Genomic DNA, 144179 nt, shown 5'->3' with positions numbered 1-144179 from the left:
GTGCTTTCCCTTTATATCTATGCATGAAATACGGTCAAAAAAAGTGACAGAGAGAAACGCACGTCGGGAATGCAGTTGTCTTTTTCTAGAATTTTGATTGGTCCACACTCACCTCTATGTGAACAAAAAAGAGACAGGTAAATTCCCGACGATCATTTCTCTCTTTCTATAAAAATGCCAATTTCAATAATTTCATGCTGACTTTGCTCAGTCCATGTCTCTATGTCTATGCATATTCTGAAAAAGCAGCTCTTCTAGCGATAAATTTAAGAATTTCATCCATTTCGGCACAACCGTTCGGTCTTGAGGACGTTTTAACTGACCCCAACTTTTAGGGAATTTTTCGAAGGTCAACTTTCGCTGTGTGCATACATGAATTCTTTGAAATTCTATTAGTCTAACCTAAAAACTCTAAATTAAGGTATTTCCAAAGGAAATTGAGGTTTTCTAAGAAGAACACGATTAACTTCAATATTCTTAACTTTTGAAGAGCAGTCGATTTTGAATACAAATTAATCTCAATCGTATAGAAATGTATCAGAAAGGAGAACTTGTACTTACATTAAAAGTTAGCTATAACGAATTTCACAGTGGCTGTGAATGATCAAACATCTTCATTTCATCCGTCTAAATTCGTACGAATGAATTCTACATGCTGCTAGCCAGGGATAAAACAGAAATTTCACTATTACTGAAATAAAACGAATATTCGAAATACTTCCATCAACATAGACCTTAAAAACTATCTATGGTCCGAATTGATTGATTGTCATAAAAATTCATGCAAATCTTTGAAATATCATTTTCCATTTTCGTATTCTGAATAGTTATTTAACGTTGAATCGAAAACTATTGATCAAATAACCAGATCAGGAATTTCAAAATACCCAATTTGAAATTACACAATATACCCATAAAATAACCCAGCATCAAACTCATCGATGATCAAACTTCAGGTATCAAAGTATAGATACGTCAACTTCTATGTTTATTCTATCAATTGACACAGAAGACTAATTCCTTCTCGTTTTTCTGTCATATTTTCGTGACTTAATGAAATGAAACTCCTCCGACTCAGTGCGTATGTAACTGTGATCAAACTGTAACATAACATAATCTCTCAATGTCGAAAGTACACACATGCCGGTCAAATAAAAAGCATATATTTGTTCAGTTGTTGTTCCATCAAAACTTCGACTTTGTCTTGTTGATTTTCCGAAACCCCATCCCGTCACGTGATGCACAACCGATATGACATGCTCGAAAATTCGATTAGGCGGTCAGAAACGTTTAGTTTGTAGACTGAATCATCAATCGAATGGTGGCCAGAAAATAAATATGGTCAAGAGCTCCCATCTCTCCCTAAGGCTCATCTGAAGCGAAGAAAAGAGGAAATAAATTAGTTGTTGGAGATGTTCCCACCTCTGTTTGCTCTTCAGGGCCAATCTGGTCGATAATGAATTTTTCCTCGATCATTTTCGGGGAAATCCTTGTGTTGAGGCGGAAACAGACTGATTTTACGTCACGTGAGCTCATGCAATCTCATGTGCGGAATCATTTTGAGTGATATCATGACTGGTATCAACAGTGTAGCTCTAGAATATGGACAGTTGATAAACCATAGAAATATAATAGACAGGGGAACTTCAAACCACAAACTACCCAAAAAATTTAAGAACGTCTCGAAAAAAATATTCTGATGAAGAGAACATTGATGACATTGTATTAATTGCTAAATTCCATAATTAAACAGCTATTGATCATTGCGCAAGGCCAAAACCGTGTGAAACAAGCGATGCAAATCAGATCGAAAGTCACAAAATTAACATGTCCAAGACCTGGCCGATGATCCGTTCACACAATCTGAATTTTCGACCCAAACTTCGTTTATTCCCGTATGAAAAAACTGGCCATCCATCAATCTACTTCAATAGATGCCGATTCATAATACTGTCAAAATAAATTTTTAAGCCAACCGTCAAGGAATTTATTCAAGGATTGCGGACCATATCGCAACAGGCGAATATTTATCTAATTGGATCCTAAATTCACTCCAGGTATGTCTAAAGTCATAAATATGTTGTTGGAAAACTTTCAACGCTGGTAGAGAACGAAAAATTTATCTTATCTAATTCGATCGTTTTGGTAACCAGGCAGGGATTTGTTGATGAACGCTTGCAGGATTTTTGTTTATGCAGCTTGAATTTGTGATCGTCTGTTGGTTGAATAATACTCTTTCGTCAATCGACACGATGATGTATATGCCTTTGACAACAGATGCGTATGAAGATGTTTTTGTTCTGTAAGTTGATTTCATCAATTTGAAAGAAGGTTTGATACTATAAAAACTTCTCAAGACGTATTACACTGAAACTTAGATCTGAATTATACACTGCCCAAAAAAAAAATTAACGCACATTAAGGAAATCTCAAATTCATTCTACAAATGAAGGTGTTCTCAATGATAATTATTTTTATCAGCATTATGCATGCATATGCTATCCACTTTCAACGGTTTTCTTCAATACAGATGTTTTTTCCCAGCAGGAATAAAAAAAGATGATATTATCAGATTTTGAATGTATTGGCTCCATTCTAAAATCAGTTGTTCTCGATCAATTCTAGTGATCAATAGTTTTTCTTTCGTTTGATTTTCTACACTCGATCGCTATGCAACGCGAAACACGCAATTTGACCCAAGGGGAATGTGCCCAAGCGGTAGTTTTGCGAGAAGAAGGGTGGACATACACGAGGATTGCAGAAAGGTTTGGAGTTTCCCATACAAGTGTGTCCAGAATGTTGCAGCGATTCAGGGAGACAGGTATGAATGTCCGAAGACCAGGACAGGGTAGACCACGGGTAACAACTGCCATTCAAGAACGTTACTTGAGAGTTTCTTCGTTGAGACAACGGTTTGCAACCGCTCGCCTCCTTCAAATTCAGCTTGAGCAAACTCATGAGGTGCAAATTAGCACTCAGACAATAAGAAATCGCCTCAGAGAATATATATATATGATTTAAAGCCTCGTGTTGCGGCAAGAGGCCCAGCTCTTACCCCAGCCCATCGAAGGGCGCGTTTGGATTTTGCGAGAGAGCATATCCATTGGGAAGAGGCCGATTGGGAAAGAGTTCTCTTCACAGATGAGTCTAGATTCTGCCTTTACCATTGTGATCGACGTTCCCTTGTATACAGACGTCCACATGAAAGATATGCTCAGTGCAATTTCCTGAATACTACTGATTTCGGGGGAGGATCGATTATGGTATGGGGTGGAATATCTTTGACTGCTCGCACAGACCTAGTGGTCGTTGATAATGGAGCTATGAATGCTGATAAGTATATAAGGAACATTCTTGAAGAGCATGTAGTGCCATTTGCCCCATACATTGGTGAAAATTTAATTTTTATGGACGATAATGCCAGACCCCATCGTGCGCGCATCGTTCAGGAGTATACCTTGAAGAGTCTCTCGAATGGAATGGCCAGCAAGAAGTCCAGATCTCAATCCGATTGAGCAGGTTTGGGACAACCTCAATAGAAGGCTGAGAAGTTCAGAAAATCATCCAGCTACTCTTAATGACTTAGGAATCCAACTCGGAGAAATCCGGGAAGGATTAGATCCGAACATTTCAAGATCACTCATTTTGAGTATGAACCGTCGTTGCCGAGCTGTAATTAACGCAAGGGGTGGAAATACCAAAGTATTAAATCACTTATCAGCATTTCAGTATTGTGAAAATTGTTCATTTCTCTTCTTTCACATAAGATTCGGTGAAATCCTGAATTTTTCTTCCATTTAATGTGTCTTGTATCGTTCAAAACCTTCCCGAGAAAACATAAAAAATAAGTTATAAAGTCAATTTAGAGTATGCGCAGTATTTAGAGTATTGCGCAGTGTATCTACTTGACTCGGACAAATATTTTAACAGTAGATTCTTGAGGTCCAAATATCCAAAGTTCGATAAAAGGATGCTGTTTTTTTGGAATAAATCATACTTCGAAAAATAGATATACTTTCCTCCCAGGTTTATTTTACTGATATTATGTGATCATAAACAATCGAATCTACTAAATTATTAGACAAAACTGCCAGCTCAAATGTTACCTTCGAATCTGTTCTGCAATGTACACCAGAATGAACTCCAAAAGTTGTCGTTGAAATTCCCCACTGTGAAAGTACTTTAGCTGAATTAATTTCTCTACATGTTTTATCATACGTATCTTCCTTTAAGAGCTACTGCCTTCATTTGTATTGGCGCTGTAGTTCCCAAATGATATAAGCCCATAATGAACCATATTTATAACGGTCAAACACCAGAAGCTACTTTTAAGACTGCCCATAAAAGATGGCCTTCCCGATGAAGTTACAGATAAAGGCGACCGTTCAAGCATGGAAGGAACAAGAATACGAATACGTCTGTTAGATCATCAACATGAATAATATATGGTTATCTTATGGGTAAATATACTGGTTTCATAGAATATCGAACGTATGCTAGTCTGAGGCCTATTCCATTGTTCGGAATTATTCAAATCAGCCCAAGTTGAAACTCCGTCGAGGAATAAACCACATTTCAAAACGCAAACCCAAGGAGCGCTGACAGACTGACAGCATAGGATTATACCCGTATTTTATACGAGAGACCTAGCGTCAGGTATCTTGCTCTTGCATTCTCCGAAAGTGTACTTTACGAGCATCGCGTAGAAAAAAGTACAATGCCTCGGAGATTAAGGATATTACTATGCAAAATCATTTTTTTCCCAATATTCGAGATACATATGAAACCGTTCATACGTGAAGGGGGTTGCGAGGTTCACAGGGTCGTAATTAAACATTACCAACGATACATTAGGCTCAAACGGGGTGGATTTTAAAAGTTCCGAGGCTATTTAGATTGGGGGATTTTTTATGCGATGCTCAATAACCAACGGTTTCAGTGGGGTAATAAATATTTCTAAATATGAATGAGCTTTTTTGCTTGATAGACCAGAGGGTTTCGGATGTAACAAAGGTGGTGGCCATCGAGAAGAGATTAGTAATTTTATCCACATGTAAATATCACTCAACTGTCAAACACCTTGAAAAATGAATACATAATATCATCAGTAATCCCAGAAGGGAGGAAAATGCGATGATGGATTTACCAACAAGAAACAGTTTTTTTTCAGGAAAAGGAGAAAGAAACACTCTTCATTCGGAATTTTAAAACTGCAGGATCCAGGAAGTTTTTGGATCTGATTAAAAATAAGTTACGCCTCCTCACTGGATTTCTTAAAGGACATTGTCGCCTCAGGAAGCATATGATGAGAATGTGTTTATCAGGAGTGTCGATTCTGTGGTAGAGAGGAGGAAACTCCTATGCATGGAGAGTAGAGAGAAGGAGAACGAGCGCTGCTTTGAGACCATAGATTATTTGTCCCCTAAAGTATGTACCAATAGGTAGTTCATGTTTTTGCCAATAGCAGCGCTGGCGATCACAGGATGGCGAAATTTTGATTTAAACTAGTTGAAGTTGGCTGAATGAACTGTCTTCTTGGTGACAGATGATTAGAATATTATTATTTTCGATTTTTGATAAGAGAACAACATATGATTATGGTGAAATGTTGTAGCGTGCCCTAGTGTAAGAGTGGTTTGGCATCGGAAAGAAAAGGAGAAGAGATAAAATTTCACAGTGCATTTTTGAGAGAAAATTGGAAAAAACTTTAACTGAAGAATCGACTCGGAATCAATTCGGGTGTCAAGAGCACTTTTGCGATGAAGATATCAAAAAAGATGATGGATTCATTATAAACGAAATCGAAATTGTCATCCCTCGTGAGAAGTGGACTCTTCTGAATGAGAATATCTAACCAATAAATCTACATGGTTCAGAAGTGGATATTCTTGAAGAATTTTGATGGCATGACATAATATATGGTTTATAACGGTTCTCAGCTGAGTATTGGAAACAGAATCTACTCTATAAGTGATAAATCTTAGATTGCTACCTTTTGTTGTCTTGATATGTTCTACTACTCACTGCGAATGTATATGATTTTGAAGATTACGTTAAACCAACTAACAATTCCTGTTCTCAATAAACAATGATAAACATCAGTGATTTCTTTCGAATTTCATTGATTTCGTCATTTATTATGAATGACTGAAGCTGATTACTTAGTCCCCTTTATAAAGTGAATTGAATAGAATTATAGAATGAGTTCCCGAAAATTAATTTTTCTATTTTTCATTTGACTTGTCCTATACATTGTAAATGTCTTAAGGTACCAATAAATACCTAATTATTATTATTATATCAATGCATTAAGATGAACAGCCACAAATACGAGCCAGTTGTCCTGCTAATTGTTTACTCATGTGAAATTTTAGTTCAAAGGTGAAGTTCATCTTGACTTGAAACTTCCTTCAATTCCTTTCACTTCCATTGATGCAAGATGATTTTTGTTGAAGAATTTAACATTTTTGTAATTATCTGTTAATTCCTTCAGGAGATACCCATTCCCAACCACTGCATCATATGCATTTCAACTTCGGGTTAATATTTTTGAAATCTACAACTGATGAAACGTATTCTACTTTAGCCAAAGAAGATAACGAACATTAACTTTCCTCAAGCTAGTGCATATTATGATATAACACTGATCTCTTGTATTTTCCATGCAAATAACTGGATTTGGTATGCCTTCAATCAGTTTGTTTAAACTTCAATTATGTTCGTCACATATTTTCCGAAGAGATTCGACATTGTGATAAAATACGTAATAACAGAAACGTAGAACGGGCAACATAGCGTTGATTCAAAACCCAAAAATGTTTTGACAAGCGTAATAACCCCACATTTTCGTACTATACAGAGTGAAATGTGTCAAATTTCCATGACCAACCGACTGCTAAAATAAAAGTGAATAGAGTATATTATTTACCTTACTCCATCAGTGGCCAATGATGGGAAAAAAATGAAGTAAAAAAACTCTGGGAATCGAACAAGATGAAACCTGATCTAACCAGACGCCCAGTCCGTCTACGTCCACCCGTACCCTCTAAAGGCCCACTGTATACGGAAAAACGTGGGCGCAAAAGCCGATATCGGTGTTTCGTATTCGGAAAACATCCTCTCAATGCGGCCGGGGCGACAGAAAACGGGGAAATCCGTCGAAATTAGTTCTAAATATCTCTTCATTCGGCCCCCGGTCCGCCAATATAAGAGCCGGGAAGAATTCCCAGAATTCCGCGTTTCCATTTCCTCCTGGTCCTAGCCCGGTTTCCCGAAACAGAGGCGGAATATCTCATTTCATGAAATCGTTATTTATCGCCTTCAATTCGCCATGAATTAATTTAAACCGAGCCAGACACAGAATAAGGGACGTCGATTTCTTTATGGGAGGTCTGGAGGGCTCGATTTAATTGGTTTCGCATCCATTCTGTCACCGTCGAACGAGGATTCAATGCTTTCCTGATAGTTTACCAGAAAGTTCCGGATTGTCTTGTCGTTTTCATTTGGAACTCCGAAAGAAGCTGCGAATTCTACGTTGTAGCCTCGCAGCTGTCAGTTTGGCGAAACCGTGACGTATGAAATTAATTATAACCTCAACTTTGGTGACGCTCTTTTCAGTGGTCCATTCATTCCTAGGAGGGATTAGATTGTCTGCTCTAAATACCGAAAGAATTCCAAGAAAACAGCTGATCCGTGGTAGTATTCACTATTCAGGTTCGTTACTAAAGATTCATTGAAGAATTATGACTTTAGCAACATTCCCTCATCCCACTGGAATATTACCTCGGATATCAAAAGGATTAAGCTCATATAGTGATCGGGTCCTGTCTCTACCTCGTCTCCTTGGTGTCCCTTGGGTTCCTGATCTCCCGTCCACTACGCAGTGGATGGTGTATTTTTCCATGTTCTTCTGCATTTCCCAGAAACTTGCACACCGTCCTCGATGTCCCTAGCAGTACCGCTTTCTGTATGATTCTGTAGTTCCTTCGGCATCAGGCCTGTAGATGAAATGACAAAAGGGATGATCTGGATATCTTTCAATTTCCATTGTCTCCTGTCTCCTGTTTGGTTCCTCGAGATCTCTGTATTTCGAAATTGTGCTCATCTAGAAGGTGGTTGTTCTTATTTGGAATTTCCACGGTCAGGACTATTGTGAGTTACGTTCCGGACTATGAGAACAAGAATATCCCAGTAGCTTTTGTGATGATCATTTTCCAATAAAAAATCTGAATGGTAATTGTAATGCGAAACCTTTTTCGACTTTAGAAGTTTTACCAACTTTCATTGCCAATTCTTGGTGTAAAATCTTGTCAACAGCATCATGTGCTGGATGGTTTCAAGTGTCGCACAGCCATAACGACAGCTATCGTCCGACACTGAGGCATCCTTGGCGATGTATTTTATAAAGCGCTGGTAAACACAAGTAAAAGACGAAATTATTCTAAATAGAAAAAAAATTATTTTTCGGACTATATAGACCGCGGTCATTCTTTTGACGAATTCGAGGTCGTGAATTATGAATATGCAATTAGTTTTGCCCTAGGATGAGTATTTTGGGAAATAAGTGGTTTTTAGTCAAAATTTCGAAAAAATTGGTCAAATTTGAGGAGCTGTAGCAGCCAGAAAAGAGGCACTGGACATAAGCTGATTTTTTAATGATAGATTGATTCTTTGCGATGTTAGAGATCCAACTTTCATGGACCTGTCGTGAATAGTTTAGATTTTATGATTTTTTCCGCCAAGGTCCAAAATTTCGAATGTTTCATCGACCATAACTTGAAAACTAATCCTTTCAGCAAAATTCTGTTTGCATATTCGTAATCTACGCCCTCGATTCTGTAAATACTTCAATTTTAGTGTAAATCGGGAAGATCGAAAAAAATTTCAAATTTTCCATGCATATGTATGGAAAAATTGCGATTTTTTAAAAAAATATTTTTGGTCTCCGATCGAAACCAAATTCATACTGTCGACTAATTCGAGGGCGTAGAACACGAATATGCGAACAGATATTTTTGAAAAAATTTATTTTACAAGTTATGGTCAATGGAAAATTCGAAATTTTGAACCTTCGCGGGAAAAAATCATAAAATCTGAACTGTTCACGGTAGATGAAAGAAAGTTGGATTGGTCGACCTCGTTCTGGTGTCTTCTGTTGCTTATCAGTTTCTTTATTTTGCTTTCTGCAAAGTTTTTGGCGATTTCTGAGCTAGAAATATCACCAACTGCTCGATGAAGTTCTGATGAATCTGCCTTGTTGAGAAATATTCTCACTCTGTATGGATAATATTCTGTGGAAGAACTCAGAAGCCTTTTTCAAAGCTTGTTCAAGTTAATTGGGACAATATCCGATAGAAAGTTACAAGTTTTTCATAACTGAAGGTATAAACCCTCCCGATTAATAAAAAATAGAGGTATATTGTATATTAATTCTTAACGTTCTCCAGGCAGCAGTATCATCACAGTCATCGATATCTACGTAAATAACGTATACTTTTCCGCCTAATAAATTCGGAGATCGACGGAAAACAACCCACACAATAGTAGAAATCCGAATAAACCGATATTTCTAGGCGTATCCGAAAAAAAATTACAGCCCTCACCAACATAATTCTGAATAATCGAAGCATGAATACCCGAACGCGTAACCGATCATTACCAGAAAAAATCCCAAAAATTGCGTGAGCTCATTTTCAATAACCCGAATTTTCCTATTCCATGCGCCTAGAAACAAAGCAGATGGCCGATAAGATATCTTTTGGGTCCGGATAGGTGTTGATTATACGAGATCGGATCTTGGGTAATTGATAAAATTCGTAGCGAAAGACCGTGACGGGGATGGCTCAGCGAAATTATGAAAAATTACCCACAGTCCTCGGGAAAACGCACCACGCGGTCTTAATGATCTAGAATGAGGCATTTAGCTTCCTGTCAATCCTTTTTCAGGTAGGTGCGCGTAAAAGATTTTATCTACACGGTTCTGTAATGAAATAGTCGTGGAGTCATGCTGAAAACTCCTACACGTACAAGGATACCGGATAAAAATAATTGGGTACCAACATCTGACCTGGGAATTTGAACGTGCACCTATTTATTACACTTATTTTTGTCGACAAGGGCTGGAGGCATGTTCGACACGATAATGAAAAAACATGGGACTGTTAGTTCGGCTTTGTACAGATAAGCATCGCGTTCAACGGAATTATTGGTTTCAACGAAAAGTTTCTTTCACTAATTTGGTGAAACGACCACATGTCCACGCCACAGAGCAAAAGGAATTGGTCATCAGTAGCGCCAGTCTGACATTAACATAGAGGAAGAGCTCCAGTTTATTGATCAATTGAGGTGCTTGTCTTGCAGTGCCATCATGAATGCCGAACAGAATCATTGGTCACTAAAGATTAATTTATATTCAAGGTACTAGTTCTTTGCACCATGCCAGTCAATCACTTCAGTGCCAAGGAGAGAGAGACAGGAAGAAATTGACCATAAATACGAGGGTGTATTGATATCTGGTTAGTCTAGACCAGTTCCATGCATAAAAAAAATATTGCGTTATCATAGCAACAAACAATAATTCATTAGAAGTGTCAGTGTGAAGTATCGAGCCTGCAAACTTCAAAACTGGTGAATTTTCCATTGAAGATGATGACCTAGGCCAGTTTCTGTGTCAGTCCCCTAAAATATCGATGCAGTTCATGACATGATTTTATCAGACCGTCGAATTGGGCTAAAACGGATATCTGAAGCACTGAATATTTCATACGAACGCGTTCATCATATAGTTCACGTCTATTTGGACATGAGAAAAATTGCTGCAAAATGGATCCCCAAATGTTTGAATGTTGACCAAGGCCGTGCAAGGGAAGAAGCATCGCGTTCGATCTGTGCTCGATTTGAAAAAGATGTAGACTTCTCGAACCGAATTGTTACTATGGATGAGACTTGGGTACATTTTTACGATGGAATGGCGACACTCTGGTTCTCCAAGACCAAAGAAGTTTCGTGTCCAAAAATCTGCTGGAAAAGTTCTTGATTCAGTATTTTGGGATTGCCATGGAGTAATCATGATTGATTTTTTGTATAATGTAGGACAATATCCGAGATTACTATTCAACATTACTGACCACTCTACGGGAAAAAATCGAAGAGAAAAGACACGGAAAGTTATCCAAAGGTGATTTGTTTTTGCAGGACAACGCCTCTGCACACAAATCTCATGTTGCCATGCAAAAAATTCGTGATTTATGGTTTGCATTACTAGAACACCCCTCTTATTCACCAGATTTGGCTTCATCCGACTATAATCTCTTTCCTCAACTGAAAAAAAGTTTAAAAGGTCTTACATTTCCTTCCAACGAGGAGGTAATGAAAGCTGTGGTGGTCGGGTTTGCAGAGCAAGAAGAAACATTTTTTTGAAAGGTCTAGAGACGTTGCAGGTTCGCTCTAATAAATGTATCCAATAAAGAGGAGAATATGTTGAGTAATAAAATATTTTGACTCTGCAATTTTGTTGCTAAGGCTAAGAATTTTTCAATATATCCTCGTACGATTCAAAAAAATCCTTTTACTGATAATAACATGCTATAAATAGAAAAATATAGATTTCTTCTGCTCCTTCAACTAATTTATAATGAAACAACAAATATTTTTCAATGCTACCCTTCTGGGTTTACTCTCAATCAGAGTTGACTTGTCTCACCTATATCAGAGACAACCCTTCCTTCCACATGTACGACAAGATCCTTCAAACATCCGAACTTGTTGAAATTTCATTTGCATAACATAGGGCACATTAGTTACACCCAATTGACGGCGAACAATGCAGTCACGTGGGGTGTTCTAATTCATGGGGTACCAAAATAGACACCATTCTTTCTTCGACGACCCCTCTACCCTCTTTCAGTTGGTAAGGCAACTCGTAATGGGTTCCCCCCCTCCCCCCTGCGAGCTACTGGTTGTGGCAAACACAAGAGACGATTGAATGGCATATTTTTATGTTTTGGTGGCAGTTTCACCGAAATGTTCAATTTGGATCAGGAGTATTAACGGTTTCGGGGACATGCAGCCATTGTTTGTTGACAAAAATAATCCCAGAATTCTCACCCTTCGAAAACCGTAGCACATAATTCTTCTGCATAATCCGCAGTCTGGATATCATGGATCTCTTGGAGACTGAGGTTGGGGTTGGTGGTATTATTCTATTCAGGGTTTTCTGATCGAAAGGATTGGTGACATTTTGGAGATGATTCGCTCGATGAGAACTTGTGTATTTTCCCTCATCATCGGCCCCTAGAAATTCAGAAACATAGGTATGTTGAACTACACTGCGCAAAAAACTTAACGCACATTCTGAGAATCTCAATTTTCATGAAAATTAACCACATTGACTTTATAACTTATTTTTTATGTATTCTCGGGAAGGTTTTGAACGAAACAAGACACATTAAATGGAAGAAAAATTCAGGATTTCGCCGAATCTTATGTGAAAGAAGAGAAATGAACAATTTTCGAAATACTGAAATGCTGATAAGTGATTTAATACTTGGTATTTCCACCCCTTGCGTTAATTACAGCTCGGCAACGACGGTTCATACTCAAAATGAGTGATCTTAAAATGTTCTGATCTAATCCTTCCCAGATTTCTTTAAGGTACTCCTGAACGATGCGCGCACGATGGGGTCTGGCATTATCGTCCATAAAAATGGAATTTTCACCAATGTATGGGGCAAATGGCACTACATGCTCTTCAAGAATGTTTCTTATATACTCATCAGCATTCATAGCTCCACTATCAACGACCACTAGGTCTGTGCAGACAATCAAAGATATTCAACCCCATACCATAATCGATCATCCCCCGAAACCAGTAGTATTCAGGAAATTGCACTGAGCATATCTTTCATGTGGACGTCTGTATACAAGGGAACGTCGATCAAAATGGTAGAATCTAGACTCATCTGTGAAGAGAACTCTTTCCTAATCGGCCTTCCCAATGGATGTGCTCTCTCGCAAAATCCAAACGCGCCCTTCGATGGGCTGGGGTAAGAGCTGAGCCTCTTGCCGCGACACGAGGCCTTATATCATATTCTCTGAGGTGATTTCGTATTGTCTGAGTGCTAATTTGCACATCATGAGTTTGCTCAAGCTGAATTGAAGGAGGCGAGCGGTTGCAAACCGTTGTCTCAACGAAAAAACTCTCAAGTAACGTTCTTGAATGGCAGTTGTTACTCGTGGTCTACCCTGTCCTGGTCTTCGCACATTCATACATGTCTCCCTGAATCGCTGGAACATTCTGGACACACTTGTATGGGAAACTCCAAACCTTTCTGCAATTCTTGTGCATGTCCACCCTTCTTCTCGCAAAACTACCACTTGGGCACATTCCTCTTGGGTCAAATTACGTGTTTCGCGTTACATAGCGATCGAGTGTAGAAAATCAAACGAAAGAAAAACTATTGATCACTAGAATTGATCGAGAACAACTGTTTTTAGAACGGAGCCAATATATTCAAAATCTGATAATATCATCTTTTTTTATTCCTGCTGGGAAAAAACATCTGAATTGAAGAAAACCGTTGAAAGTGGATAACATATGCATGCATAATTCTGATAAAAATAATTATCATTGAGAACACTTTCAGTTGTAGAATGAATTTGAGATTTCCATAATGTGCGTTAATTTTCTTGAGCAGTGTATTTGTTCGAGTCAACGACTCACCCTGTATAGAAGGTGGATATACCGCCCCTTAGACTCTTCTACAAACAGAACTTCGTCCATTTAAACCTCGGTGTTCTTAAATCGATGTAAGCAAGTGAAAATACCACGCGAGCGAAACAAGTATATTTTAATTTTCGATAACGGCCATCATGAAAACTCGTCTAAACCTATCAAACTTTATGAAAAATACACCGTGCTCTCCTTATCGCCTCGCTGGCTGGAAATCGCCACTTTTACGACACGAAAATCGTCCGAGCCTTGGGGGGAGAATTCTCAAGTGAGTCACCCTATCCATATCCTCAATTTTCCTCTCCAAGGTCGAACGTAATTAGAATATCCAGTTGACGCAGTGTCTAGCTAGAGTGTTCTGTCGCGATATGCACGGTCCATTTTTTCCGCTCTTATCGATTTATGGAATCCTATTTTGAACTTTATCATCGAGTACATACGTCTATATCAATGTTATTTTGTGAAATCATTATTTCCACATCACGTCTTATCGAAGTGTATTCACTAAATGCGCTTTCTCGTTTGGCTATCAGGGACGTACTCGATAGTTTTCGGCTGCCAGATCTCAATGGCAAATATTTCCAACAATGAAACTTCTGAAGTAACACGAGAAAAATCTCAAATGGTCGTAGAGAACTACAGTTTGTGGCAAAGCCAATTGACGAGATTCGGGGAATCATTGCAGGGGCTGTAGTGGGATCTGGTAGTTACTGAAGGGCTCTTTGTGTTCCTTAGGGTCTATAGTTTTTAGTCAGTACCATGAGTTGGACTAGAATGCATTGGGGGCTTTGTCATTCGTACACTTTTACGTTTATGCAACAACGAATTGGAAATTTTTTTAAAAGAACACAACAAACTTTGAATTTCAACAGCTGTTGGGACATATGATCCGTGGGCGACTGGTCTTCCTGAGAAGGGACCTAGAGTGATCTGACTGGAGCATCTGTGACTTTTTCCTTGCGGCTACCTTGAAGATAAGGTCCTTAAACATCGTCCACACACCCTGCACCAATTCAAGCAGCAAATAACCGAAGAAATCCGGACCATACCATGCTGAAATTCCGATTTGATCCTGATAAAAAGATATAGAGTATTTTAAGTTTTCACAATGAGCCATACAACCCCTGAAGAAACAAAACTCCCTTCAGAATAACAAGCTAAATAAATCTATGACACCACACATCTGTTTATCTTTCAAACAGAGTTGCATTCGACCAATTTTCTGAAGATCACAGATATTTTTATTTTTGAGCATCAAATTACTCAGAAACGACGCATCATACGAGAAAATATTCAAATATTCAGGCGTTTTTATGCGCCAACAATCGATGAAGTTGTCGAGGGTGACAACTTGGAGTCCCCTGATATCGTTTAACATCGGTGAAACGATAAGCTGCAGCAATTGCAAGAAGCTTAGTTTCAAGAGTTGGGTTCCTTGAATTTTTGGTATTTTTATGGTACGTAATGGTCATAATGAGAAAACTGGAAGACGTGGGTGATATCTTGTGTTCAAAAAAGATCCATCAAATAAATGAAAAACTATATTCCGAAACTCATTTAATCTCTTAAACTGAGCCGATTCGGAAAAAAATGGTTAAGGACAAAATTGTTTCTTTTGACCTCAAGAATCTACTGTTGAAATATTTGTGAGTTTGACTCACCCTGTATACCTGTTCTTTTTTCGTGCGCGATTCAACATCACCAACGATGAATTCTTGTGTTTTATATCATATTTATAAATGTGCAGGGCCCGACCCTGGCTTAATACACTCTCCCATATTGTCGAGTAGGTACATCGAAACCATATTAAGAATATTAATTCCAAAGACCGCCCGGAATCAAGGGTGAAACACCTAATCAATTTCAATATTCATCACGATTATTTCGCTTGATGACTTATGAGGAAATAATATTGTTATTGCAGATATCGGATACGTAGTAGAAAACTGAGCTTTTGTCGAGATAACCACGTTTTCGATAACAGCATTCGGACAGCAAAACAAATTAATTGCATCTAACTCACGGAATTGTTTTGTTCTTGTTTTACGATCGATTCGATACAGCCGATTAAATTCGCGTACCGTTCGAAATTCCGATAGAAGCCAAATCTTGGAAGAACCATTCATCAATTCTCATTATTACAATGTAAAGAATTCGCACTACACAGATCTCCCACACTTTATCTGATAGAGGTACAATAGCCTGAGATACTACTGATGCTCTTCAGGATTGAATTCATTTACTCCATTATACAGGCTGTCCGGATTGTGGGACATATGCAGGTTTGAAGTTTTCTTCATATTTCGACCAATTATTATGATTGTCTGGGACCCAAGCAGCTTTGAGCCAGTTCGTTGTATGTATGTTGCCCACCCTTGTTATGAATTTGAACTGTTCACTTCCCTAATTTTTCTTGAAATTTGATCAGATACTCTGTTACCGTGAAATATGTAATGACTTTCACAAATCAGTTCAATAATGTCGCTATGTATTCTACATGTATGTAATTAACCTCGCTAACGAGATAATTAGGCCGTTCTGAACATAAATATCTTGTGGATAAAAAAGAACTATTTACAACTTCTACAAATTCCAGTGAAATCGTAACTGAAATGTTACTAGAGCATTAAATATTGTTTACGTCGACGCCTAAATTATTGAGATAAGTTAATTGCCAGATATCGCATTAATTCTGTCAATATTAGATATCTGCGTCAAGTCACCCTATCTGAACCCCACCATTCTTGGAATGGAAAATCATCGGATCAATATAACCACGAATTTCAACCTTATTGTGCATCACGTACACAAGAGGAATGGCATAAACACATTTCGGTATTAGGTTCATGTCCCACTTGCCGAATTAGGAAAAGCAGTTAAAATAATATACTTCAGAACAACATAAAATGGGTTTTAAGGAAAAATTAGATCGAATTGAATATTTTTTGAGTCTTAGCAGTAGCCTTTTCTTCTTTTAAGTGAATAGTAAACTCTTGTTATTGTTTTCATTGAGCTCCTTATGTTTTTTCTCTGACAATCTGATAAATATTGTATTGCAACTTCACCATAATTTCCTCTACGCTTAGAAGCATTGATATATGGAACAATTTCACAATAAGAATATTCATTCGAAGAATTCATATCACCGGTAGCAACAATGAATGAAATCATAACCAGATCAAACAAAAAATGGTTGCTATGTAGAAATGCGATAAAATTGAATCGTTTTGAAATATTTTGAATGGTAGATTAATAATTATTCGAGTATCAGCCACGTTTCATTCAATTCACATGTATGTTCACTTCAGTGAACAATCCAACTAAATTTTACACGGCGTTTTTTTATACTGCAGAAAGGATATGTAGGTATTCTGTTTCATTCTGAAAAAATTACCTCAAGAGGCATTATTTCAATCGTGATGAAGTCGTAAAATTAGAAATAAAACACCGAGTATTAGAGAGAGACCTTAAACCATTGCTAGAAACAATTTGTAGACTCGTAGAACAACTAGATTTTAGTGATTATGGCTTTTGAATCAACCTACAATTACTCTGCTGAAGTATCCTAAGGTGTATGGAGAAATTTAATCAATTTCACAATAACTTAATCAGTCAATCTAAGCATAGGCCTGTCATAAAATAAAACACTCTTCATATTTCGGTTTAGCATACTTTGAAAGTCATGAGAATGATTTAGTACCTATATCCCAGGCTCCAAGAAAGGATCATTCGAGTAGATGACAAAATTTTTCATCATTTCAACATTTACCTAAACGTGGTTGTTCGATGAAAAACCCCAATGTTAACCTTGTTTGTATACATATAAGTTATGATTATTATCGAAGCATTTTGAAAATATGATTCAGATTCTAAGTGCATGATCAATTCTTCGCTCGAAGATTGGATTTTCCCCGAGAGAGATAGATAGTCATAGAACACGAGTGACATTCAGTCCATTCAGGGCAGATAATGACATAATTCATCAGCAGACACGTGTTGTTTTTGATATTCCCCACATGCAAGAAATTCAAATGAAGGTTCTGGTGAGTGACATTTGGAATAATAGGATTGGATCTAGCCGGCTAATGATATAACCACTCAAGAATCATATTCCTCGAACACTTTTATTAATGAGCTTCCTCCATCAAGCCAAAAACGAGGAATTCCACTAATATTTTTATAAATCGAAATGAGAATCTCTGCGGCGTGAAAAAATTTAAATTCAGGTTTTCTTCACCTATCTAGTCTGGAAGTACAAGCCATAATCGGGAAATTTGGGATACCCTGCACACTTGGTGTGCTTGCCCAAATAATTCCATCGCCAGTCCCTATCGTGGATTTTGAACTATCCATACAGGGTGGGCAAAATTCGTTGTCTACTGAGGGGATCTCGAGAACTATAAGAGCTGGAAGAAAACGGATGACACATTTCCGAGAAACAAAGAATGGTAAAAACCGTAGCCTCCTACAATTCTTAGTTTTTGAGTTATGAGCAGAAAAATGAGATTTTGACAATTTCGAAAAGTTCTCATAACTTTATTGTCTCTGTAGTTACAGATCTGAAACTTGAACCTTCTCAGACACTTCAATACGTAGAATCTACTGACGATAGATTTTTTCCAATTCACAAATAACAAATTCAATAAACGTTTGCATTTAAAATAAGGCCTAATGTTACGACATGAAAAAAAATTTTGAGCTCATCAGTGGATTCTACGTAAAAAAGTGCCTGTAGAAGATTCAAGTTTCAAATCTGTTACTTCAAAGACAAAAAAGTTATGTGAACTTTTCAAAATCGTCAAAATCTCATTTTTTGCTAATAACTTAAAAACGAAGAATCGTAGGAGTCTACGGTTTTCACCATTCTTTGTTTCTCTGTAAAAGGGCTTGGAAATGTGTCATCCGTTTTCTTCTAGCTCTTATAGTTCCCGAGATACCCTCAGTAGACAACCAATTTTGCCCACCCTGTATATCATTTATTGGTAATAACTTTGAAATTCTTCCCTTCCACATGGCATCGTGTTAAAGGCTTGGTCTTTATTGGATGTAAGTACTCATCATCGAGCAATATATTCGCAGGATATTATCCTTAAAAATTCCATATTTATCCTTCTCGATGTCAATTTTTTCTGGGACGCTCCGGTGCACAGCTCTCTGTACGTTTTACGTATGCCAAATCACCGCCTACGTCACGTCGTCGGAGAACGCGTAGCAACGACCCGCGTAAAAAATGCACCTCTACGTATTCTAATCAACCCGGTCGAATTTAAATATCTCCGGATTCAATCTGTACAGAACAACAAACGGCAGATTCGCCCGGCGTACTATCGGGTTACTTGCGGTTGAAAAGGATGAAGCCAAGCGAAAAACCCATTGTCGGTCCCCGCAGCCCATTTGAATAATGCGAAATGTAATATGACAATTAGGTTTGAGTTTTATGTGTGTGAAACGGATCGAAATAAATTAAATGTCCGACGACCAACGGACCTACCTAAGGGATCTTCCCTAAGAAAATTAATACGATGGGAAAAGGTGAGCGAGGGTTTTTCCCCGAAGTCAATGTATTCAAGCGGGGGCAAAAAATTTTCACGGACAATGGGTCGTGAGCTTGGCTCAGTCGTCCGGCGGGTTTGAGATGTTGGTTGAAAACAAATATATTCTTTTATTCGGTCATTATCGTGCTGTTGTGCGTTCTTGATTTGGGGCGATTTAATCGAATCTTCACGGTCGCTTTGTGTTTGCTCGTTCGTGTTCGAACGAGAGATGTTTCGTTGTCCAACTGTATATCTCAAAAGTTGCAAAAATCCATTAACATCTTTCCCTTTCGGAAGGAGGGGTCAGTGAAAAGTTTCAAACTTAATCCGGAGATTTTTCATTGGAAAGGGTAGGATTGATGGAAATGGTACTTCGACAACGAAATGAGGTTGTGCTCAAGATGTTTACATTGAGACAACTCCTGTTCCATTACACCCAATAAGGGTAAATGAAGAAAAATAATTTTCCAACACATCTTCCACACGTAAAATGTAAGAAGATCAAGAATGTATCGAAAGAAGCTTCAGGTAATGGAGTCTATGAATCTCCTTCTCGTGATTGTCAATTCTTCGGTCCAAAAGTACCAGAAACAGCCAAAACCGAGCAATTTGGAATACCCTGTACAAATTTCACCCCGATTGAAAATGAATCAAATTGATGAACTTTTACTAATCACCTCCAGGTGGTTTATAAGAGAGACATGTGGTTTATATAAGAGACATAGAAAACAGTGGGTGTTGAACATCTTCTACTATTAATGAATTTATTACAACAATCTTGTATACAGGGTGGGCAAAATTCTTTGCCTACTGAGGGGACCTCGAGAACTATAAGAACGGATGACACATTTCCGAGCTATTTTTTGAAGAAACAAGGAATGGTGAAAACCGTAGCCTCCTACAATTATTCGTTTTCGAGTTATTAGCAAAAAATGAAACTTGAACCTTCTACAGGCACGTTTTTACGTAGAATCCACTGACGAGCTAAAAAAATTGTTTCATCTCGTTTTTTTAAGTGCAAACTTTTATTGAATTTGTTATGTTTGAATTGGAAAAAATCTATCGTCAGTAGATTCTACGTATAAAAGTATCTAAGAAGGTTCAAGTTTCACATCTGTAACTTCAAAGACAAAAAAGTTATGAGAACTTTTCGAAATCGTCAAAATCTCATTTTTTGCTAATAACTCAAAAACGAAGAATCGTAGGGGTTACGATTTTCACCATTCTTTGATTATTTCTCTGAAAGAGAGCTCGAAAAGTCATCCGTTTTCTTCTAGCACTTATAGTTCTCGAGATCCCTTCAGTAGACAACGAATTTTGTGCCCACCCTGTACATTGATGGAAGAAAGATGGAGAAATCAGTGGCCACGCCAACAGATGATTCAGTTTTTTTCAGCATAGTCCATTTAACTGGGCATTACCTCGTTGGTAAAGTGAATAGAGCAGGAAAAACCTTTTTCTGTGTAACCTCCATAGGTTTCTGAACAAGTATCAGGGGAAAATATTTTGTATCAGATTTTGTAAGATAAGCTTGGATGAGTTTCTCACAGAAAGTTCTGAAATCCTTGATCTGTGGATCACCCAAGTGCAATAGCTGCATGAAAATTCGTCTAGTACTGCCCTGGCGCCATACTGGCTAGCACGATCTCGGAACGAATGTAATTTGATTACTGATAAGTGTATGATCGAGCTGTTTACTATTTATTATCGCACATTTTCCATGAAATCCGTACCTACTCGACTCGTATGATCCTTTACAGTTGATAAGTTTTGTTTAATCTAGGAATTTGAATGTGAAAAGGGTCAAAATACTTGGAAGGGAATGGAGGCATCGTAGTAGAGAAGCACGTATAACTGTGAATTGATGCAAAAAAACCCTTTACTTCCAAGTTACAGCCCTCTGAAAATATGGCAGAATAATCGACTTCATCTTATATCATGTAGTTTGTTTTTTATTATTTGTTACAATTATGGTTCATTTTCGTATTTTCTTAATTAGAAAATTGAAAAAATTGAAGTAAATGTCATTATGAAGTAGGCTGCTTGACTTTTCGACATATTGTACCTTGATATTAAACATTATTCAACTTTTTTGTGATCAAGGTAACTATTTTATTGAAGATATGAAAATCTTTCAGATCAAATTCCAAAGTTCTGAGGCAAAATAATATGGGGCTCGTTTATTCACTTCTCCAATGACATTTCTTGGTTAAAAAACCATGAAGTCATCCTGTTCACATTATTTATTTGTAAAACTTCATTTTTCTCAATACTCTTTTCGCGGAAAAAAATATTTTCAGATCTATCTCACAAACGGTTCTATCGAATGATACGAATTTCGGATTATAGTTTTTTATTTATTTGATTTGAAAAATTCAAAGAACCCAACTCCTGAAACTTAGTCGGATCTAATAATAATTAAACATGTTGTAGAATAAAAGTATTCTTCATATTTATAATAATTACTGATCGTTTCACCGATGTTAAACAAGATCAGGGGACTCCAAGTTGTCACCATCGACAACTCCATCGATTGTTGGCGAAACGCCTTACTTGAATATTTGAACGTTTTGTAAAATAAAAGAATTCTTCATATTTTTTCATATAATGCACCGTTTTCGAGTAATTTGTGTTCAAAAATGAAAAAATATCTGTGAAATTCGAAAAATTGGGTACTTTGGCTGAATCCAACTATGTTCGAAAGATCCACAGATCTGTAGTGTCATAGTGTTATTTTGAAGGGAATTTTGTTTCCCAGAGATGGCATAGTTCATTAAGAAAAGTTAAAATATCTTTTTATCAGGGCCGAACCGGAGAAAATGGTATAGGAAAATAGTGTTTCTTTTGACCTTAAGAATCTACTGTTAAAATATTTTTACTATTCATTCTGTATACTTATCGAGTTTTCAATTCATTTGCAATTATATTTTTTCACTATTTAGATCAAATTGAGACGCCTACAGCTCCGAAATCATCGAGCAGATTGTGGATAATTAACATAGTGGAACGTGACCTGATATAGTGTTTTTCCATGTTTGTACGTCTAGACCACGTTGAATCCAGACACCCTGTATGTTCCAAGCAATATTCCCAACGGTATTAGGCGGCAAACTACCCCCAACCGAAAATTCTATGCTCAAATTGAAACGAACTTTGGTAATCCGAGTCCCGATCCCCGTTCCACTTCAGTTCCCATCCATTTTCGCAAAATCCAAATCGTATAATCCGAAAGTCCGAACTTTTTTCGGTACCCTCAACTTATCTCATTTCGGATTTATATTTATAAGCGTGTTTTCTTCTCCACGCGCCTCTATTTCCTTAACCGTATCGCAGGAATATTTTAGGAGTTGTTGCCATCAATTTTTCATGATTCATTTGCGGAGTTCATCGCCGGGAGTCGTAGTCCGTATCAGAAACGGTTTCTCGTGTCACAAGATAAAGCACCGGGAACACAGGTTCAACAACATTGACGACTAATTAAATTTTAAATGTGTCAAGATCGTCATTTCCATTCCGAGGCCCGATGATGATTTGGGGCTTATCTCTTCCTCCAAAGTGATTTTTGAAACGTTTCTGGCGATACTGGAGCCTATTGAAAGCGAGGATGTTCTAGAGGAATTGTCGATTTTTCAGAGTGTCAGGGTGATGAATTAGATACTTTAGGATTGTTTGATTTTACGAGGGAGAGACGGCAGATGCCAGTCTGAATCTCGAAAGATGCGCGAGTACATTCCTTGAATGGGAATTGAATCACTGCATAAAGGCATTTTCGTGTCGAGCATTACTGACTGAATGTTTTTAATTCGATGTTAGTCTCATCTACGTACCTGTGGTTTGATTTATTCGATTTTTGATTAAGCGCAAGGTTTCAAATTGTGGTATTCAATCGTTCAATGCTCAATTATTGTCTATTTCCAGTTCAGAAAGTGAACTGGAAAAAACAGAAAACCAAAACTCATATAATCAGATAAGTATCCGAAGGTTTGGTATGGAAATATAGTTTCTCAGATATGCAGAATCTATTGCGAGCAATTTCGTGAACCTATCTTCCTTTGTTTAGATTTTCATCGTTGAAATGGCATTTTTCAAAAATTGCAATTTTCAATCTGTCATATCTCCTGTTATATTCATTTGATCCAATTGGGATTTTCGGTTCTATAATCAGCGTTGCCTAAGCTGTTACCCTAGGACAAAAAATCGATTTCGAAAATCTCGATTTTTTGGATCAAAAATGAGTAAGGGGTTAGACCCCCTAAAATGACCTATTTCCTACTCTGTCTGGAAATCAGGATGTTCTATTACTGTTTTTGGATATGGAGTGAATAGAATTTGTTTTGAAGATTCTAGAAAACCAAACAGATCATGCTTCAATAGAGAATTGCACTTAATTGAGTCCTTCAAAGTGAACTCGAAAATGGAAAAACAAAAAAATTATTTTCCCGTATACAGTGTTAGATATCGAAAAGTTTGGTATCAAAATATAGGTTTTCGAACACGCAGAATCTATTGCGAGCAATACCGAAAGCCTATCACCCTTTGTTTAGATTTTCATCGTTGAAATGGCATTTTTCAAAAATTGCAAATTTCAATCTGATATCTCCTGTTATATTTCTCCGATTCAATTGAGATTTCCGGTTTCATAATCAGCATTGCCAAGGCTTCCACCCTAGCACAAAAACTCGATTTCGAAAATCTCGATTTTTTGGGTCAAAAATGAGCAAGGGGTTAGACCCCCCTCAAAAGACCTATTTTCTCCTCTGTCTAAGAATCAAGGTGTCCTATTATTATCCTAGGATATGGAGTGCTTAAAAGTTGTTTTGTAGATTCGAGAAAACCATAACAGTTGATGATTCGATAGATAATTGCACTCAAGAGAGCAGTTCAAAGTGAACTCGAAAATGGAAAAACAAAAAAAGTTATTTTCCCATATACAGTGTTAGATATCGGAAAGTTTGGTATCAAAATATAGGTTTTCGAACACGCCGAATCCATTGCGAGCAATTGCGAAAGCCTATCTCCCTTCGTTTAGATTTTCATCGTACCATTTTTAATCTGCCATATCTCCTGTTGTGTTTATGCGATTCAGAATGAAAAAACTTTCGATTTGTGATCGATGTAGGTTGTGAAACTTGTGGAGACATAAAAATCAGGCCGTATCAGACGTACATCTTTCCAGGTAAAGGAAACAATCCATCCAATTTCATGGTTACAATTCGAGGGTAGCATTTTGAAGAAATGTTAATTGGAAAACCGTCGGGTGTGGAATATTGTAGCTTTAAATGCGTATTGTTCGTATTCAGCATTATTCTTTCAGTGCTGATTTCGAAGTGGAACATTTGTGTCATAAGTTCTCGTATTTCTCGACATCATAAAGATTTATGCATAGCACACCGAGCGTAAATTGTGTGTCGAAGAGTGAAATGAAACGCTGCCGGGGAATCGAATGAAGAGCAATTACTAGTTGATGCTCCAAGGTCAACATCGGGCCCAATTAGAACGCAGGATGCAAGGGAAATTGACCAATCGATACTGAAATCTCGGAAACGCTGCAATTTCCCATTAGCACCAAGCCGGCTTTCCCGGAAAATCCGTGAAATCAGCTTTTCGACAAACGAAACCGTCGGTTTCATTAATTTTCCGATATCAACTTATGCCCTTAGGTCTTTGATAGATGCTGCCCCTAACGGAGGACTCCGGCAACTGCCAGGGAATGGTGGGGGTTTGTTTTCATTGCCCCCACTCCTCCAGGCTAGCACAGCACATCTTGCATTCGCTTTTCGTTCAATAACTTGACGTGTTGTTGGAGTGAGTGGAGTGAACAAGGATAAGATCAGTGTTCACACGTTTCTGTAGGTAAACAAACATTGGACATAGACATAGATCGAAACGGAAAAATCGACGGTTTTTCCGGCTCGCGGATTTTCCTCGTGGGAAATCAGTTACCACCGACAGTCGGTCTAGGCTGGTTGTCGAGACCTGAGTAATCTCTCGTTCAGTCCTGAATCCATAATAATAAAAACGTAAACAACTGCTATCCTAGATCAGCTGAGAGATAGCTCCCGCGCAAGCCCTCCCTACACTGCTACGACGCTGGTGGGGACTGAAACAGCTGAGCTAAGGCTACATACGAACACAACACAAACACAACCAGCTCCAAGTGTCAGTTGCGTTGTTGATTCGCGAGCTATTCGTATGAATTAGTGGATTAAATATACGGTTCAATTGAATAAGACACAAAAAGTCGAGTGACTGTGTTTCAGTGGAGATTTTTCTCTAACAGTTATGGTGCCCCAACAAAATATGGATGCATCGAACTCGAACAACAGCAATAACGTCGTTTTTGGATCCCAATTAGTCGACAAAAATTCGGCCACCCCCTACTCTGATGCCACTCAGGTAGGTGTTGTGTTTTTGTCAATTTTCACTATTTTCCCATGTGTGACAGTGTTGCTCATGCGTTCTGGATTATGTGCGTTTGACTGTGCGAGATGTTGATTATTGTCGACATGCAGGGTACGTCTCTGATTGCTGATTAATTAGCTGCTTATGATATGCGGACAATTTTCATGCTCCCACTATTTCTAAACTATTCCTCATCTTTCATCCAGCGAAGGAGAATTTATGGTTGCTTAGGAGGCGAAAATTATCTGAATCATCTTTCAAAACTATTGAATTCTAACGTCATTTTCGACTACAAGAAAAGACTTGGAAGTTTATATCAGAAATAAATTCATCGCAAATTACCAATGATACAAATTTGTATAGATATAGGTAAATATCCCAAATGGCCCTCAAAAACACGTTTTATTAAAATTTTCATTCTAAAAGAACTTAGCTATTATTTTTTTTTGATAAATTCCCCAAATTCACTTAATATGAGAGTGCATATCAATAATAATCCATACAGAATACTAAAAGTATTGGATCAATATTTCTAGTGTTCGCAAAGGATTTTTAATTTAACTTAAATTTCGACCAAACTTGTTCTCTTCTACACGAAAAGAAATTTGTAATGTTCGTTTCTCTAAAAAGTGAAAAAAAAAGTATCCCTCAATGAGGTACAATTACTGAACATTTGATACTTTTGAAATTAACGCGAAAGAATTTGTGACATCTTTCACCCAGAGCTTTTTTTGAATAATCGGATGTACAATTTCGATCCTTGAAATTCCATGTTCAGTAAAAAAATCAACTTTTATGTGCTAATGAGAAACAGTAGATTTATCAAAGTACCTATTTCCGTTTTACCTTAGGCTTCACCCTTCTCTTTCTTTTCATTATTTTGAGTCCATTTCGAAAATGAAGGAAAGTGAGCGTCATGATTATAGCTTAGAATAATAAAAACTACAACTTTTTTACACGTTTCACTCGTTTTTACACCTACAAGTACAAAAACTGGTTCCCGTTATAATACCTTCCTAGAAATGATGGAAGTTCCTAGAATATTCACCTTTTTCTCTGAATTAACAATCGCCTATTCCGAGACTCCCTTTTTAAACTACGAAATAGAGGGTTTAACAATGTTCCTCTCTATTCTGTAATCAGGTGGATTTTACCTGGTATCCTTATAACCTGTCTTCGGATGGTCCTTTTCAAGGCCCTTTTTCAAGATGAAACGCAGGTGTTAGGTTCGTTCTGAAAGCTGGATGTTGTTTCTGCTCTCAAAAGATCAAGTTTGATTTCAATCAAATTCCGAAAATGATGTGTTTTCAAAATCTTTCATCTCGACATAACTGCATAAATCACAAGTCTGTGCGTCGTATACGTCAATCGAAGATTCAAAATACACAAGTTACCCTTGTGGAATGTTTGTTATTGCTGTTATTTGTTTTCGTTGCAGCTCTTGAACTCGAGAGTTCAAAAATAATGAATTTATTCAACGCTTGCATTGGCTGTCGCTTATTTTAGGTTTACCAGACGTTCAGAGCTCTTAAAACTATTCGATACGTGTTAATTTCGAAAAGACGTTTTTTATTGAATTTAATTCAACGTATAATTGAGAGTTTTCCATTGAATAGTGAACATTGAACATAATTATCTGTGCTTTCTGCGTTTTCTGATTAGGTTATTGAAGCAGCATTCGAAACGATACGCTGCTATTTTTATTGATTGCGCAAAAATTGCAACCGATTCAAGTTCAATAGTAGCTTTATCGCTATTTATAAAAGTACGATCGTACACAGTAATTCGTTGACCTATCGATTGGTGGAACTAGCCTGGCTCAGACGAAATAAGAGATAAGTTATCTGTTTTGGTGAATTTCTTATTTTCTAAAAAACAATCGTGGGATTTCGAAAGCTCGAGGTTTTTCTCAATGATGATACAACTCTAATCATTCTAATCTACTGCCAGGTTAGTCCCCTGCTCACCTATTCGATACATTTCAACATTGAGTTCTCATCAGATGAGAAATTTAGGTAGTATTTATGCCCCATGAAACTACCGCACATTCTATAAAGTTTTCAACAGAATATGCATAAATTGGAGCCCATTTTCCAATAAATAGGCTCAATATGAAACTGTAAATTTTTGTAATTTCAAAACCTGTAAAAAAGGCAATATGATAGTGTATATTCAGTTATGGAACAGGTCCGTATTTGCATTGATATTAAAAATGGAAATATCTTAATGACATCTATATGGAAGGGGAGATATTGGTGTTCATAGAATGTATACCTTTCTTGATGTACCGATAAAAAAGGGTCGACCTATGCTATCAGATATTTCAAATTATGTTGGAAGGTGGTGCATATTTCACACCAGCTTGAACGATAACGTAAACGTTTAAAATCACAGCGTTGCGTTGTACGTTACATTTTTCTTCGAAATTTCCTCATCGTCCAGAGATGAAGGATTAGATATCGTTTCGTTCGAAATGCACCAATCATCGTATGGCCTACGTAGGGTTATTATCCTCTGCTATCTCTCCACGTCTAATGATAATCACGCTATCAATGATTGACTCTGTTGTACAAGTCACGAAGGCTGGATAAATGTTATCGGGTTCTTATATTTCAAGGCCTGAGGGAGAATCTGAACGATGTACCTGTTGAGGGCAATATACGAGGGGGCAATAGGGCAATCGGACGATCGGTATGATCACCTGTTGGCTTTCTGCGGCTCCATCTTCGATTATATGGGGGCTTGTGGGAATTTTCAGGAGACGCTGGGAAATTCGTAACATAAATCGTACTGCTGCGTGAGGGGGGGAGGGGGCGGACATGACAGTTCGTTGGGCGGATGTACAGGGTGTTCATGTGGCTCTACTTGATCCAAGGGCGGAAATACGCCTGTCGAAAAATTCCGTGGAAGATGGGGTCAGTTAAACGTGCGTCAAGACCGAACGGTTGCGCCGTGATGGATGAAATTCTCAGATTTATTACTAGAAGAGTTGCCTTTTCAGAATATGTATCACATTTAGATCTACGATAATTTTCCTGGAAGATATGCGACTCGAAAGTTGACCTTCGAAAAATTCCCAAAAATATGGGGTCAGTTAAAACTTCCTCGAGACCGAACGGTTGCGCCGAGATGGATGAAATTCTCGGATTTATTACTAGAAGAGTTGCTCTTTTAGAATATGTATCACGTTTAGATCTACGGTGATTTTTCTGGAAGAAAAACTACCCGAACGTTGACCTTCGAAAAATTCCCAAAAATATGGGGTCAGTTGAAACTTCCTCAAGACCGAACGGTTGCGCGGAATGGGATGAAATTCTTAGATTTATTACTTGAAGAGTGGCTCTTTCAGAATATGTATCACGTTTAGATATACGATGATTTTCCTGGAAGATAAATCACTCTAAAGATGATCTCGAAAAATTCCCAAAAAGTTGGGTTCAGGGTTCAGTTAAAACTTTCTCAAGACCAAACGGTTGCGCCGAGATGGATGAAATTCTCAGATTTAATACTAGAAGAGTTGCTCTTTCAGAATATGTATCACATTCAAATCTGCGATGAATTTTTCGCAAGATACGCGTGTGCAAAGTTTACCTTCGAAAAATTCCTAAAAAGATGGGGGTCAGTTGAAACTTCCTCAAGATCTCTTCATTTGAAGAATCTCTTTTCGCAGCTTCTGGTCTCTAGCTTCCGAATCAGTAATAACCTCTAAGCGTTGCACCGATTTCATCATAAATCTTCGTCGATTGGACTCGGATGAATAAATTCTGAGATCAAACCAGTGTTCGACCTCGCGTACAGCTGATTGTGACATTTTCGACTATTTCCTAATGACACGAATCTATTGTGCCAGTGTACCTTTGATTATTATCTCGTTTTATGGGATTTTTAGTGTCGCTCTTCTCCGCTTTTATTATTTTCAATTTGGACGGTGTCGTTACCGAGAAATCTCGATGTAATTAACATCGATGTTGCCTGGAAAGTGGTCATGGTTAATGGACGAACAGCTTACGGTGTAAATTTCACACGATATAACGTCTATCTGTCTTACCCTTTTCCTACACCTGGTCTCGGAAAACTTATGATGATTTGGTTGTTTATCGCCAATGGTGAAAATCGCCTGTCTACCCACTGTAATCCTTCCTCGAAAACTGGATTGTTGAAGTTCTTCTGAAGCTCTTGAAGTGCCAGGAAACTACTCGAAAGAAATCTTTCACCTCGATCATAAAAACACCCCCATTGGCTTCATCGGCACTGAGCCTACATCTAGGAATGATTGCAAAACGAATTTTCAGATTTTGAATCAATGCTCATTGTGAGAACGTAAAATTTTAACTCGCCCCAACGACAAGAACTTGCCTTGTGATGGGGCCACTAAAAAATTCGTCAAGATCGAACGGTTGGACCAAGGTCGATGAAATTTCGAGATTTATTACTAGAAGAGTTGCTCTTTCAGAATATGTATCTTATTTAGATGTACGATGGTTTTTCTAGAAGATACGCGAGTCGAAAGTTGACCCTCGAAAAATTCCCAAAAAGTTGGGTTCAGTTGAAAATTTCTCAATCAAAGTTGATTCCTGAACTTTTGTGGAGCAGTATATTTCTGGAACTCTGTGAGGCTGAAGCCTCAACAGTTAGGTTCTCGAATGGGGCAACGTCCCCCTCTGATTTAATCGCCTTTTGCCTGTTCGGTCTCGCTACATCGAGCGCATGACTAACTGGCCATTCGAAAAATGGCCTTATCTCGGTCGTAATGCCTCTTTTCTTTTTCTCCTTTCGTAGTATCGGCTCTACGTCGGATTTATGGCCTTATGACTAAGTGAAACCGCGTAATGCTGAATTATTTTCAGTATTGCCAGGTGTTTGAACGTTTTTCTCGGTAAAACCGGCTACCACGGACCGCGTGTATCGACGAATGCGTCATGTGATAGCTCTCTCAAGGGCGACACGTCCAGGAACCTGCATCTCAGAAGTATCGGCGGAGTCGTTAAATATTTAGTTCAGAGAAAACGTCGATCTAGGGTCTCTTTCCGTGAGAACGAGCTCCAACGACAGACAGATTGTTGTTGGGTGGCGAATCACCGATGGTCAACTTTGCGGAGCTGAAGCAGCCAGAAAAAGAGAATTAGACATATGCTGATTTTTTTGATGGTAGATTGATCTTTCGTGAATAGAAAATTGCAATTTTCATCCATCTACCGCGAACAGTTTTGATTTTATGATTTTTTCCGCGAAGGTCCAAAATTTCCAATTTTCCATCGACCATAACTTTGAAAATAAAATTTTTAAAAAATATCTGTTTGCATATTCGTTATCTACGCCCTCGAATTAGTCGACAATATAAATTTGGTTTCGATCGGAGACCAAAAATTTTTTTTCGGAAAATCGCAATTTTTCCATACATATGTATGGAAAATTTGAAAAATTTTCAATCTTTTCAATTTCCACCAGAATTGAAGTATTTACTAAATAGAGGGCGTACATCACGAAAATGCAAACAGAATTTTTCTGAAAGGATTAGTTTTCAAATAATGGTCGAAGGAAAATTGGAAATTTTGGACCTTCGCGGAAAAAATCATAAAATCTAAACTGTTTGCGGTAGGTGAATGAAAGTTGGATTTTTCCATTAGCAAAGTATCATTATATCACTTAAAAAAATCAGCATATGTCCAATGCCTCTTTTCCGGCTGCTATAGCTCTTCAAAGTTGACCAATTTTTTCGAAATTTTTCACTAAAAGTGATTCATTTTCCAAAATACCCATTCAAGGAAAAATATAATTCCATATTCGTACTCTACGACCTCGAATTAGTAGAAAAAATGACCTGGGTCGATATAGTTCGAAAAATAAAAAAATTTCGGATTTGGAATAATTTCATCTGCTACTTGTCTTACCTCCGCGCTTCACCACCCAACAAAAAATTACTCATTTAGCTATATCGACCCGGGTCATTTAACTGACTAATTCGAGGTCGTAGATCACGAATATGCTATTAGATTTTTTGTAGGATCAGTATTTTGGGAAATAAATCGCTATGCAGTTTTTACTTTTCTGTATATTTTCTTCAATTATATGTGTAGGCATAGGGGCTGACTTCCCGAATATGATTCTTGAAGCAAATTCATATTATTTTTCTATCCTCGTTCGTCTCGAGGATTTTCCACCCTTCAAACTGGACAACCCTGTAGATAATAAAACATGCAGTAAAAAACGGCCCCTTGCAATCGTCTCAGTATCTTTCGTAGAGTTTTTCAATAGGAGATGAATTAGAAATAATGTCTGCAAACCCCGAAACACCAAATCGTAACTTGGAATTCCAATCCGGAGCTTTCCAGTGGAACGTTATGAAAGATGTCGTTTCTTGTAATCGAAATCGAGGCTTTCTAGACAGGAAGTATTCATTTTCATGGTCTGGAGACCGCAAACGTCGTCCGCTTTGACATTTGCGGAGGTCGCACCATAAAAGAATACCCCAGAAGGTAGTAACCAATAACTGTACGAGGACGTTGTAAACGGACGATTTTTCAATCTCTCCCACGTACACGCATTTTTGTTGCAACCAGTAAATTGTCCCCTTCGTGCGGCATAAAGGATGTACTCAAATGCTGATTGGATCTTTTCATTCGAAAAGGAGACGATGAAGGAATGAATCCTATTACAGGAGTTGATTTCATCGGGGACCTTGTAACGTTAGGTGGCTGTGACTGTTGGGTCTCTCCAGACATGTTCTTGCAAGTCACTGCCGGTTGCCGCTGACGTTGACGTTACCTTCGGCAACATATCGCAACAGGCTCGGTTTAATGCGTTCAGACGTCGATGGGCAGTCATCCGTCTAGACTCCGATGACAAATAATATCAAGTCGAAACTCTTCCTTCCCAAGATATCTGTACTAAATTTGTTTAATCTGATCTTTCGTTGAACTTCCTCTTTGTCGTGTTCTTCATAGAGCAATAAGAATTAATTGCATTCATTAAAAGCGATTCGTTTCAGCTTTTATGATATTATAAATGCAGCCTTGCCTGGAAACGTCATTTTTTTAACTGTCATAACTTGGGCTTGGCTTATACCTGATTTACAGAATTTTCCGGATAAGATGTCAATGATGAACTAATAGTTGAGGAGCTCACGATGCTAATTTGGGATTTACTCGAGGGTCGTACAGACCTGGTGGATTTTGAAGATTAAATGGCAGAAAGAAAAGAGTTTCTATAAACTATGCATTTTCAGCAGGTTTTCAAAGATGTAAAATAAATACTCGAGCGGGTCAGATTTTCATACAGATGGTTAATATCGGTGTTGTGGACATGTTGACCCATTAATTTGACACTAATCAGAAGGGTTTTCTTGATCTGACAATTTGAAGATGATAACAAGGCGTTTTGTTCAAATATCTCCCTTCCTGTACCTTTAATCGTTTCTGAATTCATTACGAAAGTTGTAGATAATGAAATTCTATACAATTTTTGTCTGAAGCAGTTTTACATACCCTTAACCGTTTTCGAGTTAGAAGGCGATAAGGGTGAGGAGCTTAGCCACACATGCGAAAGGCCAAGGTCATTGTAGAAACCCAGTCTGATGTACAGGCAGGGCAAAAGTCGTTGAGGGAATCTCAAGAACTATGGCAGCCAGAAGAAAACGGATGACACATTCTCGAGCTCTTTTTCAGAGAGACAAAGAATGGTGAAAACCTTTTTTGAGTTATTAGCAAAAAATGAAATTTTGTCGATTTCGAGAAGTTCTCATTACTTTTTTGTCTTTGAAGTTACAGATCTGAAACTTGAACCTTCTACAGGCCCTTTTTTACGTAGAATCCATTGAGGAGCACCAAATATTTCTTCATTTCGAAATATTAGGCGAATTTACGTTTTTTTCAGTGCAAACTTTCATCGAATTTATTATTTTTGAATTGAAAAAACAAGGTTTTGTCAGTAGAATCTACGTATGAAAGTACTAAGAAGGTTCAAGTTTCAGATCTGTAACTTATAACAGAAAAAAGTTATGAGAACTCTTCGAAATCGGCAAAATCCCAATTTTTGTTGATAATTCAAAATCTAGAAGTCATAGAACGGTTCCGTTTTCAGATTTGGATTAGTCATGAAAAAAGAGTTCGAGAATGTGCCATCCGTTTTTTTCTAGCCGCTCTAGTTCTCCAGATCCTCTCAGTAGACGTTCTCTACTGAAGGAATCTCGAGGACTATAAGAGCTAGAAGAAAACGGATGACATTTTCGATTTATTTTTCAGGGAAATAAAGAACGGTGAAAACCGTAGCCTCCTACGATTCTTCGTTTTTGAGTTTTCAGCAAAAAATGAGATTTTGAAGATTTCGAAAAGAATCAGCCAACTGACCGAATTTTTTTTTCAGTAAACACTTTAGGAAACTGGTTGAAATTTTGTTCATACCGAGAACCATCTTTCAACGGTCTTCCTTGCTGGAATATTGGAAAAATCATCATTATTAATGGCATTCAATCAAAATTCGAAAATTTTTGCAGCGTCGCCGGTAGCGCCAGCAGCGCGTCGCGTCGCAAACACAAGGCCTGTATTATGTCCGTAATAATTGCCGCATTATATGTCGAATCCAGCGTTTTATCGTTTCATTTTTCCGGTTTTCGACATAATGTTTGTTATTTTACTGCCGGCGATTAGAGAGAAAAAACAACGAATAGCAGCGACCCGGTCTGTCGTCCAGTTGGTTCATTAACCTTGATAACAGTCTCATTTCATCGGTCTTTCGATGACTGCTCGATTTCATGCAAATTTAAAGCCGCGATTGCTGCGGCGGCAATGATTTATCCTCTGTTATCGAGGGTGCACGAATGGGCTTCCGCAATGCCAGCCAGCCAGCCAGGTTCTGGTCTGGTACTGCACCGGTGGAAACAGGTTTCAACCTTCGATAAAACGTAGGTACACAACCGATCTTACACAGGATCACGTCTGCAATCGGAGAAGTTTTCAAGCATCAGGATGGAAACCCTTTACAGAATCATAAATGGCAAAGGGGGCACCTCATTTCTCATTTCATGGATAGCTCTATTTCAAATGCCATAATTTCATCAATGATTTTGCGTTGAAGCGAATCTTGAAAAAATACTTTTATTTCAATTTTCAAATATTCACGCCAGGCGTTTTTATGCGCCAACAATTGATGAAGATACCGTTATTGCCGAGGATGACAACTTGGAGTCCCCTGATATTGTTTAACATCGGTGAAACGATCAGCTGCAGGATTTTCATGCATGAAACTTAGAAATATTCATTAGATAGCTTCCAACTTAATTTCAAGAGTTGGATGCTTTGAATTTTTGGTATTTTAAAGGTACGTAATGGTCATAATGAGAAAACTGGAAGATTTGGGTGATATCTTGTGTTCGAAAAACACATGTAAAACTACACTGCGCAAAAAAATTAACGCACATTCTGAAAATCTCAATTTTACTGAAAGTTAGCTCTACATTGACTTATATTATAACTTATTTTTTATGTTCTCTCGGGAAGGTTTTGAACGAAACAAGACACATTAAATGGAAAAAAAATTCAGGATTTCACCGAATCTTATGTGAAAGAAGAGAAATGAACAATTTTCAAAATACTGAAATGCTGATAAGTGATTTAATACTTGGTATTTCCACCCCTTGCGTTAATTGCAGCTCGGCAACGACGGTTCATACTCAAAATGAGTGATCTTAAATTGTTCTGATCAATCCTTCCCAGATTTCTCCGAGTTGGATTCCTAAGTCATTAAGAGTAGCTGGATGATTTTCTGAACTCCTCAGCCTTCTATTGAGGTTGTCCCAAACCTGTTCAATCGGATTGAGATCTGGACTTCTTGCTGGCCATTCCGTTCGAGAGACTACAACCTCTTCAAGGTACTCCTGAACGATGCGCGCACGATTGGGTCTGGCATTATCGTCCACAAAATGAAATTTTCACCAATGTATGGGGCAAATGGCACTACATGCTCTTCAAGAATGTTCCTTTTATACTTATCAGCATTCATAGCTCCATTATCAACGTCTGTGCGAGCAGTCAAAGATATTCCAGCCCATACCATAATCGATCCTCCCTCGAAACCAGTAGTATTCAGGAAATTGCACTGAGCATATCTTTCATGTGGACGTCTATATACAAGGGAACGTCGATCACAATGGTAGAGGCAGAATCTAGACTCATCTGTGAAGAGAACTCTTTCTCAATCGGCTTCTTCCCAATGGATATGCTCTCTTGCAAAATCCAAACGCGCCCTTCGATGGGCTGGGGTAAGAGCTGGGTCTCTTGCCGCGACACGAGGCCTTAAATCATATTCTCTGAAGCGATTTCTTATTGTCTGAGTGCTAATTTGCACCTCATGAGTTTGCTCAAGCTGAATTTGAAAGTGGCGAGCGGTTGCAAACCGTTTTCTCAACGAAGAAACTCTCAAGTAAGGTTCTTGAATGGCAGTTGTTACCCGTGGTCTACCCTGTCCTGGTCTTCGGACATTCATGCCTGTCTCCCTGAATCGCTGCAATATTCTGGACACACTTGTATGGGAAACTCCAAACCTTTCTGCAATTCTTGTGTATGTTCACCCTTCTTCTCGCAAAACTACCGACCGCTTGGGTCAAATTGCGTGTTTCGCGTTGCATAGCCATCGAGTGTAGAAAATCAAACGAAAGAAAAACTATCGAAGAATCCAACTGTTCTAACCAAACACCTGAGCGACCTTAGCCCACAAACTTCATAGTTAAAGTGTATCCTGATGGCCCATATAAAGCTCCATTGTAGCAGGGATAACTTGTAGATATAATCCTCACAAAGGTAAGGAATTTGCGTCTACGCTCTGTCGCAGAAACTATTGCGTTTCGACAGGCCTGTGTATATTGGACAGCAGGTGGACGTTTCCGCTCGGTTGGGACACCCTGTAATTTCGATTCGGTGCGTATTACGTTCTCATTGAGAAATGGGATATTTTTAAGGCGTATTTCGTGCTTGAACGGTGTTTGGTACCTGGAAGTATTGAGATATGGAAGTAAGAGCACTGACCTTGTAGGTGAATTGCATTTCGATAGTACGGGAGGCGAACTGTCATCAATTCTGTTTGGAATGGCGAGATTCATAATTTTCCTTACGATTTTGAAACGATGAACCGTTGTGTGAAATAAGAAGCGATTGATTCCAGAGATCTGATCCTTAAACTAAAATTTTTGACTGATTTTCTAGATTTCTCTAAAGACTCTCATGAGAATATAAAATTGGGGGATTAAATATGGATAAAGTCGTATTTCCCAAAGATGGTAGACTTGTGTAGAATTGAAAGCTGTATGGCTCTTTGGCATCGACCAATTCGGCGGTCGTCTCCCTTACGTCGGGTCAGGGAACCTCTCGATAGGATCTCAATAAAAGGCAAACCGAGCATATAATTAAGGAACAGAGTAGACCCGTCGGTGGGTCTAGATAATTCGCCTCTGTTCTCCGTTTTTCCCGCTGAATTGATGGTTGAGATTTGAAACCGTCTCACCTTGGCAGTAATGGTGCCAATTCGGTATAAATATCCCGCCGACTTCGACTCAGAATTAGTGTAATCAAAGCTCATTTTTATAATACGAGAAATCGTGACATGCTTCCTTGATTCTGCGACACGACCACGTGTGGTGTTTATTTTTTTCGAATTTGAATGCGTATTGTGCGATCTCTCGCCTTGATCCGAATAGGAAGTTGCCTCCGTTTCGTTTCGGTGGGATTATAGAACGAGGAAACCGACGCTGAATGCCGTTTTTGGATGATTCGTGAAGTTGCCTTATTCGGAAAGCGATTGAGTTTAAAATTGATCATCGAAAACGTGTTGGATTTCTCACGATGGTTCATCATCTCCATAAACTTCGGAATATTCTGAATCAAAATAAAAAAAAAATAGAAGTTATATTTCATTCGTTCACTCTACAGGGTGATCCGAAACCATCTCGGAAATTTTCAATTCTAGCGAGTCAGATTTTTGGAGGATATGTCAATTGGACCCAAAGGAAGCTACTTTTCAAGGGACTGACAATTTGGACGTGACGCAAGGTCACAGCGGTCCTTTGAAAATGTAAAAAAAATCGTTACTTGTACATACTCGAGTCATATTTTCATACAGGTGGTTAATCTGGGTGTTGTAGACGTGTTGACCCATTAATCTGATACTAATCAGGTGGGTTTTCTCAATCTGACACTTAGAAGATGATAAAAATCCCTTTTTTTGGAATATTTCCCTCCCTGTACCTCTAATCGTTTTTGTATTCATTATGAAAGTTGTAGATAATAAAATTCTACACAACTTTTGTCTGAAGCATATTTACATACTCTTAACCGTTCTCGAGTTAGAGGGCAATAAGGGCGAGAAGCTTAGCCACACATACGAAAGGGCAAGGTCAATGTAGAATCCCAGTCTAATCTACAATTGTCAAAATGACAAGGTATTTCTATGATGACAATCTCGAAATTAGTCACGAAAATTTTAGTGTTGTCTGTGACTGAACCTTAGAATGTACTATTTTCCAACGAGTGAATTTTCGCTTCAGCATGTATCGCTAAACACCTCGCATTAATCGCCATATATCTCAAAAACGTTTGAACGTAGAAAAAATTGCTTGGGACAAAATTTGTAGAGAATGTTATGCTCTACAACTTTTATAATGAATGCGAAAAAGATTTGAAGCCCAGGGAAGGAGATAATTCAAAAAAACTGATTTTTGTTACCTTCATGGCCAATTTTTATTGTTTCGGCCTGCTAAAACTGTCAGATTATATTTTTTCCGTTATTCTTGAATCATTAGCTTCAAAATAAGAAAAAACGCCACAGCGTTCGAGAATGTACACGTGACGTTTTTTTTTGCAACTTTGGCGCCCTCCCACACATTTTCGACACGCTTAAATTGTCAGATTAAGAGAATATATACTTTTCAACATGTAATTAACCACATATATCTTAATCTGACACGCTCGAGTATGTACAATGATCTTTTTTTTTTCACTATTCTGACAGGCCGTCCTAGACAATTCCCTCTATATACGGGTCTAATTTTTTTTAGAGGTACTCTACAGGGTCCAAGGTATGTCCCCTTATATTAATCTGACAAGCTCGAGTAAATCCCGAATTTCCCTCTTCGGCTTCTCAACTATTCTACTTGTACTTACAGGGTGTCCCGGAAACCGACGTCAATCTTTGCGCCGTTTTCATGTTATATGATCAAAAATATATTCGGAAAATTGGGTATTTTGACTGAATGCAACTCTGTTCAAAAGATCCACAGATGTGTAGTGTCATAGATTTAGCTTGTTATTCTGAAGGGATCCTTGCTTCTCCAGGGGTGGCATAGATCATTATGAAAACTTGAAATGGCTATATCTTTTTATCAGTGCCGAATCGGAAAAAATGGTATAGGAAAAAAGTGTTTCTTTTGGCCTCAAGAATCTAGTGTTGAAATATTTGTACGATACAAACACTCGCCCTGTATAGGCTCTTGAAGTAAATTCATATAGCTCCGAGAACAGTTCTGATGAGAGAACACAAGATCTTTGAGTGCACACTACAATCCACAATCGTTTCCATAAAAACTATGTGATATTTCTTTCCCTCCTATTCATTGAAATAATACGCGAAGAAGCAAGAAAAAACGATTTGCATACATTTCCCCATCGTTCACGTGGATCAAAGCTATGCCATCACTTCCAGAATGTCACACCACATCGAATCCAGAGATAAGTCAATCGCATGACTTGAACCAAGCGTGCCGCCGTTCCTGTCGTACGCAGGCATATTCCAATTTCATCGCTTGTGACATTTGCGATTTTACCCAACCTACTTTCTTGCACATACAGGCGTACGCAATACCGGTATTGATCTCCCATTAACTTCAAATACTGGCGTTATGGTCCGTATCTATTGCAGCAGAACGAATTTTTTCGCAACCATGCTGTGTTGTATGTAAATGCTAGGCTAAGGCCGGGCGCACACTTGATTGCGTGATCGACTGGCACGATCGCCTTTTGATCCGTTAATCTCGTACCCATCATGGGCACGCTTTCGTGTTGGTTTCAGTGCTGGCTTGTCTAGAAACCATTGCCCATGTTTCTCCAAACCAGGGTTGGGTAGATGGGTTCGTGATCATCAGGATCTCTATATAGATTGTTCTGTTTAAAAGATTTAATTTCCCTACAAGAGGTTGTTTGTCTGATGAAACGTTGAAAAGTTCTTGTGTTTCTGATAAGGAACAAATATTTTAACAGTAGATTCTTTGGATAGCCCTTTATGTTTTCACAATGAGCTGTGCCACCCCTGGAAAAACAAAATTACCCTCAGAATAACTAGGTAAAATCTGTGACACTACACATCTGTAGATCTGTTGAACAGATTTGTATTCAGCCAATTTTTCAAATGTCAGATAGTTTTTGATTTTTGAACATCAAATTACCCGAAAACGGCGCATTATACGAGAAAATATGAAGATTACTTTTATTTTACAAAACGTTCAAAAATTTAATAGATAGCGTCCAACTTAGTTTCAAATATTCACGTCAGGCGTTTTTAAGCGCCAACAATTGATGAAGTTACCGATATTGTCGAGGGTGACAACTTGGAGTACCCTGATATTGTTCAACATCGGTGAAACGATCAGCTGCAGAAATTGCATGCATGAAACGTTGAAATATTCATTAGATAGCTTCCAACTCAGTTTCAAGAGTTGATTTCTTTGAATCTTTGATATATTTTCATGGTACGTAATGGTCATCATGATGAGAATGCCTTGTATAAGGAAAAGGAAGTCCTATTTCACCTATGTTTAGTGCGCCAGGACAATACTGGTTCAAGATGAAAAAGTGTGGCAAAGGGGGCACCTCATTTCATGGATAGTTCAATTTCAAATGCCATAATTTCATCAATGATTTCACGTTGAAGCGAATCTTGAAAAAATACTTTTATTTCACAAAACGTTCTAATATTCACGCCAGGCTTTTTTATGCGCCAACAATTGATGAAGTTGCCGTTATTGTCGAGGGTGACAACTTGGAGTCCCCTGATATTGTTCAACATCGGTGAAACGATCAGCTGCTGCAATTGCATGCATGAAACTTTGAAATATTCATCAGATAGCTTCCAATTTAGTTTCAAGAGTTGGGTGCTTCGAATTTTTGGTATTTTTATGGTACGTAATGGTCATAATGAGAACTGGAAAATGTGGGTGATATCTTGTGGTTTTTCAACAAACTGTATCTGTCGATTCGAGCCGATTCGGAAAAAATGGTCAAGGAAAAAAGTGTTTCTTTTGACCTCAAGAATCTACTGTTGAATTATTCTACTTGTACTGATTTCTTCATTTTTGAATCTAGTACTCCATCTCAGTTCACTCTGATTACATATTGAAAACCAGGACCTAAATTATTTTTCCTATATTGTATTGAAATATCGAAAAATATCTCAGCTATGTCCGATGTGCTATAAACGAAAAGGTATGACCTGAAATCGATTCAAGACTCCCGAGAAAGGAATGAAAATTGTTAATTGTGTGTACATTCGCGTATCATGAGGTTGAACCTGGCCCTAATTGGAAATTTCGTAAACTTAACCGATGAATATTCAAGGCAGACCCAATTTCTCGAAGGTCAACGTATACAACTCCAGTCCCCGACATAAAAACAATCATAATCGATTATTGTTCGTGGCGAGTGGGTCTTCGACAAAAAAAAAACACTCACGATTTCCCGGTAATTGTTTAGCCACGTGTGCGCCCAGCTTAACGCGATTTATAATAACAAAATCCCGGAGAAATCAGCTGCTCTGCTGCCCGTAAACTTTCAAGGTTCCTGACTCATGTTCAGTTTCACGTAGTGACTTGAAATGAAATTGTTATTTGCAAAATTAGGTGTGTAATATTCGTTCTCGTAAAAAATACAATTCCTACCTTCACTATTACTTCACTATTCCGCATGGAGCAGTAGCCTTGAGTGGTGGATTATTGTCGGTGGCCATATTAGAGCTGATTTCAATTTCCTTACTGCTATCGGCTACCGTTGCCGATGTTGCTGCTGGTCTATTTCGAGGACCAATCGTGTTTTTCCATATTTTATGAGGTCGTTACATCAGGAAAACGCATTTGAAAGCTTGAATATTTCATCCGGAATTAGTCGCATCCTGGTCAATAATGGAATTGCTGGATTACTTCCATGTAATGACCACTATTCCTCTAATGTGACCAATTCTTTTCGGCAATTGGATGTTTAGCACCAGGTCGATCAGTCAGGTATGGAGAGTTGGTTGGGCACCAATACAATCATGTAGGAAGGAACAAATTACACATATTGCTGATTTTTTTCATAGATTGATCCTTTACGAATGGAAAGGTCGAATTTTTATTCACCTACCGCGAACATTTTAGATTTTATGATTTTTTCAGCGTAGGTCCAAAATATCGAAATTTCCATCGACCATAACTTTAAAACTAATCCTTTCAGCAAAATTCTGTTTGCATATTCGTAATCTACGCCCTCGAATTAGTCAACAGTATAAATTTGATTTTGATCGGAGCAAAAAAATTTTTTTACGAAAAATCGCAATTTTTCCATGCATATGTATGGAAATTTTGCCGAAAAATCAATTTTCTCCGATGGCCACAAAAATTCAACTACTAACTAAATCGAGGGCGTAGATTACGAATATGCAAACGGATTTTTGCTGAAAGGATTATTTTTTATGTTATGGTCGCTGAAAAGTTCGAAATTTTAGACCTTCGGTGAAAAAATCATAAAGTTTGAACTGTTTGCGATTGGTCGATAAAAATTGGACCTTTTCATTCGTAAAGGACCCATCTATAAACAAAAGAATCAGAATTCGTCCAGTGCGATTTTTCTAGCTGCTAGAGCCCTTCAAAGTTGACCAAATTTTTTGGAATTTTTCACAAAAAATAATTTATTTCAGAAAATATTGATCTTGGAGGAAAACTGATTACATATTCGTAATCTAGGATCTCGAATCTATATAAAAAAATGATCCGGGTCGATTTAGCCCGAGATCATTACAGACCTCACACATTTTCATCTTGTCCCAGTATTGTCCTGGGGCACTAAACATAGATGAAATAGGACTTCCTTATACAAGGCATTCTCATCATGATGACCATTACGTACCATGAAAATACATCAAAGATTCAAAGAATCCAACTCTTGAAACTGAGTTTGAAGCTATCTAATGATTATTTCAACGTTTCATGCATGCAAATGCTGCAGCTGATCGTTTCATCGATGTTAAACAATAGCAGGGGACTCCAAGTTGTCACCTTCGACGTTAACAGCAACTGATCCACAGATCCACAGATGTGTAGTGTCATAGATTTAACTTGTTATTCTTCATGGGTGGCATAGCTTATTATGAAAACTCAGAATGGCTATATCTTTCTACCAGGGCCGAATAGGAAAAAATGGTATGGGAAAATAGTGTTTCTTTTGACCTCAAGAATCTTGTATTAAAAGATTTGTACGAGTCGAAAGTCACTCTGAATAAGGTTCTTGAAAAATCATCCACGTATTGAGTCTTGCGATTCGGATTCAATTCCGATGCAATAGGATCATTTGGACGTCAAATTCTGACGTGTGTTCGTCCTACACGATTTCAAAGGTAGGTCAGTGGGTTCATTTCCATCGGAACCATCAACGTAAAATCGATGTCGCTGGCATAACCAAGAGCCAAAGATCGCGTAGAGAGAGGACAGTTTATTTTCGTCAGCGATTCGGAAAACCCCAGAGACAGCATCAGATCAAACGTTTGGCACAGGTGTACGATTTCTGGAAAATTCAGTGAGCATAGTATACGTCCGTTGCGGCCGTCGCAGCATCAGACAAATTTCCCAGAAAGTTTACTGACGAAACTTGGAACGTTCTCCTCTATCTCCTACCCGATCAAGTTCAAGGATCCCGGCGTGGATGTGCATGCAGGAATATCTTGGCAAATATCGGAGGCAACTGGCATTAGCACGTTCGAGGTCAGCCCAACATAAACACAGATAAATTTCACGATAAGTAATTGCGGAAATTCGAAAATGCTTTGGTTGAAAAAAGAATAGACGATGCACACGTGTTCATAAGGCGGAGATGTGATTTTAATTCGAGACGTAGTGGAAAAAACGATACGGTTAACGTTGATAAGGGGTATTCAGTGTGTTCAGTCCCGATTATTGATAACGAAATGGGTTGATAATAAGGAAGTAGTTATACATCTGCTGCGAAACGAGCTTAGATAAGAACAATACCGATCGCGATGCCTGTTTACATAAATTAAACGATGGAAATGAACCTACACGATTGTTTCTTGGAATATTATTCTGTTTGAGTTGAAGAGTCTCCCTGGTATACCAGCAACTGATTCTATTCGAGGAAACGATTTGCCATTTCTTCAACCTAGATCCATCTAGTGGACAGCGAGAAACAAAATGGCATGGAGGTCATAATTGGCTAATTTTACATCCCAATTATGCGCTCCTCAGCTGCATCTTACGCAGAGCGAGAGACGTGCAACAACAACCTCTTCAAGGTTAGACCAAGACTTCCCAGTTTTGTCAATTCCATCCATGCTTTCTTTGGTTGTGAAGGCAGTTGACGGTTTCGTTTGTGTGAGTCAACATCGTCCGATACTTTCAATGTCCACAATTATTCTGACAACGTCTCTATTTACATTCCCACAATTATATCGGTCAATATTTCTTGATTGCTCTTGTTGATGTTTGGAAACAAATTAACACTTGTCAAAAATCAACATGGTCTAATTTACGTCTCACTATCGTATTAGAGATAAAAAATAAGCGATACGAGAACTGTGACTTAAAATACGAGAACTAGAATTGATTGACCCTATAAGTATTTAATTTTTAAATACAAAACTAGAATTAAAATCTTATCAGTTCCTGGTTTGGTTGGTAGGTAAAGACATATCTTTGGAACAATGTTTTTCGATTCTGTCGAATAACTGGTCCACCAGAACCGAACCCAACATCTTTCGATAATTCCAAGAACGAAATATGCGTGTGAATGCCTCGTAGAACTTCCTGGCCGTAAAGTTGAACCTCAAGGTTCACTAACTGATCGTCGGATGTGGGATAATAGGCGTTTAGAGAGAAAATCATCCGATATTCCTGTTTTTCCACCATAAAAACGGATAGTCTGGTTGCGAAACTGTAAGGAGCATTCGATATCTCATAATTATCATCATATGGATCATAATCTTTGCAATGAAACGAAGAAAATAAAGTATCTAATAACAGCACTTAAAGCATCGTAGTTGGAAACTGGTTTTCGAAATAAATCAAGTGTGTTATGGTGTACATGCTCTCGGAGAGAAACAACGAAACAACGGCACGACTTTACAACTGCAGGGGTCAGGTCTGTACTCCATTAAAATTCTGAATCAGATACCTTATCGTCCACGCAATATTTGATTTTGCAGTAAGGGTCAAAACAAGCAAAAATTGGGAATGCATTATGGAAAACCACACATAAATTGTTATTCCAAGTATCCATACTATCCACTGCTATCAGTAGGACTGAGATGCAACAGATTACTTGAATTAGAGAAGTTTCCTGAGGGGCATCTCATTTCTACTCCTATTATTCCATCACAAATTGACTTTAAATCATCCTGTTTGTACAGGAATTGAATTGATACTCGCAGAGTAAAAGAAAAATATGAAAACTCTCCAGAAACGTAAGAAAGTATTTCTGAACAATTCCCTAGTCTCTATTGAAAATCTAACCACAATCCCACCTTTCTCTGAGCTCTTCAATTTGTTCTACGTTCATTTCCGTTTGTTTTTACTATCTGAAATAGTACAGGTTCAATTAACTTCGTTAACTGGTCTTTCAGCCCTTTGTCGGCGTGTTACAGTTCATTTCCTTTTCTTCTTGTATTATCTCCGTCATCTTGGACGTTTTTCGAAAAGAACTGGTTTTATGTGGTGTCTCGGTAAGCCGCACGTCCAGAAGATTAGAAACCAGCGTTTCTGGTATTGCAGGGTGATACAGGTATAAAACCCCTAAAGATTACTTTGGGCCTATAATGCTTTCTGTAAGTACCCACTCATTATTGTTCGTAATTATGTTTTTGTTGACACGAAAATGAATGGTTCTCTATTTTTGGGAGCTCGTTCACCGATATTTGGGTGGCCTTCTTGCACATGTGATATTTCATTCATTGAAAAATTAAAAAAGGGAATCAAATTTATTACACAGCTTCTGATAATGGTAACTTCGAATATGAAATGTTCAGGATTCTCCATGGCGTAGAAAAATATAGATATAACGCCACTAAAGAACCTCTACGTTTAGTTTTCTGAAGGTAAATTAGAAAGGTCATTATATCGTCCTACTATTCCTGGATATTCTCTCGGAAATATAACTTCATAGCCCACTCTTTCCAACTTTGAAACGTTAAACCGACAATTCTGTAAAATGCCCGGTTTATAGGGAAACGTAGCATCAATTTTTTCCAGGAAAGATGTCAAATACACGCGGATTACTCGTTACTGGCGCGGTCCCTTTGATCTACTGATAAATTGGCCGTTCTTGCGATTCGTAGGGACTTGGCGGTTTCTTTATCGTGTTTTTTTTACTGCGAACAGAATGTGGGATGTGATAATGAGTCGTCAGCTACGTCGAAATCGAAGGAAAATGATTTAGATACGAGTCGCGGAGGTCATCTGTAGGGTTTCTGTGAATTTGTTTGCTTCAATTCATGGTTGTTCTCGCTTCGCGGTAGATGCATACTTTTCGGTATTACCGAGCTTTATTTTGGGACAGGTTGAATTTTGGATCGGTTTATATCGATGTAATAAATTGATGCATCATTGTATTCTGGAATTCTCGCATTTTGGCTTGTTTCCCGTGAAATTATACATAAGAGACCTCAACGAAGTCATAAAAAACATTACATGTTATAATATTATACAATGTATGTTGGTGTAGGAATATAATTGATTAATTTCGCATGAAGATTTGAACAGATAATACTAGTGGTAGTATTGTCACTGAGTGATACAATCTTTGACAAATTATCCTTATTCGAATGAAGATCTGGAAAGGGTGTTGCTGAATAATTTTTATAACCCTGAGGGAACAGGTTTTATTTTACACCACAGAAAGGGTAGATGCATTTGCATCCACATGGGCATACCACCCAAATTTTACCTGCTCCTGTTGATTCTAGAATATTCTCTTTTTTCCAAGCTTGATAACTTTTATTGTTATTATAATCCCACTGGGTGTTTCTATAATTCGCCAGAATCCCAGGATGTTTAATTTTGGTCCATATAATCGCCACATTAGAATGAAACAGTAATTTCGACAATTACTTTCATAAGAACGCACCTTAAATTCACTTGAAACTCATTATGGGATTTTCATTCTAACTTATGAAACACAAGGAAAGAAAATAAAAACTCTTTTGATTTTATTCGTTAGGCAAGTTTGTTTAGAGAAATGGCTCATTAGAGATAGTGTGTTAGCACGCTCCTTCCAAAATATTCATATATCCATATTCGGAATATACAGGGTTTCCCAATTAAAACGAAGAACTGAAGAATTTTACAAATAACGTGGTGAGTTTAAGCACTCAGAACTAAGAAAGGTTACTTACTATCTTAGGTTTGCATATATTCTCTAATACTGTGATGTGAAACAATTTCTTAGGTCTTGGTTCTTAGCCACGGATCTTGAAGAATCCCCAGTAGCAAGAAGAGATACATTTGAAGAATTCATTAATGAATATTCGTTTGCATGGAACATACGCCTATATTTGGTTCTCAGCTCGAGTTTACCACATTTCTAGGAATGATTCTTGGAGAAACGTTTTATAAATATCGGTTGTGTTTCCTGAGACCTAAGATTAAGAACTAAGAATAATTCTGAATTTATGAATCGTAATTAAGACCTCAAGAAAAAAACGATCTGATAGGCAAATAGCTATAACGTGAACGTAACCTGTCAGTAAGATTGGTTCTTTCTTGAATTCATAAGATTCAAGACTGTAAGGCGAGTTCATTCGGTCTTTCTAAGACTAACCTAAGATTGAGAACTAACAGAAATTCACTCCTTTAGCAGATGGCGATCCTAGGTCAGAGTTATCTTATTCTTAGTTCTTATGGTGGGTTTATACAATTCTTTCTAAGAACCAAGACCTAAGAACCCTAATGATGGTAGCAGTGTTATTAAGGACTAAGACCGATGAAACGAATGCCATTGGTTTATTTGATTGGTTGTTTTCCCAGGTCTTAGTTCTCCCATAGGTCTTAGTTCTTTCTTAGGTCTTAGTACTTAGCAACGTTGCGTGGACGCATCATATTCGTTAGATGGCGATCAGTTGATCAACGCTCTGTGCCAATAGGACGAATCTCCATATGGGGTCTTGGTCCTTAGATTCATGCAGAGTTCCTAAGAACTAAGACATTGGAAAAAGACCTAACCTAACCTTAGATTAAGAACTAACAGAGATTCACTCCTTTAGCAGATGGCGATCCTAGGTCAAAGTTATCTTTATTCTTAGTTCTTATGGTGGGTTTATGGACTTCTTTCTAAGAATCAAGACCTAAGAACCCTACTCATGGTAGCAGTGTTATTAAGGACTAAGACCGATGACACGAATACCATTGGTTTATTTGATTGGTTGTTTTCCCAGGTCTTAGTTCTCCCATAGGTCTTAGTTCTTTCTTAGGTCTTAGTACTTAGCAACGTTGCGTGGACGCATCATATTTGTTAGATGGCGATTAGTTGATCAACGCCATGTGCAAATAGGACGAATCTCCATATGAGATCTTGGTCCTTTGGTTCATGTAGAGTTCTTAAGAACTAAGACCTTGGAAAAATATCGATTTATAGGCAAAAGGCGATTATGTGAACGCCAAGTGCCAATGAGATTGTTGCTCTCTTAGGTCTTAGGAATTCTGCGTTAGTTTAGGGTCTAAGACCTAAGATGGAGGTCGCCCTATTGGCTGATAGAGTCAATCAAGTGATCGTCGTCTAAAAAATATGATTGGATGCATTCTGAGTCGAAAAATTGAGGGTTTTCGAGCAATTCTTCTTGGCGTTGAAGTCTGCAGAGGCTCGTGGTGAAATCAACCTTGAAATATCAGATTCTTGCTCCTCCAGATCGAAGGGACCGCCGATCCGTCCGTCCGTCCGTCTCTGGCGAAGTCGTGCGTCGAGATCTCGGCAGGTCATGCGGTTCATGGACTACTAGATCGGCGTAAAAAGCGTGACTTTTTATTTTGCGGCGAGGCCGACATTGTGGTTTATTATATCTATTTGTATCTTTCCTACAATAACGCCGTACCGGCCTCGCGGACCGGCAGGGTCGGTCCGTAAATGAATGTAAGCCCGTCGTCCGTTCGGTATCAGCGATCGTCGATCGGCCGCGACTCAGGTCGGTCTCTCTTCGTTTATTTATGTGGACCGGTCGATAAGTCCGACGGACCTCAACTGTCCCAGGTTTGACAGATATACGAGAGGATGCCCGACTCGTTTTTTTGCCCCCGACGCGCGTCCCGCGGATCCGAGGGCTATTTCGGGTCTCGCATTTTTTGTCCGGCGAGAAAACCCTGGCGTTTCTGCGATGACGACAGGCCGAATGGACCCGGAACGTACCAACGTCCTATGGACAAAGCTGGACACTTTGCTTCTATTAAAATAGAACATACAACCTTTTATGTGTTCAAAATCACTGAAAATTTCAACGTTTCATTCATAAAATTTCTGCAGCTGATCGTTTCACCGACGTTAAACGATATCGGGGACTCCAAGTTATCACTAACTGCAACTTTATTAATTGTTGGAGCATAAAAACGCCTGACGTGAATATTTCAACGTTTCGTGAAAAAAAAGTATGCGTCATATTATATTTTCTCGCATAAAGCGCACAAACGGTTTTATCGAATGGAATGCATTTCGGAATGTAGTGTCACAGATTGAGCTTGTTATTCTGAAGGTAATTCCGTTCTTCCAAGTGTGGCACAGCTTATTATAAAAATTTGATGAGGCTATATACAGAGTGTTATACAAGCACTATGACAGAAGGTAGCTGTGCTTCTTTCGAACATTCTTCTTCCTATGAACGTAGGTCCGATTCCTTTTCGTTTAGGAGTTACAAACATTTGAAAAATTTCATTCATTCATTCATAATGGACATGTAGAGTCATTCGGGGCAACTGTGCGCACTTTTGCCTTTCAAGCCATACCCTGTTTCAAATGTTGAAGCTAGGAAAATTAAAACATATTCATAAGATAGAGAATTTTCTAATCTATAAGAAAACATCAAAAAGCAAACAAACAAAAACGTTTTCTTTCCGCAAAAAAGAATTTGAAGAGAAAGTCAGATTGCGTTCACATGCCCCGTATTGCGGGTAAGTGTGCTCTCCCCCTCGGGGTAAGTGAACGCAGTGCTAAGTGAACCACACAATCAAAACAAATTACAAAATAATCAAAATGTTACAATATTAGAGAAATGCTGTTTTTTGTCAATACAGAAGCGCCTTTTTACAAGCAGTGCATTATTGTTCGTGCCACAATTCTTGATGAACACAACACTTGATACATTCCCCTGTTGGTGGCTCTTCATATTTTTCTGAACAAATAGGACAATATTGATCGAGTCTTAACCAAGAAAATCAACAATGTCATAATTTATTCCTCACTGAACTAATGCCCATATAATGAATCTATGCGCACACTTACCCGCGCACACTTTCCCCAGTAAGCCAAAATTTGAATTGACGTTCTTATAGAGTTGAGCAGCTAAGAGAACCTAAAATTTTTTATTATATATTTAGATTAATATGCCTATGATCCAATAAAATATTGTTTAACACTGAGGGATTCGGAACTTGGACCTGGCAGAATGTGCAGAGATGCTAAAAATTAACAAGAAAACTAGTGAATTTGATTGATTGCAAATAAAAAGTTAAAGAAACGTGGCACGGCGCACTCCTATGAAAAACTAATCTGGGGATTCTGCGCCCTTGCTTCACCCAAATGAAGCCCTCTTTCATACATTGCATAGTCGAGATATACGCACTGCGCACACTTACCCACTGCGCTCAGTTACCCCGAATGACTCTATGGGCACTGCAGAATCCATATAACATTAGACAAAGACGATTTCAGCAACTTTTCAGTGTAAACGTTTGGGGTGGGATTTTTAAAAATGCTTTTATGCCAGTACATGTTATAAATGATCGTTTGAATGCAGATTTGTATAAAAAATTTTCGGAGCACAACCTTTTTGACTTCATTGATGGCTTAGAGCTCAACATTGTTTGGAATATGTGGTATCAGCACTACCAAATAGAGGGAGACAACAGTTGATTGAATAAATGGATAGGTCAAGGAGGATCAATACATGGCCACCTCTTTCACCTGATCTTAATCCCTTAGATTTTTAATTATGGGGACATAAGAAGCAGAAGAAGAATCCAGTATCATCAACAATTACTTGATAGAATTCAAGATGCACCGAAACCAAATCTGATTCGCCGAGTAATGGCATCTTTAGTTCGTCAATGTGAAGCTTGCCTTCAAGCCGAAGGTGGACATTTTGAGCAATTTTTATAGTCTCGAAATTTTCATTTATTATTATGATTCGAACATAAGAATATGATTTTTCAAATGCTTGTATCTTCTAAACGAAAACGAATCGGATATATGTTCATAGAAAAAAAAAAGTTCAGAATAAGCACAGATACCATCTGTCAAAGTTTGTTATAGAGCTTGTAGAACACCCTGTATTTTTATCAGGGTCAAATCGGAAAAAATGGGAAAGGAAAAAGCGATTATTTTGACCTCAAGAATCTACTGTTGAAATATTTGTACAAGTCAAAAGCTCACCCTGTATAATAATATCAGCAGTAGAGATATTCAATCTTATAAATACAACTTTACGCAGAAGCAGCAATTTTGAATGAGTTTTAATAATAATTTTCCGATTGTTTGAATTCGTTTCGCTCGAAACCGCATCAAGATACTTTGTTTTTTCGGTGGGGTAGTTAAAAATTGCTTTTCAAGGCTCTTTTCTGTCGAAATTTGATCCAGAACGACCTTCTGCTAGGGAGAAATGCAACAAGTCAACGTCTTCTCCGACTTGCAACGTAAATATTTATAGATCTCCGTCAACAAAACAAAAAGCAAGGTGACATGGGTAATTCAAATATGTTCAATAAATATTTATGTTTGAGGCGTCCCACAAGGCAAACACGGGTTTTTTCGTGAAACCCAAGATAACAGCCATCCGATCCGAAAGACTTTCACAGGCGCCAATCTCTAGAAGCCACACCACCCTATCTGAATTCGAAAATCTACCTGACGATACAAACGGTGATACGGTAGTCGTGTTACTTTAACCGTCGATATGACAAAAGGGACCAATTAATTTCATCTTGGTTCTAAACGAAAATGCAGCGCAATTGTGAACTAAGGCAACGATATATTCAAAACAGGGACATATAACCGTGGATCCCTGGAACGTTGAACCCGCAAGTTGCAGACAGAAAAAATTCGACAGTGAATCGGTAAGGACAGCAAGATTTAAAGAATCGGAGGTGAGTCACAGTATTTATGAGCATTATGGCTGCAATGCACACATTCTCTGCGAAACGACAAAGTCGCAGAACCTCTCGTTCAGATTTCATTAGAAAAGGCATGAATCGGTGTTGCTTCATTCTTTCCGACAAAATTTCATAATTTTTTAGAAGCCGAACTATCTCATTATGACTAATCGTAATTGGCGATAATAATATCTGAATTCCACGAGACCACTTCATGAATCCAAGTATCAATTGCACATATTCCAAGGGGATAAACGATCCAACTAATTTATGGTTTGTTTATTTTTTCAGAAGTGTTACTATCCAATTCATTATCGAGTCTAAGTTCACGATAATGGGATATTGTTTGAACAGCAATTTCTGGAGGTCATTCGAGTGGTTTGTTGGAATGCACATGGAATATTTTATAAAATACTAGTCCTCGTTGACGATCGCTCAGCTGGTGTGGAACAGGATCAAATTTCAAACTGCATCTGCCACATATAGTTCAGAACAGAAAATAGTCGATTTAGATTTCACTACAACATTTATTTCATTGGATAAAAACGAAGAATTGTTTTGCTCGACTAAATATAATGCATCTTTTATGCAACAATTTCGAAATCGCCATTGGCTTAATTCCTAATTACACACCCTGGGCCTGTGACTTTGACATAGGTTCTTCGTCCATCTAAGGAATCATAAACATAACCTGTCATTTATATTCATCCGTCCGAGATATGCATTTTCCTCTATTAATATTCAATAAGATGTTCAAGGAAATCATAGAATTGCTATCTGTATTTCGTTAGTTGAGGTACGTTAACATGTAGATAATTTATGAAATAAATGAATAATGCAATATTTCTGCACCTTCGGCGTAAACATCAACAATCATATGGGTGAATGCGAGGCTATTAGATACTTGAACCTAAATAAGATGTCATTGAAAAATCGCTTTATGAAAATAGTCTACAAGAGTAAAATTGATTTCTTGCTTTTCCCTTTGCCTACAATTTGCAAAACATAAGAGATATCTATGTATAAATTATGTGTTTGCTTTCAATTCGAAAGGAATCTCTTCTTCCCATTTTTTCAGTGTAGGATAATTTTATGACTATTTGATGCTTCTGAATCTCAGGCTCCTAAACTCATACTCTCGTCTAGTTATTCGAGGTTGTACTGAACTACAATCTGATTAGAATAAAAGTAGTGAACCTCATCGAAGACCTTGTATTCGATCCTTCGATTTATCAGACTTTAACGTGGTTCGAATGCCCGATTATTTACAAATAATGTTCAGTTATAAACAATGATTATTATATGCATATAAGATATGCATGTGGAATTAATAACTAGTAATGATACTGGCCAGTCTCTCTGGAACAACAATCAAATATTTATCAGGCGATTTCCGAGAGGGAACACAGGCATGAGTTTCAACTTGTCTCATCTTGTTGAGGTCTCGCCAATGATTTCTCGTTCTATTTCATTGACCTTATCACGAAAGAGGAAATACCCATCGTAGATTGAATTTCACGATAGTCGATAGGTATAATACACATTTATACGTTGCTGGATTCTATTTATCGGCATATTAAAATATATCGCGTTTCGCTACACTGTGGGTCCTTCAGATGTTTTTAAACATCTAAAAATCAACATATAAGTGTATCATTCGATTAGTGTAATGGACTTGAGTTGAGTTGAATGAGGAGTAGTCTCGTATCTTCAAGTTTTACAGCTCAATTTAGTTTTAATATTACCCGATTTAATCTACGGTTGCAATTACATTTGATTTTTATTTGTTGACCCAGTCCAGGAAAACAGATCTTTGGTTTAAAGGTTCAGTTTTGTTGAATGAATTGTAGATGTGTTTTGAATCGAGCAGTAGTAACAGGGTTAGTCAACAGAGCTCTTATTAGTCCATAATCTAGACTTCATGATATGAAAAGAGAAAAGATAACTTATTGACATTTTCGAAGAATCGCAGTTTCCCGGAAAACATTACGGTGAACCATCGATAAACGAAAAGTGACGCGATGATTGAAAAAATTCGATGAACTGTCAGTTCGAACAATCGATTTTCTTCCTCGTTAAAAAACATGTTTCGAATTTCCCCAAACGAATTATCATCCGAAAGAAAAAACGCGCAGCAACCTTGCGAAAATATCATCGCGGCAATTTCCATTCGAATTATACTGATAGTGCTGCGTTCGCTGAATTTCTTTGAAACGCAAATTCGGAAAATACCGGTGAGTCAAGTACATGTGATCCGGTAGCGTTGCTAAGTACCAATTAGAGCACCTAGAGCATTCTATCGGTGTTGTCAACTTGAATGTTGCAGTCCGTTACTCCAGCGATATGATCAAACTGTGGGTTTGGGCATCCTGCGAGCTAGATAAAGGGAGTTTTCATTCATCATTTCCAAAATGAGACAACTTTGATCGAGAATTGGAAAATTTTAAAGCTTTGTATTAAAAAAGTATCAATTAGGGTTTTAAATGAACGTAAGTCAATCACAGTTTGATGCCTGATGGATGTTGTTAATTTTCATCGCTGATGTGTGTGTTTTTCACCTAAATTGAGACCTTGATATGAATATCAAGTGTAGTTGAAAACTCTGTGATCAGATTCAACGAAATCGAAATATGTACGAGAACATATTGAAAAATTCTTCGCCTACTATAGAACCAAACAAAATTTACGACCTTTTAAACTTTTTTTCAGTTGAGGTAAGAGATGATAGTCGGATGGAGCCATATCTGGTGAAAAAGGGGGGTGTTCTAGTCATTCAAACCCTAAATCACGAATTTTTTGCATGGCAACATGAGATTTGTGTACAGGGGCGTTGTCCTGCGAAAACAAAACACCTTTGGATAGCTTTCCGCGCCTTTTCTCTTTAATTTTTGTCCGGTAGAGTGGTCAGTATTGTCGAATAGTAATCTCCGGTTATTGTTCTACCCTTATCCAAAATATCAATCATGATTACTTCATGGCAATTCCAAAAAACTGAAGCAAGAACTTTTCCAGCAGATTTTTGGACACGAAACTTCTTAGGTCTTGGAGAACCAGAGTGTCGCATTCCTACCGATTGTTGCTTTGTTTCTGGATTGTAGAAATGTACCCAAGTCTCATCCATAGTAACAATTCGGTTTGAGAAGTCTACATCGTTTTCAAATCGAGCACAGATCGAATGCGATGCTTCTACCCTTGCACGCTTTTGGTCAACATTCAAACATTTGGGGATCAATTTTGCAGCAATTTTTCTCATGTCCAAATTGACGTGAACCACATGATGAACGCATTCGTATGAAATATTCAGTGCTTCAGATATCCGTTTTAGCCCAATTCGACGGTCTGATAAAATCATGTCATGAACTGCATCGATATTTTCGGGGACTGACACAGAAACTGGCCTTCCCAATCGGTCATCATCTACAATGGAAAATTGACCTCTTTTGAAGCTTGCAGTCCAATTTTTCACGGTCGCATACGAAGGACATTGATCACCAAGGGTATTAATCATATCTTCGTGAATCTGCTTACCTCTAAACCCTTCTAAATACAGGTACTTGATGATGGCTCGATACTCCAATTTTTGGATTTTCACAATTTCGGTGGACATCTTCTTTCTCTTAATTTATTGCGTAGCTCTGGTTTACTTTTTTGACCTTAAACTTCACACTGACACTTCTAATGAGTTACTGTTCGTTGCTATGGTAACGCAATTTTTTTTTCATGCATGGAACTAGTCTAGGCTTACTAGATATCAATACATCCTTGTACTTCGATTTGAGTGGCTTGAGATGAGTTAACTCTAGAGGAAATCAACCAAACCTCATTAGTTCTCAAATTTTGGTCGATTACGTACCCAATCCTAAGACTCTACATACTGTTCGTTCTGTTTCTTGTATCACTTAGTATATTTAATCATTGTACGTGCTACCTTTACCCACCTAATAATGTATTGGTGAAATAAGTTTATAGTTAATAACTAGAATGATGATAGAGAATCAAGTGCATCAAACAAGGAGATCCTTCATCCACTTGGCGTCACTGTGAATTCTTCAATTGAGGGAACATGCGGCTAGGTAACATTTACTGCCAGATCAGATTCTTATGGCTTTCAAGGCCCAGATCTGACCAGGACCCAAAAACTACTCTCATCTGCGATCTGCATCGCCTGAGTTCCTTAGCCGATTAGGTTCGAACCCCATGAAATCCATAATCGCTTTTAATACTGACGGAATCGACCGTAAGGCAATTTTCCATATTGGAAAGACCATACGGGAGGTCACACACCTCCTAATCCCCAACAGAATGTCCCTATCGTAAATCAAAGTTCCTCCAAATATCACCAAAACGAAACAAATCATCGTTCGGACGTCTCCACCTGTCAGTAAGCGACTTTAATGTCGGAAATAATAGATAATAAACAGGACTCGTAGTTAATAAAAGTAGAATGTCTTTCGGATTTCCATTTACTCCCGCATAACGGGTCGAGAAACATTTTTTTTCGACAAGATAATAATTCCTATGAGTCAATTTTTAACGAGCGCGACTGACTAGCCATCACATCCGGTTTAACGCATAAAAAGGTCGTAATACTGAATACAATATAAAACCTCATATCGTCTGTTATTTTTCCTCATCAACGGTACACGGCACTGAATGATAAAAACGTTCCAGGAGTTAGAATATCCATTTAGTTTTTACGACCTAACTGGCCGTAATGGGACCTGATTTTTTTGTGTCGGGTGCGGTTTACAATAGCTACAAAAGGGCTCAATTGAAATTCATTCCAAATTTAGCTATAGCTACACTCTGAAGCGAAGTGTGTATGTATTTTGCCTAGGTCTATGTGGCTACACTTCTACAATAATTTAACGTATGCGAAACCGTGGGTTTAAGCTTAGCAAGCAAGTTATGATTTATTTTTCGCGTCATCGTTGAAAAGGATGAACAGAACGAAGGCAAAACGAAACCGACAACTAGCCTTCTAATTGTTTCATTAATCAAAACAACGTGTCGTTCCTCGCAATCGTCGACGACCTCTCGATGAACGGAAGCCCGTCTCCGAAAATAATTCGGCATCAATAATTCAGCCGTCCCCAAGGTAAGTTTTCGAAAAACACACAGTTAAATAGCATTTCCATTTATAACCGAACGGCGGCGCGCATCACGTAAATACGAAGGATATAATACCCTAATAACGTTCGCCGTCTTGAAACTTTAAATTCCGAAGGAAGTCCTTGTGTCTGAGAGATCGTTGAACACGAAATACGTGCAGCTCAAGCTGCACAAATCATGTATTCTAATGGGCTTATGTATTTTACATGGAATCCGCCAGATTTGCATACGCCACTAAGTGATTCTTTTTACCGCTTCATTGATGCAAGAAGCCCCAGTTGAAACCGTACAAGATCCTTCCCCGAGATCGCATTACTGCATATCTGCAAGAAAACCATGGGTATCATCCCCTGAAGACGTTGCAGGTTTGACGCCCTACATGAATAACTTCACAGAGGGATACTCCGATGAAACAATGTTGAAAATTGCATATAAAAATCTTGGAAATCAACAAATCTAGACAAAACAATCATTCCTCCATTTATATCACCTGGAATAACTTGATTGAAGTCAATAGGAGAGGTGGGAAGGCAATTCCTTGGGAGCTAATCTTGTACCAAATTTCATGGACCTTCTGAAAAAATCTTGATGACAACAATCATAACTCCAATGACTTTGGATCCTAGTAACCAGATATTTTGAACAGTAGGTACACGAAATTTATTTGTGAATTTCGATGGGGAGAATAATTATATGAAATTTATTTAGGGTAACTCTTTGACTCGTACGAATATTTTGACAGTAGATTCTTGAGGTCAAAAGAAACACTTCTTCCTTTTTAAATATACATCTATTATTTCCATGATTCAAGTGCCTTCTTCAGTTCCAAACTAACAAATTCATACTCGTACAAGTGGCGGTAAATTTTGCATGGAAGTATGCCAGATTCAGAATCGAAGAATTCACACGATAGTGTAGAGAACAAAACAGAGGTGATCCTATTTTCTACCGGGCATGAAATGAAAAAAAATTGTAAGAATTGATTTCAACCTCAAGAGATCTTATTTGCGGTTCAATTTGTATCATAGATGCATGGCTATATGCAAAAAGCAAAGTTCGATTTCTCAGAACCTTTGTAAGGTAAACATGAAACGTTTTTCGATACAAAAGTTCCTGAAAAAACTGTAAATTCGACATATCGGTTGTTTTTCTTAATCTCTAGGATGAAGAGGATGAATTCTAATTGATCACTTCACTGCAGGTTTTACTAGGAAGTTTTATGACAGCAGAGAGATTAGAACCTGTGTCCTGGAGGGGCCTTTTTTTCGGTCAGAAAAGAAGTTCAACTTTGGTTAAAACAAAAGTAATTTAGGTGAAGTCCTAATGTGAAATTTTCAGTAATTTGATTTTTTTCTATTTATATTCCTTTTCACTCGGATCATATCAAATATTACTGATGGAAATTCAATCATTTGATTCATTGTTTGGAGATCTATAAACCGCAAGGGTTGACGAAGTGGTTAATAAACCTTATCAACTAGAAATCTTTACGTCCCGATATCGGTCCCGGGCAAACAAATACACATTCTCCGAACGGATTTTATGGGGTTGCAGATGAATTTACTGCCGTGACGATAAAGTCCAAAATCGTAAGGCATTATCTCTCGTTGGTTGCGACCACGTGAAATGCGAGAAATGCAGATAAATGCATTTTTAATCTCGGACGAGATTATCGCATTAAAATTTCAACACGAAATAGGACCCGCGAAGGCCACCATATAAAACGTTTATGCCAAAGATAAGATCGAGGAACGTTAAACATTGAATCGATAAATCAACGGAAAAGCTGGGCACTGTTGTGTTGGTTCATCGTCATGAAGGAAATTAGTTACAGTTGTGAAATATTCATTCTGATGGACGTGCCTCGATGTTTAAAACATGTTTTCGAATCCATTATAGCTACCGGAGATCTGACAACATTTTACATACCGACCGATTTCGATAAGTGTGGTGTGTGATTAGTAGCTAGCTGGTCGTTCGATGCATTTTATTCTATATCCTAGACATCGATCGAAAGAGTGTTTAGATTAACCCTGCATTCTCAATTTTGAGCCTTTGAAGTCAAAATTATTCATCAATTTATGTTTAACGTTTTGCTCACCAGGACAATTCCATTTTACTTTGCATTAATAATTACACGTACAGAGTGAACCTTCGATGGCTCATATACAGGGTTATCAGAATCCTGATAAAAAGATATAGCCATTTTGAGTTTTCATAATGAGTCTTGCCATCCCTGGAAAAACAAAATTACCTTCGGAATAAATAGCTGAATCTGTGACACTACACTGTGGAACTTTTGAACAAACCTGTATGCGCCAAATCAACAATTTTTCAAATTTTACAAATACTTTTTAATTTTTGAACCTCAAATTGCTCGAAAACGGCGTATTATAAGAGGAAGTATTCACGTCAGGCATTTTTAGGCGCCAACAATTAATGAAGATGCCGTTTTTGTCCAGGGTGACAACTTGGAATCCCCTGATATTGTTTAACATCGGTGAAACGATCAGCTGCAGCAATAACATGCATGAAACGTTGCAAGAGTTGGGTTCTTTGAATTATTGGTATTTTTATGGTACGTAATGGTCTTAATGAGAAAATTGGAAGACGAGGGTGATATCTTGTGAAAAACTATATTCTGAAATTTATTTCATTCGATAAAATCGTTTGTGAGAACTAAAAATAACATTTTTTTTGTAGTTTTTCAACAGCCTGTAACTTTCAAACCGAGTCTATTCGGAGAAAATGGTAAAGGTACAAAGTGTTTCTTTTGACCTCAAGAATCTACTGTTAAAATATTCGTACGAATCAAAGAGTCACTCTGTATATACCTCATGAACTCGAATAGCTTTTATTGCAACTCTGGAGACAAATCGAAAAAGGACACTTCAATAATCTGATCGAAAGTATGCAATGGCTGTACTTGATTAACTGAACTCAATTTTAACTTTCTGAGTGAGCCGATTTTGTAAAAATAAAATTTTTTCCCCAAATGTGACACTTATGAAAAATTAAGCAGAAGAATGAGTTACATAAGTGAGAAAATGTAAAATTCATTTACTTTTGTGAACCAGTATATTTAAACTGTGGCACCAGTGCGGGAAAAAATCACTTTACGACAATGGCCAGGCATAAAGTGCGGAAAAGTGGATAAAAACGCACTGAAGTATAATTTTTTCTCAACCTGACTTTGTCACGCATCAATGAAACGTGCGAGATTTTATCGTCGAATTTACAATCCGAAACAGTGCGTACGAGTATTTATACCCCACGCACTGCTGTGAAATACATCCACTTTGCATTTTTTTTTTCGAAACCTACTTGCTCGTATGTAAATACGCGCATTTACATCGATTAAGGAAGGAACACACTCGAAACGGAAAAGTTCAACGATCGCTAATGTGCAAACCTGGTGCGTTTCGGATATCCAAATCTAATCGGAAAATCAGAGTTGGCGCAAACAAGAACTAATAAGAGAGGAGACTCGGCACGTATTTTCCCAGAGATTCGGAAACTTTTCCTGTTACCCTTTAGCCGGTATAGGCGGCTTCATTAAGTCGGAATTGATATTCAGAAATAAATTAAGGAATTTGTAGGGAAACCTCAAAGACAAAGTGAAAATTGTCGGGACTCGGAAGAGCCATAAAGATTGTAATTAAGAATATACAGACGGTAAACTTCGAACGTAGATGAGATTAAATTGATACCCAGTGCGCCTTTATTTTTTCCCGCTTTCATTGACTTCTCGGGAGCGTTCCTGAAATGTTCAATTTGGACTTGATGGGATCTCACTGAAGGGACGCTCGCTTTCGTTTCAAAATTGAGTTTGTGAATGATAATATCATATCGGCATGGAAAAATGAGGAAAGGACTGAAGCTTTTTCAATTCATAACTGGAACGGTCACCCATCCACGCACTGAACACGAACAATGCACCACTTGTCTTAAAATCAGGGTTTCCTTTTACTGCCCTTCGATATGGAGTACATAGAAACTGTTTTATAGATTCGAAAAACCCATGCAGTTGATGATTCGAAATAGAATTGCACTGAAGACAGCCCTCCAAATTGAATTCGAAAATGAAATATGGAAAATAGAAACAAAAATTATTTTCTCCTAACTAAACCGTGTCAGATATTGGAAAGTTTGGTATAAAAATATAGGTTTTCGAACACGCTGAATCTATTGCGAGCAGTTTCGAAAGCCTATCTCCGTTCGTTTAGATTTTCATCTCGGAAGTGGCATTTTTAAAAAATTGCAATTTTCAATCTGCGATATTTCCTGCAGTATTCGTCTGATCCAATTGGGATTTCCTGCTACTTAATCAGCGTTGCCTAGGCTTCCACCCTAGCACAAAAACTCGATTGTGAAAATTTCGATTTTTTGGTCAAAAATGAGCAAAGGGTTAGACCCCCCTAAAAGGACCTATTTGCTACTCTATCTAAAAAAATATGGTGGTTATATGTTCTATTACTGTCCTAGGATATGGAGTGCATAGAATTTGTTTTGAAGATTCTAGAAAACCAAAAACAGTTGATTGATTTGATAGAGAATTGCACTCCAGAGAGACGTTCAAAGTGAACTCGAAAATGAAAAATGGAAAATCAAAAAAAATAATTTAAAACAGGTGAACGAACACGCCGAATCTATTATTATCATTACAACATAATAATTATCATTGATTAAGGGGGGGGGTGCAGTTTCCAAGATTCAAAAAGACGGAACAATTCCCTGATTTTGACTTACGAGGGCTGAAAACTGTCGAGGAAGATGTTTGTTTTCGCATCTAAAAGTGTACGCCATCGAAATTTATATCCCCGATTCCGTGTCTCGCGTTATTTATTCAACGATCAAATACGCCGACACGGCTCTAGGTACAGGAAGTTGTATATAATACAAGAAAACATCGGGTCTGCCTACGCGAACACAAAAGGAGATGAAATGTACACACTGTCGATGTTGAAGCGACCGTCGCTCTGAATACAATTGGGGGCTGAAGTGGAGATCGAAGGAATCGTTTATGGATAAGGAGGAAACAAGATGAATTTTATTTGTTTGGAATGCGAGCAGAGAAGTTGTTTGTTGACGGCTCTCGACGCTATTTCATTAGACTGAAGGGTTTTATGGTCGGTTCCCGACGAAGAATTAATCTTATCTGTGCTTTTGATGTGATGATGCACGGTTGGTTCACGTCAAGTCGTGATTAAGGGATTTTTTTTACGACCTGTCTATATGCCGGTGAATTTTTATGCCAGGACCTATGAAAGTTTTCGTACATCCATCAAAGGTCTAAAAAGTCAAGTCTACAGGTCGACGCTTTTCCCTTAAATTCATGTATTATTTCATTACTTTCTTACAGTTTTTCCTGGACGACGATGTTCTTCCTGAAATATCTGTGATCAATTGCAAAAATGTTGATTTTTGACAATACGAGGATGTATTGATATCTAGTTAGCATAGACCAGTTCCATGCGTAGAAAAAATATTGCGTTACCATAGCAACGAACAATAACTCATTAGAAGTGTCAGTGTGAAGTTTGCGGTCAAAAACGTGAACCAAAGTTACTTGATAAATTAAAAGAAAGAAGATGTCCACCAAGGTAATAAAAGCTGTGGAGGTCTGGTTTGCAGAGCAAGAAGAAACTTTTTTTTTTAAGTTCTAGAGATGTTGCAGGTTCGCTGTAATAAATGTATCCAATTGAGAGGAGAATATGTTACAGCTAGAGTTGAGATGAATCCGATTCTAGACCTTTGTATAGCAACAGCACTCTCTTAATTTTGATTTTTTCACGTTTTATTAATCGATTTTCTACCCTCGATTGCTGGTGGGACTGTTTAGTGTCAAAATAGGAGCCTAAGACGGTAGACGCTCAATTCTTTCGTCAAATCCACGAGCCTCAAACGAATGAAGTATCGAAAAAATACACACAACAGCGCTCCCACGTAAAAACGTTCCCTCCCGAACCTCACAACTGGTCCGATAATGGCGAATCAATTCCGAGCGCCGGCACTTTATAAAAAAATATCTGCGATTTCGCAGTCCGGATTTTTTAATATCCGCAATTTTCATTCCTCCCCACGTCTCCGGGCCGAGAACAGGGAGATCCTTGGCCAAATAGGTTTTTCTCTCTTCTGGTGGAGGGATCGGTCGAAGATTTTCGTCGAGAGGAAATGGAAAGAGGGAAATTGCCTTCTTTCCCTCTTGGAAATACAGATGTTTGAATTCTGAAGGGCCCGGCGCGCTCAGGAATGTTTATCTTCGAGTTTTTGCAGCGGAAAAGGATTCGGTGGGACATGGAGAAATAATATAATATCGAGTTTTGACGAGTTTGTGGTGTGGTTTCTACAGATTGCGTTTCGATATTTGAACGATAGCAGAAAGGGGTAGTTTCTGGTTGAACAATACTCCACTTTGAGAGCAACAAGATCCGCTGGGCAAAGATTTTTTGGGAAAAATCTGCCTAGTGGAAAAATCAAAAAAGTTGCCCCCCGTTTTCGCCATTTTTTTCATAAGAATCTCAATAACTCAAGTTATTTAGGGGTACTAAATAGCCATCACATCAGCTTTCTAAAAATGCGAATCTGAATTGAGAAAGTAGTAAGCTGTTTCCGGTATAACCGGAAGTTGCCGAGGTCTGATTTTATAAGAGCGCCAGTTCATTATCGAAAACCAAACATGCAAATTTTCCTATATACAGGGTGGATCTTTGTCTCGTACAAATATTTCAACAGTAGATTCTTGAGGTCAAAAGAAACACTTGAAATGTACTCTTTCAGTTGAGGAAAGATATGATAGTCGGATGGAGCCAAATCTGGTGAATGAGATGGGTGTTCGAGTAATTCAAACCCCAAATCACGAATTTTTGCATGGCAACATGAGATATGTGTGCAGGGGCATTGTCCTGGAAAAACAAAACAACTTTGGATAACTTTCCGCGTCTTTTCTCTTTAATTTTTTCCCGAAGAGTGGTCAGAAATATCGAATAGTAATCTCCGGTTATTGTTCTACCCTTATCCAAAAAATCAATCATGATAACTCCATGGTAATCCCAAAATACTGAAGCAAGAACTTTTCCAGCAGATTTTTGGACACGAAACATCTTAGGTCTTGAAGAACTAAAGCGTCGTCATTCCATCGATTGTTGCTTTGTTTCTGGATCGTTGAAATGTACCCAAATCTCATCCATAGTAACAATTCGGTTTGAGAAGTCTACATCGTTTTCAAATCGAGCACAGATCGAACGCGATGCTTCTACCCTTGCACGCTTTTGGTCAACATTTGGGGATCCATTTTGCAGCAATTTTTCTCATGTCCAAATTGACGTGAACTATTTGATGAACTCGTTCGTATGAAATATTCAGTGCTTCAGATATCCGTTTTCGCCCAATTCGACGGTCTGATAAAATCATGTCATGAACTGCATCGATATTTTCGGGGACTGACACAAAAACTGGCCTAGGTCATCATCTTCAATGGAAAATTTACCTGTTTTGAAGCTTGCAGTCCAATTTTTCACGGTCGCAAACGAAGGACATTGATCACCAAGGGTATTAAGCATATCTTCGTAAATCTTCTTACCTCTCAACCCTTTTAAATACAGGTACTTGATGATGGCTCGATACTCCAATTTTTCGATTTTCACAATTTCGGTGGACATCTTCTTTCTTTCAATTTATTGCGTAACTCTGCTTCCCTTTTTTGACCTCAAACTTCACACTGACACTTCTATTGGGTTATTGTTCGTTGCTATGGTAACGCAATATTTTTATATGCATAGAACTGGTCTAGGCAAAGAACCCAACCCTTGAAACTAATTTGGACGCTATCAATGAATGAATGAATTTGAAAGTTTTGTAAAATAAAAGTATTCTTCGTACTTTCTCGTATAATGTGCCGTTTTAGAGCAATTTGATGTTCAAAAATGAAAAATTATCTGTGATATTCGGAAAATTGGGTACTTTGAATGCAACTCTGTATGAATAATCCACAGATATGTAGGGTCATAGATTCAGCTTTTTATTCTGGAAGGGAATTCTGTTTCTCCAGGGCTGGCATAGATCATTATGAAAACTTAAAATGGCTATATCTTTTTATCAGGGCCGAATCGCGAAAAATGGTATAGGAAAAAAGTGTTTTTTCTGACATGAAGAATCTACTGATAAAATTTTTGTACGACTCAAAAATTCACCCTGTATATCGACGATTTTTGTAAATTCTAACGTCGAAAACGAACGAAAAGACTAGAATCATAATTTAACAATGCCAAAAACGGACAACTCCATATTCCCCGATTCGAATTCCGAGGCAGGATCCAGTCGGTGTCACTAATGCGAATGTTAACCCAATTTTTTCTCCCTCGTTACTGGAAGCGACTCCATTAGAACTTCAAAACCGAATAATTCCTTCCGATGTTCGAGCCTGCCCGTCTGTCGATACCGTAACGGAAAATAACTAATTTAAATTCGATTAAAGTTCGCCATAAATCTGTATGGAGCGGACAAGGAAGTATCTGCTTAATTACACGAATGACGTTACCATACCTCAACCGTTCTGAAAAGGGGTAGAGCAAGGACAAACAATACCGTCCAAATAAGGTTGGTGTCCTTTCACGACCGATCCTAGAGCGCTGTTTGCGCAAGCCCGGATGTTATTCAGAAACTCACCTCACTTCAAGGATTTTTCGCACTTGAAGTAATTCGCTCAATGGATATGACTGACGTTCTCGGAAATTAATAATTCGAGCTGTGGATGAGCGGAAACGTTTGTTTTCCAGGGTATCGATGTTCGAGTTATCGACCTCTCTACGATGACAGTTTCTCCAAAATCAGTTTCATCCTACATCATGAACTCGTCAAGTTTTGATAGCATTGAAATAAACTTGTTAAGAGTTAAGGATGTTGAATCAGTTTATGCTTTCTCTTCAGAAGACTATTTCCTTTCGAAAATTTCAAGAATTCTTAGTTCTTTCAGCACTCAATACGTAAAACTATGACCTCTATGTGTATGAATAGGTGGCAAAAGGTCTACAAGCTGATGTTGCGTTTTTTACTTCGAAAAGGGTTAATTTGGGACTCAATTGAGTAAATACTCATGAACCTTTCAGTTTTCACCCAAGGTATGGCATACTGTAAAAACTGTCAACAAATCAGCTATCTAAAGATGCGCAGATATACAGGGTGAGTCTTTGATTCGAACAGATATTTCAACAGTAGATTCTTGAGGTCAAAAGAAACACTTTTCCTATACCGTGTTTTTAGTTTCAGACCTGATAACAAGATATAGCCATTTTAAGTTTTCATAATGAGCTGTATCAGCCATGGAAAAGCAAACTTACCTTCTGGAATAACTAGCTAAATCTGTGACACTACGCATCTGTGGATCTTACAAACAGAATTGTATTCAGCCAATAAATTACCCAATCTTTCAAATTTCATACGTACTTTTTAGTTTCTGAACATCAAATCATTCGAAAACGGCGCATTATACGAGAAAATATGAAAAAAAGATACTTTTATTTTACAAAACGTTCAAATATTCATCAGATAGTGTCCTACTTAGTTTCAAGATTTGGGTTCTTTGAATTTTCGATATTTTATGGTACATAATGGTCATAATGAGAAAACTGGAAGACGTGGGTGATATCTTGTGCTAGAAAAAGATTAATCCAATAAATGAAAAATTATATTACTAAATTCATTTAATTCGATAGAACCGTTTGAGAGATAGAACTAAAAACAACATTTTTTATGGGTTTTCAACAGCCTGTATCTTTTAAACCGACCCGATTCGAGAAAAATGGTAAAGGAAAAAAGTGTTTCCTTTGACCTCAAGAATTTACTGTAGAAATATTTTCACTAGTCAAAGACCCACCCTATATGTACTGGGTGTGCCATTTGAAATGAGTAGTATATAGGCTGCTTCCAGTAGGACCCAATAGGCGGGTCAAATGTTGCGGGTTTAAGTGCTATCATTTACCGCACTTTTTAACAGAATAACTATTTAATTCCATTCGAAAGACGAATGAACTACAATTTCGCTCAGTACCTACATAACGTCGCTGAAATGTGCTCAATCAGTTTGCTGTCAATAGCGAAGCCAATCACTCCAACTAATCATGACTTTCTTTCCCACATTTATGCAAGTATCTCACGAATAAGATTTCTAATGTTGTTTTTTCGAATCATGCATTGTTCTTGGATTATTATAGTAAGGCATTCAGATAATAACCTGAAAGGAAGAAGTTAGACACTGCGCAAACACGAGGTACTGCTGGATAACTTCTAAGTACATACTTTACTTCAAGACCATACACTCATTTTCAATTTTTACAATATAATATAAACTTGATGGTTTCTATGTAAAACTTGCACTTCAAAATCTTCAAGCAATGAGTAGATTGTCCTTGGAAAGTCCAATACCTCCTGTTCATTTGATTGACGCATAAAACCAGACGCACATAACACTCCCATCTCGAAGGATGAACCCTTGACTAACAGTTTTTTTCCTCTTGTTTCAGACCAAGAAAAACAACCCGAACCACATCAAGAGACCGATGAACGCGTTCATGGTGTGGTCGCAGATAGAACGTAGGAAGATCTGCGAAGTCTCCCCAGACATGCACAACGCCGAAATATCCAAGAAACTGGGTCGCCGTTGGAAGCTGCTCAACGACGAGGAAAGGCATCCCTTCATCGAAGAAGCGGAGAGGTTGAGACAGCTCCACCAGCAAGAATATCCAGACTACAAGTATCGTCCGAGAAAGAAACAGACCAAACCGTCGCCCAAATCATCCGTCACCAAAAAGACATCGAGAAAGAACTCAAAAGCCAACAGGAACGACACGAATAACAACAGTTCGGGCTTCAAAGAACGCATATACAACAGGAGATCCAACCTGCCGGACACGGTGGTCTCCAAGTTGAAGGTCAGGTTGAGCGCCGGGGAATCACAGAGGATTTTGAGTCCGCCACCGATGACGTCAGTCAATCAGGACATGAGACCACTGCCTCCCATCAGTTTCATGGCCAAGGTGCCTACCAGTCCGTCTTGCGATACTCCAGATTCCCCTGAAAGTGCCACAATCTACGACGATACCTTCGCGCCCTTACATTCTTGCCTGGTCAAAGAGGAACCAGAGGACAGGCTCGGCCAACAACACACCACAACGTTGGACGACCTAGACAAAATCGACGATCTGCTACAGATAGACGGCATCAATCTGGAGGCCCTGGCAGACATCGAAGGCCTGGACACAGCGTCGAACAGTTCAGGATCTCACCTAGATTTCACATGTCCCCAAGATATTCCAATATTCTCCACCCTAGTCGGTAGTCACTGGAATACGAACATGTTCGATTGTTGAAGAGAGACCTCAAGACTGTTAATGGCCCAGTTTTTCACAACCATTTTGTAGACCGTCGTGTCGCACCGCGTGCAGTCCAAGTCCGATGCAACATTGGCAATTTGAACCTCAAGTTCCAAATGTTATCGAGAAATATATTTTTTGCTAGTCGCACTTGTAACTTGAGATTTTTACGACGAATTACGAATTGAAGAAGTGATAATTCCGATCATACGGAAGTTTTTGCAATACGATGTTAACTGTGGAATTGTTGATGTAGCTTCACATTGTGATACATTCTGATTTATGCAGGCTGTTGGGGAAGCATCGGATGTGTATTCTATATATTACCTAATGATATATATTTTATTGTATTATGATCTCATTTTGTTTATTTTTCGTATTTATCGATTCATTTTAGTCAACATAATATGCGTATTCAGAGCAAGATTCTTAGTGCCTAGCTCGAAACAAAAATATGTCGAGATAAATCTTCGACAAATCCCTTCAGATTTCCGCCTGAGGCAAAACAGTGGCGGAACACAAAGTCAGGCTGTGATCCATCTATTTCGATGACCAATGCTTTAGTTGACATGAAATCATTGTTTGCTGCACCTTCACCAGTTCTGTCCGGTTCAGTAACAAGATGAGGCGGTGGTTTTTAAAGTTTAAACTTTCCAAACCGCGGAGTTTTTTGGAATTGTTGTTTAAGGTACGATTCGTAGATCGTGCATGCCAGTTTTCGTCTCACTGCCGATTTCAGTGGAGGATCGAGAATCCTTCAGGATTTCTGAACCAGATCCATTGATCCTGAAGGGTTCTGGAAACTCCAACCCCTTTCGTTACCTCCTATGAGTTTACTGCGTAAATATAACTTCTGTTATCCACAAAATTCCTGTAATATTGGTATTTCCCTTTCTCTTATTTGATCATTCGAAAAGCTTAATTGATTATCTCGGTTTCAAAGTTCCAAGTCCATCTGGGAATAGCGAAGAAAATGGAAGTATCTGCTAAAAATGTTTCAGATAAATGTGGCACACGAAAATTGCCTGTTTCTTCATTCGAACCGTGTCCGAGCAAACCTTTCAATAAATAAAGATTTGTATTCATTCACGCACAATCTAGAACCCTAGAACTTTATCTGGGAAATATACAGATAGGATGCATACGACATCGATATCCTTTTATACACACATTCGGCAGAGTCAGCAGTGCCAACGGCTATCCAAGAAAGTCCCCTGAAACTTTTAGTCAGCTAATATTAACGAAGATCACCGATTTCGTTTCTGTCCCTTTTCCGACGAAAACACGAGGCTCTGATAATGCCCCATTCCGATATCGCCAACCCCATTTATTTGTAAGTTTGTTCAGAGAAAGAAACAGGGATCATTATGTAGGGAGATTTTTTTCAGGTCCATTTCCTTTGTTACCCGAGAAGATAATTCTGCTGAAATACCTCAAAACTCTAAATTCACAAACAACGAATGATTCGAATTATTGAAGAACGATTTCCAAACTACATAATCTTTCATATACGAGCAGACTGCTGATTCTGATTCGTGCTAGACTTTGTCCATATTATATATATCTATACATATTATTTTTATAAATATATATCAATATCCGGACGTTGAGTAACTGGCTAACGATGTGTTCAACATTAAGTACAAATTAAACTGGATCAATTCAACTATTCTCGTGCTTTCAAGTTCACATTAGCGGTTTACCATTTGAACTACGTTACTCAGTACTCCGAACGTCATATACATGTGCTTTCACTGTCCTAGGATTATTCTGTAAGACTATTGTTTAATAATCGTTAGATCGAACTGTCCGTAATCTATTTAAGAGTTTTCGAATTTAAAATTTTATAAGAGGCATGCTAAATATTTGTACCCGATGTTCAAGCACCGAGTTTAAGCAGAGTCTGGAGATTTTTAAAAAGGTACAATCAAAGTTTGGTAAAGTGGAGGCCTCTAACGCAGTTGTGATATCATTCAACTTGAGTCACCTCCATATCTCTGTATAAACGAACGTGTATCATGTATATATTGTATGAAATTGCTCATGGGGAATGCTCATAACTAGGGTATAGACTACCCTTAAGATGCGCAATAATGGGTCTTGAAATTTGTCGTGGAACCTTGTGGCGATTTTTCAACAGACATTTTATCCCACATTTCACGAAGTTTCAAGGGGTGTTTCGACGTTTTGTTGACCTGGGGGGATCAACTTTGAGAGATTACAAACTTAGCAATATTTTTGCATTTTTCTCGATGTACCATAAATCATGCATTTTTAAGTCCCATGTATTATATTATCCCTATAATGAAGTTATTATATAGTGTGTAAATTTTGTATTGTAGTTGCTGTTATACTTCATGACATATTATTTAGTCAATAAAAGATTTTTTCAATTAAACCCGACTTCTCATTATTACCTCAAAGTATTTGCAGTTTCAGTATTTCACAATGAAAACAGATTTATCCTCGGAAATCAATAGAATTCGATGACCAAAATCCAAATGTCACTTGAGTGGAATTAGCAAACATGTAGTTTCGAAATTCATAATGATCAAGGTGTGAAACTTGAATCCTTGATTTTATTGAGTGATAGTAGCTTATTTTCCCTCAGTCTACTGCATAGAAAAGGTGCAATTCATTATAATACATGAATTAATAACGGAGCAGCTCATCATTACGCCAACCACATAATTTGAAATCAATAATACACCGTCTTCAATACATACATAATTCAAAGTACCAAAAAAAGACTTACACAATAATTGTTCCTGTGTGCACTCTCGTAAAAGTCATTACCAAAATTACCCCCTATCTCTGGAACTCTGCAAATGTACCTAATGGATAAGACGAACACATAAATGAAAATATTCGTTATAATAGCACACAATTTTGCCTACTAATTTCCCCCGTCTGTGGAATTATTATTCATTACCGGGAATCGTCTGAAAGATATTGAAATAATTGAATGCATTCTACAGCTCAGAAATAATTCATGAAAGCAATTTGTAATTACATATTATAGTCGATATCGTTCTCCGCACTACACAGGTTATTGATGGCAGTTACAAATTGGTGAATGCGCTTGGTTCTAGACAATTTGAAGCTATTTGTATTGTATGTGCTTATACTTTATACAATGCGGAGAAACGGTAAACTACAGGATGAGTCAGAAAGGTAAAGCTACTAGACTAGAGAAAATGATCCAACCAATATTATGTTTGTTGAGGCTACCAGAAACAGAGAATGCGAAAGTTGACTCTATCAACTCCAGTCAACTCTACCTTATTTTCGGTCTACTCTTTATGTCTCATCACGTACATCATCAGATGTATTCAGATCATATTAATTGGATGAAAAATTCAACCTGCATGTTGCGTTTTTATCCGCAATCAACAAGACAACAGAGTAAATAGAACCTTCCAGTTATCGAAAAGTATAAAAATCTAATCTCATTTTATAAAAACCCCAATTGAATTCAACTCAATTAGAGAAAAAAAACTTGAAGAATACCTATCAATTCGATCGAGTACGTATCTGACCTTTCGAGCAATGAGTCGCTCATAATTCATTTCTCAGACAATGCCCGAACAGAAGAATATCATAACGAGTATATTTCATAAAAACTGCTGATTTCTTAAGAAAATTGAGATATTATATTTGATATATCAGCTGTTTACACAATAGCCAACAATCGCGGCACATTATCGCGTATCTAAAAGGAAATTGTTTGAATAGAACACCGCATAAATGATGGATAACAATGAGTCATAATTATTTATAATCTACTGACCCATTCAATGATCTGCTTGCGAAATCGGTTCTTGATCACTAGGTGAGTTATATAAGTTATTGAACAGGTAATGTGACCTTTAATTGATCCAGCATTTTTTTTAATATAAAATTTGATATTTAGATGTGGAGGAGGTGCTCTTTGATTGTTAACGGTTTCACAAATATGAATAGAACATTCTGGATTTTGATGTTTGTCAAAAATCGTACTTTCCTTTTGACAATGCAGAACCCAGATGAACAGATTTAATACTAGACGAGTTTCTCTTTCAGAATATGTATCATATTTATATCTACGATGATTTTCCTGGAAGAAAAACTACTCGCAAGTTGACCATCGAAAAATTCCCAAAAAGATGGGGTCAGTTGAAACTTCCTTAAGACCGAACGGTTGTGCCGAAATGGATGAAGTTCTCAGATATATTACAAGACGAGTTGCTCTTTCAGAATATGTATCATATTTAGATCTACGATGATTTTCCTGGAAGAAAAACTACTTGCAAGTTGCCCATCGAAAAATTCCCAAAAAGATGAGGTTAGTTGAAACTTCCTCAATACCGAACGATTGTGCCGAATTGGATGAAATTCTCAGATTTATTACTAGACGAGTTGCTCTTTCAGAATATGTATCATATTTAGATCTACGATGATTTTCCTTGATGAAAAACTACTCGCAAGTTGACCATCGAAAAATTCCCAAAGAGATGGGGTCAGTTGAAACTTCCTCAAGACCGAACGGTTGTATCGAAATGAATGAAATTCTCAGATTTATTATTAGAAGAGTTGCTCTTTCAGAATATGTATCATATTTAGATCTACGATGAATTTTCTGGAAGAAAAACTACTCGCAAGTTGACCATCGAAAAATTCCCAAAGAGATGGGGTCAGTTGAAACTTCCTCAAGACCGAACGGTTGTGTCGAAATGAATGAAATTCTCAGATTTATTATTAGAAGAGTTGCTCTTTCAGAATATGTATCATATTTAGATCTACGATGAATTTTCTGGAAGAAAAACTACTCGCAAGTTGACCATCGAAAAATTCCCAAAGAGATGGGGTCAGTTGAAACTTCCTCAAGACCGAACGGTTGTGTCGAAATGAATGAAATTCTCAGATTTATTACTAGAAGAGTTGCTCTTTCAGAATATGTATCATATTTAGATCTACGATGAATTTTCTGGAAGAAAAACTACTCGCAAGTTGACCATCGAAAAATTCCCAAAGAGATGGGGTCAGTTGAAACTTCCTCAAGACCGAACGGTTGTGTCGAGATGGATGAAATTCTCAGATTTATTATTAGAAGAGTTGCTCTTTCAGAATATGTATCACGTTTAGATCTACGAGAATTATCCTGGAAGAAAAAGTACTCGCAAGTTGAGCATCGAAAATTTTCCAAAAAGAAGAGTTCAGTTGAATCTTCCTCAAGACTTCCTCAAGAGGGATTATAATTTTTTAGGGCTGAATAAGTTTATTATTGAAGGTAGAAAATTGCGTTTCAATTCTGTCACATAATTAAGAGTCCTCCCCAATTTTGGCAGATCCAGATGCGTGACAGATCGTGGTCAACCAAAACATTTGATCTCACGCCACCAATTACCGGCTTTATTTTCCTCGCCGTCTTCGTGTTTGTTTTCTCTAACAACTTCAAGACACGGAAATTTTATTACCTTTTTGGAACTTCATCGAAACGTGCTCGGTCTGATGCAGCTTAAAAACTCGTTCGCTGCGAGCGCTAAAATACCTACGGAATATAGCGCGCGCAAAAAATAAGCGCCAACAGATAATTGCCGCAATGACATACTTTGGATTTTTTCCGATGGAAAGATACATAATTCGAGGATTCCAATGGGCATTAAGGAACGGGGGAGAGAGCCATTGTGGCTGTTCGAGAGAAGAGAGAATTTAATGGCTTGGAGGATAATTTCGCACTGTGCACTGTGCAGATCTACGATCTACGTGCTTTCATCTGTTTTTTCTGCGCTCTGATCTGAGCTCCCGGTTCGTTATTTCCAATAATGAGCTATCTGGAACGTAGCATAAAGTATTTGACCCCCAATAAAGGATATACGGGGTGTTCAAAGTGAAACATGCCTGTAATAGGCACCCATTTTTTTTCCAAAACTCTGACTCCATTTTTAGCCGAATTTTCGATGAGTTTGGAACGAAAGATGTGGCACAAAAAAATCTGAAGGAACAGAAGCACGTATTACAGGATTTTTGACATATATCGTGCTTTATATCGAGAGATATTTGACTGTGTAAAAGAAAGCTCATTACCCGTACCGATTTTTGTGGATACCGTATATATGTGGACTTTATAGCCGAAACATAACTTCAAGTTCAACTTATCAAAAGTTTAATGGCCGAACACATTTTCGGAACTAGTTCATAATTTATGTGTGTGTGAGTAGTCTGAGGAAAAATTGAAAGGCTGGCTAAATTATGTTTTCCTCGTAAAATGGGGTAGTATTGACTGAAATTATCTTCCAAGTTTCTTCATTCGGTTCCTAACTATATCCTGCTATCATGCGAAAAACCATTCCAATCTCACATAAAAAGTTTTCCGCAATTTTATCATTAACCGCTTTTTTTTAAATTAGGGGATTCCACTGCCACTTCCCATATTCCTGAATGTTTTAGAATTGAATGAATTCATCAATTAGTAATAATTTTTGCATACTGTGAAATGAAGCTATATACCCTCTTCATCTACCTCTTTTTTATTGATAGAAATAGAAAAAAATTATGAGGAATAATCGGAAGATTTAATCACTTCATCTCCTACCTAGGTTGCGTTCACAAACTTACTCAGAGCAAGCTCTGAGTAAGCTCTGATTACCCGAAGCGTTCACAAACGTACTTTTAGTTCCTCAGAGTATGCTCTCTGAGCATGACCATACTCATACTCTACTCTCGGAGTAAGTTTATGAACACACCCATTATGTGAAAACGAGGAATAATATCCTGCATAAGCTAGCTGGTACTTTATAGGGTGCTGGTGCAATTACTCTTCGAACGGTAGATCTAGGTTTTTTCGAAGGCTAAATATTGTTGCCCCTTTTGGGTTAATAGTATTCATGTGCGAAAAATTGATGCACAGCTAAACCATATATCACTTGGAGCCCCTAATTTTCTGTTTGAAGTTACAGGACTCGAATTCAAAAACCTCGTAAATAAATGAACTACCAGAAGAGTATCAAAAAATTGTTGTAGGTACGTCCTTTCTATTTCTCTGTTTCTACTCCTTTGCCAATCAGTGTTTGTGTACAAATTACATGTGATAGCAGCTGGACTCTGAAAATTTATTCAAGAAACGTTTATCGACTGATATTTCCTGGTACTGAATTGAGCTCCCAAGGTCCTTCACACTTAAGATTCATATTTCATTTGGCGCCTTCTCGCTTATTAAGACAAGAACTAACGCGCAATACGAGAAAGTTGGTACATACATAACGAACAGAGTTAAACACTTATCCCTGAGGTCAGGCAGGCTCGTATAATATCAATAACAGTATTATAAATGTATGGAAGTAGCTTTGAACGGAATGAGGGGCACCATTGGACGTTTCAATTTTCACCGTAGGTCGTAAAGGACGCAATAAAATGGGAGAACAAGAACGGAATCTGTTATTGTTGGACAAAATGATGCCCGAAGATGAACTATACGTCTGATGGAACGCCCGAAGAACGAGGTCATTTCGGATGGTTAGTGGGTGTTACTACATGACATGAAGGTTATGTGCACTCGGAATTGCTATCTGAATAGTGAAATAACTGTTCTGATTTACGCGGTATGTGAAAATGGAACAGTTGTTTAGTTATGGCCGGATAATTTCATACAAATCATTCTCACATGAATTGTGGGACCGAACAAATGAAATGGATTCTTTGTTGCGAAGAAGTACTCCAATTCTTGTAAACTCTAACAGTTGCTTATATCCTCCAGTTATATTTCATCCTTTTCATCGTTTTATCCATAAACTAGCGGTGCTAGGAGGTTACAAACTCTCGTTGTATATCTGTAGCAAAGCTTGATTCCAACGTTATCAAACAGAATTTTGATTTATTTTGTCCAAGCATAAAACTGAAGTGAAAAATCTATTTTTGATTCATATTTGAAGCATTTTGTTGGAACCCATACGAGGTGAATAGATGCCATCTATGGAATTGGCCACAAAATAGAGGGTCAAACTTTCATTTGGTGGATTAGTGAATATGCCACAAAATGCTGCAGATGATTCCTTGTACGCAAACATCCATATGTCGTAAAACATCTCACGACCCCTAACATCCAGCAAAACATAAATTTTCAGCTAAAAACTTCATTTTCTGAAACCAAAAGAGGTACTGGCTTGATGCTTCGAACATCAACGTTTCCAAGAAAAACGGCATAAAAGGGTGGAAACACTGGCACATTTTTAAACATTTTAGATTGTCTACGACGGCGATGGAATTTCTCCTAGGTTTAGCTCATTACAGAATTAAGAACATTACACGTGGGAAACACAACATATTATTTTATCACTTCAACCGGCGCATGCACCATTTTGCAAACCTTGCTTGGAACTATGCAAGTTAAAATTCATTTCTTGTCTTCAGTTTTCATCCAGCAGATATCTATTGAATTTCAGTTCTTAAGAATAACAATGAACTTTCGAAAATTATAGCTCTCCTCAGTATGGACCTAGCAATTCTAACATTGAGCTGAAACAAATAAACTAACCCATTCCTGGTAAAGTTTTGTGCTTTAGGCATAGCTAGATTGTAGATTGAAGAGATATACGTCCAAAATAGCACTCGAAGAGCCAGCAGAATAACTCTGAGATTGCAGCAACTACCAATCTAGGTAACATCTGGCCTTCAAGCTTTTCCTCGGAAACCACTGCAGAAATTCGATGATTTGGTTGAAAAATGGTAGCTATACTAATCGTCTACGTTCTTCCCAGCATAGCTATAGAGTACTGTCCTTAAAAATTTTTACTGCATAAGTCTAAATCTTATGGAATTTTGCCTGACAGTGTATCAACTTTCTGGTGTGGCTCATGGGTCAGGTGCTTTGTTGACTAATTAGGTTTTTCTCACTGACAGCTGAACTGGATTCAAAAATGCGGAAATCTTGTCTCCTACAAGTGTAATTGAACTTAAAGCCCAAGGCCTCGGTCCCATTTTAAGCCACGAACAATTTGCATTTCTACCGAAAACCGAACGGAAACAATTGGGACTGATGAAGTATCTGAATTGTCAAGGTCGAGCGAAAAGATTCATTTGGAGCAGCGCTCCTGTCTATTTTCGGTAGACTTTACAACCTTACTTTGGGAAATTATAAAGAGGTGTCTCATCTCCAGTCGTCTGTTTCGGTTGCACTCTGTCAGCGTTTTACGCGTAAATACAAAGCGTCAATTACCGAGTTTTGCTTATGGTTATAGCACATCCCCATGTTTATGTTATTTTCGGTACGAAGGTCACGCATTTCAATGTTTTATGAGTCACTGTAACACTCGAACTGGAAATTCCACGTGATATACGCACATTCACTCAAGGATATTGCCTCCCCATGGACGTGATTCAGAGCAAGAAAGGTCTCATTAAATTCGATTTGATTTTTGTTGAACTTGAATAGCTGCCAATATTGAGGCTCCACAAATTATGGAAAAGATTGGATTGATATACAGGAAGAAAACCACTTTCAAATCATCAGTAACGGATGTCTCAGTCTTCTCAGCTAACCAGTGTATCTTACATGAGACCCAGCAGTAGAGAAAAACTGGAAGAATTATTATCAATTTGTCTCAAAATTTCATGAATTGTCTCATCGAAAGTATTCCAACCAAGAACTAGCTTTACTGGGACTTTAAATTCTGTTATTCATACCAAGAAATGTTGATATTTTCAATTTGAAAGTGTTTTCTATGAAACTCCTCGATCTTTTCTGAAACAGAAAAACAAGAATGACAATTGATCGTCTCGAAACTAATATTCCTTAAATTTATGTGCCAATGCCAAATGCTTCTAAAGAATACTGAACTCATAAGTTTAGTCGTGTATATCAAACTTCAATAATTAATTCATGAACTGCTTGTTCCAGCCACTTGAACCGGCGATTGCAGTAAAAAATATATCACCACTTGTATCTACAACAATTTGGCATAACATTTCGGGAATTCACAACCCACAATAGCTCTTAATTTCGATGTCAGCCAACATTCAAGCCATTCAGGTTGAGGATAAATCCTTGGGAATATTTTTTAAATAGCCCCAAACACGCGATGCGAACTGAAATATGTTTAATTATGAAAAAGTTGAAATTCGTCCCATGCTCTTTACCCTTCGGAGAGGAATCGATTATTCAAATCAGAAACACCTATTCGACACGTCCTTAGTTTCAGCAAATTTTCAACCATCCCGGTTGCATTAAAACTTGTAGAGATGCCTTTGTAGGTAACCGATGGACTTGTTATGGGGTTTTTTTCAGAATGCAAATCATTTGAAATTATGAATTTCTTCATTTTATCTGACACTATCACCATAATGGTTCAATACGATCTTTTTCACTCGAAAAACGATTTATTTTTGCCAATTAGTGTGACAACAGTTACCTACCACTCCTTCCACATGGTACTCACTGCTTTCTTATGATATATTAAACAAGGAATTATCTCAAAAAAACACGTATTTACGTTTTTATTCTCTTCCTCAAATGTGAAGCTATATACAGGGATTGAATGAATAGTTTCGACAATATTTAAGGGAAAATTGATATCTAGTTAGCCTAGACCAGTTCCATGCATGAAAAAATTATTGCGTTACCATAACAACGAACAATAACTCATTAGAAGTGTCAGTGTGAAGTTTGAGGTCAAAAAAGTAAACCAGAGTTACGCAATAAATTAAAAGAAAGAAGATGCCCACCGAAATTGTGAACATCGAAAAATTGGAGTATCGAGCCATCATCAAGTACCTGTATTTAAAAGGGTTAAGAGGTAAGCAGATTTACGAAGATATACTTAATACCCTTGGTGATCAATGTCCTTCGTATGCGACCGTGAAAAATTGGACTGCAAGCCTCAAAGGAGGTAAATTTTCGATTAAGATGATGACTGATCGAGAAGGCTAGTTTCTGTGTCAGTCCCCGAAAATATCGATACAGTTCATGACATGATTTTATCAGACCGTCGAATTGGGCAAAAACGGATATCTGAAGCACTGAATATTTCATACGAACGTGTTCATCATATAGTTCACGTCAATTTGGACATGAGAAAAATTGCTGCAAGATGGATCCCCAAATGTTTGAATGTTGATCGAAAGAGTGCAAGGGTAGAAGCATCGCGTTCGATCTGTGCTCGATTTGAAAACGATGTAGACTTCTTGAACCGAATTTTTACTATGGATGAGATTTGGGTACATTTCTACGATCCAGAAACAAAGCAACAATCGAAGGAATGGCGACACTCTGATTCTTCAAGACCTAAGAAGTTTCGTGTCCAATAATCTGCTGGAAAAGTTCTCGCTTCATTTTTTTGGGATTGCCAAGGAGTAACCATGATTGATTTTTTGTATAAGAGTAGAACAATAACCGGAGATTACTATTCGACATTACTGACCACTCTACGGGAAAAAATTAAAGGGAAAAGACGCGGAAAGCTATTCAAAGGTGTTTTGTTTTTGCAGGACAACGCCCCTGCACACTAATCTCATGTTGTCATGCAAAATATTCGTGATTTAGGGTTTGAATTACTAGAACACCCCCCTTATTCACCAGATTTGGCTCCATCCGACTATCATCACTTTCCTCAACAGAAAAAAAGTTTAAAATCGCTGCTAGGGATAATGAAATAGATTGCAGCCATAAACTGCATACGCCTCCATCCGTATTGGAAAGAAATTCGGAAGAATCGTTAGTTGACCCACGGGGATAACGACTCTGAGTTCAAAGCTGCTGGAATCTCATTCTAAATATTATACCCCGGAGCGAGAAAAAAAACCGTTATATTTGGCGCATGCAGCGATCCTTGTGAACGCGCCAAAAAATCCGAAAACGCTTCTATTTCGAAAGCATCGACCTTGTAGGCTGCAAAGTGCAATGAAACATCTGTTTCAGAACTGTCGTTAATCATTGGCAAAAATCCCGTTCTGCGCGGGATAATTTCGGACGAATTTATTAGAAGTGTGTAAATAATCTCTAGCTGGAATAGTTGCGAGTTCATATTTCACGTCTGAACATGACAAATATTTGCCCGCTCGGAAGGTCCTCCTTTTTTCACGCCGGTAATTTATATAATGATGCATTTTGCTGTTTACAATTTCTTGGAATTTTGCTGCGTAGCGGACGTGGATTCGCCTCGATTCAATTGGTGATGGTCTTCTTGGTGATTCACGAGGTTATTTCCATATTCGACTAATTGTTTAAATTGTTTTTCGCGACTCTGACAGACGACGCGGAAAATCTATGCCCTCGAACTTCGATGACCTCCCCCATTTGCATTTTGGACTACGCTAGACAATCTTTAACTGATATGGCATGTACAGGGTGGGCAAAATTCGTCGTCTACTGAGGAGATCTCGAGGACTATAGCAGCTGGAAGAAAACGGATGACATATAATCAAGCTCTTTTTTAGACAAAAAAAAAATGGTGATACCGGTACCTTCTACGATTCTTAATTTTCGAGTTATTAGCAAAAATTGAGATTTTGACGATTTCGAAAAGTTCTCATAACTTTTCTTCCTTTCTAGTTACAGATCTGAAACTTGAACTTTCTTTCGCACTTTTTGACGTAGAATCTACTGGCAAAAGATTTTTCCGATTCAAAAGAAACAAATTCAATAGAAGTTATCATTTAAAAAAACGAGAGTTCGCCTGATGATTCGAAATTAAAAAATATTTTGAGCTCTTCAGTGGATTCTAACCAGGGCTTGCAGAATGATCAAGTTTCAGATCTGTACCTTCAAAGACAAAAAAGTTATATTAAATTTTCGAAATCCTCAAAATCTCATTTTTTGCTAATAACTCAAAAATGAAGAATCGTAGGAGGCTACGGTTATCTTCTAGTTATTCTAGTTCTCGAGATCCCCTCAGTGGTCAATGAATTTTACCCACCCTGTACTTTCTGAAAATTCACAACTAAATGTTTATCTTTTCTTGTAACTATTGTATCAATTGCTGAAATCTGCTATGTACCAGGTATCTCACATTGATTTTGACTATTTCTGCTACTCTTGACTAGAAAGGTGAAAATTTTTAAAGGAGTCCTGGGCTCGATTTTCGTGAAAAGTCCATTTTTGGAAAAAGTTTCACGATATCTTGATTTCTCTTGAAGATATAACTAAATTTTGATATTTTATCGATTTAGAAAATGTGCCATAACTTTTTTATTTTCGAAAAAATGTATATAAAAACGTTAAGCACTTTCTACAGGCTCTTCTACTCTCTGGGAATAAGACACTTTATTCAAATTTTGTCATGACTTGTACAAGGGTGAAAATTTTATTTTTATTTTTGAACTTACTCGAAAACAGCGCATAACGAAAAAATATGAGGAATACTTTTATCTTACAAAACGTTCAAATATTCATTAGGTAGTGTCCAACTTAGTTTCGAGAGTTGGGTTCTTTGAACTTTTTGTATTTTTATATGTTATGGTCATAATGCAAAAACTGGACGACGTGGGTGATATCTTGTGTTTATTCATCGAATAAATGAAAAACTATATTCCGAAATTCAAGTCATTCGATAAAACCGTTTGTGAGATTAATTAAAAATATTATTTTTTATGGTTTTTCAACAGCCTGTATCTTTCAAACTGAGCCGACTCGGAAAAAATGATTAGGAAGAAAAGCGTTTCTTTGGACCTCAAGAATCCTCTGTTAAAAAATTTGTACTAGACTCACCGTGTATTTCATGAAACGGGAAATATTCCATGGATTGGGTTTTGAGAGAAATAAAACAGTTCTATATTTTGACATTCTTTATTTTGTCAGTTCCTGAGACCAATCTTGTGCGAGAATAATTTTGCAATCTATGAGTAAGAAGAAAATTGGATTATTATCCTGATGATAAATCGTTATTATATATTCCTATCGGAATCATAAAAAAGCTACTCTAATTTAAGCAAAGATTATATAAATCTGCTTAGCATTTGCATGAAATTCGTGATTTGAATGGTTCGATTTAGAATACTGAATGAGGAACATTAAATCCAATTTTTTTCCTTCGTTCGTCCACTTTACCATCCACATCTATAAGAACCGTCATGAGGTTCCAGTAATGAATAAGGGAATCTTTTTATATAATAATACGAATCACATACGTACCAACGTCATCTTTGTGACATTCGGGCTGCTTTCATATCATATGAACACATGAAATTGACAAGTGAAATTCATGAAGATATAATGGAAAATATCCGCTTTATATAAAGCAAAACATTCATTCCTTTTTTGATTCGAATTTGGTGAATGTTGCATATCACAATCATGGAAACTTACAGTAACTTCCATATATACTTTCAGAGCTGGTGGGGACTTCGAACAAACAGCGATATAAAGGACTTTTTGATCAAGTTTTATACATCAATACACCTCTTAGTCACGCATCAGCTCATAAAACGACAATAAATGCTCTTGGCTCAATAAATCCCAAGTTCAAAAATTGCTCTACAAAGTAATAAGACTTAAAAACAAGGCGTCTTATTATGATCAATTTTTGAAATGGTTAATCAATATAAAATTTGAAGTATAAAATTTTATAAAATCTTGTAACATCAATAATATACAGAAATTCAATATGAATACATACTTTGTGTGTATAAGTAGATACATTCGCTCTTTTTCCAGTTAAACAACCAGTTCCGCCTGTAGAAATGGACAGATATTTCTACAGGTCGAAACTGGTTCCTTCTATGATTTCATCTCAACTGGGTGCTTATCGTTAATCCAGCTTTTTAAGATCGCTGAAACTAAGTAACTAAAGCGAGTGAATATATACTGAGACCAGTCAGTCAAGAGTTGAATTGTATATATATTCCGAATTTTCTTGAACAGTCTAACAATTTCTTACGCTCAGCTTTAGTCTGGATAAACCAGATAATACAATAATCCATTTCCAAATATCTGCTATAAAATAATTTCAGTGTTTTTCACAAGATATCCAAAAACTTTTAAATACCTTCAAATTCTTAGCGTTAAGTACTTCCGAAGAGTAAAGATATAAAATACGAGCAAGGGTTCGCATCTTTCAATGTTCAAAAATCCATGAAATTTCTCACAGTGTTTTTGTTTGACGAGTTTACAACTAGGCACTGATCTTTCGCTTGGTACGGGTGATCATGGAAAATTTATCGACTAAAAGTATGTACCCTGTGAAACCTTCAATCTGGGGGTAGATATTAAATATGGAATTCGACGTAAGAAAAATTATTTTGCTCACCTAGAACTAAAGGAAAAACTGTGTTATATGTTTATTTCCATCGGAATTATATGAGATAAAAACAAATGTAAAAAAATAGAAACTGTTACAATAAATCAGTAGGTATAATAAAAAAACTTAATCCTGTCAAAATCATCAATGTTTTGATATTTTTTCCAAGAGTCACGACATTTAAAAAAGACTCTCGAGTGGAACCCTTGCAAGACATAGAAATATATCACAAAAATCACCATCAAGTTGGGCATACCAACAAAACCTTGAACAACAAACCTTTCCTGGAAAGAATGCTCGAAAAGGGGGTAAAGCGAAGATCCAAATGTCCCCGAAAAAAATACTAGAATATGCTGAATAGAAAATCATTCCTCGGTGAGATATGTGGAGTTGCTCTAGGCTATGATTGGACCAGCACGTGCCATCGTAGAATCTGTTGCTGTTGAAATTCCTTCATGTCCATCCAATGAGCCAACTCCTCGGCTCCGCTGGAGTTCAAGCCCAGACTGAACCAGCCAACCATTTCCTTCTTTTTGGCCATCCTCTTGCGATTGTAAACTGATATCATTAGAGTCACGTCTGCCAGCTGAAATAGTGCTACCTGGAAGAAGAAAGATTACAACGAAAATCACTCAACTGCAACACCTCCTAGTTTATTTCATGATCTACGAGGGTGTATTGATATCTAGTTAGCCTAGACCAGTTCCACGCATAAAAATAAATATTGCGTTACCATAGCAACGAACAATAACTCATTAGAAGTGTCAGTGTGAAGTTTGAGGTCAAAAAAGTAAACCGGAGTTACGCAATAAATTAAAAGAAAGAAGATGTCTACCAACATTGTGAAAATCGAAAAATTGTAGTATCGAGCCATCATCAAGTACCTGTATTTAAGAGTTAAAAGCTAAGCAGATTTACGAAGATATGCTTAATTCCCTTGGTGATCAATGTGCTTCAATGCTGCAAGCTTCAAAAGAGGAAAATTGTTCATTGAAGATGATGACCGATCGGGAAGGCCAGTTTCTGTGTCAGTCCTCGAAAATATCGATGCAGTTCATGACATGATTTTATCAGACCGTCGAATTGGGCTAAGACGGATATCTGAAGCACTGAATATTTCATACGAACGCGTTCATCAAATATAGTTCACGTCAATTTGGACATGGGAAAAATTGCTTAAAAATGGATCTCCAAATGTTTGAATGTTAACCAAAAGCGTGCAAGGGTAGAAGCATCGCGATCGATCTGTGCTCGATTTGAGAACGATGTAGACTTCTTGAACCGAATTGTTACTATGGGTGGAACTTGGGTATATTTCTACGATCCAGAAACAAAGCAACAATCGATAGAGTGGCGACACTCTGGTTCTCCAAAACCTAAGAAGTTTCGTGTCCAAAAATCTGCTGGAAAAGTTCTTGCTTCAGTTTTTTGGTATTGCCATGGAGTAATCATGATGGATTTCTTGGATATAGGTAGAACAATAACCGAGATTACTATTCGACATAACTGACCCCTCTACGGGTAAATATAAAGGAGAAAAGAGCTATCCTAAGGTGTTTTACGGTCGTAAATTTTCTTCCAACGAAGAGGTAATAAAACCTGTGGAGGTCTGGTTTGCACAGTAAGAAGAAACATTTTTTTCGAAAGGTCTAGAGACATTGCAGGTTCGCTGTAATAAATGTATTCAATTAAGAGGAGAATATGTTGAGTAATAAAATATTTTGACATAGAAATTTGGTTTGGTTCTATAGTAGACTAAGAGTTTTTCAATATATCCTCGTAATTTGTCCTTTATTTTGATCGTCGTATCATGAATGTCTGAAAATTGTTCATCTGCCTTTTTTACAAATAAAATGATCAACAATTGAATAAATCAGGTATAAATTCATTCTTATTCGTTCCCAGTTTGAAAGCACAGGCGAGCACAGCAACTCAGTTTGATTGGGAAGTGGGCCGAGGATCATAGAATTCGGACAGTAGAAGATTTTTTTAATAGTCGGTGTTTATTAACAGATGAGTCTAGATTTGTTTTGGTAAACTTCGATAGACTCATTTTATTTAATGAGGTCAAAAGCCTAAAAGTTAGATACAGCCCTGACTGGGGGCCTTCTGTAATCAAAAAGAAGTATCAAGTTTTCGAATTCGTTGCAAGATATGAAGAAACTGCGATATGTCAAATAGCTGTGGGCCACCACCGAAGTTTACGATCTATTTTCAAACGATTCTCATAGGATGACTAGTGATTCATCGGCCACTTGAAGTGCGTCGTGTTCTTGGGGTGAGGCACAGTACGTAGCAAGTCAAGGCTGCCGTGGTAAGGCGATGAACCAAGTTTTTTTAAGGTGATTTAACCTTACTCGCACTAAAACGAACTGCCGCAAGTGAACGTAAATGTTGTCCTGGAAATAAGTAACTCCCATTATTATTTCTGTCGTTTGAGTTGAACACACTCTTCTCTCGTGCTATTTACGAAACGTATTATGAATTTTTGATGCTATCGATCTGCAACACGCGAATTTATTCGAGTACAGGCTGTTCGCTGAGTTCCAACAGCGTAATCTGAACAAATCCCCAAAATTATTAGTACTAAGAAGCCGAATTTATGACACATTAAGGGGAAATTAAAGTTATACTAATACTAAGAGAAGTGATGCACTAATAGGTGATTTTTTCAAGAAATTTACCTGAAAAATAAAAGTTTCCTTGAAGAGTGGATTAGGTTGACCTCTTCTCACAGTTGTTTTGCTGTGTGCTAGTTCATGTCCTGTGCTGCTGACCAAATTCAGTTTGACAAATGTGTCTGGTGCTTTGTTCACTGAGAAGTTTCTGTAATAAAAGGGGTCTCTGTTGAAAAATGAATAATAATGAGTACTATTGTTGAACAAATTGAAAAGTAGTGATGTTTCTATCCAATTTTGAGAAGAAGAAACATTTTGTTTCAAAGGTCTAGAGATTTTGCAGGTTCGCTGTAATAAATGTATCCAATTAAGAGAAAAATATGTTGAGTAATCAAATATTCTGACATTGAAATTTTGTTCGGTTTTATAGTAGGCTAAGAATTCTCCAACATATCCTCGTATATAAAATATTATCACCTGAAATGCGATCCCTTAACCACTTCAACCCTCAATCTTCCTGTGGTAGCGTTGTAAGAGAGGCCTAGCAGAAGTTCTGGAACACCACCATGTTGCATGGACAAAGAATGGGTGGATCCAGTGCTGTCAGATCTAGTCAAGCTCATGACATCGCCACATCCAGTGCTGCTGAGCTGAAACCGAAAACAATTACAAATGTCCATATTCTACGAGTTGCTGCAAATTTACCGAGGTATTACAGCGTGGTTCTAGATTAAGCCAAAAGTTGTTGTCCAGTTCCAGGTTGATATTGGCGAAGCTAACTATAGCCTCGCCAATCAACCTCTCTTTCCTCATCCTTTCACATCCATATAAGCGGAACCTCAAACCCATCGAATTTACGTCCTCTAAAATCAGATGTGGGTAATTTATAACTTGGGAATTTTAGGGGGGTAGTGGGACATACCTGGATTGATCCTATGCAGGAGGAAGCTCTCCATATATTGGGGATTTTCTCCGGTTCTGATTTTGGTCTTGAACTTTTGCTTCTTGCTCGGGAGTAATATGAGACGAACCTGAAAGGAATACCAAGAACCAACTGCACCAACAGTTTTGGGAGAATTGTAATGGTAAACTTATACCAGTGACATGGCAATAATACCTGGGTATTCGTTGGTTGGCCACGATCTCTACTTGGTAAATCCCTAGCTTGTAATACGTGTACAGTCATTTTTCTCATTGGTGCATCATACTGAAGAGCTATCTCTAGATGGCCATACTTGTAACTGACTGGAGGAGAATCGACATGATGCTGAATCAAATTGTGATCCGAGATGGAAGTTGTTGGTAAATTCGATATTTCTACATCATTGTTCATCACCACAATGCACTAAAAATTCAAAACAAAGAAACAGATTTGAGTGAGATCAAAATTTAAGATGCTTACGTGTTTGTTTCTTTTGACATCCATGTCCTCCAAACTCGGTGATGTTTGGAATTTCTTGTAATCCACTCCCTGATTATCTATTCTGGTTTCCCTCATATCGGACGATGTTCTACAATGAATACCAGAAAAGTTACAATACCCATTTCATTGTGAGGATCTTTGCAAGGTAGAGAAAGAGGATAAACTGAACTGAGTGACAAATTACCTCATATTTATATCGTCTACATGCGTGACATTCATTTCACTAGAGATCTCCTCATGTTTCTCCCCTACAGAACTGGTGTTTGAGCTGCAACAGGAGCTGTTGCTGCTTATGCCCACCCTACCTTTCTCAACCAGCGATATGAGATCTTGTTCGGGTGAGAAAAAGGGTCCGACGCTTTCTTTAGATTGGAGGTTCGGCGCTTCTTTCAGTTTAGATGTGCACATTTCAGAATCCGAATTTGTGTCAGCCATGTCGAAGGAATTTTTCACTGGAAAATACCAAAATATTCTATAGCGAAAACTGTACACATTTAGAAGACTGTCGACAGATTGTGAGATCTGAGCTTTGCTCTTCTGAGTTGTCTTCGGCATTGTCTATGATAATAGGTACATATCAAGATATTCATACTAAACTTTACATTTTTAAAGATATTCAATTGGAATTCATTGAAAAAACTAACCGTCCAAATGCTTTTCTCATCCAAATGGATAAAATGACTTTTTCTTGCCAAGTATTTACTGAAACATGTTATGTTCAACAAGAGTGATTCAAAGGATTGTCGATTTGTTTGTGTAACAAAGTGTCAGTAGCTAAGCCACGGTAAATTTAAGTTCAAAGCCTATATGACTTACGTTAACCTATTGATAATTTTTTTCTCAAAAACCGTTACTTTTAGCAATGAATTACAAGAGACCTTATTTGTTCAGAATGAGTCAAGTTATCAGAAAATAATTTTTCGATGATAGATCATACGATCCATTCCCTGTATGTACAGGGTGGGCAAAATTCGTTGTCTACTGAGGGGATCTAGAAAACTATAGCAGCTAGAGAAAATGGATGACTCATTCTAGAACTATTTTTTCCTGACTAATCCAAATCTGAAAACAGAATCAGCCTATCATTTTTAGATTTCGAGTTATAAACAAAAATCGAGATTTTGGCGATTCCGAAAAGGTCACATAACTTTTTTGTCTTTGAAGTTACAGATCTGAAACTTAAACCTTCTTAGGCACTTTCATACGTAGAATCTACAGACAAACGACTTTTTTGCAATTCAAAAAGAAAACAAACTCAATAAAAGTTTGCAATTAAATAAATTATTAGAGTTGACCTAATGATTTGAAATGAAAACATATTTTGAGCTCATCAGTGGATTCTACGTAAAAAAGTGCCTGTAGAAGGTTCAAGTTTCAGATTTGTAACTCCAAAGACAAAAAAGTTATGAGAACTTTACGAAATTGTCAAACTCAAAAACGAAGTACCGTATGAGGCTGCAGCTTTCACCATTCTTTGCTTCTCCGAAAATGGGCTCGGAGATGTGTTATCCGTCTTCTTGTAGCTGCTATAGTTCTCGAGATCCTCTCAGTAGTCAACGAATTTTGCCCACCCTGTACACGTATACATACAATTTTAGAAACAACATACGTTAATGACTTCTCAAGTAAGTTGAATATTTTTGAGCAATTTGGAATGTATCTTCAGAGATAAATTCGAAAACAGAATATTCCATTCGAAAAATCAAACTTGAGGTCAATTCATAGCGAGCTGAAAATATTTTGGATTGACAGAATAGTTTCGTATATCGCGAGCAACAAAACTTTCAGAACAATCGTTCATTGCGTTTTCGCTTTCTATACCTTCCACCGTGGGACATCCTGTATGTAATTGCCTCCACGATAAAGTGCATTTGGAAGGATGAATATATAGCCATATTTACTCACTTTTTTGTCGACAACAAGAAGACCAAAAAAGTAAATCCATCCACTTGATTTAAGCACCCGAATTACAAATTATGCCAAGTTATAACGTATTATTCTAGTTGACACTAGATTTCCTATCAGATATTTTTTTCCTTAGGTGATAAACGTTCTACAAAATCGAAATTTCCGCAAACAAGCAGCGGAAACTTCAGGAATAACTTCACTTATGATAATAGTAGCCAAACATATTGGGTACCTATAATGTTTACCATACGTCTCATTTAATTTCTCGGAGAATTGATGATTTCGAAATTTGCACGTGAATCGTCAAAATTATTCCTTCATAAGAAACTCGGAAAGCTCCATAGGATGTCTCAGAATGAAAAAAATAAAAAACCCTAACTACAACTTTCATCATTAAACTTTGAGCATTAGTAGTGAAAAAAATGTATGAAGGCAAACAGAAGGAGTTTGTTGTATTTTTTTCAGAGCGTCACATAGATCTTCTACGAAGTTTTAAAAGATTATATATCCATTCTCATTCGCAATTGCACCTCCTTGCATAAGTCACTGTTCTGAAACTCCTCAGAAGGCTTAAACAAGAGGGCAAATTTTTTCTTATTCACCATAGACATACCTAATTCTTTGGTTGGAGGCTGCCTTGTGGAAGAACAAGGCACTGATGGAGGCGGTACAGGTCTCAAAGAAACTGGAGGGCAATTTTCTTCACAACAGCTCATCCCACTCACAGAGCTCCACCATGATCTTCTGTTCCTTATGTAAAGTAGGAACATCACCATTACAACAATGATACCGGCGAAAGTACTTAGCATTGTTACCCCGCCAGCAGCTATAACAAATCATAAATTGAAAGAAATATTAAAAAATAATGAACATAGAATAAAAATAATAACAAAATGAAAACAATTTTACCATCAAAACTCGATAAGGGCAGTTTAAATTATGTAAATTGGTATGCCCATTTTAAAATAAGAAGAAGAAACCCTAAATATCAGGTAGGGGTGGACTTAAGTATAAATTCTAAGTACCTAGGTACTATTACTATTCAGGTGTCAGTCCCGTTACTGTAGACGTTCGTAGTCTACCTATAACTTATTTGTGTGAGTGTCTTATTATTCAAAATGTCTTTGGATACAATTCCTGTTGACTTGAGAAGACTCAGGGCTTGCTTAGCTTGTTCACTGATCAAGGTGAGATATTTTTTTTCTATAATCGAATCGTATACTGATTGATTTATTTTTGCCAGTCCTTCGAGCAATTTCTGAGAGACGGATGCGACAACTGTGAAGAATTCTTGAGAATGCGAAAAGATTCGGACAATGTATACTTGTACACCAGCAAATCTTTTACTGGGTAAGTATTTTTTATTCAGCGTTTTAGGAAATAGATTTAACTAATCATCTGATTTGTTTTTATAGGATGGCTGCCATGATGCAACCTTCTGAGAGTTGGGTTGGTAAATGGTTGAGGATTGGTGAGTAGTTTCTTTACAATATCGCAAATGTAATCGACTTTTAATGTCCACTTTCCAAGAAAGAGAAAGCCGATAGATATCTTCATTCCCTTGTTGGTCTCGTAAATGTTTAAAAGTTATTTCTTTTTCTGTTATCCAAATCTATTCATCAATAATAACTTAACAAGAAATAGTGAATCAGCATGAAATGCTTTGTTGCATCTTTTCAACCTTTTTTTTTGTTTAGGTGTTTGTTGTCCTGGAATGTATGCTTTATCTGTCGCCGGTTCCTTACCTAGAGAGAAAATGAGACAAATGCGAAGACTAGGATTGTTTTGTGGCAATAGAGATCGATCCCAATAAGTTCAAAATCGAGGCCTTATGTATTGATCTCAATTTTTGAATTCTTTTATGTTTCGAATATGTATGAGCAGTTTCTTGTCTATAATTACTCAGTTTTATAATTTTGTTAAAATGTGATATAAATGAAATAAATTTGGTATTTCTAAATAGCAAGTTGAGTTTTTATTTGTATTTGACCACTGGTGTAAAGTGTAATTTTTTTAACGTGTGTTGCTCGATAACAATTGAATTCCAATTTACAAAAACGTAAATATTATATTCAGACTACGAAAAGTATTCAAGAAATTCTTCGAAATCTCAAAGATTTCGCAAATTATAATATTTCCCCATAAAAACAAATTTAACAGTTCTTATCAAAACTATGGCATATGATGATTTTTTTTCATCTGCTTGAGTACTTGGCGTTGAATTAGCAAATGTGTATCTTCACTCACTCCTGTTTTATTGTTTGTCGTGTGTTGTCTATTTTAAAAATGTCCAGGAAAAACGTCAGAGCTTGTTTGGGATGTTTAATGATCAAGGTATAGGTTCATTTCCGCTTTCTCTTTCGAAAATGCCCATTTATTCTTAATATTTTTCAGTCGGTTAGACATTTTATGAAAGAGGGATGTGAAAACTGTGACAGTTTTCTAAAATTAAGATCAAACCCCGACAGAGTTCAGCAATATACTACTATGAAGTTTGGTGGGTGAGTATTACAGATATAGTTGATGAAGTGAAAATTGTTCATATAAATAAAGTCATCTCTGTATATGATTTTCACTTCAACCATTGGTTCTTGCTTTTATAGGGTGGTCGATGTGGACACACCTTCGAGGAATTGGTTTCATCCTATAATGAGAACAGGTAAGATTCTCTAAGAAATATTAGCTAAGGGTACCGTTGATAAACCGCAAATTTTTATAGGTTATTGTTTTCCAGGCACGTATGCTACGTGCGTGGAGGACCCTTTGCCCTATGAAATATTTGAACAAATGAAAATGCTGGGTCTTATTGATTCAGAAAAAAACTGTAAATATTTTATTAAAAAAGAATTCAGATATCGATTGAAACTTAAACCTTATTAAAATTGACGTGTGAAATTGTCTCAGTTGTGTTTCAACTGTATTTTACTTTCTTGTACATTCTTTTTAAACTTTTATTTGTAATTTTATATACGTAGGTAAACCAAAAATTTGAATTTTATAATATAGACGGTATTTTTTACCGGATCATATTTAATTGTATCAACTATTTGATAGCATCAGTGAATAAAATTTTTGACTCTTCACATGTTGTTTGTTTTCATATAAATTTCAATGAAATTCCGATTGTGATATGAACATTTGTTCAGACTAAACAAAAACAACAATAATTGATGAAATAAATAGGATTGAAAAAGAACCTCTATACTCGCTATATAGACAGATATACCTATAACCTGTATGGTAGTCCTATTATCTAATTATAATGGTAATATCAGCTATATATTTCATAGAATTCAAGTTCAAGATATTTTATGAAAAGGTAGGGAATTTCAAATTGCATTTTTGATGTATGTCTACTGAAAATAATTCATATTAATATGAGATTCTCATGTATTCCGTATTCACAGTTCTTCTGTATGTTATAAACACGACGTAGCAAGCGAAGACAAGCTGAAAAACACATACAATACCTTGCCTGCGAAATCAATACTTTTCATGCAGCAAATAAATGAAACGCACATGAACAAATTGTAAGGATATGTGTAAGATTCAACTCCAATAAAACTTACCATTTATGTGATCCGTGATTAACATTCTCAGTTCATTTCAAACGCAACATGCCTGCTAGGATTCTAGAATTTTTTTATGTTCGTTGGGATTGCCGCCATAAATTTTCACTGAGGCGTTTGCCTCCTCATTTTTGAGCACAATTTCAAGATGCGTTCACGGATAAATCGACGTCATCGTCATTTGTTGTTTTTTTTTCTTATCTCGTTCGCAGCAGGGCATTGAAATCTGGTTTTCACCAAAAATTGATAATGGTAACTAGCGCAAAAGAGGGTAGGATGCGCGTGCGTCGTGCCCCCTAAACAGGGTGGCCCTCGAAGGTTTACAGTTGCGGGTTACTCTTGAAAATTGGTTCATTCATTTATGAATTTTGGACGAAGGTCATCTAGATTAATTTTTCAGGAGACCATAGGGGGAAGAAGTGGACATTTTTATTCTGATGGGAATTATGCTCACATGGAGAATTAATGAAGGGAAAAGATAACTAGCTGTTCTAAAAAATTTTCAAAAAATCATTTAATAATAGAGTGTAATAAAGACCGAATTTTTGGGAGGAGGGGGGTGTAACGAGGACTGAATTCCTGAAGGAGATAATAGATGAATAATTAATGAATTGAATAAATATCAATACAATGCAAAATTTGAACAGGAACAAATGCTGTGTGGGGGATAATTACCCCCTTCGTAGAACCGCATATGTTGGGAAAAATTGTATTAACTTCTAGTTCCTAGTAAAAAGTGTGAAGGAAGGTGAGAAATGTGAAAAAGTCCACTCAATTTCAGTATTTATTCAGCTATAATCTCATTTTTCTTCAATTTATACATTATTAAAAATAGTTGACACAAGAATAAAATAATGATTTCATCAAAACAATAAATTTCTCTTTCGATTTATTCAAATAACTAACGATATAAATTATTTCTTCAGAATCATAACCAACATAAGAACCTACATGATTTGTTGGTAGAAAATATGAAATGTAGGTAAATAATCATAAACATATAAAATTGATGTTCACATATAAGTTATATATTGTCTATTAATTACACAGATTTGGAATAATTCTAATAAATGCAATAATTTCAGACGAAGTAAATTCACTTATTCAAGCTCTCCCATAGTTCATCGTCCCCCCATTGATCATTCCATTGACCCTTCTTCTTCTCCTTTTCCTTATTTTTGTCACTCTTCAAAGATTTCTGGGACTCCGAAGGGGATTTCACATTACTTTGGAACTCTCCGAAACCAGACTGATAACTTTGATGTTCTTCATTTTGGTACTTCCACCCATCCCATTCTCCGCTCTTCGGGCTAGAAGCTTTGGATCCTTGTTGACTACCGCAACTCCAATTGTCATCCTTCAAGTTACCGCTACCGAAAAGGGAAGAATTCTCACCGGGTGACGAGACATTGCTGCCGTTGACTTGACCATAATTTCCTGCATAAAAATCATTATTTGTATCATTACCTGAGACATCTTTCCAACTATTTTTACCGAGTTCTCCCATTTTGTGCGCTAATCTATTGACTTGAGTTCCCATATCCTCCAGCAAACTGCCTTCTCTCACTTTCTCACCAACATGTGTGCCAATATCGACTACTTTTTGAGTTGCTAAACCTCCATATTTAACAGCGTTTTCTGTTGCTCTACTTGCTATTTTAGTTGCAGATGAAGATAGGAAAGACCAACCACTGGCTAAAGAGGAAATTGCAGTATCAACAAACTCTTGAGACTGGCTTCTGGGAGGAGCTTCCATTGTATAACCAAATCCACTATATTTTCCTCCTTGAGAAGGCGGTAAATCACTTCTTCTATTAGCATTTTCTGCTTGGATTCTAGAGAAGAACGCATCTTTCTGATCTTTAATATCACTGGAATTGGAGTTTTGGTATCCCCCTTGATAAGTGTCGTATGAATTTTGATAAACATTAGATACAGAATTGTTCGAGTCACTTTTACGTAAGTTTGGGCTTGATGTTGATGTTACAAGGCCTGGAGAGTAATTCTGAGCAGGGGACTTCTTAATATCCCAACTTTTACCTTGAGCAAGAGCAGAAATTTTATCTCGATAAAGCGCGGCAGCCTTAGTGTTATACTTCTGCGTAATTGGCATAGTATCATCGTAATCTGGTTGAGCTTCAAGAAAAACCCTTGCATTTCTATTACCTCCAACTTTCATTTTCTCAAGTTCTATATCTTTCCATTTGTCCATGGTAACGGACCGAACAAACGATAGATGGACTCCTAAGCTTCGGTGTTTCCCTGAACATTCTAAACATATCCATATTCCATATGTTACAGAGACCCATTGGGGGTTATGGGTACCACACTCGAAACATTTATCGTTTTCATCACGAGGTTTTAATTCCTGTAAAATCCGACGAGTCCTGGGACTAGCCATTGTACTATTACACTAGATGGGCACTATTTACAAAATCATAATGATAAAATTAAAATTTCCTAATTAAGTTCCGATTTCATCCTAATATCGATTCTACTGTTTACGTGTCCTGTCCGTCACTTCGTCCTGTCACTACTTACAAGTACACAGAAATTTGACGTTCAACGTGAGCAGAACAACAATTTTTTTTTTATTTCAGTTATGGAAATGTTTGATTTTCTTGACGAAGTACATTAATAGGTTGGCTCATTACATTTTCGATTTTGAAACCTATTTTTCCATAAATTTTGGTGAAGTGCCATCTAGCGGATTGAATCTGTTGTTGTGCCAAGAAAGTGCCATCTATCAATAAGTATTCGAAACTGAGATGCAGCGTAAAGTGATCTTTTCGAATGAGGTTTGCTAATGAAATCAATCAATAGATGGCGCACATAAAAAAAGAAGCGAACTGTAAGGAAGTTTCCTTCTTCTAAAATACTGCAACAAATGGAAGCCTATAATAGAGAGCGCTGCTATATTTCTAGAATACTGTGATGGATGATTAAGGGGACATCTATGGGGTGGCTAGAAAAATATGGATGTTTTTGATGATTACTGATTATTGCCGTTTGATTTCCTCCCTGGATTTTTTCTCCAAGATACTTTGAAATCACAAGAAATAGTGAAGGAGAAGAACAGAATAGAATACTTGAAATATATCTAGATTAACAGCGCCACCATACCGATAATAGGGACGACTCCTGAATCAAGGCGCAAGGATTTTTATATAATCGATAGTGCACACTACAACCCCGTTCATCCAAGAAATTCTAGTTGATATCCTGTGGGATAAAGGTAAACATACATTTTTGCTACTATTACATTTTCTTCGAGTGTTTCTTCATATTGCAGATCAAAGGTGAGTCATTAAACAATATTTTTTTTCTATTATCTGGAAATATTTCAATATCGGGAAAATTTTAAATGTAAAAAATACAGGACTATTTTTCTGCTCATTGTTTTGGAAGCAAAAGTTGGAAATAGAGATAAATAAAATGAGAGAACATCAAAGAGTTCGTGATGTGCCTCCTTTATTTCGGTTTAGGAAATCTTAATGATGATGAAATAAATTTTCCTGCAAAGTGTGATGTTATCTGTCACTTTAATAGACAGAAATTCGATACGTATTTTAAGGGTCAGGAAGTGGAGTAATGAGGGCGAATAGAACACTGCAAAAATAATTACTCAGATTTCTTCGTTTTAATGATGACCCATGCAAGATTTGTTGCAGATTAGGAAAAATTTCTGAATCATATGTATATTTTGCGTACTCACAAAATATAAAATTTCATATACCTGAAATCGAATGAATATTTTTCAATATCTATGGACTCTAAATGTACCTAAGTACACATGAAATAATGAAAAGTAAATTTGCCTTCTTGGTGAATGCAGAACAATCTACTTATCTAAATGATTCATTTTTCCGATTTTTCTGATAGCTTTGATTCCTTTATTTTCGTAACCAGGAGTTGAAATCAAATTATTGCAGACAAGACTGATTCCATATCCAAAAGCCGAAGTATATTGAGAATTTTACTGGACATCTTGAAAAAACAAAGCTGGCGCCTTTAGATACAAAACCCACAATGTCTAACCTTTCGATACGCAGCTCAGACAACCTCTCTATAGAATCTGACAATGAGTCCAGTATTCCTGGCGATGATTTACCTGAGGATATCTTGGAGGCTGCGGAAATTGCTGGAAACGACGATGATGTGCCTTGTAGTCCGCCACCCCCATATGACTATGTCTTAGAGGAAAAGGTATATTTATTTCCACTGAATGTGAACCTATTTTGATAACTAGATACCACTTGCATGTCTTGGAAACATTTTGAAGGACGGGAAAGCACAAAGCAAAATAGAGCATTGTAGAGATAAGTCACAAGATTACTATTCCGCTCTATATACAATATGTATATTTACAATGATACTGAAACTAGCATATACCATATATTATATTGTTCTGGTAAATAGACCATGATCTCTAGAGAAAAGGAATATGTATTCTTGTTAGATATTTTTCCATGTTGTCCATCAGCTCATTTTTGAAAAATTATTTTGTATTTCCACATACTATATTTTCATTCAGTAAAATTGTAGTGCTCCGACTATAACTGTCTCGAAGAAGAAGATAATACGGCTTCTACTCCAACAAATGGACCAGTTATCGTACATACCTCGAGCAAGGAATTCTACAAAGCTGTTGCTAAACAGTTTGGCCTAACCTGCAAAATGTCTGACGACTGTAGGTAAGTGTTACATCTATAAAATTTTGAGTTTGATCCAATATATCGTCCTCTTGTTTGCAATTCACAGATGCTACGAATGTCAGAGTCACTATTTCGACTGTTCGGATTATTTCGAACGAAAGGAACAGGAGAAATCTGATGGAGGTCTGAGCGCTGGTACTCCAATGTTCATCAACGAGGCCATGCAGGGGAGCGTATGCAACATCCTTTAAGTCAAGAATGAATCCTATGGTGATTGGAGTTCGCGCTCCCAAAGTCTGAGCAGAAAATAGATTATTTTTGGAAGAGTATGTTTTATTGTTCCTTTTCAAATCACCAGGGTGGATGAAAGAACTAATCGAAAATTATTTGGACCATAGAACCAATTGCAAAAACAGTTCCTTTGTTGAAATTAAGAAGGTTAATCATTTTAATCTCCAAGTTCATAAGTCGAAAAACTTTTCATTCACCCTGTAAGTTCTAGAGTTGGCAAGAATTTCCGTATTTCAGGTATTCACTGAAGGAATAATTTCTTATTGATTTCTTTTGAAATTTCAGTCGTGAAGTTTGTGAGATAGCAAAAAAGTTAACACACTCTCTGGGAATCGTTATATATAATTGATGTACCTATTTGAACTGAACTTGACGATATATTCTTGCCGACCTAGTATATTTTCCAACTGAGTACACGTCAACAAACTGAACAATAGGAATGGCACATCATTAAGAACCAATTTATAACGACTGCGATTAAGCACATAAAAAAAAGAAAATAATTGTCAGAAAAAGTACTTAAGTGTCATTATTTCGAAGTGAATTGGTACCTAAATAACCAAATTTGATGAAGCCTTAATTTCTTCGATTTGAAGAGATGTTTTTTCTTTTCCAATAAATAATAATTATATTTGTAACAATTATTAAAATAAACTTGAGTGAGGTACCGATGATCTGGCACTAAACGCAGTTTGTTCAGTGTTTGTTGGCTTCTCACATGATCTAGAAAAAGAATTGATGTGTACAACAGAACTGTCTACTTAATAGCTTTAAAAATATTGAATCAAATGTACTTATGTATACTTATAACTGTCTATGTGTCTGAAAAAAAAATAAATATGAATTTGAAGCATTCCGATAATATCAAATTTGTTAAGTGTGTTATGTTCGTATTTTCCGTTTTTACGAGAGCTTATCGGAATCCTCAGGTAGATATGCACATTTTTGTGAGAGCACAGGAGAATTTGAGCGTTTGGTTATGTTTTGTGGTGTTGTATTCGTGAATTTATTCAGTACGTCAGATCGACCCTAATGGTTTTACTTGTGTTGAAGAGATGTGGGAAAAAATTTAATGCATACATCGTTGTATACAGGGTGTTCCATATTCACGATATTGTTCTCTGTTTGTAGTAGGAATGCTCCTTTTAAGGCCTTTGTCCAAAAATGTTTCGTTTACAAGATACAGATCGTTGAAGGTATTCCAAATTGGTAAAAGTTTTTTCAGGATACACCACTTTACAGTGAAGAAATTAAAACTGTTTGTTATTAAAAAAAAATCGAGCAGTCGAAGAACTTTTCGAATTACAAGAATTCTTGAAAATGGCAGCCTTCAGCTAGGATATAAGTGACAGTCTTCTCATCATAGATGGCTGGGAAACGACTGCAAATAACTCAGAGATTGATATCCTGAATTTGCTCGCAATGTTTATGAAACACTCTGTATAGTGTTTGGCTTTATTAAGCAAAATAATGGAATTCTTCACCAAAATATAATAATAATGGCCTAGAAAATTTTATGAGACCATCAATGGTTTATTAAAACTGAATATTGTTTTTTTTTACTTTAAGATAACAATGATTTCGTATACTTGAAAATAAAAAAGGAGTTCAGTGAAGTTTTCCTCGAAATACCTTGATGCTAAATAATGTGGCACGATTGTTATTCTGCCATATGAAATTTAATTTCATTTTTGTACAATTGAAGGATTGCATCCTTCAAAATGGGATATTTATTGTACCTTGGATCTGACAGACAGCATTGTTTTTATCTTCTGACTTTTTTTTAGTAACGAATAAACTGTATACTTCGAACGATGCCTTTGAATTTGTTATGTATATTTTGTAACTATTTTAGAAATAAATGTGTAGGTGTACTGCAAAACGTATCTGTCTGATTTTTGCAACAATGAAAATTGAGTCAAGAATTTATCTTGAAACAATTCATCCTATGAGCTCTGGAAAAAGATGGGGATAATGATTACCTCAACATTCAGAATGATTTATTCAGTTCATATATTACATTCATAAAATCAGAATATCAACTGGTATAAGAATCCTTCAAAATTTAACATAAATATTTCATATTTTCATGAACATACATCTTCAACCATATAGAATAGATTACTCGAGATAGTATTGTGCTATAAAATCTTTGAATACCATCGAGTGTCGTGCTTTACTTGAAGTTTTATAGATGGGAAGTCACTTGACACTTACGTGCACAGGGTGTTCAATTGTTGATGAACGGGTAAGAGATTCGTCTGATCCAATTTTCGGTTTCAGAATTCATTAGTATTTCCTTTTGCCCTTTTTGAATAGTTAACAGTCGAATACACCGCAGGGAAATTCATGCAATTTCGAAATTATTTAGCCACCCAGATTTTCAAAACATTGACTGATCTTCACTGTATTCAATAAAAGAGGTTAAACTTAGAAACTAAAGGGAATCTTCAGTTTTTTGTACCGAAACAGATTTTTATTTTGAGTATTGAATTGATTTGCCCAAAAATCCACCTAAAAACAGAATTTTATGATTTTCACTAATATGAGCTGTTAAACCACGACAAGATTACAGTTTACCTTCACCCATCTGAAGATATTATTGTTACAGCAAAACACGTGTACTGGTTTAACAACTCATGTCAGTGAAAATCATATAATTCCATTGTCAGTTATATTTTGTGATTTTTCAAGACATCTGAAATGTTTTTCGACGTCAGGACAAATTTTCCCCAATTTCCAATTTTTACGTAGGTACTCACATATTAACAAAAATCTTATTTTCGTGAAATTTATTTTTAATGGCACAATAATTTAACTGGAGTCTCACTCAACTTTGGGTGATCCTTACAGAACGAACCTTCGAAAAGAATATCTCATTGAGCAGAATTCAATTGGATCGTGTTCCGGGTAACAGAATGGCGAAGAATCAGGATATATTTTTCACTGAAATAGGTACAAGTAGGCCTCGAAAAAACGACGTATCACATAAATCAGACAGCGCATAGAGGCTCCAATCAACCCCACAGACATTTTTTGTTCGGTCGACATCGATAAAAGTTCTTTTGACCAATAGAGACGTAGTCGTAGAAATCTCGAATTTACAAAATGGCGAAGGGACTGCCGACGATGCTTGGTTATTGGATGCAGCACGTGGACGAGGTCCCGGAAACTCCGGAAGTTATCAGATACTCCCCGCCGGTAGAGGAAAAGTCCGTATCCTCGTCGAAGTCGAAGTAGTGACACTGGAAAAAATCAGAGAATTTAAATGGGCATTATTCAGAATCCTGATGTTCTTCAACTGAAACTATGCGAGTGGAAATAGTCGACTTTTTGGACCTACCTGACATTCCAGGCACTCGCAGTCGTCAGTCTGTTGACAGGTCAACCCCAAGATGGAGGCAGCTTCCCTGTAAAGGTCCAGGCTGTTCCGCCTACTCTCAGATGGACTCGAAGCGCTAGGTCCGGCCTCTTCATTGCTTTTGGAGATTTTTTCGCTTCCAGATTCGGTCCTACACTTGGGGTCTTTATTTTGACTGTCACTCGTCGATTTATTCTGTACGAAGAACTGCGAAGACAAACGTCAATAAAAGTCTGTAGACTGGTTGAATTTAATAGATGCTCTTAACTGGGTAGTCTCGGGAAAATTATACAGGGTGAGTCTTTGATTCGTACAAATATTTCGACAGTAGATTCTTGAGGTAAAAAGAAAAACTTTTTTCTGTAACAGGCTCTTGAAAAACCATTAAAAACATTTTTTGTTCTATCTCACAAACGGTTTTATCGAATGAATTTCGGAATATTGCTTTTTTTCATTTATTTGATGAATATTTTTGGAACACAAGATATCATCCACGTCTTCAAGTGTTCTCATTACCGTTAGGTACCATAAAAAACCAAAAATTCAAAGAATCCAACTCTTGAAACTGAGTTTCGTGCAATTTCTGATCGTTTCACCGATGTTAAACAAGATCAGGGGACTCCAAGTTGTCACCCTCGACAACTTCATCGATAGTTGGCGTATTAAAAAGCCTGACGTGAATATTCAGTACCACAGATTCAGCTACTTATTCTGAAGGTACTCTTGTTTTTCCAGGGTTGGCACAACTCAATATGAAACTTAAAACGGCTATATCTTTTTATCAGGGTCGAATCAGAAAAAATGGCCGAGAAAAAAAGTGTTTTTTTTGACCTCAAGAATCTACTGTTAAAAAATTTTTGCGAGTCAAAGACTCACCCTGTATCCTAAACATATCATGCTGGCTTTCCCAAATAGAACGATAATTTGTACATACCTCTAATGTAGGATAAAGTTTCTGTTTTAACTTCGGTCTCGGCTTATATTTGAACATTTCTGTCGTCCTTGTGTCATTTGTTGGAGCGAAAAGATTGGCTAGATTCGCACTCTGGAAAAAATCGACCAGAAATTGACTTTTCCCTTGATATTGAACATGATTTAAGATGTAAACCAACTAAATTGGGCAAAAACTTCGAAATAACTTCGAATATAATGAAACTTTTTAAATACTCAAATTTACTGAGAATAATGGCCCACTTTCGGGAAAGTCAATTAAGATTTGATGCCCTATCAAAATTTAAAACTGTAATTTTTGAAAGGAAATTAGATTTTAATTAAGTATCAAATTTTAATGGACTTTCCTGTAACTGGACGAATGTCTATTATACTAGCTGTAAATCACATGAGATGTTCTCGAATTTAAGGGTGACTTGGAAGGAAATTTTTTTTCTTCGAATTACTTGATATACATAATGTTTCTTCTTTGGAATACTCGATAGTATGTATATGTGTTGTCCTCAATAACAGTGAGCAGTTTTATCTCTAATTAAAACCTACTATAATCATGGATACAACAGAATTATACGGCTCTTGTACCTAAGGATGACCTCTCACCTCTGATTTGATGTTGGTCTCCAGGAAATAGATGTCTTTTTGATTTTGCACAGGGCAGTCGCCCAGCAGATCCCCCTTCATCGTGGGGGCGCCTCGCTTCCAAGCAGTATCCAAGGTAGGGCTCTTATTTCCACAACCACCCAGCGTAAAGATTCCTCCAGCGCAGTAGATGTCATCAACAAGACGATGACACGCCGTGACGTTCTATCGTTTCCTCGAGTTTTCTGAGAAAAGAAACGGTTTTCATAAAAACAAAAATCGAAAATCGTAGCCAACCAGACACAGAAAAATTCCAAAGTCTCAGTCGAACAAGCAAAAATAGTAAAAATATAATATTACAGTCACAAAAATGTCAGAAATTGAATAAGATAAGTTATAAGCCAATAAAAGAATATTATTCGTTTATTTTCGTAAAATTTTCGGACAATTTTTTGTGTGGTACCTAATGATGTCTGATTACTTTTCCATTTTTATTATCAGTGGCGACACGTAGGTGAGAGAAGTAGGTGTTTTGTACTAATTAGTACAAAACACTTACTTTCGACTCTTTGACTTTTACTTTTTGATTTCTGCTCTTTTACTTCAGTCTCTTTAGTTAGTTTACGCTCCGTACTATTCTCTGCGATTCGATTTCAATTGTGTGCGCGACAAGCCGTTCAGCGAATTTAGAATAAATTCTGTATTACGAAGTTAGGGCTCTTAGGAATTGATTTTTTAGTTTTCGTTTGTTTTCCGCGATTGCCTTAAACAAAGGAGGTAGGTCCCCGTCTTTACCGTTCAGTTTCTTTGTTAGACCTACACAGGTTACTTCTTTGACTTCGACACTGCTGTACTGTATCGCTTTCTGTTATATTTTATCGTACTTTACCCTGTTTCGCGAGTCTGACTTTTCTCTTCGCTATCAGTCATGGCGCGTAAGCCCTTGGGATACTGAAGGGAAAGTCCCATCAACCCCCCTGTCCGCGTTCCGCGTCATAAGTGTTGAATCCGAAATCTCTTCTTTTCTATCAGTCATGGCGCGTAAGCCCTTGGGGTAGAGAATAAGAGATACCGCTCGTCGTCAGTGAAATCCCGTGGTTGCGCTGGAAATAGACCTTTTCTTCGCTATCAAAGCCCTTGGGGTAGCGAGTAAAAGTCTCGAATAGATCCGCCCTGGTTGTGTTTCTTTCATTTCTGGAGAAATACAAGTACATCCCGATACCGTATAGCAAGTCATTTCACTTCGCGAGATCATCCTTAGTATCCATTTCGTCAGTTCTGGTTGACGCATTTTATTGAACAACCTTTGATTTTTCACTGTACCCGGTATAAACTTTATAAAGTGCCCGTGACCGGATAGAATTTCCCGAATGTATGTTTGCTGATAGATTCGCTCATATTTCATACCTACACATATTTCCCTTGTACATATAATCAGTTTCCGAAGGTGTGAATAAACTAGTACATAATTTGATTTTGACTACTTCGTTATCGCTACCACCCTAGATAACAACGAACTCTGTCTCCGACTAGCAGCTACTCTGGTAGGTTTGCTATTCTTCCTAGTGAAAAGAATAGCTGGCGCTCGAGATAAGTTTTCTCCGAGGTAACCACGTTACAAAAAATGAAAACTGAATCAATTCAACAAAGACAGTGTTCAGAGTTAACTTATATTGAGATGAGGTGACGATTTCAACCATTTTGAAGTAACAAAGAATGCGCAGCTTCTGACTTCTCATTCATTCTGTCACTTAGAAGAAATGAGTAAGAAACTCCTTCAATTTTCACCCTTTAAAAGTACAGAGCGATTGATTACAACTACCCCCCTTTTATCTTTCTTACCTCACAGTGTAGATAAAGAAGTCTCGTACAAAAGCTTCATAAATCATAACGTATTTTCGAGAAAACTCATTTCCATATATACAGCTTGTCCCAGAAAGCCTGTGTGAGGTCCCACTTCCTTATTTTTGTGATGGATCGATTGGAAAAAATCTTACCTCATTCTCTCAATCTTATCATCCCAACAGCACGATTCTAAAAAACCCTTGGGGGTCCTATCCATTTGACATACATCCATAGGGACCCCCCTCTCAACAAACAATCCTCTTCGCAGTAATTAACGCAAGATTGCTGCGAAAGCCACTCAGATCGCGAGCCATTTCTCGTGCGATGAAGAAGGACGAGGATATATCCAAGACCCCCGGGCATCGTCCTGTTTGCTGGACGCATTTGCGTCCCACGCAAGCACCCTCCATTACGATTTCAGGAGGCGTAAAGCCCCGAGTCCACGTCGCAACGGATTCGCAGTTACACACGAAAAAGGAATACCTACTACATAATAGATGTACGGTGTTCCACACATCAAAACCGGTCGTTATTGTTGCTTGTTCGAGTCATAACTAATCCGAGGATTCGTTTTGTATTCCGAAAACGGCATTTGATCGAGTGGGACGTCCCGAACTTGAACGCACGAGGGCTGAGGGCGGATTATACCGAATGAAGTTGTCCTGTGATGTTGGATCTTGGTTGTCTGAAAAATATTTGTGAGGATTCGAAAGCTGAGTTCGAAGAAATTTTGAGACCTGAGAACGGCTACTTTAGAATATGTATCACGTTTAGATCTTCGATGATTTTTCTGGCAGATACGCGTGTCGAAATTTTTTTTCCCAAAAAGATGGAGGAAGTTAAAAAGTTGTCAAGACCGAACGGTTGAGCCCAAATGGATGAAATTCTCAGATTTATTACCAGAAGAGTTGCTCTTTCAGAAGATGTATAACATTTTCATCTACGGTTACTTTTATTGATAGACAAACGACTCGAAAGCCGACCCTTGAAAAATCCTGAAAATGATGGGTTCAGTTAAAAATTCGTCAAGACCGAACGGCTGCACCGAGATGGATGAAATTCTCAGATTCATTACTAGAAGAGTTGCTCTTTCAGAATATGTATCGTATTCAGATCTAGGATGATGTTTCTGGAAGATACGCAACTCGAAAGTTGACCTTCGAAAAATCCCTAAAAAGATGGGTTCAGTTATGTTTCTGGATTTTTGTTGGTCACCCCGTATATCTTTCGTGGGGACACCCAGTACGTAAATAACTGACTCTCACTCCTCCCTGCCCACTCGGAAGGGCCTCTCTATCAGGTTAATTAACGGAAGGTAGAACAATAACGCGATTCAGCGTTATCAACTGATCAACAAACGTTATGCCGAACCTCGAATCCTTCAAGGGGGACGGGGTGAACCAAATTTCATTTAACTCCGGCCCCGAGCCTTACAACCCACGCATTGCGTGAGATAAATGTGGGACGACGTTCCGGAGGATGTGGCAGACAAAAATATCGCTTCGTTACTTCTGTTTATACTCCGTGTAAGGGTTGAGGAAATGAAGTGTGGGGCGCTTGAGATTCACCCTACATTTCATTAATGTATTATTCGAAATGAACGCATTGAAACGTTCAAGATCCCACACGAAGTTTCTTTTTTCAAATTAAATTATTCAAATTTACTTCCACAAATCGAAATTATCAAGAAACTATAACTCATTCGAATCTTTAACCTACTAACATGCTTTCAAAGGGCTGTTTGTAGTTAAAGCGACCTCAGCTTCTCGAAAGCAGTTCTTACTGCGTCAAAAAAGTACAGGGAGTCGCTACATGACTCCCAAAATGAGCATAACTCATAAAAACTCACTGCATCTTGGTGGTCTTTCTGAAATCTTCCATGAAATACACTCATCACCAATAAATTGATAGGGATCAGGTATAAATTTTCCTTATTAATGGCTTTCGTTGTTATCTGAGATGTTTTGAGTTGTATTTATGTTTTTTCTCGATTTTATCGAGTTCTTTGCCTTTGAATTCGATTCATTGTAATAGGCTTTAGATACTGGATCTAAATGACAGATAACGATCAAACACTGCATAATTAAAAGGATCCGTTTATTTACACTCCATTCAGATTTATTTTAGCAGTCCGTTGGTCATGAAATAATTTTCTCAAGTTTTTGTAACTAGAACGGAGTAAGGTTGGCACTCATGAAATGTCGTTAATGTCATAACGCCGTTGCCACAACTAATATCAATTAATATTACGAAAATGCCGAAAGTGATTGGAAAAAGAGACAGGGTTTCAGGAAGTGCTAGTTAGAATTCAGGTCCGCTTATTCGAATAGTTATACCCTGTATTCTGAAATCCACAATGCGTCAGACGGTAGCGAACATATTCAATGTAAGAGAATTTATAAAATGTTTCATCTGAATCAAAACGACTTATATTTCAGCTGAATATTTCCACAATCAGAAAGATTGTGAATGAAGAGGATCACAAAGAATTTCCTTCTATTGGGAGACCCAAAAAAGTGGTGGCATTTGAGAATTTTATGTTTCAGTGAATTAAAGCGAAAAGTTTACTACAGGATTTTCGATGAATGTCATCGTAGAATAAGTTCCCGAAAATTGATTTTTCTATTTTTCATTTGACTTGTCCTATACATTGTAAATGTCTTAAGGTACCAATAAATACCTAATTATTATTATTATATCAAAGTATTGAGATGAACAGCCACAAATACGTGCCAGTTGTTCTGTTAATTGTTTATTCATGTGAAATTTTTGTTCAACAGTGAAGTTCATCTTGACTTGAAACTTCCTTTAATCCTTTTTACTTATATTGATGCAAGATGATTTTTGTTGAAGAATTTAACATTCTTGTAATTATCTGTTAATTCCTTCGGGAGATACCCATTCCCAACCACTGCAACATATGTATTTCATCTTCGGGTTAATATTTTTGAAATCTACAACTGACGTAACGATTTCAAACTTTAGCCAATGAAGATAACGAACATTAACTCTCCTCAAGCTAGTGCATATTATGATATTATACTGATCTCTTGTATTTTCCATGCAAATAACTGGATTTGGTATGCCTTCAATCAGTTTGTATAAACTTCAATTATGTTCGTCACATATTTTCCGAAGAGATTCGACATTGTGATAAAATGCGTAATAACAGAAACTTTTACGTAGAACGGGCAACATAGCGTTGATTTAAAACCCAAAAATGTTCTGACAAGCTTCATAACCCCACATTTTCGTACTATACAGAGTGAAATGTGTCAAATTTCCATGGCCAACCGATTGCTAAAATAAAAGTGAAGTCTCCCAGAGAAGCTCTGTTGAATGGTACTCGATTATCGCATGAAACTTCATCGAGTTACCTCCAGTAGTTTCAGGGTACATCCTCGGAAGGAAGATTGGCTTCCTCTAATCCATTTTCACTTTGCCCCACTCCATTTTTCGGCGGGAGTTATCTCCGAGAAAATAGGCACGTTCCACTTGCCGTTGTCTAGGGCAGCGAGATAAGATTGAATACAATTGGAATTATCTCGGATTCGAGAATGTAGATAAATCAGGGCGCTGGAAATGAGGAAAGATCGGCGCAAGGCGTCGTCTTGTTTTCGCGTGTCATTCTGACGTGATCCGTTTGAAAGCTGCCGACTTCGCACGCCCTCCGCATCGACTTTCTCCCCGACGACGCTACCGGAGACGTGGGGCGCCGCGGCGCGTCCAATTTATTCCACGGAAGTACGAAGATCGTCGAATATCTTGAGATACTCAGAGGCCGGCAATGCCGACTGTTGAAGGTGCAAGCCAGGGAGTAATCAGTCATTGGCTGTTGTCAAGGGAGCTAGAAAGAACCCTTATTGGTAGTTTTCTGGGCACTGAATGCGTAACACTCATTAAATGCTGATGATTTTTGAAGAATCTGACTATCCTGTCCAATGGTGAGGAAACACAGTAAAGCGCTTTCTACTTCTGAAATCAACGATACATTTTCTGTATACGGAAGATTATGGATCCCAAAACTGGCCCCTGTGGGACACCCCTGCTCAAAATAAAACAGCAGCCCATCGATATAAAAACCTACAAGTGACCCATAAGTAGTTACTTCTTTTGAGAGATAAACGACTTGAAAGCTGACCTTCGAAAATTCCTGAAAAAGATGGGTTCAATTGAAAATTCGTCAAGACCGAACAGGTGCGCCAAGATAGATGAAATTCTCAGATTTATTACTAGAAGAGTTGCTCTTTCAGGATATGTATTATGTATCACATTTCCATCTACAGTTACTTTTATTGACAGATAAACGACTCAAAAGCTGACCTTCGAAAAACCCTGAAAAAGATGGGTTCAGTTAAAAATTCGTCAAGATCGAACAGTTGCGCCGAGATTGATGAAATTCTCAGATTTATTACTAGAAGAGTTGCTCTTTCAGAATATGTATTACATTTCCATCTACAGTTACATTTATTGACAGATAAACGACTCAAAAGCTGACCTGCGAAAAACCCTGAAAAAGATGGGTTCAGTTAAAAATTCGTCAAGATCGAACAGTTGCGCCGAGATTGATGAAATTCTCAGATTTATTACTAGAAGAGTTGCTCTTGCAGAATATGTATCACATTTCTATCTGCGGATACTTTTATTGAGAGATAAACGACTCGAAACTCATCCTGATACTTGAAGAATCTGACTAGCCAGTCCATTGGTGAGAAAACACGGTAAAGCGGTTTTTACTCCTAAAATCAACGATACATTTTCTGTATACGGAAAATAATGGATCCCAAAACTGGCCCCTGAGGAACACACCTGCTCAAAATAAAACAGCAGCCCATCAACTACCATCAACATTCTGATTCATATGCATCATCATCCAAAATTATGAACCCTATCAGAGGAATCAAGGAAAAAGTTCTCCCCCACACTAATGGCTCATTTATTGCCCTCCCCCACAAACCCCCAATGGCCGCCTTGCCGCGACGTCAACCGCAAGCCCCCCCATTGTTTTATGTGAGAATCAGTCCCCCCAAGGCTTCCCCGAAATCAATCGCAGAAATGAGCCGATCGTTTAGCGCCGAAACATCGAAAAAAAAATGCCATTATCTCCTTTCACTCCCAAAGTGCCGTCATTCTCCCGCGAAAGGAACGGATGAAAGCTGAAAAATGGACCTAATCAGACGCGGTCCTTGACGGGAATATCCTTTCAGGACGACGGACGACCTGGGAGACCCGTCGGATAAATATGGCAACACATAAGTTTTTGCGTCATCTGTATGGAGTCGCTTCAGCGGACGCGAAAGGGGACAATCTAATTGATGACCCCCGATGAATCCAGCGGAGACAGCAGCGGGAGTGCCGGGGAGAGAAAGATTATTTATGAATGATATTGGTTTTTCGCCCTCATACCCTAGAAGCCTGGATGATTCTCGTGAAAAAACACAAGATTCAAACCTTTCCCGAGTGTGTTCCTTTCCATATTCACAATGGAGTAGATACACTGGACACCTATAAACATATATACGAAGCTTTAGGCCTTAGACTCAATATCGACAAAGCCAAAATCCTGGTAAGTCCGCCAGAAAGCCTTCAAACACATATCAGCCTAGAGAATGAAACTCTGGAACAGTTCGAGCAGTTCGAATATTTGGGAAGCTTCATAAATACTATGGCTAACCTAGACACCGAAATACACAACCATATCAATTCGGCATCACGGGCATTCTGGAAGCTGAAGGACAGAGTGTTTCAAAATCACGACCTCAATCTGAAGACCAAGACAGCTGTTTACAAAGCAGTCGTCCTCCCAACGCTTCTTTACGGAAGCGAAAGCTGGATGCCCTACAGGCGACATATCAAACAGCTTGAACAAACGCAATAACGTCATCTAAGACAGATAATGCACATCAGATGGTTCCACGATGTTTCGAATGCAGAAGTCTTGCAACGCGCGAGTTGTACAACAATTGAGACTCAAGTAACGAGGGCCCGACTCAGATGGAGCGGTCACATTCTGAGGATGCAAGACACAAGACTCCCCAAAATAGGGGGAATTCACAGAGGGAGATCGGAAACCAGGAGGCCAGTATAAGCGGTTTAAGGATACATTACATCAATCCCTAAAATTAATGCCAATCATAACTAGCGTTAGACAGGTCACAGATATAATGGAGACTCGAGAAGAATTCAGCGGCGGCCAGATCTGGTTGGTGACTATCCATGCCCGGAGTGTGGAAGGATCTGTAGCTCACGGTTGGGTTTCTTCAGTCACAGGAGGGCACACAGTCGCAATTAGCCCAAAGAAATTTGAAGTCTGTTCTTTTTTTATGTCTTTTTGTAGATTAATTCCCGGTTATGGGATACAGCAATGAATGAATGAATGAATCAATGAAGATACAGTGCATAAGTGTGTGGTGATTTGTTTGATTCAGATCGTTACATTCGTTGTTTTAATATTAGTCTTATGCATCTGAAGTATCAAAACCTTCATCTTTTATAATACATAGATAGAGGAACACACTCCTGGTTTTGCCTCAACGAGCGTTGTTTTCACTTTTTGGCCATTATAAAATATAATAGTGCCTTTCATTGATTCTTTGCTCTTTGGGATTAGCTCAGCAAAACATTGCTCAACCTTCAGGTGAATGAATGCCATGTTCACTTCAAACTGTTTGTTTTTGTAGAATGTTCTTTGTACATAATTGGTTCGCAGATGATTATTATTGTCAAACCGGCTTAAGAAGACAACTAGGCAAATCTCCACTGGTCAAATAGCAGAAAGGGGGCTACAAAGGTAAGAGAAACAGGGAACTAACTTTCCTTCCGTACGAGCTTAGTGGTCCTCATTTCGCTCATCGAGAATATAAAACACTTCACTCAGAGTTGCTCCAGAGCACATAAATGCGGTGATATTAAAGATGCTTTAAGTTTGTGAGGAAAACTTTCGGAGCGTCCGACGATGATATTATTATTGTTGTAATGATTGACAGATGAGGAGTTTTTGTGCCCGCAAGGCGTCGCTAGTAACTGGAACAAAAACGCCTGACTGTTTGAATATTTCCCTCTGCCCATGAAACGCCCTGTAAGATTTCCGAATACCCATGTGAGCATATTCAGCCATACAATTCAAGTAACCGACCATAGAGTTCATCCATATGTGATACACCTGACGGCTTTTCTCGATAACGTCCACGCCACAAGCAGGTAACTCGATAACTCCGGTCGAAACATCGCCCCGAACGAAACGCGTCCCACAAACGACTCAAAAAAACATAACCAACCGACAAAGTCAATTATCCCGCGCGCCAAACGAAGAGGACCATACGGACGGAGCGTCATGGCGGCCGCGTACATAAATGCACGCAGACGGACGCGGGCATAATGGACCCACCATGGCGTTATGGTGTGAAAGGGAATCTGATTACCTCTCGTCATCGCATTCAATTACGGCCCTTTGTTCGCGACATATTTCGCGCAGTAAAACGCCGCGCTAGGAACTAATGAGCTCGGCCTGGAATTTCCTTGGATATGTTAACCAACGAGCCGAGAAGGCAGGTAGACCCCACACTGATCCGTGTGGAATTTCGGCAAATATCAAGTCGCGGTGGATGAGGATCTAACGTTCAGGAATATGTTTCTTGAAGGTGAATCAGTGAGCAGGCACACAACACAACAGCCCTTTCCCCAAGCCTGAATTTGATAAGAAATGCTTTTCAAAATTCTGCCGATTTTTACTGGAAGGATATCTTCAATTCTTCAGGAAGCTATTCCTCCAAGATTGAACAGTTAGTGAAATCCAACTTCGAATTGCCATTGTTGGATCCAATACCGTTCACAAACTCCAACCCCCTGAGGAAAATTTCCTAACTCATCTAACAAAGAAGTTTCTGACGAATGTCTTGTTCAACTGCTGCAGGATTTGTCCAGAAAGCGTATGATGAGAATGGGTTTATCAGACTGTAGATTCTGTGAGGAAGAAGAGGAAATTCCTGTTCAACTTATAAAGTGCCATCGTAAGACAACGCAAAGAATGCCTTGGAAGAGAAAATATTAGAGCGAACTAGGATTTAGCCTCAGTGAAACCCTTCTGGATACTGATGTTCGTTGGAGCTCTGGAGTTGGAGAATGAGCTCTATAGATAGCGCAGTGAGGAGAGCAGGTCTCATTGGGGGCACAATAGCATACCTTCATTAATTAATTCATTCATTGCTGTATCCCCTTACCGAGACTAAATCTACAAGAGACTCAAAAACAAAACTATCGGTGCGATCAAACTTTCTTAGGTCTAATTGCCACTGTGTGCCCTCCTGTGGCTGAAGAGACCCAACCGTGACCTACAGATCCTTCCACACTCCGGGCATGGATAGTCACCAACCAGATCTGGCCGTCGCTGTATTCTTCTCGAGTCTCCATTATAACTGTGGATCAAAGTGTGATCTGCCAACGCAAGTTGTTCACAGTTATGATTGTCAATAACTGATTTTAGGGATTGATACAGTAAATCCTTGAACCGCTTGTACTGGCCTCCTGGTTTCCGAGCTCCCTCTGCGAATTCGCCATACAGAGCTATTTTGGGGAGTCTTGTGTCTTGCATCCTCAGAATGTGGCCGCTTCATCTGAGTGGGGCCCTCGTTACTTGAGTCTCAATTATTATACAACTCGCGCCTTGCAAGACTTCTGCATTTGAAACTTTGTGGAACCATCTGATGTGCATTATTTGTCTTAGATGACGTTGTTGCTTTTGTTCAAGCTGTTATGTCGCCTGTAGGGCGTCCAGCTTTCGCTTCCGTGAAGAAGCGTTGGGAGGACCACTGCTTTGTAAACAGCTGTCTTGGTCTTCAGATTGAGGTCGTGACACTCTGACCTTTATCTTCCAGAATGCCCGTGATGCCAAATTGATAAGGTTGTGTATTTCTCTGTCTAGGTTAGCCCTAGTATTCATGGAGCTTCTCAAATATTTGAACTGCTCGACCTGTTCTAAAGTTTCATCCTCCAGGCTGATACCTGTTTGAAGGCTTTCTGGCCGACTTACCAGGATTTTGGTTCTGTCGATATTGAGCCTAAGGCCTAAAGCTTCGTATATATGTTTATAGGTGTCCAACATTATCTGTAGATCCTCTGAGCTGCTAGCGATAAGTGCGCAGTCGTTTGTATATTGAAGTTCCATGATAAACTTTGTACAGAGGAAGCTCTGAGGCGCTTCAGGTCTAAAAAACTATGTCCTTGTAGAGTATATTCTCCAGAGGTCTGGATCATTCTCTCCAGTCCTTCGTATATGTCATAATGCAGATCAAAGACCTTATCAAAGCTATCGTAGGCACAATGAAATTGCCACGAGGTTGTCGAAAGCTCTTCAGATGACCCTCTCCGAATCGCCCTTCCATCAGATCCACAAAGCGTCTGAGGTGTATTCCTCCGAAGAGGATTAGCAGATACTCGAAACTCTATTGGGACTTCCCCGTCCGATCGGCGGTCTCTGCGTCGAAACACAATTAGACGGGAGCCATGAGCGGGCCCTAATTGCCGCTAATAGTTCCCTTCTAATTGGACTCTTATTCGACATCCAGACCGAATAAATTGAGTTGCCGCCCGTGGTGCGTCCCCGTTTATGCGAGAACCGGGGATGCCTGGTGCCCGCGGGCGCATATATTTCTGCCCAAACGGCCGACTGGGGAGCGAAAGATCGGAATTAGGACGATTAGTCATGACTATATATATATATCGGGGGATTTGTGTAGGTTCTGGAACTGGAAATTGGTGGGGGAGAGGGATGTGGTTATAGTTTGGTGAGGGGTTTACGTTTTACCGCCAATGCAACTCGGCACAGGTATTTGAGTGCAGAACTCTCCAAATTGGGAAGTTTAAACAGACTGCAACTGATTTGGGTACCTGGACACTCTGGCTTCAGGGGCAACGATGCATCGGATGCCCTAGCCAGAGAAGGCGCAACATCAACGCTTATTGGCCCGGAACCCAGTATAGGAATTTCCAATTCCTTAATCAGGGACCGAAGCAACAGCTGGATAAGGCAAAAGGTCCTGGAGTACTGGCGCAACCGTCCTGGACTGCGTCACTCGCATAGGGTTATTTCAGTGCCTCGCAGCCCATACACCAGTCGTTGGCTACGATTTTCTAGAACAAATCTCAGATCTATAATGGCGGTTTTCACAGGAAACTGTAGACTCAGAGCCCACCTTAAAAAGTTTAGCATCGTCAATGACCCGCTCTGCAGACTCTGCTTAGAGGAGGACGAAACAATTAAGCATATCCTCTGTGACTGCCCGGCGGCTGACAGGGTTAGACTTGAAGTATTTGGTTCTCCGAAGATGATCCTAGAGGAACTCAAGAATCACTCCCCCTCCTACGTCATCTCCTTTTTGGGCAGGATGGGACTGGAGGGAGAGATCTAGCTCTCTAGCTTGGTCGCAGTGGCAGGTTTGTGTTTATCCGTCCAACACACCCAGCAATCAGTACCTAATCAGTAATCAATACGTTTCACCGACACCCAAAGATCTGTTTTGTTCTTCTTCGGAGCTTTCCTCACAGCTGCACCATCTATAGCTCGACCTTTAGCTATAGAATCCCAATGAACTCTGAGAAGGCTTCAGGCAGGCTATATTGCTTATAGTTCTGTAGGGGGTTACATTTCACTGCGACCTTAAGGTTCATGTGTCCCCTGTGTTCTCACAAGGTCCCTCTATAGCTCGCCGTCCAGCTCTAGAGTTCCAACGAACTCCAGTATCTGAGATGGCTTCAAGGAAACCTCATTCCTCCCATATTTTTCTTGTCCAAGACTCTTCTTGCACAGGCTTTCAATGGCGAGGCATTCTGTAATCTAGAGTTTACTCCTCTTTCCTACAGAATCTACACTCGTCAGTTTCTGAGAAGTTTATTCTCATCATATTCTTTCTAAGGCGATAATGTCCTGCGAGGAGCAACTTATTCTTACTCAGATCCAAATACTCCTCGCATCTTGTAGTTTTACATTCCAGAGGAATTTTTTGGAATGATCCAGGAAGATTTCTCCAGAGTGTTTCTCTTTTGGTCTCTTCCTTCTCCGCAAACTCTTTCCTATAGGTGCATAGGTGGCGTTCGTGCTCTCCTTCTGGCGAGTGTGTTGGTTTCCTCGTGTCCTTTGATTCTAGAGTGATCTGGATCCCAGACTAAAGAGACCTTGTTGTTTTTGCCTATTTTATTGAGTTTCCTTCGGCACTGCCATATCAGGTTTGCTGTTTGCTTCCTTATGTCCTGTGTAGAAGCCAGTGAGGAGTCGTCCTATATTCTTAATGAGATCCAAAGACTTCTTGGACTCTTTGGGATGTTCTATTCCTGGGATCTTCCTTCAGGGTGTTTTTATTTTGCTCTTATCGCACTACTAGCAGTATTACAGTGGTAGACATTTTATATTCACCCTGAGGATGGCTATGATGTAAAAAGTGTGTGATTAGTGCCTTGAAAAACCAAAAAAGTACTGGTGGTGGTGAAACTAATTCCTGAACATACACTGGATCATATTGTCTAACTCATGAATGATTCAGTCTGTTCTGGAATTTTTTCCTAACGTACCTCACACATGATCGACACGGTTTCAGAATCGGTCGATCAACTCAATCTGCTGTTCTGGATTTTGTTCATTCGATTCAGTTTTCGTTGGATAGGGGATTGATTGTAGTGGGCTTGTTCTCCGATCTTTCACGTCCTTTTTACCTGGGTTTCTGTAGGTAAATTGTACAACTTCGTGTTCCAGGACTGGATTGAGGACTATGTGACACACAGAAGTTGTATTAAGGATGTTTTATCTGATGAATATGGGGTTGATCTTGGTGTTCCCCAAGGGTCCGATTTAGGACCACTCCTATTTATACTTTTCATAAATGGCCTTCAACACTATATTAGAATAAAAGTTATTATATTTGTAGGTGATGATACATCGATTCTATCTAAGAATCAGGAGGAACTCACAGAATTATGTATGTCAATCTCTCCTAGAAACCTTCGCCAGTTGATGTGAGATGAATACACTTGTTCCCAATTTAGATCAAACTTAAGTCGAATTTGGATTTATAGTGATGAGCCTTTGAGATGGTCTGGTCATGGATCATATGTCAGCAGAATACTCAGTTCGTCTTTTATGCAATTCGTCGAATAAAGGATTCCCTCCCACATAAGTTAATGGTGGGATGCAACCTTCCTACGAATTAATATATAAGACAGAGATTCACCCCTATTTTTAGGTCTCAGTTCTCAAGAATTCCCTTTTTTTTCGAACATAATGGAAAATGTGATGATCACAAATCAATCCTAACGTAGATAGATAAAGACAAAACTCACATGATTTTCTTAGGTCTTCCTATTTTGTGCTTTTCCTCTTATCTGCTTTCCTCTGGAGGGCCAGCAACTTTTCGAACTTGATGTCAGACGATGGGAAAGTAATGAGCGAGTCTTTTTCCAGATCGAATCCTGCAAGGAAAAACCTTATGAGCAGATGAATTTCAATCCCAAAATTTTCAGGGTGATTTACTGGTTTTTCAGTGTTCTGTCAAATATCTTGTTTATTTCGATAAAACAGCATCGATTCAAGCGCTAGAGGACCACAGCACCTGTGTTATCGATATGTTTGAGAAAAGTAACTCAAAATTGGATATTTCCTATGGATCACCTAAAACGCCGACGAGGGCATCGTTTACAATATGAAATAAACTTTAAAAAATGGCTAGCAAGGATTGGTTTTTAATCCCCAATAAAAATTTAATAGCTCCTTTCAATTATCTACTGTTTTTTTCTTTGGAGAATTAAAAACCAAACGCTCCTAAATCACTCATACATTTTCAATCTGAAAATCGTTTTGATTTCTTTAACGTCCATCGGAAGAACGAAGGCGTTCAGAGCCTCATCGTTTTACATCGATTTCTGAAAAAATTCAGAGCGTCCGCATCTCACAACCGCGGACAATGACGATTACCAACGGATGCTGCAAATTAAAAAGTGCGGAACGGCAGTCAACAGGTAAACCTCACCCGTAGGGGTGTGACACGGGGGAAACGATGGGAATCAATACGAGAGAGTGGGACTAATGCGATTATTTGAATTCGAGGGACGAGCCGGAACAGCGAAAACCCCAATTCCGTACTAATTATCGAAACTGACGAATTATCATGATTGCCCGATCGTTATGTCGATGTTGCAGTCTCATTAAAATCGCAAATTTAACGTAATCAACGTACGTGATGGGTTCTTGATTCGATTATAGTTATTCGCGAATAATGCTCGGCAAATGTTGATGGGGAATTCGAAATGTGGAATAATGGAATTTAGAGTTCGCTAGAGAATGAGTGAAAAAATGGAGAAATATAATGTTCCGCAAAAGTTGGGCAAGTTCTCACTTGTTTTCACCAATTTTTGTAATTTGAGAAATCTGAAAGTCTGAAGCATTATTTTTCACAGTTCCAGGTGGAAATTCATTTTAAGTATTCGTAGTAATAAGTTTTTTTTTCGGGAAATTTAAAAATAAATTTCAGTAATCAGTATGGCCTTCTAGAATATCAACCACAGCGTAACAACAAGTAGCTTTGATGAATTTCTTTCCGGAGTTGCGGTAAAGCAGTCCGAGTTCTTGGGGAGTATTTGGAGGTGGTTGATGAGAATCTGAAGCTTTTTGTAGCTGTTCAATGGTATTAACTCTTGCAGGAAGATGAAGAACGTTTGCATATATTTTTTCGTATGTCAATAAATAGCTTCAAAGAATTGTACGATATGATTGAGAATGACATAGAAGAACAAGTCATAAACTGTCATTCTGGAAATAGAACTGGCAGTCGCTAGCGTTTTAACAGTAGATTATTGAGGTCAAAAGAAACACTTTTTTCTCGTACCATTCTCCAATTCCTCCCTGATAAATAGATATAGCCATTTTAAGTTTTCATAATGACCCTGGAAAACAAAATTATCTTCAGAATTACTAGTTGATATGTGACACTACGTTGTGAATCTTTTAAATAGAATACCCACCCAATTTTTCAAATTACACATATATGGGTCCGGGAAAGTTGAACCCTTTTTCACTCTGAAGCCAACCTTTGAATTTTTTTATATTTATTTCTATTATTCAATTTTCTTTTTTTGAAGCAAACTATTATCTAAGCTCAGTGCGGAAAACTTTGACCAGTGATTATGTGTCCCAACCATAGCATGGGTGAAGTCTCCTGCACTCCCTTTTGGTCTATTCAACAGATGTTTTCTTGAAACTTGTACAACTATTATTAATAAGGCTCCTCGCTTGTGAAACCATATTAATCGACGAAAGCAATAAAACTAAATAACACCACGCACCTATTAAACTTTTCAGGCTGTGTAACAAACAAAAATTATTCAATTTCTTACTGTTCTGATGACGGCTAAAATATAGATGCCACTAGTTGTGTCTTGTTACGAGTATGTCGCAAGCTATTTACGATACCGGTGAAATATTTGAGGTCAACAAACATCAATTTATTCCAAAACGGTGCTTTACGAGAAAATATGGGGAATCCTTTTATTTTACAAAACGTTCAAATATTCACTTCAGGCGTTTTTATGCGCAAACAATCGATGAAGTTGTCGAGGGTGACAACTTGGAATCCCCTGATATTGTTTAACATCGGTGGAACGATCAGCTGCTGCAGTTTCCTGCATCTTAGTTTGAAGAGTTGGGTTCTTTGAATTATTGGTATTTTTATGGCACGTAATGGTCATAATGAGAAAAATGGAAGACGTGGGTGATATCTTGTGTTCGAAGAAGATTATCAGATAAAAGAAAGAGTATATTCCGGAATTCATTTCATTCGATGAAACCATTTATGAGATTGAAGTAAAAATCATGATTTTTCAACAGCCTGTATCTTTTAAACCGAGCCGATTCGGAAAAAATGTTTCAGAAACAAAGTATACTTCATTCACTTTTATTTTAACAGTCGGTTGGCTATGGAAATTTGACACACTTCACTCTGTATAGTACGAAAATGTGGGGTTATGAAGCTTGTCAAAACATTTTTGGGCTTTAAATCAACGCTATGTTGCCCATTCTACGTAAAAGTTTCTCTTATTATGTATTTTATCACAATGTCGAATCTTTTCGGAAAATATGTGACGAACATAATTGTTTAGTTTATACAAACTGATTGAAGGCATACCAAATCCAGTTATTTGCATGGAAAATACAAGATATCAGTATAATATCATAATATCCACTAGCTTGAGGAGAGTTAATGTTCGCTATCTTCTTTGACTTACATCCTTTGTAGATTTCAAAAATATTAACCCGAAGATGAAATGCATATGATGCAGTGGTTGGGAATGCGTATCTCCCGAAGAAATTGACAGATAATTACACGAATGTTAAATTCTTCAACAAAAATCATCTATATAAATAAAAGGAATTAAAGGAAGTTTCAATTCGAGACGAACTTCACCTTTGTACAAAAATTTCACATGAATAAACAAGTAACAGGGCAACTTGCGCGTATTTGTGGCTATTCATCTAAATACGTCGATGTAATAATAATAATTAGGTATTCATTAGTACTTTAAGACATTTACATTGTATAGGACAAGTCAAATGAAAAATAAAAAAATCCATTTTAGGGAACTAATTCTCTGATGACATTTATCGAAAATCCTGTAGTAAACTTTTCGCATTAATTCAGTCAAACATAAAATTCTCAAATGCCACCACTTTTTTGGGTCTCCCAATATAAGGAAATTCTTTATCATCCTCTTCATTCTTTCTGATTGTGGAAATATCTAGCTGAAATATAAGTCGTTTAGATTCAGATGAAACATTATATAAATTCTCTTACATTGAATATGTTCGCTATCGTCTGACGTATTGTGGATTTTAGAATATCAGGGTATAACAATTTGAATGAGCGGACCTGAATTCTAAATAGCACTTCCTGAAACCCTGTCTCTTTTTCCAATCACTTCCGGCATTTTCGTAATAAAAATGGATATTAGTTGTGGCAACGGCGTTATGACATTAACGACATTTCATGAGTGCCAACCTAACTTCGTTCTAGTTACAAAAACTTGAGAAAATTATTTCATGGCCAACCGACTGCTAAAATAAATTTGAATGTATAGGTAGTATAGGTATTTCTTTTGACCTCAGGAATCTACTACTACTACTCTGTACCAGTCAAAGGCTCACTCTGTATTGAAACGTATTGAGACACTGAAAATTCTATGGCAATTGTACGCACAATTTCGGCAGCTAATCGCGACCCATCAAATAATTCCCGCTCTATGCCTCTCACCCCGAATCGACTTATTGTTCTCCTCCCCACCCCCGGAACGAAATGACTCGCATCAGCAGCCCCCGCCCGCCTCGCCGACGCCCCGCGGGCGTCCCTTTGTCCGCCAAATTCAATAAGCCCATTCCGGCTTGCATCAGCGCTCGCCTTACAAACTACGCCGTCCAATTATTGACAAGCCTGTAAATATTTAGACCCTGCCCCCCCCCCCCCCGACTCATAACCTGGGTCTTGTATATTGCAATTAATGCGATGGTAGCTCGCATAAATGAAGCCTGTCAGTTTAGCTAACAAACTCGGGAAGTAACATAATGATCCATTGTTTTGATTTCGGGGAACAGGGTTCGGTTCTTGTAACGGAGAAGTTTCCCCCGGTTATTGGGCCGTGAGGGGGTTCTTCGTTTCGTTTTACAACCCGAGATACGAGGCCTGATGAAGTTATTTGGCTTATGAGCGATTGTAAGGGAGCATATGATCAGTGCTGTGGAAATTACAGCCAATAAAGCAATTTGCACGAGCGAACTGGACTACTGGAAGGTGGACATTGATTGTTGCTCCTCAGGATGTCTTCTTGTACGTGCAGTTCCTCCACCAGGCTGAAAGGACGCCTTCTGGACCATTCTTCATCAGCTTTTAGCTGGAGAGACTTACCCGTGAGACATAAATTGCCACAGCGAGGATTCCCTCTCATCAGAAGAATAGCCTGTGCAGTGTTTTTCATTAAGAACGTCGAAGGAGGTTCGAACAAGCCCCGCAATACTGCCATATACTCGCGCTGTAACGTCTCTACCGCGGTCCCTTTGATGTCGGTCTTTTGAACGGATTAAATTAGCATTACGCCGACAGATAAAGGCGGATTATCCGAAATCCTCAGCTGCCGGATGGAAACTGCCTCAGCCGACGGATTCGCGAATAACCCTAACGACCGAATATTGTGAGTCGAGTCGGGGGAGCCCAGAAAGCTGGGTTTCCTGGAGATGCGGGGTAGCGCATCTCCGGCACCTCTCGCAAACGCTTCGTTAACGCCCGGGCGTGTTACGATAATTTCGACGTGGTGAAACCAAGCAACGTCGATCTAGAGAGATCATTGGTGGTATTCGAGGTCTTTCGATGGGGATACGTGGATTGCAGAGAACGAGATGAGGGATGACACACGCAGACAAACATGTAGATGGTATCGGGTTCCTGCATCCATCAACTGGAAGATTGAATCTTCTCCTAAAAACAGCCGTGAGGAAACATCATTTGGTCACTCAAACACTGACTGACCACTTTTCATTTACCATAAAACTGTGTTCAGGATGTTTCTTCCGTGAATTTCTACTCACAAGCAGAGATCTTAGATACAGTTTCTTTCATAGCGTCTGTAGCTTGATGGTTAGAGCGTCGGCTCAGTATATTGCAACCGCAAGGTACTGAGTTCGATCCCGGGCTAGGGAAGAAATTTGCTAGTCGATAAGGGTACTGGCCACCATTCACTGTTGGATTAAAATTAACAGTGCTGTGCCTAAGGTGGCGTAAGGACGCAGTAACAAAGCCTACACAGAACACAACTGGTTCTCTGAACTTGTACAAGTTCATGGAGCTTCTGAGGGGTACTTCGGTACCTACGGAGAATCAGGATAATGTAGTATAGTATAGAATAGAGTGTGTCAAGAGGAACATCAAACGGCCACACATCTGGACAGCAAGGCCACGCTGAACCTGGATTGCACATCTAGAGTTCTCTGCTTACATGGAAAAGCCAAAAATACTAAGCACTGCGACAGAGTTGTTGTTAAGGTTACTCTCTTATTGATATTGAAAGAAATGAGGAAGCTGATGAACTTGCTGAACTATTGTTAAGAGAACTTCTGCACTTGCACAGGCAGAGAGATTCGTGGTGCCTTGCCCGAGCTGTCTGGGCAGTAGACAGTCTCCTCCAAAACATAAACCTTAGCTTCTTGGGGAAAATCCATAGTTCTACAAGGAGCGACAGCAAATTCAATATCACATTGCTAACCATAGCAGATTCTTAACCTTCTACGACCTTGTATACCTGGATTGAACCATAATTCTTCGAATTTTGACGGTTTTTGAAAGCACTAATCGGTATGACAGAGTAGGTCTTCCTTCTGTCCCAAGCCCCTGTTCAATGATTCGACTCGTGGTAAAACTGTCTCGGAGAGCTAAGTTGTCTGAAGCTTTGATACGCTTTGATGAATTAATGGATGACCACACCAGGTTTTCTCGATATTCGCCATATTTTCACGAGGTATATGCAAGTATAATCAGAACCATGAACCTTCGTAGTATATTTGAGTATTCTAGAAGTAGAACACACAATGTTAATACTTAACTACCTTGCCTGAAGATGCTACGATTCGATGTCATGTTCACCAAGAACCTGAATGACACATCCACTTTGATTTCGTGAATTTCTGGCTGTAATTTTGAGAAATTGACGTCTCGAGCTCTGATCATTACTCCCTCGACTCTTTGAGCTGGCCGCAATGGCAGCTATCGGTCAAACGCAGGGCGTCGAAAACCGCCATCCCCTTCGGCGCGTATTCAATCTGGGAGGGGTCGATAAATCAGCAATTTTGCATGAATAACGTCTGAATCAGCAATAACCGTTCATCGACATGGGGCCTGTACCCAAGCCGGTGTATCGGATAGGAGCAATAACTCCCTTATAGAGTAGTTATTTCGGTTTAAGGGATGAAGGCCCTTGTCTAATGCTGAGAATGAGAGAAAACGAAGGGGTAGTAAGCGAAAAACGAAAGCAGATTTTGATTGCCGGGGTTTCAAAAGAAACGAGATGAAAAGAGCAACGTTTTCAAGATCAGACTTGGTCATAGAGTCTCAAAGCGACAAAAAGATCTCGCTGACCTTAGTCTGAAGAAGACATTCACACGGAATATATTTCTTGGAAAAAATCAGCTTATGGATTTCAAATCAGACTTCTTTTTGTGCCCTTGTGAAGTGAGAAATCTGTTGTCGAATCCTGTCCCTTCTAGAAGGAAATGAACTGGACATTCCTGACATCCTTGGGCATCAGCTTCTACTTCGTCGAACCCTTGAGGGTAATAAGGTCCCACTTGGATCAACGATGGCACTGTGCTGTCCATAGGGTCTAAGGTGGGCATTATGAGACTACGTTTCAATCAGTCCCTCTCATAGGAAAAAACTGTTCCATAGTGCAGGCTGAACTGTATGCTGTTCTTGTCTGCACACTGGAGAATATCCAGAGAGGAAACTTCTGTGTACGCTGTATCAGTATTGAACCACTGAAATGTCTTTCCAAAGAAAGGGCCAACTTATACCTAGAATCTGCACGTGCCAGTTTCTACTAGACCCATTTCTAACAGGTGCTTCTTGGATGGCAATTCCTGTAAGGACCCCAGTAAAGGCTTATAGCCCTATTTTTTCACTTCCATGATGATTAGGAATGATTACAACCATTGAAGAAGTTTTTTTTTCCCTTCTTCTGAAACTCTATCTTGAAGATGCATCATCCTAGACCATAGAAAGATTCCTGACCGATAAACCAAAGTTGTTCGATTTGTTCAAGCACCAGAACAGGAAAACCTGAACTTCTACTACATTCCCTTTGGTGTTCTACAAGTTCTCCGCTCTGTTATACGTATACTTTCATAGATAATCGTTCCAGAAAATATATTTTGGTTCACCTCGCAGAATTTGGCGAACTTATGGGAGATAATGACGTCGCCCATAAAGCAAGGCGCAGTTGCCTTCCGGAACGTTTTAGTGTCCGCATCAGACCGACCAGAGGGGCATTATTCCGCTGTAAATCCGACAAAATAGAGGACGGAATGGGGGATGGGGCGCGGGCGCGGTAGATAAAATTAATGCGATGATCGGCTTAAAAGTTTATTGCGTACGCCGCAGAAAGGGGGAGCAATATTTGCACCGCGCGCCCGACAGACAAGTTCGAATTTACAATTATTAAAGTTTAATTCGTGCAGGTTTTATTCATTTATGCACCGGCGTTTCTGCGAGATTTTTTTTAGTTTCTGTTTCCGACAGTCCTGAAAATTTAGAGTATGGATGGATCTTTTTTGAGGACCGAAGAGAATTTCAAATATAAACTTATGCCTCAACCCCAACATCACTCCCGGAACCACCACTGTACTGAGTTCGATAAAATTTCGAGATTTTTTACAAGAAGAGTTGCTCTTTCATTTGAAACTTCCTCAAGACCGAACAGTTGTGCCAAAATGAATGAAATTCTCAGATATATAACAAGAATAGTTGCTCTTTCAGAATATGTATCATATTTAGATCTACGATAATTTTTTTGTAAGAAAAACTATTCGAACGTTGGCCTTCGAAAATTCCCAAAAAGATGGGTTCAGTCAAAACCTTCTCAAGATCGAACGGTTGGGCCGAAATGGACGAAATTCTCAAATTTGTTAATAAAAGAGTTGCTCTTTCAGAATATGTATCACATTTAGATCTAAGGTTATTTTTCTGGAAGAAAAACTACTCGAAAGTTCCCTTCGAGAAATTCCCAAAAAGATGGGGTCAATTGAAACTTCCTCAAGACCGATCAGTTGTGCCGAAATGAATGAAATTCTCAGATTTATAACTAGAAGAGTTGCTCTTTCAGAATATGTATCACATTTAGATCTACGATAATTTTTCTGGAAGAAAAACTACTTGAACGTTGGCCTTCGAAAATTCCAAAAAAAAAGGGGTCAGTTAAAACTTCCTCAAGATCGAACGGTTGTACCGAGATGGATGAAATTCTCAAATTTGTTACTAGAAGAGTTGCTCTTTCAGAATATGTATAACATTTAGATCTACGATAATTTTTCCGGAAGAAAAACTACTCGCAAGTTGACCTTCGAAACATTCCCAAAAAGATGTGGTCAGTTAAAACTTCCTCAAGACCGAACGGATGTGCCGAGATGAATGAAATTCTCAGATTTAATACTAGAAGAGTTGCTCTTTCAGAATATGTAACACTTAGATCTACGATGATTCTTCTGGGAAATACGCGTGTCGAAAATTGACTACTCCTCCTCACTGGCTTCCTCAAAGGACACTGCTGACCTACTGGGAATAGGTCTAGCAGAAATATCAACTGCTCGTTGAAAGTATTGAAGTTTTCAGTCTATAAATATTATGCGTAACATCTTGATGAACTTATAAAGGTTATAAAAACGTCTCATGGTTCACCGTCAAGCAAATTTTATCGAGTATTTTACGTCCACGTGTGCCAGAAATGCACGGAAATTTCCACGTCCATGGATATTCACGTTCTGGATCAACAATTCGTTCATTCCAAATTGATATTTCTCAACTCGGGCGATGTACCTCGAGAGGAAAATCTCCGCATCCTTCCAGCGAGTCTGCAGTCCCATTAGTTTTCGATTTATACCCTCCGGGCCTCCCTGCATCCCTTTAGCACCATTTATACTCTATTCATGTGAGCCCTAACAAGGAGTAAACACGTACCAAGTTACCCTACAGGAATAATCGTCTACTGCTCTTGTCGCAGAGACACATACAAACACGTGCGCGAGTAAACTTGGAATAATTGATGCTTATTTGTGTAGGGAGAGAGATGAAGGGATAGCAAACGACTTTGCAGACTCCAATAACTGTGAAATATAGTACGGGATTTCGCTGAACGGAGAGGAACCGGTCGAAAAACCTTTGTAAACTTTGAAGCAACGCGTGTTAAGAGGGTTTATTGGAAAAAACAGCAATTCTGGGTATTCACAGGTCTACTTCAGATCAGAACAGGAGTTTCCTCCTCTTTCTCATAGAATCTACAATCATCAGATTCTGATAAGCTCATTCTCAGGCGAGAATGACCTGGTGACCTTTCATTCCTGGAAGATTTGTCCACAGTGTTTTTCTTTTGGTTTCTTCCTTCTCCATCAGAAACTCTTTCCTATAGGTGCAGTTTCCTATACTACAGAAAGGCTTTGGGCCAGTCAGTGTTCCCTGTCTGACCAGTGTGTTGACCTCCTCGAACACAGACTAAAGGGACCTCCATAGGAGGGGAGATTTAACTCCCCCTGTGGTGTTCCGCTAGTGGTTTTGACAGAGATGGATTGACTGCCCACCAATGTCTCAGTTGTCCACATCGTCAGCACCTCACATATCCATTTTATGATGGTACTATTCACTACTAGCCAAGTGCCTCTCTCACAGACACATGTGTTGTGTTGTCAAAGGCTCTAGATGTGTCTAGGAATGCCATTGCGATTTCCTTGTTGCTCAGAGGCTTCTGGATAATTTCAGTCAGCTGATACACAGCCGTCTCGGTTGAGCAACCATCCCTGTATGCATTCTGACGTTCGGTTCTGTACAGAAACTTGTAGAGTATCCTTCGATGCAGTCAGCACTGACTTTTTGATTGAAAAGTTTCACAAAATTACGTATCAGCTACATCCCTATCTCCCAATTTCTCAAAGTTTTCTGTTGGGGGATGAATAATTGTCGGTTGTATCAGAACTCTGCGGTGAAAGCTCGACAACGACCATTCGTGCTGATGTATGGCGGAGTAATGCGTTTTCCTGTGGTCGCAATGCGTTCGTTTGGCCTGACACGCAACACAATAGATCGACCTAATCCGCAGAAACCTTGATCGTGGACAACAATTAGGATCGGACAATGCGTCATCTAGAATCTAGAGGATGGCAGATTACCACCGATCAGAATGCTGCTATTATGTAGCCGGTATAGTGCGCTGAGCACGAAACACCGGATGTCTTTTGTAAGGTTAGATATACCGATGGATTTGGAGAAATAAAAGTTCCTTCCGTTGATTTTATATTGGGGCTTTTCATGCCAGCCATTTGTTTCATGACATTGTTAGATGCTAGATTTCCCAGAAGAAAATCAATTGATATAAAAAAAATCCAGCAATATAGAGTAGATCCCAAGCATGTGAAGATGTGTACTACCTTCTTTGAGAGCTGAAATCATCCGATATCTCAGCAACATATCCATGTTGAAACATTCGTCTTGTTCGATATGCCTTATAGCGTGTTTAATTATTTCACTTGTGGTTGGTTCTTTTTCTATGGGTATTTCTACGTCATCGTCCATGCAGACTATATCGGGTTCCATCATTTCCACGTCGTATTTGCTCCTATTTTCGTATTCTTCTTCCTGTAGATCTTTTGCGTCCAGACAACTCAAGAAATATCTTGTACCTTAAACACCAAACGGTCTATTCAAATACTTTTTTACTACCCATCAAGAAGATGTCATTTCTCCTCATAAGCTCATTTTCATATGGTCAAAATTATTATTGCCTTCAGGATCAGAATATGTATGAGAAATGCAGGAGTGGTACCCAGTTAGATAAAACAGTAACAGTTTCAAACATAAATTACCTTGCATATATGAATCGCAGTCCAGAAGAAACATATAAATAACTTTGGTCGCGTCCATATTGAAGAAAACCTTGTAGGAATATTGATCGTAAACCTTGATGAACTTATTCAGGGAGTACCTGAAGTAGATCTCGTAATGCTTGAGCTTCATCCCCTTGTATAACTTCCTTATGTTCTTCCTGAATTGATTCAGGTTGCTACATTCGCCCTTCAAGATGGAGTTCTCATCTAAAATTTCCCAACACAATCTGCTGATCAGGATTATTTTCAGATACATGTTGAACAGGAATTTTGACGACGCTGGGAATTTTTATGTCATAGATTAACTATGTTTCATGTGGAAACGAATTTGAATTACTTCAGTGTCATAGGGATCATAGAGTTTTGAATGCTTCTCGAAAACTATGAGAGTAGAGGGAAGGAGAACTATCGCTGCTTCGAGACCACAGATTATTTGTCCCCTTAAATATGTACCAATAAGTAGTTCATGTTCTTGCCAATAGCCGCGCTGGCGACCACGGGATGGCGAAATTTTGATTTAAACTAGCTGAAGTTGGCAGAGAGAACTGTCTTCCTGGTGACAGATGATTAGTTAGAATGTTATTATTTTCGATTTTTTATAAGAGGACAACATAAGACCATGGTGAAATGTTGAAGCGTGCGCTAGTGTATGAGTGGTTTGGCATTGGAAAGAAAAAGAGAAGAGATAAAACTTCAGAGTGCATTTTTGAGAGAAAATTGGAAAAACCTTACCTCAAGTATCGACTCGGATACAATTTGGGTGTCAAGAGCACTTTTGCGATGAAGATATCAAAAAAGATGATGGATTCATTATAAACTAAATCGAAATTGTCATCCCTCGTAAGAAGTGGACTCTTCTGAATAAGAATATCTAACCAATAAAACTATATGGTTCAAAACTGGATATAGGTATCATTTTTTTTGATCAGTGATCTCTTTTGAATTTCATTGACTTCGTCATTTATTATGAATGAATAAAACTGAATTCTCATAATGTGAATTGTATTTTATTGCATATAGGTAATTCAGAAAATTTATATTTATTCTTGATTTCGAGAAATGTATTTGAAAAATCATCAGAAAACACTACGATGACACATAACCTAAAACGAAATGAAGGGTCGGTGTAGTTGTAGTTCAGGTACCACCAATTCCGCCACCCTTTACATTCTCTAAGTTATCAAAGACTATACCAGCCTTGTTTGAAATTTATTCGGACGAAGAAAAAAGATTCGTCTAACTCAGTAGATTCTAGATTAGGTCAGAGCTCATCGCCTCTATTAAACGTAAGATAAGGAAAAAACCAGCATCGGCAGCAACCCTGGTGAACCACATCTCCAGGCGTATAATGCAACCGTTATTAATCTTCCAGAATGCTCCCAGCGTTCTTTACCGATACAGACGGCCACGTCGGCAAGATAACTTCCTTATACTTCAGTTTGGTATCGGTTTTTCAGGCTGGCTCCCTTACATAAAATTTTATACCCTCGTCTCCGCCGTTTTTGTTATCTTTCAGCTGTTGTTGTTCTTCTTGAATGAAGCCAAACTTTCAATTAATTTATCAATGTAAGTGCCGACGGTCGTTTCCAGGGTTGGACTTCGGCCGTTCGACCTGAAATTGTTTTCGAAGCCTCCAGGATGTTTTAAGAGGATCTTCGTTGTTGTTCTTTGCGAAATTAATAATTTTCTATGTTGGTAGACTGGAAGTTGCCTTTCTGAAGGGAATATAAGGCAAGAACCGTGGGATACAATGTTTGTCTACCAAAATTTGGAAAGTTTCAGGACAATAATTCACTAACTACTACTAGTGGGAGGAGGCTTTATTAGACCCTTAAAATCCTAAATGTTTCAGATAACGTTATTGCAGAAATACACATCTTTTCAACAAACTGTAGCTGTGGGAGATCATTCTCCAACATCATGGTCCTTTGGCATTCCTCAAACAGAATGAAGGACCATTTATGTGATCTGACTTAATAGTCAGTGAGGTAAGTGTTCCTGATCTATGGTCAATAGGCTTCTTGATCCTGAAGGTTCCACTTCGTACACTAATGGCTCTGAGCTGTCCAGAGGGACAATAGTGGGGATTGTGAGACCTCTCTATCTCCCTTGGACAGGATTGTTCCATGGAGACACCACACATAAGAAAAAGTTAAAGATTCAGTATGATTACGAACAGTATTGAATGATTCAGACATGATACTCATTCATTAATACATATTAGAAAACTTTATTGTCCACTTCATTTGAGTCAGACGTTGATAATAATCAAAGTTTCAGAATTCCCATAACGAGATGGCTTTATTAGCGACAATTTCATCTACATACTTTCTGAACTCTGTTAATTTCGCTTCAACTCCTGCGTAGACTTGACAACGAACCATATTCAAACCTCACACTGGTTGAGATCCCTTTGATTCCGGACCTGCACGAAGACCGCACTTTATTCTTTAATCATCGCAGTAAGAACCCGGTTCAGATTCCAGGATAGCCTCGTTCTTGTAGGGTAAAGGACAATATCTATTCTCCGGACTGACATGCACACAACATATTAATTCTGACCTTTTTACTATCATCAATCTCCTGCTTTTTGCAGGTTGGGAAGCTGGTGAAAACGATGGGTTCTGATATTGAGGCCAAGGAGGCTCTCTGAGTGATCTATCAATTGGTTTCATTACAGGTACGAATGAGATTCATTATCGATGGAATGACTGGTTGGTGTCTGCTGATTCCTGATTCGAAATTAGGGATTTTGTGTTCCCAAATAAAAAAAAAACTTCATGTTCCATCCAGAATTCTATTCTGCTCCACAAGAGTTAGGGATATCGTATTCAAACGTTTTTAAAAGTTGTAATCTTCGAGAAAATCGCTGTAAAATCATTTAAAACTCAATAACAACTTGAATCGATCCGATGAAAATCAGTATGAGACATTTCGTCAATCTGGTCGCCATTTTTCTGAAGTTTGCTTCTCTGCAATACTCTGCATATTATGCTTCATGAATATTCTTATTTTGAAATGAAGCCGGTTTATCAACGGCTTCGATTCGAAACGAGTTTTCTGAAAATGCCAAGACGTAAATTAACAAACGCTGAGGCTGATAGGGCTATCGGAATGCTACAGGGTGGCATAACTCAGGTTGTTGTAGCGGAAGGCTCCAAGTCAGCCGAAGTGTGATATCTCGACTTTGGAATAGGTTCAAGGAGACAGGTTTCGTGTTGGAAAGACCAAGGCTAGGTGGGCGACGAAAAACAACACCTGCTCAGGATCGTTTCATCACCGTTTCGGCGAGAAGAAACCCTACATCTACGTGTAGAATGCTACGGAATACTCTTCAAAATGCAGATGGGGTCCAAGTTTCCATCGAAACCATCAGACGACGTTTGAGAAAGGTGAATCTAGGTTCTAGACGTCCATTAAGAGGAGTTCCATTAACACGTGACCATAAGCGTCAAAGATTGGAATGGGCAAGGCAGCATATCAATTGGAACGATCAATGGCGTAGTGTCCTTTTCACTGATGAATCCAGATATGGACGATTTTCAGATTCTCGAAGAATAAGGGTATGGACAATCCCACGCATACCCCGTAATCGTCGCTATGTCCAAGAAGTCCATCCATTCCGAGTGGGTAGTGTTATGGTACGGGCCGGGATATGTTTCAACAGGCGCACAGATCTACACATTTGTCCTGGGAATATGACCGCCTTACACTATAGGGAGCATATCATTGACAATGTTGTGCCAAATTTTCACGCTGCTATTGGTGAAACTTTTCAATTTCTAGACGATAACGTTAGACCGCACCGTTCAGCCATAGTTGAGAATGCGCGCGAGGAGCTTGGTATTCCATTTACCAATACCTCCGCACTCACCAGATTTGAATTGCATAGAACATGCATGGGATATGCTCCAAAGAAGATAAGATAATCATCAACCTACCCCAGAATCCTTAAATGATCTGAGAGAGCTTCTGCTCCGTTTATGGAACCAAATTCCTCAAGGAATGTTCAACAACCTTGTGTCCAGTATGCAAAGAAGATATCAAGCTGTTATTGATGCCCTTGGAGGCCATACATTGTATTGATTGATAGTCGTAAAATGCTTGAATTCTCTGGGAATAAAATTTCGTTATTTTGCTCGATTCTTCTTAACCACCCTGTAAACGCTGCAGACCTACAGGCTAAAATTAATTTGCAGCTTGAAATCATATTAATAAGAATTTTCATTTCAAAAATCTTATTTTAACCATATTTTTGTGCAATTTAAGTCAATATCCCTAACTCATGTGGAGCAGTTTATTTGCAACTACTGTTTGTTACTACTGTTGGGATTTTCTTGTTCGAATTTCAATTATCTATTATATTAACCCAGTTCATTCATCTCGAACGTATTTGATGAAGATTCTGATTGGAATATCTCTGATAGAGTCAGATTATCTATGGAAGATCTTGGCTCCTTCATCAGTAGCAGATATAACAATGAAACAATGTATGAATATCTACCATCAAGGGCTGAAACTGATTCAATTCATATTTGCATTTTTCTCGGGAAATCTCTTATATTAGCGCGATTTCCATATTTGCTTTTGGTTATTTGCAGCTTAGCAGTACGTGTATTTCAATCCAGAGATCTAGGTATCACAGTCGGGCAAAGCTGCCGAGCTTTGTGGACAGAAGCCAGACTATTATCAACAGTCCGTTAATATCACCAAAATCCATTAGAACGTCACCCGCTTTGTGGTCCGTTTGACTGAGAACAGATTGTTATCCTGTTACATCGAGATGAAATATCATGTCCAATCTCGCTCAGGATTCTGAACGAGGGTAGAAAGCTTGATGATTATTACTCGGGACATTATACCTCGCCCGTAGATTAATCATAAACGAAATGCGATTCCTTGTGAGAGTTTTTCTCATCATTGAAAAATGTTTCTGGTTTTCTTTTTGTGTCATGCCGAATGGGAATTTTGACTGGGCTCTTATAGACTGATTACGCGATTTGACTGATGTTGGAATGCCAATTTTCTCTTTAGTCTTGGTCAGTTATGGATGGTAAAGTGTTTCATGTCAGGAGACGATGTATATATTGATTGTAGATTTTAAGGGGAGCGACCTTAGGGTCTATGGTACATCCATCAGTGCTGTTTTAGTTGTTTACAGCTTGTCGTCCAGTTCTAGAGTTCCAGACATCTGAGATAGTTTCAAGAACTTCTCTCCACAGAATCTGACACATTTTGGTCTATTGAGAGGAGTTAGTGTTCCTGTCAAGTGTGAAATGAAAACGTTTCTCTTGATTTCTGAGTGACCATTGACCGAGACTGAACAGATCTTGTTATTCTTGCCTATAACTTCGAGTTTTTCTATAGTCCTATAGTATCTTAAACATGAGAGTTCAGTTCTTTGATCGCAACATGTTTAATATTTGATGGTTTCTTTCGAGGATATTAGTAGAGGAAATGATTTTCTGATGCTTGTTTTCAATCATTTAGTCATTGAGAAGATTCGGTGATAGGATGTATACTCTATTCAGATTTCTTTTAGCAGTCGCTTGGCCATGAAATAATTTCCTCATGTTTTTGTAACTTAACGGAGTAATAATTGGCACTCATGAAATGTCGTTAATGTCATAACGCAGTTGCCACAACTAATATCAATTTTTATTACGAAAATGCCGAAAGTGATTGAAAAAAGTGACAGGGTTTCAGGAAGTGCTATTTAGAATTCAGGTCCGCTCATTCAAATAGTTATACCCTGATACTCTAAAATCCACAATACGTCAGATGGTAGCGAACATATTCAATGTAAGAGAATTTATATAATGTTTCATCTGAATCTAAACGACTTATGTTTCAGCTGAATATTTCCACAATCAGAAAGATTGTGAATGAAGAGGATGACGAAGAATTTCCTTCTATTGGGAGACCCAAAAAAGTGGTGGCATTTGAAAATTTTATGTTTGAGTGAATCAATGCGAAAAGTTTACTACAGGATTTTCGATTAATGTCATCGTAGAATAAGTTCCCGAAAATTGATTTTTCTATTTTTGATTTGACTCGTCCTATCTATACATTGTAAATGTCTTTAGTTACCAATAAATACCTAATTATTATTATTATACCAATGTATTAAGATGAACAGCCACAAATACGCGCCAGTTATCCTGTTAATTGTTTATTCATGTGAAATTTTTGTTCAATGGTGAAGTTCATCTTGACTTGAAACTTCCTTTAATTCTTTTTACTTACATTGATGCAAGATTATTTTTGTTGAAGAATTTAATATTCTTGTAATTATCTCTTAATTCCTTAGGGAGATACCCATTCCCAACTACTGCATCATATGCATTTCATCTTCGGGTTAATATTTTTGAAATCTACAACTGATGTAACGTATTAAAAGTTTAGCCAAAGAAGATAACGAACATTAACTCTCCTCAAGTTAGTGCATATTATGATATTATACTGATCTCTTGTATTTTCCATGCAAATAACTGGATTTGGTATGCCTTCAATCAGTTTGTATAAACTTCAATTATGTTCGTCACATATTTTCCGAAGAGATTCGACATTGTGATAAAATACGTAATAACAGAAACTTTTACGTAGAACGGGCAGCATGGCGTTGATTTAAAACCCAAAAATGTTTTGACAATCTTCATAACTCCACATTTTCGTACCATAGACATAGAGACATGGACTGTGCCTTCCCTTTATATCTATGCATGACATACGGTCAAAAAAAAGTGACAGAGAGAAAAACACGTCGGGAATGCAGTTGTCTTTTTCTAGAATTTTGATTGGTCTACACTCACCTCTATGTGAACAAAAAAGAGAAAGGTAATGTCCCGACGAGCTTATCTCTCTTTCTAATAAATAGCCAATTTCATGCTGGCATTGCTCAGTCCATGTCTCTATGTCTATGTTTCGTACTATACAGAGTGAAATGTGTCAAATTTCCATGGCCAACCGAGTGCTAAAATAAAAGTGAATGGAGTATACTTGGTCTAAGGCTGTCTGACTCTTTCTCTGGATCTATAACAAGATGACCAGGTGTGAAACCTGCAGAATGATCTTCCCTGCCTTTCTTGTAGTTGGGCAGGTTCTCATAGCTCCAGTGAGTAGAAAACGTTAGTCTTCTATTTTTTTTTCTGGAAGGTGGCTAACATAGGTACATGCCAGTTCGATCTTTCTGTTTTCTGCTGAGTAAAAGTCAGTTGAATCGTATTTACCAACTGAGGAACTAAGTAGGTACCCAGAAATGCGTATTCGAAGACAGTCTTGACAAGAATCATTACTCAGTTCCCTCTCGTTCTATCGATATCTTGTTCAAAGAAGGAATATCTCCGACTTATCTGTTCAAGCCGAAATGTTACTAATAGTGATAGTGGATTCAAGGCACCTCTGTATTTTAGCACCTACTCTGACGGCCACTGACTACATAAATGGCCCCATCCTGTTTAAGTCGCTCAATCCAAAACAAACGTAACACATGAGCGGTGTACTTAACAAAATTTAATCCGAGTAATTGTTGTACATCTTATCTTCTTTGTTGCCTTATTGAAGATCTCGCATGACCGACGTTTTCGTGAACGACGGCGAACGATTTTCGCCAATACGTTTTCGAATTTTTTTAACGCCGTTCCAAACCGCTGTTTTTCCTTGAGTGATAGTTGTGGAGGTGCTTTATAGGATGATTAGTTGGGAAGGTTAGGCCTCTGGATAATTGGAGACTTTAAACTGGTGTTCAGGGCTGTTTCTTGTAGTGGATTGAATGTCCAGGCCAATGAGGTATTGTGCGATATTCTGGTGCCACTGAAACAAGCGGTTGGTGGATTTTTGTGTATTTGGAGCTCAGGAAAACCGTCCAGGTATGAACTGTATATTAATCTTAATCTCAATTAAGTCTAAGTAAAAAGTTGTTTGAATTATATTCAATTTGATCCCGAATTCATTGTTTGGCTTTCCTATATTCCAATTGAGAATGAAATTTAGATTTTCTTTATTACTAATACACGTGTCAGTGGTTCAATGAAAAATCATAGCTGTATTAACCTCAATCATGTGATATCTTAAAATTTCATTCACAAAAACTGAGTGAATCCAAGCAAAAAGCTAGGAGGATCATTTTCAAACTGGATTTATTGATTTATGTATTAAAAAAAGCATGGATGATAGGGGCTCTATTTTCAAAATCAAATTGAGAATCGAAACAATATCATATAGATTAAGAGGATGTTGAAATAGGCTCATAAGTAATACCTAAAGCTCCGACATTCCTTCTGTTACAGATAGCGTATGTATTACTGATAGCGTGAGAGCTATTTTATGATGATTATCAGATATAAACTTCCTCATTACAATACTGGTAGAAAATAAGGCAGCCATGGATTCAGGAATATTCATCAAACGAAGGAGGAATCCCAAGGAAAATGCCAACACTCTTAGCCTTATAACATTTTTGTGAGTAACAATTTGTTAGTCGCAGACGTTGTATATCCTTCATGACGTTCTGTGATTTTTTCAGTTACATAAACAAAATCCTCAGCATCGGGGAGAAGGAGGATATAGAAGAGGATCATTTGTTCTATGTTCATCGTAAACTCAGGTCGAAACATTTGGGTAATAAACTGGAGAGGATTGCCGAACGTTTGAAGAATAAAGAGAAGCATTTGTCGACGATGAAGCTACTCGTCTGGTTCTGTGCCAAAAAATATATCTACCTCAGCATAATGCAGCTGATTGTCATGGCTGTTTATGTGTAAGAAACTTCTGTCACAATGAGATGCATGTTTGAGAAAATATTCGGATTCGAATTCGCTGTTTGACAACAAGCTTAAACATGAATGGCTGAATATTTTCTGTGGAACTAGTCTGCGAGAGACCATAGATTGACGAAGACATGTTTATGGCCGAATATGCAGAATTTCTGTTCGCTGTAACTAGATTGAATTGTTCAAATTTTAAGCCTTAGTATAACCTTCGTTTCCTGAGCAGTACTTCAATAAAGTGCTCTAATTCTCAGGGAAACATGACAGACGGTAGTTTAATGTTTCACTTACGTTTCCCAGTGTTTGCTTGAATTTTCAAATTTGTTGCCATTAAGTGAATTACTCTCATCATTTCCGTTGTACAAACATAGTAGGTTGCTTGTCTCAATTCTAACAATTCCATGTTAGGCTGAATGAAATACTCCCACATGTTTCCACATTTGAATGAAGAACTGTTTGATATACAACCATCATAACCCTTCTCAAACTCTTGCATGTCTAATTTCCTGCAGGGTCGTCAGTCCGCTTCTGCTGGGCAAGTTTGTCCTCTTTTTCTCTCCGAATCAGACCGAAGTCAACTGGAACGGCGCCTGTTTCTTCGGCGTCTCCTACGTGGCTCTCTCCATTATCCACTACGTTTACGAGCAAAACTACGCCATGATCAAAGAGGAGCTCAGGATAGAGTTTCAGACCGCCCTATGCTCTTTAGTCTATAGGAAATCCCTGAGACTGTCTCAAAAAGCCCTGTCTGACATCACCATCGGGAAGATTGTGTCCTTGATATCGAAGGACATCAACGTCTTCGGGTACATCATCAGCTTTGGAAGCGATTGGTGCGTGGGGGTCATACAGATCATGATCATAGTATATCTGTTTTATGTGAGGACAGGTGCTGCCACTTTCGTCGGATTTGCGATGCTATTCACCACTCTTCCGATACAAGGTAAATATTCAGAAAAATTCAGCTGCCATCATCTTGATTATCATTTAAAATATTCAGAATCTATAATTGATTCCAACATACAGGTTCAAAATAAAACATATCACAGACTGAATCGAATCTTATAAATGATTCTCTAAAGATTCTTAAAGAACTTTCCATAAACCACTAGATGAGGATACTTCTACTAATGTATAATGTTATTTCAGTATATATTGCAAGGGTAATAAAAGTTAAACGCACCTACAGCAACAAAAAATCCGATGAACGTTTACAACTCACACAAGAAATACTGGCCTCAATAAGGATCATCAAGATGTACACTTGGGAGAAATTTTTTTGCAAAAGGATAACAGCAGCAAGAAGGTGAGCTATTTATATGAGGAATCATAAACCTATTCAAGAATATGACAGGATTGTTTCATATAAATGCTGAAAAACTTCTATTCCTTATGTTTCAGGGAGGAAATGAAGAAGTTAAGGCAGGTCCTGATCTTCAAGGACGTATCCTTCCTACTCGGAAAATTCGTATCAGTCCTCTCCTTCTACATGCTCATATCTTCCTACGTCTGGATGGGCAACACCCTGTCGGCAGAACTAGTATTCTACCTGTACTCCTCCTACGACCATCTCGAAGAAACCATAATCCGAGTCTTACCAATCTCAATCAGCCAAGTGGGCGAGACCATAGCCTCACTCGAGAGGTATGACGCCTTCTTCAACGCCCAAGAAACCACCGGCAACGAAGCAACATCCATCATCAAGAACCCCAAAACACCGAAGATCATCTTCTACAACGTTGACGTCGAGATCCAAGGCAACCACGTTTTGAACAACATCAAGTTGGAGATGGAACCCGGATTGAACGTCATCGTGGGTCACGTGGGAAGCGGAAAGTCCATATTGTTAAAGACCATACTGAAGGAGTACGAAGTTTCTAGAGGGTCACTGTTTGTGGAAGGCAAAACCAGCTACGCGTCTCAATTCCCGTGGTTGTTTCCGTCCACGATCAAGCAGAACATTCTGTTCGGTGAGAAATACGAGGAGGAGAAATATAACAGAATTTTGGATATCTGCGCTTTGGACTTCGACTTGAAACTGTTGGAGTTTGGTGATAAGACGATCATTGGAGATTGTGGGATTAATCTGAGCAAAGGTCAACAAGCTAGGGTGAACTTGGCCAGAGCTCTTTATAAAGAGAGTGATATTTATTTGTTGGACGACTGTTTGTCTTCCCTGGACCCCAACGTTAGGCGACATATTTTCACCTCCCTGAAACTCTACCTCCAAGGAAGGATCTGCGTCTTAGCAACGCACCATAAGAGATTCATCGAAGAAGCTGACAACGTGATCGTGATGCATGCTGGCACTGTAACCTACAGTGGTAATTTACGCTCAATTCCTCAAGAAGTCCTGAAGATCAACAACAGAAGATTATCGAGCAACAGGAATTCCACCTACAGTGTTATATGCAACGGCACTACGAGTGATAAGGATGAAGAAAGTGAGCTTCTGGAAATTGAGGACCGAAGAATCAACATATACCACGAAAACAAGAATTCTGGTAAGGTTCCCATCGATGTTTACCAGAAATATATACTATTCGGTGGTGGATACCTCTTCTACGGTGTCATTGTTATCTTGCTGATCTCTGGAGGCAGTGCTATGACTTATGGAAAGGAGCTTCTTAGCCAATGGTGGGTATTCAAACGCTCAAAGACGATTGAGCAACTCCTTTACCATTACCAATACAACAAATATTTTTCAGGGTTGATATGGACGAGCACCTGAATGTCCTATCAAAAAACAGTAGCAGGAGTACCGAGGAACTGGATACTCTCACCAATAAGAGAGCTGTGGCTTTCAACGTGTACACAACAATCACCATCGTTGGCTCAGCGTTCTGGTTGATGTCCCTGGTTATACATTTCTATTTTGCCAGTAAGATTTCAATGAGACTCCACAAGTCTATGATCGAATCGGTCCTTGGTTCCACTATGGAATTCTTTGACACAAATCTGATTGGAAACATACTCAACAGATTCTCCAAGGATGTTTACTACATAGACGAGGAACTGGTGTATTCAACGAATGATTTCATAATGGTAGGCTGAACATACATATCCTAATACTGCCCAATTATTTCTTATCCAATTTCCATTCCAGATTTTCGTTACAGTAGTATCTACTGCAACTTTAATCTCATCCATCAGCGACGTTTTTCTTGTATCGTCCATAGTGTTCATCGTTCTCTTCGTTTTGCTCGGACATGTTCTACTTCCTGTTGGTAGAAATCTGAGGCGCCTAAATAGTTCAAGTAAGATTGAAGATTCGATATTTATTGTTGACCTCGATTGAATTCCTATGTTCCAACAGCGAGGAGTCCGATGGTGGGCCACCTGAATGCGACCCTGGAAGGAATTGCTACAGTGAGGGCTTGGAGAAACCATCAAATCTTGAAAGACGAGTTCGACAGCCATCAGGATCTCTTCACTTCGGCGCACCATACAATGTTCATTTTTACGACAGGTTTTTCTCTGATCCTCAAGATGGTATCATCTATTTTCATGGCTATCATCGTGGGGAATTTTCTTTTCGTTAAGCCAGGTACAGACAAAGAGCTCGAAGTGAGATTTTTCGACAATTTATGTACATTAGACTTGTTCAGCTCTTCTTATACGTCTATTGAACTTTTAGAAAAAGCATCCCTCTGAAAGTAGGGGATATAACCATGATAAACTGATAGAACTGTAAAATACCGGTAGTAATATTACGATGATTTGTGTATGGATGTTTCGTGTAGAAACAACTTTAGCTTTATATTTGTTTATGACCAAAAATTCTAAGTGTTTTCATTCAAATTTATTCCTATGTAACTCTTTCAGATGCTGCAGGAAAAGTGGGGCTCTCTCTTACCCAAGTTTCTGTATTAACTTACTGCTTAGAATCCTGCCTAACCCACTGGGTGCAACTTGAGAGTGAGATGACGTGTTTCGAAAGAGCCCTAGAATATACCGACATAAAGCAAGAACCCAAAAACGGCCATCTGGTCGAAAAATGGCCTTTCACCCCCACTATAGAATTCCGCAAAGTCTGCCTGTCGTACGGACAAAAAGGCAAGAATGTACTTAAAGACGTCAGTTTTCGCATTGAACGAAAAGAAAGAGCAGCCATAGTAGGTAGAACAGGGGCTGGCAAGTCCTCAATCATCGTGGCATTATTCAGAATGTATCCCATTGAGGGTAGCATCTTCATAGATTCCATGGATACTCAAACCCTCCAGCTGGAGAAACTCAGAGAAAACTTAACCATCATTCCCCAGGATCCGATACTGTTCACAGGTTCCATGAGATCAAATTTAGACCCATACGAAAGGTACACGGACTCCGAGATTTGGAAGGCAGTCAGGGAGGTTAATCTGGACCAGCACGTCACCGATTTGGAGTACGTGGTCAGGGATTGCGGAGCTCATTTGAGCATCGGTCAGAGGCAGCTCATCTGCATCGCCAGGGCGTTGTTGGACAAGCACAAGATCATCATATTGGATGAGGCTACGGCCAACATGGACGAGGAAATGGAGGCTTTGATACACGATACCATCGAGAAACATTTCCGGGAGTGTACAGTGATATCGATTTCCCATAGACTGAGACACGTGTTACATTACGATAAGGTGTTGGTGATGGAGGAGGGGGAATTGGTGGAATTTGGAAGCCCGAAGGAGTTACTCAAAAATCAGAACGGTGTTTTTTACAGTATGGCGCAGAAAGCGCATCTAGTGTAGTTCTTACGATGGACCTGAATAAATTATTTTCTCGTAGTATTTTAGTCTTTTATTTTGAATGGTTAGATCAGGGTAGGGTAGGGTAGGTTAGGCTTAGAGAGGTTAGGTTATGGTGGGCAAGGTTAGGTGGGGTAGATTAGGTAAGGGTAGGTTCGGTTAGGTTTGGTTTAAGTAGGTTAGGTTATGGTAGGTTTGGCTTAGATAGGTTAGGTTAGGTTAGGCTTAGATAGGTTAGGTTATGGTGGGCAAGGTTATGTATGGTAGATTAGGTAAGGATAGGTTATCTCCTGATTCAGAATCCATTTATTCAGTTCAGGGATTTTGTTCATGTTTTAAAGAGAACCTTGTATAGTGACGATAAAAATTTCAATCGAATGGAGCTTAGTACACAAGTTTATCTTGCTTAGGGTAATTTTTTTCAAGGAATGCTAGAGTGATATTTAATTTAACTTTCAGATGAATTTCTAGACTACAACACTGACGTTATTTGTTCAATATATTCTATCATGTTGCAATTTTTGTAAGTAATGAATATGGTGAACGATGGTTGGTAATGGAGATATAAAATTAAAAAAATTCGTTAAAGGTAATCTTCGAAATGAATTCCACGTTTATCTTCATTTGGAACGAGGGAGATTACGACGGCAATATTTCACGAAACGCGTAAAAATCTCGGAAAATGGCGGGTATACGCCGGCCTTAAAAAATTCACTGAGAATCATAATCAGGAAGAAATATTCCGCAGGGTTCTCCTCTGAGATTAACAGGTCCCACGCGCCCCCAGAAGCCTATTTATTTATCATTCCGAAACAGAATACGTTCCGTTCGTAAGGCACGAAAAGAATAACGAGTGAAGATATTATCGTGAAATATAATTCGTTTTTCCTTTTAAACCGACGAGGTATATATCCTTCCGACAGATGGAGCAGGGTCCCTTTGGAGAACGCATTAAGTCCGCTGTGTTGGAGGATAGTCTGCAGCAGCCGAGCTTCCTGAGGTTTGCAGCCGACCGTGAAATCTTATCACTTTGATTACGACCGTGGAGTCCACCTTATGATCGATGGACTCCTTTAGTTTACGATGGACTGAACTTTCGTCGACTAGAAGACTTTTTTTCAAAGTATAACCACCAAGGTTCAGATCAGTACGTCGTATATACGAGGATATATTGGAACATTCTTAGCATACTATAAAACCAAACAAAATTACAATGTCAAAATATTTTATTACTCAATATATCCTCCTCTTAATTGGATACATTCATTATAGTGAACCTACAAAGTCTCTAGACCTTTCAAAAAAATGTTTCTCTATGCTCTGCAAACCAGACCTCCTCAGCTTTTATTACCTCCTCGTTGGAAGAAAATTAACTGCCTTTTAAACATTTCTTCAGTTGAGGAAAGAGATGAAAGTCGAATGGAGCCAAATCTGGTGATTAAGGGGGGTGTTCTAGAAATTCAAACCCTAAATCACGAATTTTTTGCATGGCAACATAAGATTTGTGTGCAGGGGCGTTGTCCTGCAAAAACAAAACACCTTTGGATAGCTTTCCTCGTCTTTTCTCTTTGATTTTTTCCCGTAGAGTGGTCAATAATGTCGAATAGTAATCTACGGTTATTCTTCTACCCTTATCCAAAAAATCAATCATATGATTACTCCATGGCAATGCCAAAAAACTCAAGCAAGAACTTTTCCAGCAGATTTTTGGACATGAAACTTCTTAGGTCTTGGAGAACCAGAGTTTCGCCATTCCATCGATTATTGCTTTGTTTCTGGATCGTAGAAATGTACACAACTCTCATCCATATTAACAATTCGGTTTAATAAGTCTACATCGTTTTCAAATCGAGCACAGATCGAACGCGATGCTTCTACCCTTGCACGCTTTCGTT

General features: G+C 38.2%; 8 protein-coding genes across 14 annotated transcripts; 4 read left to right on the top strand and 4 right to left on the bottom strand.

Annotated features, from left to right (window-relative positions):
* Positions 1-25044: 25044 nt before the first annotated feature.
* On the top strand, positions 25045-71125 carry LOC123306631 (transcription factor sem-2-like). The gene is made up of 2 exons (XM_044888719.1): positions 25045-25659; positions 67879-71125. Exons 1-2 carry the CDS (start codon positions 25546-25548, stop codon positions 68722-68724), a joined length of 960 nt encoding a protein of 319 aa, XP_044744654.1. The 5' UTR covers positions 25045-25545; the 3' UTR covers positions 68725-71125.
* Positions 71126-82467: 11342 nt separating this feature from the next.
* LOC123307306 (synaptotagmin-16) lies at positions 82468-93687 on the bottom strand. 2 transcript variants are annotated; one of them, XM_044889554.1, is made up of 10 exons: positions 93452-93687; positions 90496-90708; positions 88159-88426; positions 87954-88062; positions 87669-87896; positions 87474-87582; positions 87257-87414; positions 87029-87201; positions 86618-86759; positions 82468-84534 (listed from the first exon to the last, which is right to left on the bottom strand). In XM_044889554.1, the coding sequence occupies exons 1-10, from the start codon at positions 93474-93476 to the stop codon at positions 84334-84336; spliced, it is 1626 nt and encodes a 541-aa protein (XP_044745489.1). In that variant the 5' UTR covers positions 93477-93687; the 3' UTR covers positions 82468-84333. The 2 variants fall into 2 exon arrangements, with proteins under 2 accessions (XP_044745489.1, XP_044745490.1); XM_044889555.1 differs by lacking the exons at positions 90496-90708; positions 93452-93687 and adding an exon at positions 89880-90096.
* LOC123307307 (transcription elongation factor SPT4-like) lies at positions 90845-92965 on the top strand. 3 transcript variants are annotated; one of them, XM_044889558.1, is made up of 7 exons: positions 90845-91069; positions 91126-91232; positions 91298-91353; positions 91580-92216; positions 92277-92383; positions 92486-92541; positions 92602-92965. In XM_044889558.1, the coding sequence occupies exons 1-4, from the start codon at positions 91001-91003 to the stop codon at positions 91693-91695; spliced, it is 348 nt and encodes a 115-aa protein (XP_044745493.1). In that variant the 5' UTR covers positions 90845-91000; the 3' UTR covers positions 91696-92216; positions 92277-92383; positions 92486-92541; positions 92602-92965. The 3 variants fall into 3 exon arrangements, with proteins under 3 accessions (XP_044745493.1, XP_044745492.1, XP_044745491.1); XM_044889557.1 differs by lacking the exons at positions 90845-91069; positions 91126-91232; positions 91298-91353 and having other exon boundaries at positions 92060-92216; positions 92617-92965; XM_044889556.1 differs by lacking the exons at positions 90845-91069; positions 91126-91232; positions 91298-91353 and having other exon boundaries at positions 92060-92216.
* Positions 93688-94224: 537 nt separating the features above from the next.
* LOC123307526 (ADP-ribosylation factor GTPase-activating protein 1) lies at positions 94225-96102 on the bottom strand. Of its 2 annotated transcripts, XM_044889871.1 has the most exons (2): positions 94946-96099; positions 94225-94888 (listed from the first exon to the last, which is right to left on the bottom strand). In XM_044889871.1, exons 1-2 carry the CDS (start codon positions 95850-95852, stop codon positions 94548-94550), a joined length of 1248 nt encoding a protein of 415 aa, XP_044745806.1. In that variant the 5' UTR covers positions 95853-96099; the 3' UTR covers positions 94225-94547. The 2 variants fall into 2 exon arrangements, with proteins under 2 accessions (XP_044745806.1, XP_044745805.1); XM_044889870.1 differs by having other exon boundaries at positions 94225-96102.
* Positions 96103-96500: 398 nt separating this feature from the next.
* On the top strand, positions 96501-100279 carry LOC123307527. 3 transcript variants are annotated; one of them, XM_044889873.1, is made up of 4 exons: positions 96501-96750; positions 97361-97657; positions 97997-98145; positions 98213-100279. In XM_044889873.1, the coding sequence occupies exons 2-4, from the start codon at positions 97481-97483 to the stop codon at positions 98355-98357; spliced, it is 471 nt and encodes a 156-aa protein (XP_044745808.1). In that variant the 5' UTR covers positions 96501-96750; positions 97361-97480; the 3' UTR covers positions 98358-100279. The 3 variants fall into 3 exon arrangements, with proteins under 3 accessions (XP_044745808.1, XP_044745809.1, XP_044745807.1); XM_044889874.1 differs by having other exon boundaries at positions 96502-96686; positions 97384-97657; XM_044889872.1 differs by having other exon boundaries at positions 96534-96750; positions 97384-97657.
* Positions 100280-100380: 101 nt separating this feature from the next.
* Positions 100381-103531, bottom strand: LOC123307682. The gene is made up of 4 exons (XM_044890084.1): positions 103310-103531; positions 102693-102803; positions 101741-101965; positions 100381-101642 (listed from the first exon to the last, which is right to left on the bottom strand). The coding sequence occupies exons 1-4, from the start codon at positions 103388-103390 to the stop codon at positions 101535-101537; spliced, it is 525 nt and encodes a 174-aa protein (XP_044746019.1). The 5' UTR covers positions 103391-103531; the 3' UTR covers positions 100381-101534.
* Positions 103532-117463: 13932 nt separating this feature from the next.
* LOC123307681 lies at positions 117464-129105 on the bottom strand. Its single transcript, XM_044890083.1, has 3 exons — positions 128775-129105; positions 128340-128591; positions 117464-117589 (listed from the first exon to the last, which is right to left on the bottom strand). Exons 1-3 carry the CDS (start codon positions 129049-129051, stop codon positions 117480-117482), a joined length of 639 nt encoding a protein of 212 aa, XP_044746018.1. The 5' UTR covers positions 129052-129105; the 3' UTR covers positions 117464-117479.
* A 7222-nt stretch (positions 129106-136327) lies between these two features.
* Positions 136328-142326, top strand: LOC123307680 (ATP-binding cassette sub-family C member 4-like). Its single transcript, XM_044890082.1, has 10 exons — positions 136328-136663; positions 137084-137255; positions 137320-137553; positions 138076-138506; positions 138713-138869; positions 138965-140200; positions 140272-140608; positions 140670-140820; positions 140880-141110; positions 141389-142326. The coding sequence occupies exons 2-10, from the start codon at positions 137179-137181 to the stop codon at positions 142285-142287; spliced, it is 3753 nt and encodes a 1250-aa protein (XP_044746017.1). The 5' UTR covers positions 136328-136663; positions 137084-137178; the 3' UTR covers positions 142288-142326.
* The last annotated feature ends 1853 nt before the right edge of the window (positions 142327-144179 follow it).

This window comes from Coccinella septempunctata, chromosome 2 (genome assembly GCF_907165205.1).
Source record: "Coccinella septempunctata chromosome 2, icCocSept1.1, whole genome shotgun sequence".
Classification (NCBI taxonomy): domain Eukaryota; kingdom Metazoa; phylum Arthropoda; class Insecta; order Coleoptera; family Coccinellidae; genus Coccinella; species Coccinella septempunctata.
The sequence above is the reverse complement of the archived record's forward strand: the minus strand, read 5'-3'. Positions and strand labels throughout refer to the sequence as shown.

What these genes read in the sequence shown, in the direction of transcription:
- LOC123307682 (XM_044890084.1), bottom strand. Translation starts at nt 103,390, where the DNA reads ATGAAGGGGGATCTGCTGGGCGACTGCCCTGTGCAAAATCAAAAAGAC. An exon ending in AACTTTATCCTACATTAGAG is followed by an intron (nt 101,966 to 102,692) that starts GTATGTACAAAT and finishes TTGTCTTCGCAG; the next exon opens with TTCTTCGTACAGAATAAATC. An exon ending in GCGAGTGCCTGGAATGTCAG is followed by an intron (nt 101,643 to 101,740) that starts GTAGGTCCAAAA and finishes GATTTTTTCCAG; the next exon opens with TGTCACTACTTCGACTTCGA.
- LOC123306631 (XM_044888719.1), top strand. Translation starts at nt 25,546, where the DNA reads ATGGTGCCCCAACAAAATATGGATGCATCGAACTCGAACAACAGCAAT. An exon ending in CCTACTCTGATGCCACTCAG is followed by an intron (nt 25,660 to 67,878) that starts GTAGGTGTTGTG and finishes CTCTTGTTTCAG; the next exon opens with ACCAAGAAAAACAACCCGAA.
- LOC123307680 (XM_044890082.1), top strand. Translation starts at nt 137,179, where the DNA reads ATGGATTCAGGAATATTCATCAAACGAAGGAGGAATCCCAAGGAAAAT. An exon ending in CACCACTCTTCCGATACAAG is followed by an intron (nt 138,507 to 138,712) that starts GTAAATATTCAG and finishes ATGTTATTTCAG; the next exon opens with TATATATTGCAAGGGTAATA. An exon ending in AAGGAGCTTCTTAGCCAATG is followed by an intron (nt 140,201 to 140,271) that starts GTGGGTATTCAA and finishes AATATTTTTCAG; the next exon opens with GGTTGATATGGACGAGCACC.
- LOC123307527 (XM_044889873.1), top strand. Translation starts at nt 97,481, where the DNA reads ATGTCTAACCTTTCGATACGCAGCTCAGACAACCTCTCTATAGAATCT. An exon ending in ACTATGTCTTAGAGGAAAAG is followed by an intron (nt 97,658 to 97,996) that starts GTATATTTATTT and finishes GTAAAATTGTAG; the next exon opens with TGCTCCGACTATAACTGTCT. An exon ending in AAAATGTCTGACGACTGTAG is followed by an intron (nt 98,146 to 98,212) that starts GTAAGTGTTACA and finishes TGCAATTCACAG; the next exon opens with ATGCTACGAATGTCAGAGTC.
- LOC123307306 (XM_044889554.1), bottom strand. Translation starts at nt 93,476, where the DNA reads ATGTTAATCACGGATCACATAAATG. An exon ending in GTAGACGATATAAATATGAG is followed by an intron (nt 88,063 to 88,158) that starts GTAATTTGTCAC and finishes TATTCATTGTAG; the next exon opens with AACATCGTCCGATATGAGGG. An exon ending in ATGTCAAAAGAAACAAACAC is followed by an intron (nt 87,897 to 87,953) that starts GTAAGCATCTTA and finishes TTGAATTTTTAG; the next exon opens with TGCATTGTGGTGATGAACAA.
- LOC123307526 (XM_044889870.1), bottom strand. Translation starts at nt 95,852, where the DNA reads ATGGCTAGTCCCAGGACTCGTCGGATTTTACAGGAATTAAAACCTCGT.
- LOC123307307 (XM_044889556.1), top strand. Translation starts at nt 92,112, where the DNA reads ATGTGTATCTTCACTCACTCCTGTTTTATTGTTTGTCGTGTGTTGTCT. An exon ending in ACTACTATGAAGTTTGGTGG is followed by an intron (nt 92,384 to 92,485) that starts GTGAGTATTACA and finishes TTGCTTTTATAG; the next exon opens with GGTGGTCGATGTGGACACAC. An exon ending in TCATCCTATAATGAGAACAG is followed by an intron (nt 92,542 to 92,601) that starts GTAAGATTCTCT and finishes AAATTTTTATAG; the next exon opens with GTTATTGTTTTCCAGGCACG.
- LOC123307681 (XM_044890083.1), bottom strand. Translation starts at nt 129,051, where the DNA reads ATGTATCTGAAAATAATCCTGATCAGCAGATTGTGTTGGGAAATTTTA. An exon ending in CTGCGATTCATATATGCAAG is followed by an intron (nt 128,592 to 128,774) that starts GTAATTTATGTT and finishes TTGGTGTTTAAG; the next exon opens with GTACAAGATATTTCTTGAGT. An exon ending in GATTTCAGCTCTCAAAGAAG is followed by an intron (nt 117,590 to 128,339) that starts GTAGTACACATC and finishes TTTTCCTTGCAG; the next exon opens with GATTCGATCTGGAAAAAGAC.